The sequence below is a fragment of the Vigna unguiculata genome, chromosome 6 (assembly GCF_037176805.1).
Source record: "Vigna unguiculata cultivar grain cowpea cultivar isolate G323 ecotype 2 chromosome 6, ASM3717680v1, whole genome shotgun sequence".
NCBI lineage: Eukaryota > Viridiplantae > Streptophyta > Magnoliopsida > Fabales > Fabaceae > Vigna > Vigna unguiculata.
The window spans coordinates 41,992,163-42,118,999 of record NC_140797.1 but is presented as its reverse complement, the minus strand read 5'-3'; the positions used below and the strand labels follow the sequence as shown (position 1 = coordinate 42,118,999).

Genomic DNA, 126,837 nt, shown 5'->3' with positions numbered 1-126,837 from the left:
GGTTGGTTTCTGTGTCGCAAAACTCATCAAATTAAACTCTCCTTCAAAATCCAAATACCAACAACACTTCCTTCTTGCATTCTCTTTCTCCGTCCCCACTCACACCACTCTCTCTCTCTCTTCCTCTTCTTTCCCTTTCAGTTTCATTCACAGTGCACAAATCTGCTGTCCCCCATAATCATCATCGCAAAGGATTACCCACCATTAAATATATGTATTTTTATCTGCATTTTCTTTTAGATTTATTCAAACAGAAAGAGAAAGCAGATATATTAAGAAAATCTAAATTTATGAATTATATATAGTTCAGGAGTACTATAACTGTCAATAATGACATGTGAGCAGAGCACATATAGGAAGAGAAAGATTTGATGATTACGTAACTTAATTACAGTTCATATATCAAGCAAAACAAAAGTTGAATCATCGCCGAAATTTTGTTTGTAGTATATTTTCAAAAAGAGAAAAGAAAATTAATATAAGATTATAACTTTTCTGATAATTTTGTCGTAAAAACTAATTGGGTATGTTAAGCGCATAATATATACATGTTTACTTGACTAATCTATGCATATCAAAAACATAATCTGCTTCAGGCACGTGTTGTCGAGAAAAGGAAAAAAAAAAACCCATTTTATTGAAAAGAACGTTTTTTCTCGTAGCTCACCCTAGCATTACGAGGCATGCCGAAATCGATGTAAACCTTGTAAAGCTATGAACCTAGCTGTGATATATATACACTGCATGTAGACAGCTATTGGAACAGTGATACAATGAAATGTATTTATAAATTAACAATTTAAAGATTTGTAAATTATTAATGAAGAATTTGGCAACTTCATTTGAAATAATCACAAAAACAGCAGATCGCGGATTTTAAGGAGTTTGCCATGGCTTCTGGTGGTGCTTCATGAAACTCCGACACACTTATCAGAATTCAAACCCTAAGATTAAATCATCGTAAAGGTGAAGCCTATATAGATACTTAATTATTACAAGGTGTTTAGCTTTGTATTGAACTTAAATTTTCAGGTAATTAAAAGAGGGAAGGAGAAGGTGTCGGTACGTGGAAAAAAGAACAGTGAAGAAACAAAAATGAAAGAGAAAAGTGGAAAATGGAGAGTAACAGTAAACGTGACATGACGTGAAAAATGAATGGAAAAAGAAGAAAAGGGAGTGATTGAAAAGTTGACCAGAGAGAGAGCAATGAAGATTTTGCACAGTGAAGCAATGTTGTGATGGGAAAGAAAAGGATTGAAATTAGAGTAGTTGGTTGGGTCTTATCATGTTTCTGCCACGTTTCCTACGTTGGACGCGGTTTCAAGTTTCAACGTCAACATTATCAAATTCTTCCTAAATTGTTTAATCCATTGATTTCAAATCCTTTGACTTGTTACTCCAACACAACACAACACAACCCCCACAATTTGGAATTCCATGGCTCAACAAAAATGGCAGACCCAACACATAAGTTATCTTATCTTTTTAATTTTTGGGTCACACTGTGCAATTAACATCAAACCATGTCACTTCTGTCACAATCATTAGTGGATTTAATTGTTCAGGACTTTTCTGAGATGGGCCCTAACGTTTCTCATTCAGATATTTACCAAACTCACTTTTTTTTTTCTTCTATTTTTTAATATACATCACACTTTCCTTGTACCTACTAGAGTCCATAACAATTAACTGCAAACTGCATTAGGCCATCAATAAGTTTCAGATTAGCTCAGACTAATGACTTCAAATCTTTCAAATTACAAATCACATTAATTAATTATAACTGATTGCAATGTTTTATTTTCAGTGTAACTAACTACAAGTGCATTAGGTCATCATTATATATCAAATCAATTGCAATTGCTACCAATATTTTTAGTAATATCTTTGCATACAAAAATCCGATAAACATATAAAAACGGACTCAAAAAAGATACATGGAGTCAAAGTCAAAATTGGAAACTATGAATGAAATGTGCAGAAAGTTTAGTCCAGAGGATTAGGCGTGATCATTAGTCAAAATTTTCAGAAGAATTAGCAGATTCTATTTTTCCAAGCACTTTTTTTTTTCTTTAACGTGTAATTTGGTGTCTTATGTTGCTTGTCAAAAATTGTGCTGGTAATCATAAATGCTCAATTGACAAATTTACAAGCATACAAAAACAATGATAATTAAATCGTTGAACCGGTCCCTTCTACGGGTCAACTATGCAATTAGTGAATGGTTTTCACATAACTATGTTTGCAAAGATTTAACATCACTGTAGTGCATCTAATGATAAAAACATAAGATAAAAGAAATTACATGAACATGAATTGTTTGTGAAACAAAAACTCAACGAGAGTTTGGAAGCTAAATTCTGGTTTGTCTCAGGCTTTACTACAGTCACCATGCAGGTTTTGCTGGTTTCTCAAATTGTATTTGTTTTACTGAAAATTGTTCTCTGTTTCTTTGAATCAAATTCATTCGTTGTGGAATTCCTCGTACAACATGATACCTACCAAAGATAGCTTTCATCTCACAAAAGTAATAACATGGTGTTCAATATCTGTAGAGTGTTTCATGTTATTCAAAGATGGCTTCACTGTATGTGTGATACACTTGCAACAAGGTCAAATTAACATTACTAAGTTTCATCATTGTTGGAGATTGTAATCATCACTCATCCATGATCCATCTCTGCCTTTATTTTCTCATCTTAATGATGTGGTTTGACTGAGTGTGAAAACATAAACTTTGTGTAAACCAGCTGCTATACTTTATCTGCATCTACTTTACATAAGCAACCTTGCGATTTTAATGGCGATTCGGGTATGAGTTTCACCTTTAAAACTGAACAAGTTAAATAATATACAGCTAAAACACCTTACTATTATCAATGAAGAAGTTTTATGGATTGGATTTTTCTTTGTGATTCAATTCTAAATAGTGATGTTTTCATCAAGAATCTGACTAGCTTTTATGCACACATTTTCAATGCAACCATATTCCGAGTAAATTTTCTCCATTTTATCACGTGCTAGCCTTAATCTTTAAAAATAGTATAGGCTAAAAGCGTGCAAGTCCTATTCAAACTTTTGGCATTCGAGAAAAATTGTTGCCGACTTTTTTCCATCTTGTGAGTTTGGTAAAAACATTTGGGTGTGATTGAAAGATTTAAGAACATGTTAAATTCGTGTAACACATGCGTGTTTCAAGATTTAATTGCGAAATAGGTGACTTTTGTGTTTGTTAAAACATAACTCATCCTTAAATTGTAGCCAGCAACATTTTTTGGACAAGATTATGGAATGCAACTTTTAAGTACTAGTTAGCATCTCTCCCCAAAGGATACTATTGCTATTTGAATTATCTACTGTTAAGGGATTTTTGAAAATGATCCCTTTTAATTTCTATACCTATCATTTCAATTCTCTTTAATCTTCATGTGTATCTTTTTTAATATCATTCCATCACTTTTGTCAAAGTTACAGATTGAAAATGATTAAAAATAATATGTATGAGAACTAAAATAGACAACTCTCATGTGAAAGAACTAAAAAAAGTTTAACTATAAAACCCAACCAAGTAGTTTGTTTAACATTATTTTCAATAACAAGGAAAAGGGTGTGACCAAAATAAAAGTCTAGAATTCTTTTTTTTTTTAAATTTGACTAACACTATTCTTCCCAGTCAAAAAAGAAGCAAAGATGTTTTCACTTCCAAGTTTCCCCTTTTTTTCTCTTTCATTAAAGGAAGAGATTCTTCACCAAGATATACCTTAGGTCAAAGATATCCAAGTGGAACAACATACAGAAATTCCATGATGTAAATGTGGAACACCTCTTGATGAAAAGTGGACAGAATCACAAACTCCTTCTGCAACCTCTCAAAACTTGAGTTGAGATTGAAAGTTGATGAACTTATTAGGTAGAAAAGTCTATGATCTATCACAGTTTTCATTGAATGTAATCTTCGTAGTAGTTGTCACTTATCACAGACACAAATCTCTCTAGCCATGGAAGTTGATGTAGATCCTTCATGGGGTCTACATAGGAATCTGTACAGCGAGGAGGAGACTGGTAAGGATTGTGGTCACTGAGGCTGAAACCGCCGGCCAGAAACCTCTGAATCAGCGCAAGCTGTGATCTTTCTTGGTCCGAGTATGCATCCACGATCATGGAAAGAGAGTTGAATGTCTCCCATGCCCATTGTTCTGATTCTTGAAGAGAGTGTGCCACTGAGTTTTCTGAGTTATTTTCATCCCAATATGCACATTGGCATGTCTGTTGCCCTTCTCGGTATTCCGCACCACAAGAATAGCAGAATTCATGACCACACCTGAAATGAAGACAAGAGCATAGAAAACTATTAGAAAAGCTTAAGTATGACAGAGCTTGCATAAACTTGTGGTAGTGAGATTCCTAGTAAGGCTTTTTGTTCTCTTCTTGATTCCTCTAGGAACAGAGCTGATAGATCAGTTTGACACTTCATGTTATAGTAATGAAGTTCAACCAGACTTCTAAAGTTTTCACCAATCAATCATATCATCATTATCCTAGACATACAGCATATTTTAGATCCAAGAACAAAGTTGGCAACACAAACATACACATCAATCGACTTGAACAAGAAATAAAGACAAATACAGAAAAAGAATGTAATAAATGAAAGTAAATGGATCAAAATTTGAGAAATATAAACCGATAAAATGATACTGGTTCTAAGAAAAAAAAAATCTTATTATTATCCAATATGGAACTTCATGTCGAATTAGTAATTTAGTATCAATATGGTATGTTTCATGGAAAATGGAGCAATGGGTGATTTGCACATAGTTTGATGTATGCCTCAGCTGAGGCCATTTTACTGGTCTATAATTGACCTGGGTAAACAGAGCATATCCTTACAGATAGACCCAATTGATATATTAGTAGTAGTTTATTTCATTGATTTGCACCAGATTCAAATGAATATCCAACATCTAATTTTTGGTTTGATCATCTACAGGACCACCCTTCAATCATCTTATCCAACTACCATCTTTTGAATGAAGTGGATGTGAAAAGGGCGTGGATTAGATTAATAATTACAAGCAAACAAAGGGATAATTGACACCCCACTGTTGAGTGTGATGAGCTACATAATGGAGAGATCTAGAAATATAACCTCCAAAAAGCCAAGGAGAAGGTCCAATTTTGACCCCCTTTTGAGCAGAAAGTCTATTGGTTTTTCCAATTTAACAGAGATAGAGGTTCAGTGCAATAGTCAAGGATTGATGTAATTTAACTGATTCATTCCATTTTGGATTTTAAAAGTGACCCTTTATTTTAAACTTAAATTAAGTTTTAAGTTTCTTATAAATTTGGGTATTTTCAATTGAGTCTCAATTAATAATTTTTTTGCTTACTGAATCTTCAAAATTTAATATTTTTCAACTGAGTCCTTGTTGATTAATTTTTCCATTTAACACATTGTCGTGATCTTGATCATGTCATCTTGCTTACTAGTTAATTCCACATGTTAAGAAATGCGAAGTTTTGATAGTTTTCAATATCTAATCATCCTACGATACCTAGATACTTTAGAATCAATTGGTTTAATTTCATTCACAGCGTTTGAATTAGGAATCTTAATCATGTAACCATGATCCACCTTATAGTCCTCAGCCTGCATATTCCCTTTCTTAGGACTTACTGTTGAATAAGCCTAAAAAAACTTACAACTTTGATGCAGAGCCTATCACAAACCCACATGTTACTAGTCTCTAACACCGATCCAACTTTCAAAATCCATTTAACCAAATAGAAGATTATCTTGGAACAAATCCTACTACGAATTCGAGCAGGTTTCAGCTTTGGTTTCAAAAAGCCTACATTAGCTTTTTTGGAATACAAAACTGCTTCCCAGTCCTAAAACCTGACCCACCTCTGCCCCCAGGGTTGATCCCTCCCCAATTCCAAATTCATGTAGGAATGTGTTACTTGTGCTAGCCATTTCATATTTTATAATTTTCATAACAACATTAAACATGCCAAGAAATAGATAGTAAAGGTAGAGATGTTAAAATGGGTTCAAACCTGTGAGCCAACCCAGCTCACAACATGGTTGAGCCAGGTTGGGATGGAAAAATTCAACTTTTTCAGATGTGGGTTGGGTCCACTTAACCCTCGAGTTAAACAGATTTGAAACGGGTTAAAAGTGAGTTGACCCGTAATCTACCAACAACAATCCTTTATTATTACCATTTTTTCATAAGTTTTTTATTATAATTATTTGCTGCTTCTATTTATGTAGGTGATCCTTTTAAAGTCTAGAATGTTGTTCAATAATATTTAAATTATTTGGATGTTTAATTTATTTGTTTGTCAAATTATTCATGTTGGTATCTTTTTTATCATGTTTGGTGGAATAGGTTAATATCTTGATTCTACAGTTATAAAGAAGAGTCAAGTCAATCCACTTTGAGTGTACTTTGATGAATATATACAATAAATTGGAAGAACAAAATATCCTTAAGTTAGTCAACCCGTAGTAGATCTAACCGAATTAAAAAATTTCTAACTCACAAAAAGTGAGCCGAGTTGAGCTAATTATTTTTAAATCAACCTGTGTGAACCAGGTTGGTCCACTTTGATACCCCTAAGTAAAAGATTACTTTCTATATTTATATAATTCAAAACAAACTGATCACATCCCTCCCTGCCATATGGCACAACCTATTAGCCATTTATCATCTAACAGACTCATTATATATTGCAGAGACAATTGCGTTTTAGTTTTTTGCTTCAATTGTTTTAAAACTATTTGGATTTTATTTTTTAAAAAAGAAAAAGAAGTTCATCATTCTAAACTATGCTCACAAATTGTACACGATTCAAGCATCCAGTATCTACTTGTTACATAGAGAACCAGATCAGTTTGATTCTGCAGCATCAGATCATGGATTAAATTGAATAGACTATTGAGCAATCTCAAACTAATACTGAGGTGACAAAATTGCACACGCACACATACGGAGTTAATATAAATATGTTCAGGCCAAACAATTATATTTTACTTTATCTCCCTTAAGCTCGGACCTACTATCATTTAGCAAGATCACACTATCAACCAATCGCTCTCTCTCTCCTGAGTCTAAAAATTGTCACTTAAACTATTGTCAGTCTTTATTTACTTCAAAGTTACAATACATTCAGATTTCAAATGTTCTAACACTCAAACTGAAAATTAACTAAGGCCTGGAGATTACAGAGACTTTCATTTTACCTTTCTAGTGCACAGAACTTCCTCATGCATAATAATAAAAATGAAATGAGACACCATAAACAAACAAGGAAACAGAACTTGCATACGACCCTGTTTTAAATAGGCAGATCCCTCTCTCACTGCTTAACATGTAAATTTCTATAATATATTGCTCTACTTTCAATATACTAGTTTGACAGCATACATCCAAGCAGAATTCTGGTTTGCAATATAAATAATCAACATTTTTGTATCTTACCAGCATGCCATGTGGTAACAGCCTTGAGTAAGTTCAATCACTGTACGACATTGCTGACAACGCTTCCACCTCTTATTTTGAGCAAGACGGTGCAAGGATATGTCAGAAGCATCCCTCTCGTCTTCTGACAGATTCTGGAATTCTAGACAATTCATGGAAGAATGCCAAGGAACCTTACAGTCCACGCAGATAAACCTCTTACAAACAGGACACTCGAGACAAGAATTGTCAGACTGACTAGATGAACTTCTAGCTGATACACATTCAAGAGTATCCAGGAGAACAGAACAATTTGGAAATGGACAATAAATTCTATCTGAATGGTCAATATCCGCTTGGGAAAGGGCTTTCTCCAGGGATTCAAATGAGGTGAATGGAAGAAAAGACCTGCACTCAGTTGCAGAGATGCAATACTTGCACCCCGGTTGAGGGCATTTTATAGGAACTTGAGATAATTGTACTTTACCATCGGCATAGGCCCTCAGGCAATGTGAACAGAATATGTGCGAACATTTCAGGGTAATCATAATTTGCACTGGCTTGTCATCACAGCAAATAGAACAATTCTTAAGCAATCTCTCACCATTTATGGGGAAAGTGACTAGTCCAATAGCTACTTTGGCAAAATGCAGTGGCTGCTCAAGATCAGTAGAGGGTATAAGCTTTAAAACAAAATCTTCAAAATTATTGGTAAGTTCCAGAATCCTTTCTCTCAATGCCAACAAAAGAGGCATGTCCATTTTTTTCCCAAATGTTATCTGTCAAAAGATTCACATGCAAACGGAATGATAGTTAAAGAGAGGTGATCTGGAAGTACCCACAAAAACACATTACAGAATCATAAGAGGTTAGTCGCACATTTAGGATGTACGCTATTCTAAACATTTAGATCTTAAACATGCATGAAAACTATTAAAGTCACCTTTTTCAGCTGTTATAGAGAAGGGTTAATTGCAGCTTAAATTTAATCATGGTATTTGCTGTTCAAACGGAATCACAGTGTGCCTGCTATAACGCATACCTCTAAACTTTCTTATATACAGGCTAAAGAAACAAAAACAAAAAGGATACCCAAACAAACAAAAGATAATAAGTAAATAACAGACATGTCAGATACAGTATGAAGATAAAAATTAAGAAATGAAAACACCATTGCATGTTTGTGCAAACCCAACAATAGCGTAAGGCCTAAAGTAAGCACACAAGATGATTCTTATCTCAGTGTTCATCTATAAAAGGAACAATAGCACAAAGGTATAGCATGCCAATAGATGCAAACATTTCCAATTGTGGCATCCCATGGTTTCTAGATCTTCGTCAACTTATGAAGAGGCCATAATCATATCATAAAACAAACAAATGTTAAAATCAAAGACTGAAAATGCTAACCTGATCATGCAACAACTCAGAATCTGTGAAAGCATAAACCCTGCGGATCTTTTTCCGCACAGCTTCCAGCAAACCATCCAAGAGTGCCAAGTAGTCAACCACAGACTCCTCCGCATAAAAGTCAAGTTTTTTCTGCACCCTTATAGCAGGAAGCCCTGGTGACCTTTCCATTACAACTCCAATTCCAGAAAACCCAGAACTTGGATTTTCAAACCCAGCCATTGACAACCCCTTGAAGAACATTTTCACTGAAAATTCATCAAGTTCGTCCTTCAACCCTCCCACCAGAGCCTCCTCAGTCTCTTTCCACGCTTCCTCGTTTTCATCTCCACAACAACTGCAAAACTCATCTTCCTCCTCCTCTCTTCCAACATTAACACCTAAAACACCCTGATCCCCCATTTCCCCAACAAATCACCCTCGGAACTTCAATTTCCCATTACAACAATTAAATAAACCCCAGCCCGACCCATTACCAAATCGATCTAAAAGATCTTTCTTTTTCACATATTACAAATTTTCACATCAAAATAAAATAACTCTTTTGGGAAGACTGTGAGAGCAAAAAGAAATCAAATAAAAAATGGAGCGAGAGTAGCCATTGACTTTGATCGACGGTAGGTAACTAAACAATGAGAATAAGAGAAGAGAGAGAAAGGAAAAGGGTATCATGTAAAAGAAATGAAGCTTCGAAATTCCACACTCCTTATCTGGTTAGAATTTGATGTTATTATTCTTTTGAGCAGTGATTCTCAACCAGTGCCTGCAACAGAATAAAAACCCTAATAATCTAAAAGACGACAACTTCATCGGCTTAACAACCCTTCTTACTCGGATTAATTAATATTACTCTTATTTATTAATTACTAATTTGACATACCCATCCAAAATAATAATAATTAATATAAAAAACAGCGAATGAGTGCGTGTGAGAGAGAAAGCACAATGCCTTGTTTTCGGCGTATTAGTAACTAATATATCATTTTAATTTTGACTTATTCTACAACTTCGATTTATTTTGGATTATTATATTTGAAATATTTATTAATTATATTAATCCTATTTTTATTTAATTCTTATCATTCTTTTCCGTTAACGAAGAGTTGAATCTCAAATCCTACTCAAAGGAACTAAATTTAGTTCTCTCTTAAACCACCTTTTTTCTATGATTAAAGTTTAAATTTTATCTATTATTTAAATTTTGAGACTTTTATGTAGTTGAACTCCTATTCAAAAATAGGTTTATTTCAGAATACTATTTACATAATTTAAAAACATAATTATAAAAAGTTATATAGTTAATAATAAATATGATTTATATACCATTAAAAATAAATTTTAACCAATGTCCTATTATAAATAGAATTTTTTATTGCTCTCGTATGATATGTAATGAGAAAAAATAGTTCGTTTATGAAGGCTAAACTTAAAATATTTTCTAAATTTCGAAAAAATAACGAAATTTGAAATAAATTTTATTGACGTGAAACGTTTGTCTGGCATAGCATAACTTACGGTTCCTTAATCACAGACGACATAAACACGGTCTTGCATTCTCCTATGTTTGCGGATTCCACTGCATGTACAAAACTACTATTTCATTTCAATCATTTTATTTTTCTCTTTTATTAATCATATTTTGTAAATTCAACTGTATTTAATTTAGTTTATTGTGATTTTAATTGGAATAATACTAGATATTACAATGACAATATTTTGATCCATCAATTGACTCTCTCAAACTATTCGATTTAGGCATTGAAGTATGGTCTTAACGTTTTCTGGATCCAAGGGAGAATAAATAAATAAAAATATATTATATGAGCAAATAATCATGTAATATTATTAAACGAACTACATTTACTTACATAGAAAGAATGGCATGTTTTTACTAAATTTCAAAAGATATATTACTTTTTTATTTAATTACTTTTTTATATTATCGTCTGTTATTTTAATTGTATTTTCTAGAAGAAAAAAATACATATAAATACATGTTTACTAGGTATGCGTGACAAATATATATATATATATATATATATATATATATATATATATATATATATAAAATTTATAATAAAAAATTTTAGTCTACAATGATTGTTTTAAGTTGTAAATGACATTCATTATGAATGACCTTAATAAACTTTAGTTATAAATAACTTTAATTATGCTTAAGCTTGTATTTTTTATTGCTTACAAATCGAGTTAAATCATTCTCTTAGGAATTATTGTTTTGAAATTTTGGTATTTAAACTTATATATTTAATGTATTATGTAGGTCTAGGATATAGTCTTACAAAAATATATAAAAATCTCAGAAATGACAATATATGGCTGGAAGTCTGAATATATGATGAAGATTCACAATGTTATCTCCATTATATATCTCCAGCACATAATAATATATAACAATGTTCTTACTTTAATTATTGTTAAAAGTGATTTATAGCAACAATTATTATGTTCAACAATAATTAAATCATTCTCATTAAATTTCACTTATGACACTTCAATGAACTCTATCATTTGTTAGAAGTCTCCACAAATCAAAAACCTTTTGCGAATAGTCCTTTTAGAGACACTAACAATCAAACTATGACACCAAATGTTAAGTAAACAAATATATGAAAAACTCACCATCAAAAACAAACTATTAAAAAAATAAGCACAAACAATTCACTGATTATGTTATGTTACCAAATACCAACTTAGACATCATATAATATCAAAGTACTTTGTTTCAACATGATTAGGTGGCCAAGAAAAAGAAAAGAGGGTCATGATAGATAAAGAACAGGTTTTGGTAGCATGCGTTATTATAGAATATGAACACCATCACACACTTTGATTTCCACAATCACCAACACCATGTTAATAAAAATAGATAAGCACAAAATAAAGTCACTTTTTATCTACCTTTCAATTTAGTTTCCTCGTGATAACAATGGCTTGTAACTTGTATTTCAAGTGCTGTCTGGAAGTGTCAACCAGAAGAAAATTTCTGAACCGAAAGGTTAGGTACCTCACATAATTATTATGGGACCAACTTTTATATATAAAATGAAAGATTCACTGCATCACCTATACCAGTAGCTTCATCCCTCAACTGCAAGTCACCATCCAACTCTGTTATGGCTTCCTTTGTTATTAATTTTTGGCTAAAGATTACACTTTCTATGCCTTTTTACACACATCATTATACTGACATGAATACTCAAGTCAAACATGGCTGTGAAAAAAAATGATGAACTACAGGAATTTGGAAAACAATAATGCAGAATATTATTTCATTCCTTTTGGAAAAAAAAATGTATGAATTGGGTCTGGAGGACCTGTATGAATCTCAGGTTGTATTAACAAGGGAAATCAAATTCATCCTTTTATGGGATGAGTTCTTTTTTTTTTTCACCAACTTCATTTGCAGAAAATCATTTCTAAAGATGGAATTTTCCACTTCCTGCGAAAGAACTAGAAGAGGGTCCACTTTTTTTTCTTTAATAAACTAAAGGGCAGACTTTGTGTTCTCTTAAATGTACAACAAAAGTAGACACGACCAGAGCATACAGTTATAGACCTTTCCCACACGTGAACCCTATCCACCAACTGTAGACACAAAATGTATACAGAAACCAAAACCCACCCTTTCGTTTTTTAACAACCAAACACTGCCAGACCTGAGAAACTTGTTTCAAAATAATGGATTCAATTTACACAACGAGAAACTGTACCTTAAGTGTGTATTCTCTACATCAAAATCCTTCCTTTTAGGTGTGTCATTCATGGCCAGAAGTGAAAATGTTGAGCCAAGAAAAAGGGGCTCTTTTTATACTCTGAAAGTGTGCAGCAGGAATGATTAATTAAACAAGGCACTGTTAACAAGAGATGTGATTGGTGCCATAGCTGATAGATTGAAGATTTGATTCTGACATGTTTGTAACCCATCTCTTTGGACCATTTGAGGTTCCTGGTATGTTGTAAGCATAAGAAGGCCATCTTACATTTTCTCCACACAAGTTGGTGCCATTCATTCTGATCATCTTCTGTGTTCTTTCAAGAACTATAAGACTTGAAAATGTGGAGAAACTGTTCCCCACAAAGGTATCAGCTCTTAAACACACTTCATAGTCGATTGCAGACTGAATTAAATACGGATACTTCTTGTAAATTCCATCAACACCAAGTTTCTTCTTCTCAAAAGGAACAAACCCTTCTTCCCAATTATCAAGTATGGAAGAATTGTTTAGGAGTTTATCAGCAACAGCAAGATAAACAACAACTGGAGTCTTCAAACCAGCAATGTTCCTGACTCTTTCCACTATCTCTTTCTTGCCACTGCAGATTTGATTCGTGTTCAATCGCCGCTCTAAATTTTTACAGTGAATCATCCAATCAATTTCTATCCTCATGTGGACAGCAACATATGGAAGGGGCTCAAAAGAAGGACCATCATCGGTGATAATGCTCTGCATTTCCACTGCTTCATTGTTGTCTGTTATCTTTCTTCCAACAGCTCTAATCCTAGACACAACCCTGTCTACTTCCTTAGCAATCTCTTCTGTCAAATACAAGCACTCAAAAATCCTTGCATAGTCCTTCACAGGCCAATGATCATGCCACAAGAAAGGGTTCTTCCCTACAATCCTAATTACCTCGTGGTCATCAAAAGAGCCCTTGCCATGCTCCTTCAATTGTGACAAATCTCTCTCCACTGTCCACCTCCTGCCACTTCCCTTTTCCATTTCCAGAACTTGTGTTCTATTCAAGACATCTGAATAGCGCCCCAACCGGACAAAACCATGGCAGAGGGTATTAAACTTCTCAAACTGGAATATCTTGTCAAAGGAAATAGGTTGCAAGAGGTCAACTTCTTTGTAAAACAATGAGGCACTGAGGCTTGGCATCAACAATGTTCTGTTCAACATTCTAGCAGTAAGACAGGCCCTTGCAAATGCAATCTTCTGGTTGTTTAATCCCCACACAATCTGAGGAACCACCAAAAACTTATCTTGTCGTATTCCAAAGTCAAAATTCAACAATGGAGTGCGGATATATACAAGGTTGCTCCATTCAATCCCGTCAAATCCAGGGAAAGATGGAAACAACAGCGCTCTAAGAATCAGAACGGTAACAAGCAAAACCATGCATTTGCTCGTTACTGAATTCATTGTGCAGGTGAAGAACTTCGACAACATTTCCATATAAAATAACGATTCACCCTACCATGCAAAGCCTCACCATTTTTTTCTTTAACATAAAAACTCAGATTACTACATCACTTACAAAATTTATCAACATCGGCGCGGAAAAACCATGCCAACAAATTCGATGGTAAAGATCCAATTCTGAAAGACCCCACAATCTGACTCGACTGATGATACAAAAGGAATAACGAGAAAAGCAACAATTTTTCAGCAGAGGGTTCCCCTCCAACGATGAATATCTACAAAAGAACAAAGAAAAACCACAAGAATCAGCTATGAAATTGTGCTGCTACAAAATCGGATTCTGATTATAATATTGAGCGATACAAATTAGAAATTAAATGCATGTGAAAAAGAGATGAGAGACATGTGAATGTTGGTGAGAAAATCATCACAGGTGATACCTCTTCTGCGCTGCCTGTCTCCAGCTCTATCCAGCCTTTTTGAACACCATTTAATCTATTTAATAACATCAACGTTAATATTAATATTAATATTAATGTCCACTTGGACTGCTTTTTTGTGATGTAGATAAATTTAAAAATATTTAACTTTTTGTTATACAAATAAGTATTTAAAAATGCACAGTCTATAATATATAATATATATAAAATATTCAGTACTCAGCAGTTCAACGGTTTTAATCTCCATCTTGTCTTGTTAAACATATCAATGCTTGCTGAAGACACACACCAAGAAATGCGAAAAGCAAAGGAGACACGAGACGAGACACATCGATAAGTGCATGTCCTGTGAAACCATCGATGAAGAAAAACAAACGACATAACAGCGTCTGTGTTGGTTTTTTCACCTAGTTTTGAATCACGATGAAACGACCGTGTTTTAAGGTTGTGGGGTACAGGAGAAAGCATCCCAGAGAAAAAAAAAAAGAAAATGGGGTGTGATGAGAGAGACAAAAGGAAGCAGCTTGAATTGAAGCATTGGGAAGAGAGAAGAAAAGACATGAAAAGTTGGTAGGAAGAGGCACAGATACAGAGAAGGGAAAAGGCATAAGATAAGGAACAAAATATTTAAAAAATGAAAAGTAAAAGAAGAAGGTTAAGGTGATAGGGAATGAAGTGGACAACTGAGATTGGATGTTGCAGAGGCTATGTTTGCAGCTTTACACACCCAAAAACCCCTGAAACTTTAAAGTTTTTAACCATACCATTTTTTGTTTTCATTTTCAAATAAATAAAAATAACTTTACGGATGAAGCAATTCAATTTTTTTTAAAGAATTTAAATTTTTTTTGTAATGACAGGTGGGGTCAGCTAGACGATTCAAATGGATCGGGCTAACCTAACGACAAAAATAGGTCATGTTGATCCGACGACCCAGACGGACTTGACCACCAAATGGAGTGGACGAACCCGACTTTGAGAAGGTCGATCAAGTTGGACAACCCACACGGACGGGGTGGGCCTGATGACCAATATGTGTCGAGCTGACCCGATAATCCAAACGGATCGGACTGGCCAAACAACACAAACGGATCGGACAGGCCTGACAAGCAAGACGGGCGGAGCAGGCTCAAAGACAAAAACAGGCCGAACTGACCCACACGAGTTGGGTAGGCCAAAAGACCTAAAGGTGTTGGATGGGCCTGACAAATCAAACGTGTCGGGCAGGCCCAACGACCTGTACGGGCCTGACCTACCCAACAACGTAGATGGATTCGATCGGCCCACTGAACCGACAAGTCTGACCGACTTGACGACCTGGACGGGCCCGACCCAGCCCAGCCTATCTAGATCGTCGGATCGTCCCAACCCAAACCGTTTGGGTTTTCCGGCCATCCCTGTTGCCCAACCTATCTTGGTTTCCTGGCCGGCCCGACTCATCTGGATTGTTAGGTTGAACCAGCTCGATTGGGCCGTCGGATCGGCCCGGTTCAACCCATTTAGGTCATCAAGTCCATTTCCAAATTTATCATGAACTCAAAACATAATTAAGTCTAAAATAAATCTTGTTAAAATGAAATTTTATCTCACAAAAAAATAATTATTTAATCCAAACAAGAAATTGAAATGTATGATATTTTAATTTCTTTATCCAAACAAGTTATTCAAAAAATGAAGAAAATTTAATTGCAAGCAATTCAAATGCAATACATTTCAATTTCCTAATATTGTTAAAATGTTTTATCCAAACACATATTACACTACCTGACTCCGAAAAAGTTTTATTGTAAGATTGATCAACTATGACATTCCATGTTGGTAACATCAAAAAAATAATATTATTTTAATTCGTTAAAATATGGTATGAATAACATGGATAATTATTTTTATTGTGTGTTTGAAAGTTAAATATGTTTTAATCTAAAAAAATAGTTTTTTACGATAGTTAAAATTGTTTTTCGATCATATATCATTTGTGTTTACTCTTTATAAAAATAATTAGGTTTCTAAGTAATTTTCAAAGTATTTGTTTTAGTTTCTATGGTATTTTTTGTTAAAAAATGCTGATGTTGTTGATGATAATACATTATGTTAAACATGTTGGGACAAAACCAAATTTAACTTGTTACCAATCATTAAAACAATAGTATGTATTTGTACGAATCAAAGAAAAAGAAACATACCAAAAGAGAAAATAATAATGGTTAAGTACGTTTTTAGTATTTAAACTTTGACCTAAAATTGGAATTTATTTATGTGTGAAACTTCGATACATTTTAGTCCTTTAACTTTAGAAACGACTGAATATAGTCTTTTTAACCTAATTATGTTAATTTCTTTTTAAGTGTCAAACGTTTTTCATGTTACTATTGGAGTTTTTAACACTATTTGACACATTCTTAGTTTAATATCTACTGAAAAATGCGTTTAACACCTAAAAAAAAGTTAACATGAATGAGTTAAAATAACTATATTCATTAATTTTTAAAGTTTATGATCAAAATATATTGTTAAAGTTTTGGACAAGAACAAATTTTCATTTTAAATTAAAATTCAGGAACTAAAAATATCTTAACCCAAATAATAATTTATTTATGTACATGAAAATGAAAAGTATTTCGGTGTGAAATTTTTACAGGAAGATATCAAATTGATTAACGTTCTCGCTTTTCAATAAAAGCATTAATGATCTTACTCTTGATTTATCCCAAAATTAATTATAGTGAACAGAAAAGAACGCATTTATGTACATTTATTTCAGTAAAGTTGTTTCAAAAAAGTCCACTTTTCTCGTACTTCCGATTATCAAAAAAATAAATACTCAAGACAGAAATAATCTTAAAGACTAATTATTTTTATTGTGTGTTTGAAAGTTGAATATGTTTTGCAATATTATAGTCATAATATATATATATATATATATATATATATATATATTATTTCCATATATTTTCAAATAAAATATATTTTTTCACTCTTCTTATATTGAACCATTTTTGGATGAGAAATGCATTTAATTTAAGTTTTATGTTAAATAAGAATAAAAAAGTTGAATAATATATAGAGAAAAAATTTACAAATTTATTATTTTAATATTGAAAACATTTCCAGATTTTTTATATAATTTGAATTCATATTTTCTTAATTTTATATAAATTTTTAAAATTTTAAGATTTTTGAAATAAGAAAATAAAATTAGGCTAAGAATGAATGAGTGAAGTGGGTCAACATTCCACCAATTTGGGTTTTTCATTCTATATTTGATTTGGGCATCTGTGATTGCTCTTGTTAATTTGAGTTGGCTTCAATTTTTCTTTTATTCACAATTCTTTCGCTTGCATTTGGTTTGTTGCGAAATATGGTAAAGAAAAAAAAAATTACTCAGAAACTGTTTCTCAAACAAGAAACAAATATTTAGTTGAAGAAGTATATGTGGAAGATAGGACCTGAAACGTAGGTAATGAAAAATCTTAAGAAATAACTTTTTTGGATAGCAACGGATATCGAGGGATAAAATTCATGGATCAATAATTTGATCATTTTATTTTTAGAGAAGAATTATATAAAATTATTTCACTTTATATTTTAATAAAATAAAATAATAAGTTCTCTTTTTATAACATATCTTTTTTATATTTGTTATATATTTTATACTTTTTATATTTTCATAATTTTTAAAAATTTTAAATACTCATAATATTTCATACTCTAATTATATTATATGACTCTTCATATTTTATATGTAATATGACTGTTTAAAATTTTATAAATTCGTATCTTAATTAAATCTGTATCAAACTTTCGAAAATAAAATATGGATTTAAGTGAATATTTAGTACATATATATATATATATATATAATTGATATTTTAATATCTAGTTTATATATAAATGGTTGTTGGTATATTATCTGTCTTTGCTGATATTTGTTATCTTAAAATATTAAAATTAAAATTTAATTTAATATTTTAAATTTTATTTTAAAACTTTATAAAATCTTTTGATTTTAAATTTTGAGATATCAATGTCCGTTTCGGATTAAAATATAAAACCCGTTGCATGATGATAAGTGCGAGGGTGGAGACGAGTCTAGATTCTCTATTAATTTTGTTTGTGTTGTCCTCTCTGCTGAACATTAAAAATACATTGTATTGATATTTAAAATATCTTTTTAATATATTTTAAAATGTCAAAATTAATGGTAATCAATATATTATAAAAACATACAAAATGAACAATAACAAAAATCCAAAATCCAAATTAGTGGGAGACCTACCACTAGAATGAATTTTAACGGTTAGGATTTATTGGTTTTAAAATGAGTGGATAGAATTCCCTAGAAAACTTCACCTGAGATGACTAATCAAAGGTGTGAACGAACGATCCAAGGTAATGTAAACTTAAAAAATCCTTAATACAATATACTTATAATATTAGTTTTTATTAACTCTTTTATTACATAATTTAATTTATATTTGGCTTAAATACATTTTTCGTTCTGATTTTTGTAGTGTTTGTTGCGGATGGTTCTCATTTTGACAGAATGTTTAAAATGGTTCTCATTTTTACCGAATGTTTTAAATGGTCCTTATTTTTGTAATTTGTGTTTTATTTGGTCATTTTCTGTGACGTCGTTTAGATCAGTAACGGAGCACTATACAGGTGACACTGTTTGTATCACGTGTTTATATTACGTTGCATTGAGATGTGTTACGTGTACTGTACATGTGTGCTAATTTAGAAATCATGCAGAACATCACAACAATCCAAGCACAAACAAATCCCAAAATAGAATTACGAAAATCCTAACCCACAAGCAAACACAACCCAGAAAACTCTAAACCCACTTCTGGAAAATTGAAATGAAGAGCGTGAGTGCAATCCAACTATGAAATGATAAGTATTAGCTGCTTCTTCTGCAAATTCGAGCTCAAGAAAGACGAAGATGAAGAAATCACCTCCAACGATAAAGAGCGCGATTGAATCCAACTTAAGCCCTAATTGCAAAATTTCCCCCAAATTGAAAAGTTAACATTAATTAGCCCATATGTATAGGATACGTAACACACCCCAATGCAACGTAATACAAACAGTGTTCCGTTACTGATTTAAACGACGTAACATAAAAGGACCAAATAAAATACGAATTGCGAAAATGGGGACCATTTTAAACATTTGGTAAAAAATGAGGATCATTTTAATCATTCTGTCATAATGAGGGTCATCCGCAATAAACACTACAAAAATGAAGACGAAAAAGGTATTTAAGCCTTTATATTTTTATTAAATATCTTAATTTAATATTTTATTATTAACAAGTTATGAAATAATAAATAAAGAACGGTGTCAAATTGTCTTTTTCCACGATTCAATTCATATTTTAAATTAATTACGACTATTTTAACATATATTGGATTAATAGAATATTTTAACATATTTACAAAATTTAAAAATGATCTTTAATCTTAATATTAAAAATAAAGTATATGTTTTAAACTATAAGTTATATTGATAAAATTAATTTTAGTATACAATTATAGTAATTTTAAGAAATATTTTGCAATATGTATTTTAAAAATAATATTATTTTCATTTTTATGTTTTGAATTATTATCAGTTTAAAAAATAAACCCACTCATAAGTTTACGGATTAGTTTGACTAAGCTCATTTAATCCACTATCTATGTAATCTCAACCAAAATATCAATTGAATTAAGTTGCAATATTTTGGCGAGACTCAATCGTTTAAAGACCAATTTGACCTGATCAATTTAATGAAAATACCAGTTTTGGACATTTAAAAATAATATGATTAACTATATGGATATATACATACAAGGGTTTAATTTAATCATTCACAATATTATTAATATATGTGATCAGATCTCTACACAAACAAATCACATGAGCATAACAAAATTACACAGGTAATGCCACAAGAACACATTGCTCGAGCATTCCCATCATAAAAAAATAAAATAAAGAAAAAGAACTTGTAAACATTACAAGAGTATTTTGTTTGGACTGGCTTCTAGGATTTCTATTTATAAAATGAACATTACATATCATCTAAAGTATTCAAACTATAATTATCATATTCTTCTGTATTTTGGATATTTTCCATGACAAGGTTTGATTAGATGGTACAAATATGCCTTGCGAATAAAAATAAAAAAGTATAATAGAAAAAAGAAGAAAAAGATGATTTGAAGACAGAGTTTATAGATTCGCGCAAAAACTTCACTATTTGAGCGGAAAAGGCGGAATATGCAATACATGTATAAACAGAGAGAAGGTATAAACTTTTTGCACAAGTTGTGGAGGAGTGGACATGGAGTCCTTTAGATAAAGAACATTATGTTTTGTAGGTCAGCATGCAGCGTGTAAAATCCCTGTTCAAATGAAGTGGTTCGTGAAAGTGAGGAAGCATCTTTTGCTTGCTTTGGAGATTGCATCCCAATCCTTGCTTCATGGTATAATCGTCCTCTATAAGCAGCAAGGTCAGCATAATAAACAGGAGGAACTAAAGAAACAGGTTTAGTGCACTTGGCAAAGGTGAAGCACATCTCGTATATGAGCTTCTGTAATTCATCAGATGTAAACTTGTGCTCGTCCCATAAAACATGGTAATGAGTAGGTTTGCTTGTACCTAGGTTTCCATAGTAACTACAAAGGTAGAAGTCAAACTCAAAAGGGTGAATAACTTTTGTGTCCACAACTGTTCCTGGTAAAATATTGCCACTAGAAGATCCATCCCTCCACCCCTCTGGAAAAAATCGAGTTTGATGTCGTTTTTGTGCCACAATAAGAGTGATTGTTGGAAAGTAGTTTACTCTTTGAAATGCTCTCTTCAAATCGAGAAGTTCTTCGTTAAGAACCATGTCAAACTGGTACTCACTCACCCCGTCACGGAAAATAACAATTCTTTCAGGCCTGACTCTGTTCATACTCCTATAGCATGAAACAAGCTCGAGGCAAACATCCCCAAAGCTCAGTATTTTCTCACTTCGATTGTATTGTGGGCATACACGTGCAGCATAACGATTTGCAGCAGGCCAGTTAACAGTGGCGACCACAGCAGCAATTGATGGACTCCTGGTGTCTTGATAACCAGGATGGTTGACATCAGCCCCTAAAAACATCACATGTCCTTCACCCACAAAGTAAGGGAGTCCATTACTGAGCTCCACGTTGCTGCCTCCAAGTTTGGCATTGATCTTGAGAGCCAGATTAGTATAAAATTTGTCCTCTGCTTCATTAGCACCGTTAGACAAGCAGCATTGTGTTACTATCCCAAGTTTGGTCTCAGAAATCCATTTGAGGTACTTGTAACCAGAACTTTTTTTAGACATTACACACAGAAGAAATTGCAGGTGTACTTGGTTATATTTACAAATGTTGTTAATTTTCTCAAGTAACTCGGATAGTAAATCATAACTCGCGAGTATCTTCATTGAAGATTCTTCATACCAAATGGGCTCCTGCATGTATATACCCAATTTCTTGTATTTGCCTATAAGCTTTTGAATGAAATCCTTGCCTCTTAATTTGTACCTAAATGGCCCAAGACTAGTGAAATCAATAATGCCCCAATGCTCAACTGGTTTACCTTCCGCCATTGATCTTCCAGCAAGATTCCAGTGACATTTCTCCAGATCCACTGTTAATTTAATGGTCTTCCCATTTGGATCACCTAACTTTAATTCTGGAGGGCCAAGTACACGTCCTACAATAGTTGTCATAGTTGTGTTGACACTCATTCCAAAATTTTGAGTAAAACCACCCCTGCCAAATGAAAACACATTAGACGTGTCTCCTACAAATTAGAAGATGAAGATAGGGTTTCAATTATATAACCACGGATATATTAACAAAAGCATTACAAGGTAACGAATACAAATATATGCAGGTTTGTAGTCATACATGCAAACTAGAACAATTGCTACACAGCTGAGCATCCTGTTGATAATTTCCTGGTTTGAAATTAACCACTGTCACAATATTTAGAAAATTAACTTCAGATGTATTTCATCTGGAATTTAAAACGTAATTTTCCTAATTTCCTGAGGGGTCTAGCATTAGCAGTGTGATTCATGTCACTTAACTACAAGTAGAACGGTCAATTTTATTGTACTTCAAGGAACACTGTCAAAAAATAATATTCTCTCCTGTCTTTCAAAGAAAGCCAAGCCTCTTCATTTTCCTGGTATTAATAGGTTGAATCAAGTGTAAGTGTTTTCCGCTACCAACTAAGGTTTTCCATCCTAGTATTATGTTTCTTGTTTAAACTACCCAAAGAATTCACCAACTTCCACGTTGGCAGTTAGTACCACCAGAGCATATGGACCAAACTTGTTGAGGGTCTTGCACATAGCACCTGGTAGATATTCCATGCTTGGTTGACATGTTTTTCACACAAAGTATGAAGTTAAGGGGATCATTTTCACCTTTTAAAACCCTATGCCTAATCTGCTCTGAATTGTAGAAACAAGTACATGTGACCTAAATCCATCATTGACATCACATGTAACTGTACTGTAACTAAGAATCCAGGAATGTAATAATGCAAGTTCCACATGGCATACACATAAAGAAGAAATGCAATTGGAATAACATTCCCTTACCTGCAAGGTCCATCACTAGACTGCACCATCTTATGTATTGCACACTCCCTCTCGGTTGGGTGAGCTAGTGACATTGTTTTCAATGTATTTGCAGAAATACTACCCAGACGCTCTTTGGGATATCTTTGGCCCTCAACTAGAACACAGAATTCCATGGGTACATAGTTCTTCTTGTCTTTCCCTAAATCTAAACAAGGAATATCTTTGTACATAATTTCCTTGCCATATTTGTCTTTAAAAAAGGTAAGAAGACTAACATCCATTGGGCGATTCCATCCACCGGTATTGTCAATGGGAAAAGTGACATACCTTGTAATCATAGGAGTTAATCTTGAAATAATGTATTTCCGATTGCTTTTACGATGAGTCACGCTGACTTTCAATCCAACAAGTGCGTCATCAACACATTTCCTAAATTTTTCGAATTCATCCAATTTAAAGTTATCAATACACTCATGCAAGAAATCCAAGACTGGCATTCCCTTCCGAAAAGCCAAAACTGAGTAGTCTACACATAAGGACAGACCCTGAGATGTAGGCTTTAAACTATGCTGAAATCCCCCAACAGCAATTATTCCATGGTGAAGATCCTTCATTACTACAGGAGGATTTGTGGGATAATAGCGTCCTCCTACGGAAACAGTTCGTCTAGCAGGATTCTCTTTCACCACCACATCCATACCTTGTAAAATATCCCTAGGATTGGAGAGGTTATGCCCACTAAGATAGTCCATTAACTTGCAAAGTCTGAGTTTATTAACAAGAGTTAATGTAACACTATACGAAATAATCTTTTCGTCCTCCCCATCAGTGATCTCCACAGTAAAGGTCTCTTCTGGTAACTGTACTGCACTATAAATATTTTTTGCACCGTCATGTGCAGTCATCTCCAAGGGCAACCTCTCAGGATCGTCAGAAAACAGTTTCTCTCGGATCATGGATAGATCAGACTTTGATAATTTCTGAGGCTGACCAAATTTTGAAGAAACCTTAGGCTTGACACCAATACTATAATGCATTATGGTACGCTCTGGATCAAACTTAACAGGGAAGTGATTGACACGGAGTCTGCTAGTTAGAATTGCTATCGTGCCACCATTATCAGGTCTCTGAATAGGTGATATTTTATCCTTTTTATCATGAGTACAAGTTGATGTAGGTAACTGTATTGATATTTGTAGTTTTTCCAGCTTGGGAACAACAGAATCTGCAAGGAAAACCAATAGCTAAAAGACAACTCAACAGAATAATCAAACAATTTCTAAACACAACATCAACATATGTTACAATTATTACTTAGTACATATTCTTTTTAATTTTGAATTACTATGATTTGCAACTTCAAAAACTTGTTAGAAATTCTTGAGTTTATAGGCTAATACGAAAGGACTATAATCTTTCCACGACTTCAATGCTAATTTACTTGGCGTCCACTGTAATGAATGATTATAGGGTAAACACTAACACTCCATGGTCAGACCTGACACGAGAGGAATCTTTGGCAGTTTCTACAATCCCTATTCGCAGTCTTAAAATACGAACACAGAGAGCAAGTAACGAGCGGAACAGAGCACTTCCTCGAACAATGTATATACCTGTAGCCGGAGCAGCTCGCCAAAGGTCGTTAGGGTCACCGCGTCTTTCAACGCCACTGGAGCTCGACGCACTAGGTTTGCGAACACTGTAATTCTGGTCCCACGGAAATGCCGTTGAACTTGTTCTCGATCGTCTCCATTCAGGTTCCCAAACACTAGTACTCGCACTGGCACCGGCACTGGCACTGGCACTGACACTGACACTCGCACTCGGCTTCGAACGCCTCCATTCTGGTTGGAGAAGAATTTTCTCTTCGCCGCCACGGTTGGAAGGTTCGGAAGGAGGAGCGCTTGGCCTCCGACGACGCCATTCAGGTTGCAGAATGAGGTCCGGCTCGGTTCCACTTGGTCGTCGGCATTCTGGCAGTAGATTCGGTTCCTCAGGCGGTTGCGGTGGCGGTGGCGGAATTCCTCTTGCGGTGTTACCGCTTCGTTGGGCTTGGCTACCGCCAGCACCGGTTTCCATTAGTGGAAGGAGTAAGGGTTAGAGGAAGGACAATAGGTGAATGATTCGAAATGGAGGGAGATTATATAGGAATTCACTCCACTCACCAAAATGCCCTGTCGCTTTTCTTCTCTTTCTAAAACCACAGCATTCCTTCATAAGGCTTGATTCATATATTTATGATTCAACTATATTATAAAAATATATTTAAATTAATATTATTAGCAAAAACACCTCTATTTTAATTTTTATTGAATTAAAAAAATACATAAATTTATTATTTTTATGAGTAACTAATAAAAAAATAGAAATTTATTATTTTTATGAGTAACTAATAAAAAAATAGAAAATTAATATAATTTAATATGTATCCATATATAATCTTATTTTTATCCATATATAAAAAAATACAACACTTTTCTAGTAGGAAAACTCTTATTTGTATAGTATGCTATGGACTGTAATATTTTGGCATAATATTTTGGCTTGGAGGGTAATCATGAATAAGGTGCATACAAAGATAAATCTTAGGAAGAGAGGAGTGCACTCAAGTGATGTTTCTTGTGTATTCCGTGAGCTAGAAGAGGAGACTAATACATATTTATTTCTCACTTGTAATATAACAAAACAAAAAAAAAAGATTTGGAACATGTGTAATAGATGAGTGGAAGTGAGAACGGTGCATCATAAGTTATGGAAGATTGTAAGATTGTATGAGTTTCAATTGTAAGATATAGAATAAATATTTACTTTGGTATAATTAAATGCTTGGGTTTGGATGAAGTATAAAATTGTAACGTTAATCTTTTCTTATTCAGACTGGATCCTTTGTCCAATCTAGTACATTCATTCTTTTACTTAGAAATATAACCAGAATCACAAATAAGAAACTGGATAGGGACCAAGAAAGCCTATCAAGAAGCATGAAATGTTAGTCAGGTATTTTGTCCTTTCTCAAGACAACCTAATCATGCCAGGTTTATTTTGGTGCTTGTTTTGTCTGTGTAGGAAATCAAGGAAGAATTTTGTCTCATGCAACCCTTAACATATTCAGAGATAACCTTGAAACACTAACAAGATCATATGCAAAACAAATGTGTAGCAGTAAAAGGATATGGAGGACTGAACAACATATTACTGATTTGTTAGAATATGATGCTTGATTACAAACCCAAACTTTGGACCTGATATAGTTTTGTAATCACTCTATATAAAAGTAATTTGATTGTTAAATAAAGAGATAGTTATAAGAGTACTTTGATTACTAAATAGAGAGTTGACTCAATATTTTGTTAAATTTGATTGTATTGTATTTATAATAGATAAATGATTTTGTAATAGAATAGCACAACTAAAAAAATTATGTATTTATATATATATATATATATATATATATATTATTCCTTAATAATAAAAAAACACAGTCCTTTACATTATAATAAATACATGGTCACTAAATTCAACTGATATTTCAATCAAAAGAAATATGAGTTTTATTGGGAGAATGAAATTGTAAAAAAAATCTAAATTAATCTAACGTAACAGTTAAAAAAAAAAAATCAATTGAAAAGTAAAGCAAAAAAGTACCTTGAAATTGAACCATAACATAACGTGAAGTCACGAATGAAGTTTCTTTAAATGCATGTGATACAATACCTTACTATTTTTTGTGAAAAAGATCGTGATTTCTCACACATAAATTAAGAAAGAATATATGCTAATATATATAGACCGTAAAATAGTGTCGCAGAAACGATAATTAATTATAGAGATGAAATTAGTTGCTATTATCAAGAAAAGATAACAGAGAAAATAATTTAGTCGGTGCAATAATAGAACTTAACATGTACGAGGTAACACATTATAGAAAATCTAAAAAAGAAATGGCACCTTTATTTACTTATGGGAATATTATGTTTTTAGTCATAAAATATGGAATCCAATTTTTTAAGAATAAAATAAAGTTTCATAAATTAAAAAAAAAATCCTTCAACGCTAAATTTGAAATTATAATTACTTTTCTAGAACGTTTATTATCTTTAAATTAAATTATTTAAATAATATTGTTTAAATATATAAAAAATACAAATATTTTCTTTATTTTTAAATTTGAGAAAGTAAAATTATTGAGTAAAGATGACAACATAGACCTATTTGGTCTTATAATCCACTTCAATTTTTATCTTTAAAAAGTGAATCCAGTTAGCCTGTCCAGCATAAAAATTCTAAACTAACTTTGTTGATTTGTCCCATATAATGATTGATTCACGTGTTTGTGGATCAGTACACATAAACAAAATGTTAAAGAAAATATTATACAAATAATTTAACAGTAACTTTATTTTAATGTTTTACATCTTTATTGTATTTCATAAGTTTACAATTAATAATAAAATTGAAATAAACTAGATAAACATAAGAAATATTCAAATACTAAAATAAAATAATATACAAAAGTTTTGTTTAACGTAAAAAATTAAAAGAAAAAAAAAATTAAACCCACAACATCTCCCACTTTTTTTTTCTAAATCTCACCATAATATTAAACCTTGTTTTTTCTTTTAATACAAGTTTCTTCGTAACAATGACTACAAACCGATCTTTATTCAAGTGACTAAATTGAAGTGTGAATACGAAGAAACTTTATGCACCGAAAAGTTAGGTTTCTCAAATAATATGAGTTGACAAGCTTTGGTACCTAAATAAAATCCATATTCACTCAACTACTCACCACCTTTAGCTTCATTCCTCAACTTAGGTGCAACCCTTCCTCCTACTCTTTTATGGCTTCCTTTGTTATTAAATTTTGGCTAAGACCAGAAACAAGATTACACTTCGGTGAGAACTCGCCAAAGTCAAATTCTCAAGACTAGAAAATCCACTAACAAGCTTTTGCATCAATAAGCACAAAATCTAATAAAATATAAGTCCTCTGTACTAACTAAACCTTGGTAACAGGTTATTTCTAAAGATGGAATTCTCAAGATCATCGTTTGCAGAAGAAAATAAAAGAGGGTCCACTATTTGTTTTTCTTTAATAACTAAAATGGGTCCACTTTGTAATCTCTCTAGTGTACGACAAAAATAGACACCACCAAAGGATACAGTTATAGAACTCTTCTCTCAACCTTTTGCAGTTCTCTCCCACGTGAACCCAATCAATCAACCACCCAATCTATAAACACAAGGTGTAAAGAAACCAAAACTTACCCTTTCCAAGGGACTTCGTTTTTTAACAACCAAAAAGTGTCAGACCTGAGAAACCTGTTTCAAAATAGTGGGTTCAATTTACACAAAGAGAAACTTTACCTCAAGTGTGTGTTCACTACATCAAAATCCTGCTTTCTAAGTTGTCAATCATGGCCAGAAGTGAAAATGTTGAGCCAAGAAAAAGGGACTCTTCATCTACTCAAAAGTATGCACAGGAATAATTAATTAAACAAGGCACTGTTAACAAGAGATGTGATTGGTGCCATAGCTGATAGATTGAAGATTTGATTCTGACATGTTTGTAACCCATCTCTTTGGACCATTTGATGTTCCTGGTATGTTGTAAGCATAAGAAGGCCATCTTACATTTTCTCCACACAAGTTGGTGCCATTCATTCTGATCATCTTCTGTGTTCTTTCAAGAACTATAAGACTTGAAAATGTTGAGAAACTGTTCCCCACAAAGGTATCAGCTCTTAGACACACTTCATAGTCGATTGCAGACTGAATTAAATAGGGATACTTCTTGTAAATTCCATCAACACCAAGTTTCTTCTTCTCAAAAGGAACAAACCCTTCCTCCCAATCATCAAGTATGGAAGAATTGTTTAGGAGTTTATCAGCAACAGCAAGATAAACAACCACTGGAGTCTTCAAACCAGCAATGTTCCTGACTCTTTCCACTATCTCTTTCTTGCCACTGCAGATTTGGTTCGTGTTCAATCGCCGCTCTAAATTTTTACAGTGAATCATCCAATCAATTTCTATCCTCATGTGGACAGCAACATATGGAAGGGGCTCAAAATAAGGTCCATCATTGGTGATATTGTTCTGCATTTCCACTGCTTCAGTGTTGCCGGTTATCTTTCCTTCAACAGCTCTAATCCTAGACACAACCCTGTCTACTTCCTTAGCAATCTCTTCTGTCAAATACAAGCACTCAAAAATCCTTGCATAGTCCTTCACAGGCCAATGATCATGCCACAAGAAAGGGTTCTTCCCTACAATCCTAATTACCTCGTGGTCATCAAAAGAGCCCTTGCCATGCTTCTTCAATTGTGACAAATCTTTCTCCATCGTCCACCTCCTGCCACTTCCCTTTTCCATTTCCAGCACTTGTGTTCTATTCAAGACATCTGAATAGCGCCCCAACCGGACAAAACCATGGCAGAGGGTATTAAACTTCTCAAACTGGAATATCTTGTCAAAGGAAATAGGTTGCAAGAGGTCAACTTCTTTGTAAAACAATGAGGCACTGAGGCTTGGCATCAACAATGTTCTGTTCAGCATTCTAGCAGTAAGACAGGCCCTTGCAAATGCAATCTTCTGGTTGTTTAATCCCCACACAATCTGGGGAGCTACCAAAAACTTATCTTGCCGGATTCCAAAATCGAAATTCAACAATGGAGTGCGTATATGTACAAGGTTACTCCATTCAATCCCTTCAAAACCAGGGAAGGATGGAAACAACAATGCTCTAAGAATCAAAACAGTAACAAACAAAATCATACATTTGCTAGTTACTGAATTCATTATGCCGATCGAAAACTTCGACAACACTTCCATGTATGATGATGATTCACTCTACCATGCAAAGCAAAGCATCACCATCTTTTTTTACTTCAACATAAAACCCAGATTACAGCATCACTTACAAAATTGATCATCATCGGTGTGGAGAAACCGTGCCAACAAATTTGAAGGTGAAGATCCAATTTTGAAGGACCCCACAATCTGACTCGACGGATGAAAGGAATAACGAGAAAAAACAACAAACTTGCAACAGAGGGTTCCACTCCAACAATGAATATCTACAAAAGAATAAGAAAGAAAAATCACAAGAATCAGCCACGAAATCGGGATGCTAAAAGATGAAATCTGACTATAAGTAACGACGATAAGTTCAACTGATCAAAGGAAGAAATGGGAAAACAGCCACCACAAACGAGACAGAAATGAGAAACACCATCATAGCCTATATTCCTGTAACGACCCAGATATTCGAAAAACAAAAGAAACACGAGACAATGACCCACCTTGAATAAACAAAATTTGGGAGGTGAGGATCCGATGGGGTGTGATGAAAAGTGAAAAAGGAGCAACCTTGAGGCAAAGAAGAGTATTTGAGATAAAAGAAAGATGGAAAAGAAAGGAAGAGTGGAGTGTTGGGAACAGAGAAGAAGGGACAAGAAAAGTTGGTAGAAGGAGAGAGAGTACAGAAAAAAGAGAAGGAAAAGTGAGGAATAAGATGAAGGTGAAGGAAGAGGACAAGGAAGATACGATGTTGCAGTTGCAGAGGGAATGCCTGGTGTGTAACAGAGCCAAAAACCAAGGCCAAAGTTGCGTATGTTACGGAAAAGCTTTAACCACGTTCACTTTTTTCCTTTTTTTCTTCTCCTTTTTCCATGTGCATATACCAGCTTAAGCGACTCAAATGGAAACTTTTATATCAAATATTAATTGTTAAAAAGGTCCAGTTTATATGCAGGTAAAGTACATAATTATTTTTAATTATTTTTAAGTGTTTTTTTTATTATAATTAAATGAAAACTTTTATTGTAACGTTAAGCAAGAATATTATAATATCAGTACTAATATTACTATACTTTTGTTTGTTGAGGATTTATGGACCTAAGTTTAAGACATCTATCCACCTTAAATTTATTTATTATGTACTCTTGTTTAAATTTTATTTTTCTTTAATTTTCTTATATATAAGTAGGGTTGGTCCGACATGCACTTTGTCTGTAAAATGTGGGTTACTTTAGCTCGTCTTACAATTTTCAACACGAGCAGAATAATCTGATTCATCTCGTATAAATACGGGTCTGTGAGTCTGCGTACCAGCCAACATTATTTTTTAATTATTATAAAATTTTTGATGTTCAATAAATTGAAAAACTTTAATAAATTCACAAAATTAAATAAAAATTCTCATAACTTAGATTATAAATTAATAATTCAATATTTTTATCATAATATTCATATTCGTATCTTGATGTATTTTTCAAATTTTAACATATTAAAAAATACATAATACTTATATTTTCAATCATACAAAAATTTAAAACAAAGTCCAGAAAAAAAAAAAACCATACAAACTTTTTTATGTGACAGTTGATCGACCCGCGCGACCTGCATACTTTTGAAGGTTTCGCACCGGTGTGTTCATTATCATGAGCGGACCGTATTTTTTTATGAGCGTATTTGTAATTAAAGAGCTTATCTTTTTATCATGCATGCGATTATTAATAAAATTTTGGAAAAGTAGACTAAAATAACATGCATCACATAAATTATGATATCTCTTTTGTATTGATATAGATAATATATAAGGTGATATTAGAATTAAAAAATTATACTTAGGAATATAAAAAAAATATATTTTAACCCATTTTTAATCCATTATTTTAATGTCCAAAAACAAAAAAGGTCAACAAAATAGAGGTAGATGATTGGAAATATAAAATTTATAAGTACAACTGAACAGATAATTTGAAATGATTGATTGCAGAAATAGTAAATAACATGATATGTAATTTAAGTAATCGGATGTAAATTTGCGTTTTTTTTACAGTTAAGAAATTAGTTATGAATCAAAGGTATCATTTAAAAATATTATATATAATAAAAATATACTTATAAATTGAAAATTAAAGAAGCAAATAATTAAATATATATATATATATATATATATATATATATATATATATAACATTTATGATATCTAATTATATTTAATTCCAACATTCAAATTCATTTTTATAAAAACCTATTTAAAATGTTCATGATAAATTAATTTTAGATTTAATAGTCTATTTCGAGCCTATTTATAAATATGTTAACACTATTAAAAACTATAATTATTGCGATTTTACAATCTTCATAGGATATTATTTTTTTTGTTTAACCATATTGACTTAGTTTTACATTTGCTGTTTAGTTTCTTTTATTTCTGACAATGTATTTTTTGTTAAAATGGCACAACAATCTACCAATCATATTATATGTATATCCTGAATATTTGTTATGTTTAGATATACATGTTTTAATTTTATCATTTTGTTCCAGTGGAGAATGTCGTGAACTGGGGTTTGGTATGTTTTTAAGTTTAACATCTTGTACATCCCAATATTATGAAAGTATATATTGTTTTATAATTTAATGTGACATCCCATTTTAAATAGAGTAGTCTACTAAAAATTAAGCATCATATAATTATAATGTAAAAGAACACATATCATGAAGCATACATGTGACCGGAATGATTATCCCTGCCCGATGGGTCTACATCCATCCCTGAATGTCGTCGGGTACTGTTCACTTCCCCGCCATTCTTGTAACCGTCACCTGTAATCCGCGCAGGTGTGTCCGCACCCCCCTGAGTGGACGAGAAAGAAAGGATTTTTCGGAGACTTCGTTCCAGACCCAGGAGTCAACTTTCCCGTATGAGCATTCGGTACATGTATCAGTCCGTGAGTGAAAGGGTCACCACTACTGAGGATCTCCCCCCTAATCTTAGATAGGTCGTCTGAGGGTTCGCCGCGGTTCATTGTTGTGCTTACACACTAGGCTACCCTTCTCCGAAAGCTCCGCGGGACCACCTACCACTAGTCTTCGGCCGGAGGGGTTTATTGCACAAAAACGCCGGGACGCAGGCTCCCGAAGAGGGAAGCCCAACGAATGTCAGATGCAAAGCCCCGCACCTCATTAAGATCATATTGGCATACTCTCCCAAAAAAAAAGAGCAGACCCCATTGAAGACGAGAGTGAGGTACAACAAGGCCATTTCTGTCCACCGCCCTTCTCACGGAGCCGTACGTGGACGTTACCGTTCATACAGCTCCCAGCCGACAAGCAGTTAGCCTCCCTCTACAAGAAAGAATGGAAGTATGGATGAATCGACATCAAATAAAATATTATCCATAGTATACTTGGAATAAAAGCTTAGACACACCATAATTGTCATAAAAAGGACACAAGGGTACTATTGTTTTACAAAAGATTGCTCATAGAGCAAGGAATCTAAATAAACAAGAGTTCTTCCAAAAGTGGCTCAACAGTGAGCCATAACGCAGACTAAGGGGACTACTCTACACAGCAGTATCTTCACCATCCTGAGTTCTACCAAGGGTTCCACATATGCTCACACCAATAAATTGGTGATCATTGCAAAAGAGAAAGCAAAGCAAGGAACAGACAAAAGTGAAAGGGTAAGCTAGAGTAAAATATTTTAACATGTTGTCAAGCAACCAAATGATAAAACAGGTTATAATCAAACAAAGCAGTAGGCACCCAAATCATGTGAAAGCAAACAATTGCAAGACTCTATAACTCAATATCCGGATCATACTCTTGATATAGAATTCTAAAGGAAGTATGCACCTGTGTTGGTTTCGGCAAGGGATTATCACCCAACCACACACAGGGTTAATCCTCTAATGTCTTAGGCCCAATATGTTCCAAGACTAGGACCTCCTGCCACTTTCACCACATAAATCATTCTGCTCTATGTGAGCGTGAACGATTATTAGAGTTCAGGATACCTTTCTTTATCTAGACATCTCCTATATCAAGGTATACACTAACTACCATTACCAAGAGTTTCCCTTGAAACTCTTTTACCAACAAATTTCCACATGCCATCTCAAGAATTCAATTTTCATGCCATTCCACCACCAACCACAAAACAAGTCATGCTTTCCATACCAACATTTTCACTATCAATCTCATTAAAGCATACAAACAGGCATGATCATCTATATTGAGTAAGGGAAAATTAAAGAAAACCATCATGAAACAAACAACAGTCAACACAGCGTCTCCTACCTGAGTTTCATAGGAATGACTTAAAAAAAACATGTATTATCATTGAAAATCTGACATTTGTTTTAAACTTACAAATATATAAATAGTTTTAATAATATTTGACAGTAGCATATAAAATTAAAACCCATTGTTAAACTTGCATGTGAAAGACTTTGAACAAATTATGTTAAATTGGTAATTGGTAATTAATGCATTTAAAAATAAACATTTTTCTTTTATAATAATGAGAATAAAAATTATTGTCATTTATTCTTATACAAGGATCAAAGATATTGGTATTCTAAAATGTAACAAAATGATTAAAATTTTATCAGAAAACTAAAAGAATATTTATTATTATTATTATTATTATTATTATTATTATATATATATATATATATATTGACCTTTACTAGGAGAGGAAAGACATTACTAATTATGAGATGAAGGAAAAAGTAACAGGTCTGAAAATCAATACATGTATGGATTCATGATAACACTTGCAACAAAATAATGTCTTTTACAACAGTGTATTATGTTCTCATCAAACTAGTTTACTCTGGTGAAAATAGTTACATATATAATAATTTAAAATTTTTTTTAACCAAAATATAATTTACCCAGAAGGGAATACTCCTCACATTTATACTTTTATCTAGATTTTTAATTTTTACAAAACATAAAATGTACTCGATGCAATTTGAAAATTGTCAAGGGACATGCCATTTTTAATGTAAGCATCAACACCTTAAATTATTTTCCACAAATCCTGCACAGGGGAAATTTTCAATAAAGAATAATTTAAACAAGATATCAATCCACAAATGTTTAAAAAAAAACAATTTTACTTAGTTCATACTTCAACATAAACCCAAGTCTCCAGAGATTGAGACCAAAGGCAAACTATTTTTATGAATAAAATCTCAACAAATAAATAAAAGTATCTAATGTCAATGATTCAATGCGGGCAACAATCAACATCTAAAATTTCAACCAAGGAAACTATGTACAGAAAACAACATACCCTTAAAAGGATAAATATTAAATACAGTCAGATACTATACCAATAAAAGTACAGAAATGATGCACCTTGTCCAGCAACAGTTAAATTACAAGGTGCTTTCTGTCACATAAATCTGATGCCTATATAGAAAGCATAATAACTTTAAAAAAACATAAACTCTAACTTCTCTTACCTCGAATGGAGCTAAACGTTCTTAAAGGACTCTTGGTGGAAGAGAACCAGGACCAAGAACAGCTTAATGAGCTGAAAACAAACACACAAGCACGAAAAAGAACTTAGATTTGATAGAGATTAAGGTAGGACTAGAACTTAGGAGCTGAAAACAAAAGGAAGCAAGGGAAGGAATCAACTTACGTGGTAGAAAGATGTTTTAGCTATGGAAATCAAGGAACTTGTTCAAGCCCTAGTAGAGCTTTCTGTTTCAGCACCAGAGACACAAAGAGGACTATTTTCTGTAAAAGTGACAGAATGAAGGGTAAGTGACTGTGAGGGGGGTCTTAGGGTCCAAAGTGGACTGAACTTGGACCCTTAAATGGTTACGTCCAACCCCTCTTTAGGACAGAATTTAAAATAGAAAGAGGAGTCTCACATTTAATGTTTCTTTCATTTTTTACAATTTATTGTTTTGTGGTATATATTTATATAATCTATAATCTATAATTATATAATATATTTTTTCTGTGCTACAACTACTTAATCTTAATTTTTTTTTATTATATAATTATTTATTTATTTTAAAGATTAACAATTACTTTTATATATTCTTTATAAAACTATTCTATTAATTATTATCTTTTATTTATTAATAATCTTTTGTTATTTTACTTTATATATTAACTTAATAAATAGTATTATAATATAATATAATATAATATTATATTATATACATTTAAAAATCATGCGCACAGACTTAATATCACCTATGTTTAATTACGGTAGTTGAATATTAAATAAATCTTATTTTCTGTTCAAATAATTTGTAAACACAAAATTAAAAAATATGTACTTTTCAATCCTGATAGATTTAATGTTACTTTTATCTTTCCTTTTTCTTTTAAGTCAAACCGATTAATTAAAGTAAACTGTTTTGATGTTTTGATTGATTTAGAATATTATGAGTAGAATAGATATAATTACTTAAATTAATTTTTTCTCAAAAGAAGAGCAACACAGAGTGTAAATGTTTGAGCCTTTCTTTGACATATAAAAGAGAAGGATTTTTTTTTTTTTATATATTCATGGAGCCCTTAAGTAAAATTATAAGGTTATTGCTTCTGCACTCTCCACAAGTACTAACTACACCTCCTCAATAAAAGAAAAAGGATTAAATATATTTTTTGTCCTCCAAGGTTAAGTAAATTTTAAAATTAGTTCCTTTTCAAACTTTATACTAATTTAGTCATTCATCTTTAGAAATGTACGAATTTAGTCATTCTTACCAAATTTTGTTAAGGTTATCTGAAGTTTCAAGCATATTTCATGATAGTATTGAATTGTTTACACCGTTTGACACACTTTCGGTTCAATGTTAACTTAAATATTATCATAAAATGCATTTAAAATGTCAAATAAACTTAATAAAATTTTGTAAAAAGAACCAAATCTATACATTTTTAAAAATGAAGGAATAAATTGATATCAAATTTAAAAGATTGATTAATTTCAAAATTCACTTATATTTAAAGGATAAAAACATATTTAACTATTTAGAAAAAATTCCAACTACCATTGCGGTCATCATCGTGGTCACCACTTTCCTCATAATCGCCGCTGTTGCAATCGCCACAGTTGCAAGAAGAAGACAGGGAAATCACTGTAGAGGAAGAAAAAGAGAGAAAGTACAAAAATGAATTGTGCCGGAAAGTTCTTTCTGTAAAACTTTCGAAACATATTTTATGCGTTCAAAAAACTTTTGTTTCGAAAATCTTGTTCCGATTTTTTGTTTTTCAAAAATTCTATTCGGAAATCTCATTCTCTAAATTTCAGAAAATTTATTTTGGAGAGTTATCGGACTCTGTGTTCCGAAAAAATCTCTTATAAAGAAGATAAAATGGTCATTTTCAATGTTTGAGGGGTGCGTGACAAAATTGATGGGGTGCATAAAGTAAAAGTCGAATTATAAATTTTACTTTGTTTTTTTAACCGTTCAAGTTGAAATTATGATAGCAAGTTCGCCGTTTTAAACATTAATGTTGTGTTCGCTTCCAGTCATGTACTATTCAAATAGATGGAGTTGCAAAGAACAAGTGTGTTTGTTTCTGTAAATTTGAAGGCGATAGAAGGAACGAACGGGTAAGAGAGTGTATTATTTCAATCTTCACATAGTTGAAGGGATGAGCAATAATTTACTATTTATCCAATGCAAATAACAAAAATTGTCATTCACTTCTTTTTTTCAAATAAACGTGTGTTTGGTAGTGGTGGTTGGTTTGTGGTGTGGTGCTGTAGTAGCTTTGCCTTCACCATAATAACTAATAATATTATTAGTTTTTGTAATTCAACAAACAATTAAAACAAAATTTCAGCCAATCAAATTTTATTTTAAATTTATTATACCTATTAAATTTTTATTTTAACTAAATAGCTTATATTTTCCATTATTCTAAATTAATTTTACCTAAATAAAATTTATTTTCTCTTGATTTTAATTATAGGGACAAAAGAGTAATTTTATAATTTAATCTATTAAAAAAAATTTATTTGTCACATCTATCAAATTATTCACAAATTTTCATAAACTTTCTCTTCAAATCCCTTTATCTATCCCTCAAAACAAACAACACTATAATCACCTCTTTATCTCTTCAAATCCATCAACTTACTCTCCTTCAAATCATCTCCTTGAAATGAACACAACCTAAGATTATGTAATTAGAAAGATCAGTTTTGTAATGTTTTTCTATTTTAAGTTTTTTTTGTTGTTGTTCATATTTGAAACATTATTATTTTGATATGATAAACACTTGTTTCCACATTTAATTTGATACTTTTATACCTATATTTGATATTAGTGGATATTTTCTTTATTATGAGCAATTAATTGGCTTTAGAAAACACGGCCTACCTATTCCTTCCAAAACCTTTGGAATGTCTCACGTGAACTTATGAATCTAAGGAAGAGAATAAGAAAAAAGAAAAGGAAAAGCAAAAATGGTTGTGGTTAGTGAGAGAGATATACCATATAGTATCTCAAGTATGGAAAGAAAATAACAGTATGTGATGGGTTTATATTTTATCAAGTATGTGATGGGTTTATATTTTATCATATATATGGTTATGCTTACAGTGACAGAGAAATTGTGGTTACATGTATGATAACTCCTTTTTGGTTATGATCATGCGGTTAGTCATACTGGTGGATTTATATATTTTTAAACATATATGTGATTCTATATATATATGACATTGGTTTTATATATATGAGATCATTTAACACAAAAACTTTAAGACAATTATGTTATGAGTCTTTATTCTTATATAATTATATAGTGTTTAACTTCATCTTTTCTATTCAATGTGAGACTTTGACTCGTACTTGAATTATTTTCAATATAAACCCCATTAAAGTGAAGTCTAGATTAATCTGAAGACTATTACCTGATTTGGTTAGGAGTAGTAGTAGATGATTAATTTGCAGAAATTTAAAGAGAAAGTTTATGGAGTAATTTAAGTACAAATTTTAATGATATACATGATCAATTTGATTGAAGGTTGATAATTTCTTTTAGAGAAATAATTATTTTAAAAGAAATTTATAAAGTAATGGGACCATGAATCCACTTTTCTTTGGCCCTCTCCTTATGCTGGTTCCCTCTCTCCGTTGGAATCAAGTGATACCATATCCACAACTTTTAACACCCTAACTTTTGTTGCGGAATTCTCTTACATGTAAAATATACTTTATATCCTTACATTTACACGTAAAATATTTATATACTTACGTTTAATTATGTCCTCTAGTATATATATAATATTATTTTTAAATTTAAACCTTAAAATAATAAATTTATGAATTTTTTTACTTATGTATATTATTCACGTTAGTCATTTTTCCAGCTCTCATTGAATTTTCACCAACTTTGAATAATGTGATTTGAAAAAGGAATCTTACAAGAGTTTAAACTTAGCAATTCAGAATTCCTTTTTGACGAGTTGTGTTAACCATACGCAATTCCATTTTTGTGGTCCCTCCTTTATATTCTCTTAGATGCCATGTTCATATCCTCCAAGGTTTGACACAGCATTGTTAGTACAACATTGCATACAAAAAACTGCAATAAAGAGTGGCACGTGATGACGTGAACATTGGAAGAAGGGAAGAAAGGGGACCATAGATATTGTTGCTGTACTTTCTGCAATATTGTGGCTTAGATTGCTATCTTCTCTTGCAGTGATGCTGTTTTCACGTAGGGATGGCTCTCCCATATGCATTACAGGACAATGCAACAAACGTATTGATTGGGATACCCATTAACTTATAGCAAAATCAACGTTTATTCATTCATTTCTCATTCACTCTATTCTGCTCCAATCAACAAACACATTTGTCAAAATGCATTTGGGGTCCCCGATTGGATCATGCTTCATACCTCAACAAGAGGGTTTATGATATCAGTTTTTTTTTTATCTTTTGCTCCAAAATAGTGGTAGAATGAGTAAACTCCTATTCTACTACTACAGTTACATAGGCACCAACCAATGACATATTTGGTAGTTATCATAGGTTATATAGGTTTTGTTACAGTTTTTCAGTTTGGAGCTTACGAAAGAAATTAAAGAACTGTTCCCTCCGAATTACATGTCAAATTATTTGATGCAGTTTGTCTGCTATTATTGACAACAAATGGAGAATTTTTTTTCTTTTTTTTATTCAGCAGATTCTGTTTATAAGAAGAGGTGGATGCTCGCCCTGTTGCAGTCTGGAAAAAACAGTTGCACATGAAGAACTGAGTAAGAGATAACTTGTTATCCATGTGTAAGCAAATAAAATAAAAATTGAAGTTCCCTCTTTTGTCTTCTATTTCCTCTGTTTATCACGTGAGGGGGTGAATAAAAGACAATGTGGGATTAGTACAAATTTTGTTATCTCGGAACAAACATAAAAACTGAGATCCACACCAAGTTGCATGTTCTAACACTTACTTTTCGTAAAAGACATGTTCCAATCAATACAAAGAGTCTAATTTATTGGAAATTCCTGATCGATTAAGAATAACGTCAAATTATAATATATAAGTGTGATATAATCTTCACCATTGTAATTTGAGTATACATAAACTTACCTACTAAGATGTTTTCAGAGCTATTTAGAGCATGTCATGTTCATTCATTCGCGTGAGAGGGATATGATATGTTGGATTTTGATCCTTACTTTAGAAGTCGGTTTTGTGATATTGACTTAGATAGAAGCTCTTCTAAGGACTTTAATCTTCTTATTTTTCTCTTGCATAAGTATTTACGGGGAAAGTTGTCCAAACATGTCCCAATGTACTATACTGAAGTCACTTTTAGACCTACTTTTGTGTTCCCTTATTATTGAGTAGTATATTTGGCTAAGCAAGCTTTTCTGAAAGTGAAATCATAAGCTATCTTGAATAAAGCAGATATTCGTTTCCTTTGATACAAATATTCCCTTTCAAGCTAATCAACTATACAAGACAAAGATGAGTACAATCTCATATATATTATCAAAAAGAAAGAACATTGGAAGACTAAAGAAAATGAAGCTTCTTGCCAATCATTGTCGCAATTGCAAGCTTCTTTTTGAGAAGATTGCAATGACCTCGTTGGCCGTCCAAGTCACTAGGGAGAGATTTCGGAGATGTGTGAGTGAGTCTTTGTCCAATGATGGTAAATCGGAGACACATCCTGATACCAAGGACAAATGAAAATGAAGAACATTCAAAAAAGGATACTATATTTTATGATAAGAACCTGTTATGCAGCTATATTTTTGTGAAGTAAACAGTAGCAGTTAAAAAATGTTTTACACCAGTACCATGCAATTGAAAATTTATTGATTTATGTAGTTTTATTTCATGGAAGAGACCATGATACAAAACATAAAGTGTGGGAGAATATTTAGGAGATGGCTAAAGTTTTAATACCTGAATATTTGACAAGGTATAGCAATGAATATGATGCTAGAACTCTTTCCTCAACATCTTTATCATAATCCAAGGATTGTAGTAATTGTGGTCTTAAGATTGAGAATACCATTGGTGGCAACATTGTATCTTCAATTAAATTGAGGTAGCTGCTCATCCATGAAATGGTTATGAGACTTGCTCGTGCTAAACATGGAATTCCATTGGCTATGGTATCTGCAAGTGCTGATAGCAAATTCTTGTATCCATTGTTGAACAAGACAAGGGCTTTTCTTTTTTGCCAACTTTCTGCTTCTTCCTCCACATTCTAGTAAGTGACACAACCAATCAACAATTTTTTATGTGCTAAAAATAGGAACAGTAAGTACTAGAAGCAACAAACAATTCAAATATTGTGCATGGAATGATTGTAGCCAAAGTCTACCTTGTGAATTGAATCATAAACAACATTTTCCTTGCCCGGATATGAATCTTCAAAGCAAATTTCTCTGAAACCTGCTTTTTGTAAAAGAGAATTTTCCATTAATGGTTCCCCTGAATGAGAAAAGTGACCTCCTAATAGGTATAGAGCTCGTGCTGATTGCTGTTGCTCTCTATCATTACATGCTTGACAATTCAAAGCTGCTACAAGTGCTTGGATTGCTTCTGATCTGTATAAGCTTCCCTTGAAAGGATCTTCCTGCAACACAACTGCTACTGCATTTGTGAACTCTTCAAAACATGTAAATCAATTCAATATAGAATCATGGAATGAAAGTCACAGAACTTAGACCATTGTTCACAACCAATATTTCCGTAAAGCACTACTAAGTTAAATGAAAAAGAATTACCATAAGATCAAGCAGCAACAATATTACTGCAACTATAGGGCGTTCTTCAGGTGGAGCCTTCTCAAGGTAAATGAAGAAAACGTGCATTACGTTTATGCCACTCCATCCATCTTTAAGTCCTCTTAAGAAATTTAAAGTCTTTGTTCTTCTGGTATGAAATTAAAGTCCTCTTAACATTTTCAGATAGAAGAAAAAAGGTAAACCAAGAAGAAAAAATCTAGAGAGGTAAGTGATAAGCACATACTCATCAAGGCAGAGCAACTCGACCAGCACAGACAAGGCATAGCCACTGGAATTTTGTTTACTTCCAACAACAATGAGTTCAAGTAATGAAGTCTTGTTTATGTTGTCAGCTAAGAAACTTCTGCAGCTTCCTTCGGCGCGAATGCAACATGAAATTATCATAGCAGCATTGTTTCTCTCGTGGATCTCTCCTTCGATCCTTGCCATTAGCAGGGTCAATCCCCCAAGTGAAAGTACTTGCCTTGCATTTTCTAAGTTCTTATCTTCATCAAAACCAGTAAGAAGTTGGTCCAAAACATAGAATGCTGCCACTTGAGGACTGCATTGTACTGTGAAGAGGGTCTGCAATTTGTCTCCAAATTCCAGCACTCGAAGGATCAATGGCACCCATTCTGAAGATAGCATCTGCTTTGCCTTTGGTTGTGATAGATAAAGTAGAACTGCAGCCTTTAGAAACAGACTAGTGCTTCTTAGAAGCCTCACAAATATTTCTAGTTGAGGATCAGAGTTCAGTATAATTTGCTTAATTGCACCATTCCTTCCTATTAATTCTGCTAAAATTGATATGATCAATTCAAGAATCTCATCATTGGTTGAGGAAAATAACACCTCAAGCATAGCTTGAACTACACTAGGCTGTGTCAGTGCTTCTTCAATTAGAGGATCACCAGGAGAGTTCAACCAAGCTTTAGTAATCACACGAATAGCGAATTCACAGTCACTTAGAATATCTGACGAACCTATAGTTGTAATAGCTCCAGCAAAATCTCTTGAAAGAACAGCTGAAGCATTCTTGGGTCTACGGTTGCTGTTCTCAAAGCTTTCCTTTGGAATGAACCTGCAAGAAAGACACTGAAAATAGTCCAATCTCTGCGACGTTGGCCATAATTGAGCTTGATTTTTGCCAAAATGACTTGATCTTCCAACAAATACCCTATCTCCTTTCTGTACGAAGTAAGGAGATTACATCAGAAGTGAAATTCTATAATTTGAATCAGACAATTTCATCTGCGAATTGTAAGCACAGAAGATAACCTGAACTGAACTGTTTTTGCATTCATCTTCATACAACTTTTCATCAATCTCTAGGCCTGTGGTAATTCTCAACACTCCATTTTGGTCACCAAGACCAGAAGGTTGCTGCTCTAGTTTGGAGCCGAACACTGTCTTGAATCTGTTAAAGAAAACCATAAACATAAAATCACTTACAGAAAGATGGTTGTGGTGGTGAATGTAAGATATTAATATCACTTACAAGTTTTGGTTGATTGAGGAATTTGAAACAAAAGAATCTGAAGACCTTCTTGATAATCTGTAACTTGGCCTTGATGGCAAAGAGACATTAGGAATAGGTGGCTCACTGGCCCCAACTTTAAGCCATTGCTTGTAATACTGAGCAAACAGAATAGTCCCTCTATCAATCTTTTCATTGTAAACTTTGTTGTGCACCTTCATTTTCTGTTCCTTCTCACCATGAGCTTCGTTTGAAAGGAACTCAAGCCCAGTGTTGTACCAAATTTTGACATGGAGAAGATGGGGAAGAAACAAATGCTCCCAAAGGTCAGGAAGCAAGTAGGTTCGAGAAAAACTCGGAGAATCACAAAACACTTGCAGTAAATGCTTAGAGGCAACCCTGTCATTTTTCTGCAGCTTGTAAGCTACTGCCAGATATAGCTGAGCACAAGCTGAGAGATGTGAATTTAGCACACCACAGGTTGAAGCATCCCTGGAAGTTTTAGAATTCGAAGTAGCAACTACGCTTAAAAGCTCAATGGAACTCCTTAACCTTTTGATCATCCTCACCTGTTCCGTTGTTCCTTGACTTTCTACTAATCTATCAATTTTCTTCATACCCAATTCCATGTTCACAAAAACCTCATCACCTGCATCCTTTCTTCTTCTTCTGTCCAAGAGAGAACTACACTTCTCTCGGATTGTTTTCCTGAAAATCTCATCTTTCACATATCTTCCTATGTAGCCACTGAGGACAGCAATCACTGCTCCAATGGCAACTTCATCCATCAAGGTTCCTACCCTTCTTGAATCTGCTGACACCAGTGACTTAGAATTTGATCTTTCCGAAGCAGAACCACCCCTTTTGCGTTGAGGAGAAGAAGAAGAAGACACAGTTTTTGATGAATTCTTCTCTACCTTGTGCTTGGGTGAAGGAAGGCCTTTTGGATCATGACAGATGTATGAAGGAAGTGGTTTTTTCTCATGCTGTGAAAGTCTGTGTTTAGGTCTCTCCGGGGTTGGACATTGGGCAGAATATTCTCCAAAGGCAGCCATATGCTGGTGAATGAGAAATGGGTTGAAAGAGAAGTATGAAGCAAGAAGGGCTTCAATGACATTCTTGGAACTCGAATGAAACAAATATACGAAATAAAACAGTGACAGCTAGATTAGCTATAGCAGGAAAGAGGCACAGCAATGAAGACAAAGAAAGGGTTGGATTTGGTGAACGGTGAATCTTTTAGGCCATATTTTAAATTATAATGTTCTGCTCTGTAAAGGCAAACACCCCTTTGGACCAGCTTTCTCATCTCAGTGAAACTGTCACCACATTTCTAAACAACACTCACTTGCAATTGCAAATTGCTTTCTTTGTTTAATTACACCATGCACATGATAACTACATCTCTGCCACTGAACAATGTCAATTATCACAACAAAAAATATTACTTTAATTCGAAGTTGTTGTTTTTTCATTAACAACACAGTTCCCTTTATTTAACTTTCTATGTTTGTTTTAACAAGCTCTTGTTTTATGCTCTGTTATGAGTGATGTCGTGTCGTTCTTCTGGTTTTTCCCCGCAGATAGTGGCTTTAGTTACTGCTTTCTGATACTTTCTTGTTTGACCTCACTGTTGGATTTTGTTTTTCTATACAGTCACTTGCTAATTGTATAACTTATTTATAGCATGCAGAAAAAGTACTTTTGTGTCAATAAGCGATTAAAACAAAAAAAATAAAATTATTGATTTTAATACTACCAAAAAGAACTAATTTAAAACTATTATTTAGTTCATTGATAGTGCAGTACCTTTTATAAAGCTTTTTATATTTGATTCTAAATCAGTTATTACTTTTATATTCTGCTACGAAGTATGGCTGGTGATTGTTCTCGTGGTCCTTCATGCAGATAGTGGCTTTGGTTAATGCTCACTTCTGATATTTCATTGTTTGATTTCTCTTCTGTTTGTTTTTTTCTTAATCCCGTTTGAAAGTGTTCTAAAAAGTATTCTTTTAATAATAGATTTTTTTTTTATTTGAAATGGCTGTGTAAGTGATTCAGAATTTGAGTGGGATTACTTTGGTAACACTTTTCAACTAAAAAATTTCACTTTTTATAACTATCAAAAAAATAATGTTTTAACTACTAAATTTTTGACAATTTTTTCTTATAATTTTAAGTGATATTTTTTAAGTAATTTTTTATTTTTTCAATTTTTTATTAGCATGTTTTTCTTATAACATTTATTCTTAGAATGAAAGGATGATAAACAATAAATTCTGACTACCCAATAAATTATATCAAAGTGTGACCACCAATAATTGAATCGAAAGTAACTAAATATAATAAATATTTAATTTTAAAAAAAAACGAGGTATTCAGTGTCTAAAAAGTTACCTGCAAAACGACGGCAGTCACCATTGCAGATGCAACCAGGACTCACTTTTTTCGACGATTTGTAATGTGCGTGTTCTGTTTCGCTTTGGAAATTCCTATAATCAATTTTTAAAATTAATATATGCTAATAAATTATTTGGAACATTCAAAATCAATTAAAAATGATAGATTCATATTAAAATAAAAATAACTTTTTTTAGTTTTTCTATCCATTAAAATCAATTTTCTCCCTCAAATAGAATCTATTTCTTCAAATATTTCCATTGTTTTTCTTCGACGCTAGACAAACCAACGGTTCCTTAATTCAAACTTTGTTCCATTCATACATTAACTTCACCTGCTGCTGCCTCTGCTGCACATGTTCAAACGTAAAAATGATGTCAATAATTTAGTGTAAATGACTGCATGTTAAATTCGTTAAAAAAAAATTACTGTCAGATCTATTTTCCAGTTCATTGGGTGACAAACAAACTAATTAATCTTATTTGCAATAATATAATTACTATTAGTCAAAAAGAGTTTTTATATATGACAATAATTCAACATAAAATTTTATGTTAAATAGATTATCTTAATGATGTGTGACTAATTATTTTATATCCCGATATCAATGGACCGAGATTTGATTAACGTTTAAAATTCGGCAAAAGTGTTTTTATAAATTTTATTTATGATAATATAAATAAAACAAATTGTTATTACATTTTAGACGTTCAGTGATAATTTCACTTTAAAGAAATTAGTCTTCGACATTCATAAGAAATGTTCTTGTGTAAACTAAGAAAAAACAAAACTCTAATTATGAGATGCTAGTGTTTGCATATACAAAATAAGAATATTGCTAGCGATGGTCTCAATAAAATTACTAATAATTAAAAAATAATAATTTTACTATTATTAAACTTGTAATGTAACTTAGTAGTAAAATTAGATGGAAGGATGAGAGAAATTGTAGATTCAATTCTTCCACATTTAAAAATTATAAGATTAATCAGGTAGAAGATAGAAAAAGTTGTGAATTTAACTTTCTATTAATAAAACATTAATAATAATTTTCTCTTTATTAATTATGAAAAAATAACAATTAAGTGTTATTAGTATTTTTTAATAAAAAGACACTTTTATGCGAGAATAAGATTATCTTTTGAATATTTATCTAACAAAATAGACAAGTTATAAACATATTCTCAAATGGCAATAATTTATTAAACGATTTTTTAAAAGAACAGCACTATAGTTGTCATTGAAGTAACAAAGTGGTTAACACTGAAACCTGGTATGGGAAGTGTTTCATAACAACGTTCAACAACTATTATATTCCACATCCTCTTTGGCAACCATTTTAATTTGTATGTTTGGATCTTTACTTTCATGATAAATGTAATTTTGAATAATTATTATTACTTTTCTTTAACTTAAAACTTACTTTTTGAAGTTTCACAGTTATAACATAACAAAACAAGTAAAAGCATTTAACGCATATGAGAGAGTAATGGAATAAAATGAAAAGGAAAAAAAGTATGTAGTATAAAGCTACTTGAAAGAGATAAAATTTATAATGTTAACAATTTCATATCTACAGGATATAAAAGTAGATATAAACCATTTGTAATCCGGTTTTATATAGTTAAATTAAACTAAACTAAAATTCAGTTATTATGTATTTGAAATCTATCTTATTAATATTTGTTAATTATTAAATATATCGTATTATTCATCATCGGATCATTATCAAACAATCTATTAATACATAATCCCAAACTCAAAACGTATAACCTCAATGTAATAAAAAAATAAGTTAAAAATCTCACCTTAACTGAAAATAAAACAAATTTTCAATATTTATCGATCTAAACCTTTCCTTCAATTCAATTTTATAAAATTGAAGTACACTTCCAATTCACTTCCTAAGAAAAGATAAAAAGACTTACTTAGAAAAAGAGAAAACAGCAGTGAAAGAAATACAGAATAGCAGATAATCATAAAAAAATTACAATAAATTTCAGCACCATAAAGCATATGAAATTATTTTCAAAATACATGGTGTTGATTACACAAGACAGTAAGACATCACCTTCTTTCACAATTTTACAGATGAGTTGGTGGGCACGATCACCTTTAGAATTTGTACTATATATATATATATATATATATATATATATATATATATATATATATATATATATATATATAATATATGTATGTCAAAATCAAAAACTGCTATGTATGGTTTTACTGTTACACTTTCCTAGCCTTGTAATGTACAACAGAATCTTTGAGGGAAGACGAAGAAGATGAAGATGAAATGCCAGAGCGGCTAAACTCGGCCTTGTCCTTGCTGAAGGCCTTGTGAACATCATCTTTAAGCTCCATGAACCGTGTTCTTTTGATTCTCTGCTCTTCTTGAGTACCCTTTTCAAGATAAAACAAGTCTGGTAGATCATCCTCCATGAACTTGTCCAACACTTCTGAGCAGTGTGGGAAGTATCGCCGCCCCATTTCCACTGTCACCACCACAACATACAACATAGATTCAGAGGTGTAGTCACAAATATCATGCAACTCGGTAGAAATTTACGAAACCAAACAAAAAGATAAGATTTCTGGAATCAAGTTAGAGTGTGCTTGTTTTTCTTATCAGCAAATGTTAGTTGTTAGTTTTTATTAGTCGGGGAGTTGAATCTAATACATCTCTCACCCTTCCTTCAAAACCTTCAAATATCTCTCAAATGTTAGTCAGAAGTTAAAATCACAACCTCTCTCATCTCGTTTTCAACTTTTATCACTAAGTCAACCTTATAGCTTCGGTGTGCTTGTTTAGTTCTGTAAAACCAGATTCTATATGCTCAGATTCAGGTGAAGGAATTTATTTGTTAAGAGCATCACTAGAACAAATTCTCCCTTGAGATTCATACCAAATGCTATATTGAAGAAGAAAACACTGCTTAATTACTACATACAACAAAGCAAATCAAAATCTAACTTTACAAAGACTGCAATTACCTGTCTTCATAAGGGCCTCCATTCTAGAAAGAAGTCTTTTATTTTGCACTATGGGAGTCTCATTGAGATCAACCTCCCTCAAGTTTCCATTTGAATTTTTTGAGTTTGATGCAGAGAGACCAGCAAACTCCGATGTTGTCTCAGCATGCGCAATGTCCATGGCAAGTTTGGCTTCTGAAGGGAAGAAAAGCCTTGCAAATGCCACTGCAGTAGACAGCAAACATTTACTTTTTCATGGTTTGAGCATAAAACAAGTCCCATAAACACAGTAAAACATTAGATTCTAAAGCACACATGAACTCCTTTAACAAATGATGACAATTCACAGAACACAAGCAACAAGTAATCTCATAACATACCTCTGTTCTCAAGGTATAGTAGTTTCATGTGGAGGTCATCAGCCATGGTATGGGAAGAGATACAAGCATCTCTGGCCAGTGGATTCCTCCGCATTTCTCTTTCGAGAACATCGATGCATATCCGATCGTTGTTTGTTTCTTTTCCCTGTTCTGTTTTCGCATGATAATCCTTTGGCCTCGTCAACCTTCGACAAATACTCACAGCACTCTGACCATCAAAAGTCAAATCTGATGCACAAGCCCCTTTTGTAAGCAGCGATACTATAATAGAAGCCTCTTTCCTCATAGCAGCAACATGAAGCACTGTGTATCCTCGAGAATTCCGAAGATTAACATTAGCCAGTGCCAAACCAAGAACCTCAGAAACAACCTTGGGGTCACAATAGGCTGCAGCGTAATGAAGAGCATAGGCTTCATCTAAAGTAACGTTTGACTCATTTAGAAGAAGTTTAACAAGCTCAACATCATCGGAGTCCAATGCCCTGTGTATTCTAGTGATTCGTTTCAGCGACAAAGCATCCAATTCAGATGCATCATTTTCGACATCTTGCTGAGGGTTGTGGCGCAGCAATTTCACTTTTCCTGAGAGTTCATGCGGAAGCTCTTTGTCGATTGAAATCTGGTCAAGGTCTGATCTTGCCACCCTATCAATACATTGAGTGACAAGTTGACTCGATTGACAATGGAATGCAACAGTGAGGATTGGAATCACATCTTCCACAAGAGCCTTTCCTATAAAGTTCAGTAGACGTCGCTGCAAAATTTAAGCTATTCATTACTACCTTCATCCTTAATATAAAAGTACTTATGTATAAATTAGATACTTCATTGACAAGAATCAGTAAAATGTCCTAGTAACAGACACAAATAAGTGTCAAACACGAATATGTGATCCAAATTAAAGTATCGGTCCATCATCGTAGCTAATGATTTGTTTAAAATATTATACATTGAAGCATTCATTAACGTGATCAAACATAGAATATACCTGGAAAAGTGATACCAACTCTGGTATTTGAAAAATGGAAGAGGCATACATCAACTCCACAGCAAAGTTAATTGCAGGTCTACAAGCATCATGGGCACATACATTGTCAACACATGTAGACACCTCCATTGGAGAGGGCTTGAGTTTACCAGTATATACATATCCCAAGAATATGAGGAAGGCTTCATATCCAACCTTGCCATAAGGCAACAAATCACTCATGTTATACTTCAACTTCCCTTCTTTTTCTGATGACCCCTTCTCTTTCTTGAATAATTCATGGAAAAACTTGCTTCTAGAGGCCAGAATGCATCGATGAACACTAACTGGTATTCCTTCTACGATGATGTCAGCATCACTATAATCACAGTCAGATTCAATCAAAAGCTGCTCCAAGTGGGAGCTAAGCTTACTCAAACTGATAACCTCAAGGTTAGGTCCAGGGTCAGAGCCGTAAGAAGAGCAAATGTTGTGGCTAACTGAGCCATTTGATAAATGGGAAGATGAAGTGAAGCTCAAAGAAGATGAGGGTTCGGCTGAATACGCCATTTGTGAACAACTTGAGAACCTTAATGAGCCTGTAGCATAGCTTCCACTCTCAAAAAACCTCAATCCTCAAAAGTTCCTCAAAGATAAAGTCCCGAAACCGTTTAACTACCAACTGACGAATGGAATATATGTAACTCAACAAAACCCTGAATTCCCCAGCACAGACTTCCAAACAAAAACAACCTATAAAAAAGGAAAGTATATATGCCGTGTAAACGGAAAACACTCTGTATAAGTGTTAACTACAAAATCTAATGTCACAACTCACAAGACACATGACATCTGATCCAACCTCTCACAAGATTACTTAACATAAAAAACATCAGATAAAGAGAGTCACTCTATCTCAAGAAGTCCATACACAGATATGAAAAACAAACAACACAAATATCTTATATCTCTGCAAAATTTCAGCACCGGGAAGGCGCAAAAGGATCTAAGAACCCCCTTGTTCAAACTTCCAAAGCCACCAAAACAGCATAGCCAAACCAGACCAAACCCAGAACTGATCCCAGACTGAATAACCGAAATCGGCAAATAACTTCAGTAAAACATCAAAAAAAGACAAACTTTGGTTTACACTCGGAGAGAGGGTCAAGGAACAGCACCACCCCACAACCCAATACCGGCATCAGATCAATCCAAATCAGAAAAAGGTTCGAACTTTGATGGCAAAACGAAGAGAGAGAAAGAGAGGGAATCAATCACCGTGCTGTAAGTCAAAGCATCAAATACGAGGAAGGTTCGAAAGGGAAACAAAGGAGGTGTTAAGGGTGTATGTTAGCAGAGGGAGAAAGAAAGATTCGGAGACGAAAGGGCAGCGATAATGTCACGCGGCTGTGAAGGTGAGGTACACAGCATCCCCGAAGTTTCGTCTTTCGTTGTCAAAAGAAAGAAGAGAGAGAAACAAACAGTGTTGTTGGCGTAGATGATTCAAAGCCTTCTCTCGCTTTGCGTTGTGTCCACAGAGAGATGAAGTGGTTTGAATGACGCCATAGGTGACGTCATCGTCCCCAGCTTGGGTTTGCTTGCGTTGAATCTGGCGTCACCACCACCCTTCTGCACACAACTTTATGCCTTCCCTAACCAATCTTGTGCACTTTAATTCCTTTCTTTTTCAACATTTTCTTACCATGATGAATGATTAAAACAAATAAACAAAATTTACAGAAAAAGTTAAAGACTTTATTAAAAAACACATACCAAATGTTACAAAGGGTATTGCAATAATGGTGTTTGGGCATAAACCTAACGCTTGTTCTATTATGGCATGTGAAAATGAAGATTACTGAACTTTGCTTTCACATCTTTCCCACTTCCCATTTGGCTGTGCTAAGTCTTGTCTGTGGTGTGAATGATGGAAATAATACCTTCCGCCTTTGCCGACTCTACAACTGCACTGCATCTTTATTCTTCTTTTCTACCTTCTTTAGCTTTCTTCCATTTCTGTTTAGTATAAACTTGGAGGTTGCATCAACCATTAATGGCTCTTTGCTCTCTCTTTTTTCTTATATTTAATTAAAGTTCAATCTCAAACCATCATATTTAATATAAAACCATTATCTGAAGAAAGAAAAAAAAAGATTTTACGAAAGAAGTTGTCTGAATGGACTATAACATTTATATGTCTAAGCAAATGGAGATGCTAATTAACCTAACTGTTATGAAATGGCATGTGATGTGAAAATGGAAACAACTCATAGGTTGCTTTCACATCAAAACTTGTCATTTCCTTGTGGTGTGTTGAACCTTATTGATGCTATGGTCTGAACGTCATAACAAAACAATACCTTTTGTCGTTCTCCACTCTGCTGCACATCACCCTTATCCTTTCTCTACTACGCAATTTAGGTTTTATACTGTATTTGATCCGCGAAAATATTTTTAATTATTAGAGTTACCACTAATTTATAATATTGTTTCTTGAAAAATTTTTGGTTCGATACTTCATTGTAATTTTGGATGTGTTACATTGAATAAATATTTAAAAACTCTTGATGTTTATGTGTGTAATGTGAATTATATTAAATTGTATAAAATAATTAGATATGATATGTGGGTCCATATTTGGTGACATGTTATCTCTATTATTGGTGTAAGGATGACAGTGTGGTTCCAATTAAATATTCAAACCACATGGTTCTGATTATTGATTGATATATTAAAGAAATGTTATTTTATGGAATATGAAACCATGTTTTTGGACTCGCGTGCAATTATTTACCATCTTGTAATGTTCTGATTATTTGTATTCATTGGCATATCTGATTTTGCATTTTGCAAACTTTGTTCTAGAGAAGGATTTGTGCCGTTAGATTCGATCTTATGACTATCTGAGAATTTTTTTTTTTAAATAATAAATGCGTCAAAATTTGAAAATAAAAATGGTTTGTTAGACTCTTGTCGGATTTGAAAAAAAAAACACGGCAATGAACACCAGAATTTTAAGTTATTAATTGAGTTTAATAATCATTAATTACTAATTTAAAATAATTCGAAGTCCTCGACCGATAGAAATACAGTTAATATGCTTTTAAAATAACTATTGTACTAAGAAAAACTACATATCATGAAAGTTAGCGAACTTAATACTTAATAGTTATGATTGGAAAACACTGAGTATTTTCCTATATTGTCTATATAACTTTTTTTTGTAAATAATTAATGCACTTTTTTCTATTTTGTTAGCCGTTCGATTAAAAAGAAATTAATTATTTCAATAAATATATTTTTTGAAAACGATATAAAATAGTTGTGATGGTTTCAATTATATTGCTATGTTTATCTAATTATCAGGTAACAAATGATTCTGGAGGATAAAAATATGAGTAACATTCATATCAATATCAAAATCCCTTTTAATTTCTTGATATAAAATTCATCATCATTTTTTTCCCATTTATAATACATAAAGATATAAAACAGTTAAAAATGAGGAAAGACAATGCATTATTGAAAATATAATCTATTCATTCTTAAGTAGTTACTTTGGAGTAATGCACAGAGACAAAACAAATATTGATTATTTTAAATATTAGAGAAAGCAATGATGCTAAGAGGAGAAAAGTTGAATATAAGATACTAAATGTTTTTGATAATATTATTCAAAGTTAAAATTAACATATTGAAAAGATTGATAGATACGTCCCAGTTCAACCCCATTTTACCCGTCCAATTCAAAGTCTAATTTCATGTCTAATCTCGCTAATAAATTGTCAAAGAAATTTAACAACAGTATTATAAACGACTTTCTGTGAAATTACACCAAAATGGTGTAGCGTAGTCTATTGTCAACTTTGCTTATTTTGTCATTTTACCAATACAAAAGAGCTATGATGATTCCCAATGACGTTTCTCTCACTCCACTTTATAAAAATTCCATTAAAGAAAAATTTATCTAAAGATATTTTTAAGAGAGAAAAAGAAAAAAAAAAGGGAAATATATATCACATGTAATATTTTTTTTTTCGTAAATTATTTATGTACAATTAAAAATGAAATTTTTGAATGGTATATAGAACAACTTGTACGAAATATTTTTTTTTCTATTTTATTTTGGAATAGGAGTTTATTTTAATTCCTGTAACAACCCAAACTTTGTAATGACGACTTCATTTGAATTGTGGAATGAGTTTTGAAATTCACTCACTTAACATAATTAGGTCTGAGTACATTACCTCAGTCAATGGTCAATTGCTAAGTGTGATTCTGTTTTTAAATATACTTAAAAAACATACAAATTATTTTTCACAAAAGCTGCCAAAAGCAAGGTGGTTCTCCCAGCTAAGTGTGGAACCAAGGGCTCCAATATGACATCGTTATACCCAACAGGCCCAATAAACACACTTCAATTTACGGGCCTTTTCTTTGTGGATGATGTTTAAATTAAGGCAACTAATGGGTCCAATACAGTTAAGCATATTTTATTCACACAAAAAATGTCAATAACAAAGTTTTAAATCTCAAAAAATTTATAATCAAATCAATGTTTGAGGAAGGGTAATAATGACCCCCTTACACATTTTAGGCAGTTTACCACAATCCATACATCCAGTTCAACAAAGATCCCCTTACACAAAACTATCATACATGACAAAGAACAATGATCTACGCATGAAAATATTGCAAAACCTGTGTTGGATAAAATATTATTTATAACAATTTATGCATGGAAATGCAGAGTAAGTATAAGAAGCATAAGACACATACAACCATTGAATAATAGCTAGGCAGACATTTAGAAGGCAAAAACACTGAATGTAGATTGATCTCTTCTCACATCTCAGCATCACATTGAGTTATCCATCATAAAACTATATTTACTCAGCTTTAAATTTTAAAAATAATCGACTTTTTAGAAGAGAAGATGCTAGCCTAACTCGAGACAGAGGGAGCATGGTAAAGCCACCGTTATAATAAATAACTTCGTTACAAAAATACTTACATTTATTTTGCTTCAACCAGATGAGTAAAAACCCAAATCACATCAATCACTTACCTTTATCCCTTCACATTTAAAAGTGACCATCATTTGGCATAATTAACATAAATAATGGATGAGAAATACTAGGGCCATATAATTCTCTTACCTTTACCTATCAATTTGCTGCTTGCTGTGGTGTTACTACACTGTATTTCCTCATCAAAGTGACTTCATTTTTTTTCTCTCCCCTTTAGTCCATTTCATTATAAAAAAAACATCGTATCTTAGATTATGGTATCCTTCCATGATGCACCACCAGCCATGTGCCAAACCATGTAGACTTCATTGAAATTGAAGTGTTCACACAGTTTACAAAAGCAAATAGATTTCGGTTTCTAACATTGTGCCACCAATTGAAGATCCATGGAGTTGGTAGAAATTGTGCAAAGGTAAAGTTTAAAGGACAACACCAAAATGTATATAAACTGGAAGTGTCTTGGTATATCAACATAATGTTTGTTTTGTACAAAACTCTAACAATATCATTGGAGTGAAAATCTAACACATTGCAGCTCTTAATAATTAAGTTTCCAATTGCAACTGCCTCATTGCACCCAACCAACAAGATTTCTAATTCATGACTACGAAGAAGAATCCAGACCTTTTAGCTTCGATTTGGCTGACTCAAGTTCTTCTACCGAACACAAATTTTGATAAAAAGAAAAAGAAAAATAATAATAACAATCAGAATTGTATAGCACTTCAGCGTTTTAATTTGTTTCAAGAATGTAGTGAGGAAGAACAGTGTGAAAGGGTGAGAATTCTTACTCTGTTCCATTGCTGTTGCTGTTTGGATGGTTGTGCGAAAAAATAAGTTCCCATTCTTCCTATACACAGCCTACATTTCATAGCAGGTAAAGGAAAAAAAAGAAAACAACGAAATAATTAGAGTAGTAAAAATATATAAATAATAGAATACGGTGCCTCTAGGGTTTTTATTTTTCTTTTTTATGCAGCAATTGCTGAACCTGCTGAAAATAATCTCACAATACTTCTAATAAAACATTTTCCGAAACGAAGAAAAGACTGGAGATTAAATTCTGAGTATACTACTAGTTTTTAATCTTCGGGTTAGCGCAATAACAGTAAGTAACAATCTAAATAAACGTATGGTTTATTGTGATTTCTACCTTGGGAGGGTTAAAGTAATGGTTACTCTAAGTGTTTGTATGTATAATAACTAAACCGCCAAAAAGAAAACCCTAACCCTATGTCTGAAGTTGAAATGGTTAGAAAAAGTTAGATCGAAGGAGAAAAAAAGAGGTTACTCTGGAAGAAGGTTGGTTGTTGAGCTCGGCTAAGGCGACTTCGTGGAGCCTCAGTTGCTTCGTCCGATCAGTAACACTTGGCGTGGAGGTTGAATTGCTTGAAGAAGGAGAAATCGATGCCATTTACAACAAATATTGAATATCTGACTGAATGTCACTGAAAAAATGATACGATAACTTTTTTCCTGTGCTTGGAAACGGAGCTCTGCGATTATTTACGGAACTAGAATTTACAATAGAGCGCGACTACATGGACTCTGGGCCAAGGCTAGCCTGTTACGAGTGGAGCAATTTCTTTTTGTACTTTTTTAACTTGTAATTTCATAATGTTTTGTATTTTAGAATATTAACTTATGACAGTGTATATTTAGGATGAAGAATTGTTGATATAAATATTTATGTTAAATATATATATATATATATGGTCCTTTAATTCTAAGTGAATTTAATCTTTTATCATAAATTTAATTTTTTAATCAAAAATTTTATTAAATTTATTTAATATTATTTTTTAACTAATATTGAAATAAAAAATTATCAAATAATATAAATAAATAGAAGGTCTTGTCAAATAAATTTCATAAAATTTAATTAAAATAATTACATATTTTTAAAATTTAAAGATTAAATTGAAGAAGAAAAATAATTTTAATTTTTACTTAAAATTATTAAAAAATATATATATAACCCTATATATTTTTTTAGAAACTTTCATGTTGTTAGTTGTTTATATGTTTGGTATAGAATACCCATTATTAATAGAAAGTAGGTTTGAATTATCAAATAGTTTTATTAATGAGATTTTAACCGGCATCTATTTTTTCATAGTATCATTATTATTGTATAGTTTTTTTCATGTTTAATCTTATCTAAAGTTTAAAACCGTTCATGACATTTATAGTAAAAAGAAATTTGAAGAAAAAGGGCCATTAGTAATTGGAGTGATATTAATTGCTTTTATGTGCTACATTCTATATAACTAAAGCATAGCACAAATAAAACGATATTTTCAATTTAAATAAAATAGTTGTCTTTTACAATAAAATTACCAAAAAAGAAGTTATTTATATATACATAAGCAAAAAAAATATATATATTTTCAGAGATCACCGCGAAAGGATCAGGAAGCCAATTCATGGAAAGAAAAATGCAAATAAAATTAGTGGCCCAATCTTAATAACGTTATCCAAAGATGATAAGAATTTCATACAAAAAATGTAGATTTTGAAAATTTCAAACTAGAACAGCTTTATCAAATCAAACATTTTTTTGTCCTTTTAAGAAAAAATCCGTTTCCAAAAACAAGAAACTGTCCTAATTGAGTGATCATTTGCCTAGACCTGGAAGACAGAACAGTAAAATTAAAATTAGAAAAATGAACTTTGAGTAACCAACAATATAATACAAAATACCTGAGGATTGCACACATACATTCTTCAACCTTATAAGTGGCTTCACTATGGACCTTGGCTTTTGGTAGAACAATCAACGTGTGCCAGGGCTCAAAAGTCCAAGTTCTGTATTCAAATACGGGTCTACTATGTTCCCTCTCCTACGTGTAAAGAACACATTTCCCTACTCACTTTTCAATTTCCTATAGTTATTGTGACCAAAACCCTAGACAAACCTAACTTACATGCTGTCATTATGATTGTTGTATATTTTGTTTCCTGCTTTGCTCATCTATTTTTCACTAAAAAAAGTTGTTTATTCTATGGTTAAAAAGAATTCCGAATCCTGAAACACTACCCAGCAACTAGATATTTCCTTGCAGCAATGCCCGTGTTAGGGCTTGTAGTTGGTGGACATTGAGAATCTCATGGCTCAAGAATATAATTTTGGCTCCTCAGAGTAGGAAAACCACCTTAGCATGTTTCTTAAACTCTCCTATTCACATGAAGTTCCTTTCGATAACCATCTTGAGCACCTCCAATTTTTGGATGATCTCTGGACTCATCAGATCCCTTGCTTCCCTAATGAGGGTACCTTCTCTACTTAAATGATAAGCATCCACCACACCCTTTATCCAAGTGTGAAGCTTCTCTGGTGTCCTGAAAAAATATTGAGAAAAAATTTATTGTAAATGAATTCTGTTTCAAGTTATTTTATTCTCTGACATCTAATACATACGTGTACAAATTATCCACATCCTTTCCTTCAAGTTCTTCTCCAGGTGTAAATGCATCTTTCAGGGCAGACAGTTGCTCTTCCGGATCATCGATTTGAATAAGATACTTCACTATTCTAACCTCTTTCGGCACGAGTTTCTGAAGATTTCCCACAGCAGTCTTGTATAAATGATAGAGGATATCCTTTACCTACAAATAAATGTTTCATTTTACAAGCTAAAATAAGACAATATGAAATAGCAAGTATATAATGAAGAGAAAATTACAATATAGTTCTAGGTAATTACAATATAAATCTGAAATTGTTAGATTAGTAACAATCAAAATGGACCTATAATTCAGTCAACAAGACACTCATCCAAGTTCTCATTATCCATGTTCTTGAAATTAAAAAAGAAATAGTACATAAAGGAAATTAAGGTCGCCATCAAATTACCTCTTCTTTCATCATGTCCGATTCCTTCGCAGCTGACCAAGCTTTGGTGATCATCAATACCAATGTTGAGTCAAGTTCTTTTTTTTCAGCCAAATTGTCTATCTTCCTGCAGGCAGCATCAAGCGAAGGAGAACTGATAATATCTTGGAATTTCAACTCTGCAGCATTTACCTGTTCAAGGCTTTCAGTTGCAGCATCATAGGCTTGTACAGCAGCCAAGCATGCGTTCCCAATCTTTGCCAATTCTTGAAACACCAAAAAACACATTATAGATTAGTATTGTAAAATCAATTACAATGCAAGCTTGAACTGTCCCATGAAAGCAACACAATTCTAAACATATAGCATCTGCCACATGGTCTTGGCTAACAATCAGAATTCCTCCCAGCCTACGCAGAGAATATCCTCATTTCTCCAAATTACGACCTTATAATTATGCTTCAATTACAGAAGTACTTCTGCTTCTACAAATTCATTATTTGATGTTTCATGCAGGTCATAAATTTGATTGTGTCCTACCAGGAAAAAAAATATCAGTATTTGGTTATACTCATATAGAGAAAGAATCTGAACTAATCAAACCTGATATGGTTTGACAATTTACCATACACGAAAACCTGATGAAACATTCAGCCCAATTGGACACTATGTCCGAAAGGTTATCTCAAACATCAACTTAGATACTAAGAGCTTGCAAAATGAAGTCATACCATTTTGCTTTTCTTTGTTATCATAGTAGGATTCAGCCACTGTATGAAGGTGAATAAAGAACTCCTCAGTAAAATCTTTACGACGCTTGGAGACAATCTCACTAATTTCTGAGGGATCCTGTTTTACCACCTCAAGAAGGTCATTGTGTCTCTGCACATCCTCGTCAATCTGCACAAGAAAATTCCAACCTTAATCAATCCCTATTCTTGTTTTTTATCCTCCAATGAATGTAGATCATGGTAAGACTGCATATAAAATATATTGAGAAGCTAGGAGGCATGAATACAACACAGGAGGATACCTTATGGAAAATACAGAGGGCAAAATATTTTAAAAATTACAAGACAACACATTACATTAGAACATATGAAATCGGTATAAACTTAACATAAAATCAAATCTCAAAATCAAAAGAGGGAAACACAATCTTAAAATTATCAGATTTTTTATACAAAAACAAAAACCTAATCCTAAGCCTACCAAGTGAGGTAAATAACATTGTTCGCATGACGTCATTGCCTCATTGGACTCTGTTAAGAAAATTCTTAGGAATATTAGATATAGCATTTGTATTTAATAGATATAATAAAGCAATATAATTTCCTATCTGTAGACACCTCTTTGCATGAATATTTGAAGCGAGGTTCATAACTTTGTGGGAAACTGAACCCAACCCATACTATTATTTTGAGGTATTTAGACTTTCTTAGTAACCGATTATTTTGTGGATAAAACGTGAGTACTGCTGCTTTTATTGTTCTCCAATCAAGATTGAAAGTTTCACATCGATAATCTGCATAATCCTTTTACGCATATGCAGATTATAGAGGAAATACTGTAATCTTGAAAACAAAAGAGACCTGTCTGAGCTTCCTTGCAAGGCGTAGCAACTTCTCCTTCATGGCGGGATCCTCTTCGGCATCGGCTCTTTCTTGACAGCGCGCAAAGAACTGAGGCTTGAGGTTGTTCCATTCTCTGCTGAAAGCCAACAACCTTCTCCAATCGGTTGGGGTGGGCTTGTCCACCATGAAAACCCCAATCAGCTTGTCACACACTCTATGCATTCGGCTCTCGTCCACCGCCTCACAGGAACCGGCGTCACTCACAGTCGCACGGGGTCGCAATCCTCTCATTCCTGAGCGTAAATCGCAAATGAAACGACACATTTTACAGCGTAGAAATTCACAGGTGCTGAAATTGTTGGTGCTTGGTACTTACTCTCGAATTCGCGTTGGGCGCGGATGATGAAACGGGGGAACGGAACGAAGGATTTGAGGTTTCGAACGGAATCTGCGTGGGTTGTGGAAAAGGAGAACCTTGGTGGAAGAATCGCGTTCGCAGTGCACAACTCCATTTGCTTCGGTTTTGGAATTGAGAGTAAGAGTGAGAGAGAGAGTCAGAAGATATGGTTCTTCTGGTTCGCACTTGCCAGAGACAGAGACAAAGAGGGGTAGAAGCAGGGTTTACGCATGCTTCTAATTTGAAAAATGAAACCAAGTTATTGATAATTACATATTAAAAATAAAATGTGTAGAGAATTCAGACACCGACATAATTAAAAATTAAGAGACTAAAAAAACTAGTCTATAATTTATATTATATAATAAAAATGATATATGATAACAAAATTATGAATATTAAAATCGACAAATTTAAATTATGATAAAAATATACGATATAAAATTACAAATTTTATAAAATATAATTATGAAAATTAGATTCAAACTTTTTAATTCAAGTTACAAACATCATATTATTAAGATCTCAAAATTAGAACAAAGAAATTACAGAATGAAAATAAACTAGGTTAACAAAAATGGTGACATAGCACTCAAACATTGGCACGTGTTGAATATACACATCTTTGAGGATTAAATTGTTATTTTTAAATAAAAATTATGTTTACATATGTATGAGATTAAAATACTTATGTTTTCACTTTAAATGTATAACACTAAAGTTTAAAGATTAAAAACATTACTATTTTTTTTCTCAATTTATATTTTTTAATTTGCTTCAGCTTTGAATAACCATGACGAGACACGTAGGCAAAGAGAACTCATCGTGGTAGGTAAAATATTTGAGACATAGATTACGTAAATAAACAAACTGCTTGTGAAAATGTATATTAGATTCACATAAGTTTTTCATAAAATAAAATAAATATGGTTTGAATAGAAAATATGAGGAAAAGTATACATGATCAAAAATAGGGGTTGAATGAGATTATAATGAAATAAAAAAGCTCTAAACAAAATTTTCTATTTACAACTAAAATCACAGATACTAATTACACTGTATCAATTTTATATTAGTTGATATCCATTCAGTTGTATACAATGATTAAACTTTGATAATTTACTAAATTTTAAAATAATGTTTATAAATAACTTTTTACTTATTTTAATATCCAAATCTTATTTGACGTCATTCGTTATTTTTATCTAAACTGCATTGTGAAATAAATTTCGCTAGCAGCAGAAGAATGTAAGTAACACTTGCTAAACACCCTTCATATCCCGATACGATCACTAACATGTTTGAAAGCTTTATGAGACCGTTTTGATCTTTCTTTTTTTCTGGTTTTTCAGTTAATTGACGGTTTAAACTAACAGAAAAATGTGTCAAAATAATTTTGTAAATATATAAATGACAAATGCAATATAAAGGATCACATTAAATGAGACAAAAAAAAAAACACACAAGGATAAATATAAAAAAAAATGATAAAAAATGGAAAATAAAATTTAGGCTAAAAGTATCGTGTGCAGGATATGGTTATTAAGTTATTATTGATATTAAATAAATTTAGAAGTTAAATATGATCTAGGTTCTTAAATTTAACTTTAGTGTCTATGTTTTTAAATGTCTGTGGATTTTATTATTGGTCAAATTAATTATACAATGTAAATATGTTTAATTATATTTTAAGTTCCGGATAAATTTTAAAATTTTTAATTGAATTTTTATTAAATTTTTATTAGGTGGATTGAGTATTAATAAATTTAGAATCTCTTTTTTTTAGTAATATGGGTAACCTGAATATTATTTTGTTGTGTCATTTTATTTAATTGTTGCCAATCTTGTTATTTTATAAATTTTAATTTTTAAAATTTTATAAATATGATAATATTATAATATTACGACATGACAATATGATAATAAAACAATATAACGATCACAACATGATATAATGATAAGACGATATACAATATATGATATTATAACATAATAATATAAAGATATGTGATATAACGATATGACGATATAATGATATAATAATATGACGATATAACACGATAATTAGATGTATTATAACGTTATATTTCACTATAGCCAATTTGTCAAAGCAATATGATTAATTATATCCAAGGATAATAGTATATATCTAAAGGGACAAATTAGTAATATTGACTTTTAGAAAATATTAATTGACAAAGGTTATATACTGGGATTGTGGTCTTGAGTAGGCACGTCATATTTTTATTCTTTTATCTTTCTCCATCAAAAAAGGAGATCAAGAGAAAACTTATGATGCTATACATTTGGAAGACCAAATACCAATGGTCAACCTAGGTAGCTCTTGCTTATAGTTCTTTGGGTATATGATGATATAACGTTGTGACAATATGATTATATAATAATATAATTATATAACAATATGACCCAATGTGTATGATGATATAATGATATGACAATATTACGATATAACAATATAACGATATAACAATATGATGATATAATAATAAGACGATATAACGATATGACAATATAACAATATAACGATACAATGATATATAAATAAAATTATAAATTATAAAATTATAATTTATAAAATTTTGAAAATAATAATAATATAATTATATTTGGCGATAGCTAAAAGATGTGATATAACATTATAATAACCATATGAGTAACTTGAAAAAGACATCACTAAATTAATAAAAAACAATAATTAAAAAAAATAATTAAAAAATTTAAATTTATTAAATACTTAATCGATGATAAAAATTTATTGGAAATTCAATTAAAAATTCTTAAATTTATTATATATTTAAAACATAATTAAGTCATGTAAATATATAAAAATATAATCAATTATATAATATCACATTATTGTATACATTCATTAGACTATTTTTTTTATAATAGTTTACAGATGTGAATTATATATTACTGTTATAAATATTACGAAAAACAGGAAAGTTTGTGTGTACTTTCACATTTTAAAAAAGTTTACAAAAAATATAGTTTAAGTTATTATTAAAATCGTCAAAAGCAAATTTTTAAAATATATTTTACTTTGTCTCTTTAGTCTGTTTAGGGATATGAAAAAATAAAAATTTAATGAAAGGGTTACATGAAATTTAATAACTGTTTATATATTATATATATGGAGAAAATATCACACTTACCTTATGATTTTCAAAAAAATTTATAGTCCACTAAACAAGAAATCCCATTCCATATTGTTTATATATATATATATATATATATATATATATATTTTATATTTATACATTTATTTATTTATCTATCTCTTTAGAATCTCTATCTCTCCAGACATAGTGGCAATTTTGTCAGGAACCGCAGCCATCCATAGTTTGAAGAGTACAACCTTGACCTTGCAAGGGCTTTCCTCCATCTGTAACAGGTTTACTGAGAGAGGTGCGTGTATAGTTAGTACCTTTTTTGATTTTTTGTTTGTTTGCAATTAATCCACGTTCTTGGGATTTTTCATTGTAGACTAAAACCTTGTGGATGATATGTAATTCTGTGTCTTTTTTATTTTCATAAATGGTTTGTACTTGACAAGTTTATGATTCGGGGATATCTATTCGTGAATTTTGGACTTCAGTTGAGTTACTTGTTTGATAATTGTGTTTATAAAACATCTCAAATATAAATTACCATGTTGCAGATTTTGTTGTTGTTGTGAACTTGGCAATGGAAGTTTTGCTGCCAAAACTTCCTTCTTTCAAATTTCCAAGTCCCAGTCATTGCTGCTCGATCACTATGAGCTCATCAATTGTAAGATTTGGGTTGCGACGTGTATCGTCTCTCTCTGTTTTTGCATCAGCTGTCAACGAAGCAGTAGCTGAACCAGCTGTTGGCTCTCCATCTTTGGGGCACTCCACCCGCCCCCACTTTCCTATACTTCACCAGGTGTTTTTTTTATTGCATTTTATCCTCAAATTCGTTTTCCTTAGTGTAGCTGTGAAATGTTTTGGTTAATCCAGGTTTGAACTTTCAATTTGATTACTGTATTACAAATTTAATTCTTGAGGGATGGACAAGCTTAGACCCTCTTAAAAATAAGAAGAATATGTACTGCAGAGATTGAAATCTTGAGGACGAGTCTCAAACACTCATGGCATGTTTGGATTCTCATTTGAGATCCTCATTTTTGTGTGGAACCACAAAAGCAACAATGAGTTGCTTCAATTCGATGCCACAGAAGTCAAGGGTTTTTAGTTCATCTTCCCCTATTTTTGCTAATGTCTCAAGAAGTATTAGAGTGCAAGTCTAACAGTATCATCTATGCCTTGTTGTTTTCTGAGCAATATGTTGGCTTATTGGACAAAGTCTATTAGTTTTTCCCTAGTCAAAGTGAAGTCGAAATATCTAGTCTTGTCATAGTATTAAACTATGCCTCACTCGCAGTGAAATTGTTTGCCTTGTTTTCTCTGTGCAAACTAGCTCACAAATTTATTAATTGTATACTTGACATTTCCTATGTTGTTGTGACACATATTCTTAAAAAGTAGACTTTAAATTTAACTCGATTTCACAAAATCAATTTGTAAGAATAGTTTTCCAATGGCTTGCATGTTATAATTTGATCATATCTTTAGTATCTCCAACACAACCCTCATGCGAATTTGTTAATTGTATACTTGACATTTCCTATGTTGTTGAGTCACATATTCTTAAAAGTAGACTTTAAATTTAACTCAATCTCACAAAATTAGCTTGTAAGACAAGTTTTTCAATGACTTATATATTATAATTTGATCGTATCTTTAGTCAATTTAGGATCCCAAGACACCCCTCATGCTGATGATTTGACATCTTGAACATGAGATTGAATATTTGCAGCTGGTTCAAGTAGCCCAATAGCGGTTTACCCAATAGGCTTAATAAATTTTACTGGCATAGATCTTGATAGCATCTTATTGTGTGTTACTGTATATCAACTAGTGGAAGTTTGAACATTCAAGAGGTTAGATTTTGCTGTTAGGTGTTGCTTATACTTTTTGCTTCAGTTATATACGTTTTGCTTATAAGGATTGCCTATACTGATTTCCACCTCAACTTACTATGTGGAGCGACCTAGAAAAAAAAAACTTTCAGTTATGCTTTTTAGGCCTCACAGTTCTACGTCCTCTTCTAAACTAATGTAAACATGTATAAGCAGCACCTAAAAACAAAACCTAACCTCATGAACATTAAAACATCCACTTATATACTATAATTTAGCTGTTTTTCCAGATGATGTGAGATCTCCAACACATACTATGAAAATTATGATACCTTACCTCACTCAACAGGAAGTAAATGGCTCAAAACTTGTTTACTTAGACAATGCAGCAACTTCTCAGAAGCCCACTGTTGTATTGAAGGCATTGCAAAACTATTATGAAGGTTACAATTCAAATGTGCATCGGGGCATACATTTCTTGAGGTACTTATTGTATAATATTTGCTACACATGAGCAATTTGAGGACACTTTATTTTAATTTCTTGCTTTACCGGGAGGTAAACAGACATACAATTTATTTGCGGTATGACTCAAATAACCTATTGCTTTATTGTATATAATTTTTATCGATGTAGTGCAAAGGCCACAGACGAGTATGAATCAGCCAGAAGGAAAGTTGCATCTTTTATAAATGCTTCTGATTCTAGAGAGATTGTGTTCACAAAAAATGCTTCTGAAGCTATCAATCTTGTTGCTTATTCTTGGGGGTTGGCAAATTTAAAACCAGAAGATGAGGTATTTCATTATAGATTTATATTTTTAAAATTCACTTATTTGTTCTACTAATTCTAAAATTATTTTATGCATTCTCTTAAAACTTGGAGAATATTAAGGTTTAATTGAATTTATCAAAAATAAATTTTTTGAAGTAGAAATTTTAATTGCAGGGTGAGACATTTGGGCTTCTTTTTTTAATCATTTAACCCTGTTGTTCTGTATTTAGCATAAGCATAATGATTTTTGTTCATGCCTCCATTGTGTCCAACTTGTGCACTTGTAAAATCTTTAGTTTTATATACTATTACAGATCATACTTACAGTTGCTGAGCATCACAGTGCGATTGTTCCTTGGCAAATAGTAGCTGAAAAAGTAGGGGCTGTTTTGAAATTTGTGGATTTAAACCAAGATGGAATTCCAGATATAAGCAAATTGAAAGATATGTTCTCACGGAAGACCAAAATAGTAGTCGCTCATCATGTTTCAAATGTGCTTGGTATGTTTCTAACCATGATGGTTCACGTTGATAATTCCAATTTACTTAATGATACCTTGATTTATGCTGTTGAAGATCAGGTGCCTCCAGGATTAACTTTGTAGTTTTTCAACATTGATGCTCATTGGTTCATTAGCTGATTTCTAAAGTCACTCACTGTTTCACAAAAAGGTCACTAGGTTTCAAAGGCATATATACTGGAACAATGAAAATTTGACTGCCTTGAATTTATACTGATCTCTGAGCTTAATTGAATTAATCTGGATCAAGGGGAACAAAATGAGGGGGTTTTAAAATATATGAAAGAAATAAAAATTTTCCAAGTAATTGGAGGATCCTAGACCCTCCTGATACAAACTGACCAATCTAATGCCACTCCCTGTACCTACCACTCCTATTTAAATTCCGTCCTCCAAACTAGCAAACTCCAATTATTTATTCTGTTAGAATTCACAGGATTTTGATTCCCTTTTGTACACCCCTTCCTTCTGATATAAACATTCATAGTTGGAGGTTTGTTATTGATTCTGGTTTCAAATTGATGTGGTGGAGAGCTTATGCCTGAAGGTGAGGTTTCGTATTTCACATACATCTTACCTGAAACTTGTGTTCCTGCATAAGTCCCATCAGGTTGGGAAGAACAGTCCATCCCATTCTCACAGTGTGGACAAACTGGGTACTGATATTTATAGTTTTGAAAGCTAGATCAGACCTTATTGTACATCAAGAAAATCAGTGTCCCATGTCCAGTTCAAATAAACCACATGAATATTACTGAGACCTTTTTGTGACAACAAAACATTAGAACTTAGTGCATATATGAATTATCACAACAGTCCCCCAATTCACCACCCTTTGCCCTTTCAACCTGTATTTTTTTCGTATTTACAATAGAGTGTGTAGCTGAAATGAGTGAGATTTCATACATTTTGTACTCTGCTTTTATGTAGCTTCTGTCCTTCCTATTAGAGATATTGCACAATGGGCACATGATGTTGGAGCAAAAGTTCTTGTAGATGCTTGTCAGAGTGTTCCACACATGGTGGTTGATGTCCAGAGCCTTAATGTTGATTTTCTTGTTGCTTCTTCTCACAAGGTAGGATTGCTTACATGTTTTTGCACTGTAACTATACGAAATAGTAATAAGTTATCAAACATATGTTTCAGATGTGTGGGCCTACGGGAATTGGATTCTTATATGGTAAAATAGACCTCTTGTCTTCCATGCCTCCATTTTTAGGTGAGTTATTAGATGTGGTTTACTTATATCTTCCCATCAAATAGAAACAACCTACTAAAATGCAATAAAATAAAATAGGGTTGTTTGGTCTGAAAAAGCATTTTCTTTTTCATTTTTAATTATGAAAATGTCACATTGTTTTCGTATGCTTGTCTTTTTCAAATATTTGTATAAGAAACAATGAGAATTTTTTTGTTTGTTTCTTGTTTTCGTTTTTTCCTATTCAATCCTTTAAAAATAGAAAGGAAGTAAAACAATATTTTTATTGTAATTAAAAGTGAAAGAAGAAAATAAAAATAGAAAACCTTTTCTCAAACTAAACAGCCCTTAAAAGTTCCTGTTTTCTTTGGCTCCATGTTAATGAGATTAACTTTTGAAGTCATGTATTGCTGTTAATCTCTACCTTTAATTGGATTAGGTGGTGGTGAAATGATTTCTGATGTATATCTTGATCATTCAACTTATGCCGAACCTCCTTCCAGGTATGTGTACGTGTTTTTGGTTTGATCAAGGCTCGGCTTTTCTTAGTAGACAATGTACATCGGCTTGGGTAGGGATCTTAAGTTTGATACCCAATATACTAAGAAATTATATGAGCATTAATGGTTGCACTACCTTTTATCATGTTTTTCTTATATTCTTTAAAAATAACTCGCCATTACAGTCCATCACTACCAGCTTTATTCCTAGGCTATTCTATCGACTGGCAAGTTCACTTGAAATGATTATATATCTTAAATTTTCTATGTATGCTTGGAGTGTCATGCAATACATTAGTAAAGGCAAGAGATGATATGTGTGGGATTAAAATTTGAAAATTGGAAACGGGTACAAGGGTGATATTCTCCTCTGTGCTTTCTGAGTCTATTCTTCATCTCAATCGCTTAGTTATTTTTTTTCACCTCCTCATTTAAATTTTTCTGCACTTGATGCTAGACTATTATCATTTGGTTTTGATTATTGATGTTTTGAAATTCATAAAATTCTGTGGACCTGGAAAATGATTGCATCAACCATTTAAGTGATTGTTATTAATAATAGTCAGGGGATGGAAACGGTTTTTGCTACATCGCCCCTAGCTGTTTTTCTCCTCCCTCCTATGATAGTTTCTCTATTGTTGCATACCAACAGTTTCATGTATCTTATTATTTGAGGCATTTTGAATGTCCTAGATTTGAGGCTGGAACACCAGCTATTGGGGAAGCAATTGGTTTAGGAGCAGCAATTGATTACTTATCTGGGATTGGTATGCAAACTATACATGATTATGAGGTGAGTTGAGATTCAATCTTATAACAAACACTATTGTTATTCAATGATGCATAACTTCTGGAGTTTACTTTTTACGTACTCTCAGCGTAAAACTCTTTGACACCATATCCAATCTTGTGTTTATGCTTGACACCTCATTTAATGAGTTTGTGATATGGCACCAGAAGCATACCTCCTGTTGTTTACATCAAAGCTTAATCTCTTGTACTACTGATATGGATGACAAATCCAGAAATGCACTTTGTTAGAAAAAAATAAACACTACAGAAAGGATCTGCTTCTCCCTTCCACTCCTTTATCATGGCAGAAAGCTTTTATCTTATTTAGAAGAACTAGAGCTAAACCCCGATAACTACAATGAAACCATTGCAAAGTTTTAAGGGTCTGCCTCTCCCAATGCCCAAAAATACGAGTTGTCTCAGTAATGACCTGTCTCTCCTTCCCCTATCTAACCTATCTAACGTTTATATGCAAACATGCCTTATTCAAACTATCTAGCCTACCAACTGATTCAATGCTGTATTATGTAACTAACTAATGGGTACCTAACCTAAACTTCTAATGGGATTTATCTAACAATTCTGCCTCCCCTAAACATTAACCTGTAGCAGCAGCAAACAAAGTTCTATGGGGGTAGGCATGATGCTCAAGCCAAATTCTCATCACTGCAACAACACCAAAATATCATCAAACCTTCTGCAAAATACAAAGTATAAATAATGTCTGTGCAACTGGACTGAGAATAACGAAATAGTATGCTAATGCTAAAATCATTACTTGATCTAGGTTTTCATTTCTTGTCATCCTAGTTTTTACTTCTTCAAATGCCTGTTTTCTTCATTATTGGAATTTTCATTATTTGATGCCTCACTCTTATTAGCATCATATTCAGAGTAATGCTGCCTTTGTCCTGCTATCCTTTAATATCATCAGAACAATCAAAATCACAAACTAAATTAATGATTTTCAACCTGGTATATCACTGAAATATTGTAATATGGTTGGGATCACCTATTACACAGCTAGCCTAACTTATTTCACCTGGAGCTAAACTTCCTTCAGTTTGTTGCATGATTGCAACCAGTGATGCTGATAGAAACTACTGGCAGTGCAAACATGTGACTTATAGGTCAACATTATTGTTTTCTTATCTATAAAATTTGTAATGGTTTTCTGTAGTAAGATAAATTATATTTGTATTCTGTGAACAATGACTAAGCATCAAATTTTCATAGGTGGAGCTTGGTAGTTATCTGTACGAAAGGCTTCTTTCAGTCCCAAATATTCGCATCTATGGGCCAGCACCTTCAGAAAATGTTCAACGAGCAGCTCTTTGTTCTTTCAATGTTGAGAATTTGCATCCCACTGATCTTGCAACATTTCTGGACCAACAGGTAAGAGCATAAATGACTATCCCCACATATGATTGATTATCTTGGTCTTGAGAAAGTTTATTCTATATAAACTAATTGTCATAAATCCTGAATTTGTGGAAGAAATTTACTAGCTGTTGAAGTTGTTAGGTAATTAATTAATAGTGTATTATCATTTCAGCATGGAGTGGCTATCAGATCAGGTCACCATTGTGCCCAACCCCTCCATCGCTTCTTAGGAGTCAGCTCAAGTGCACGCGCTAGTCTCTACTTCTACAACACAAAGGAAGATGTGGACTATTTTATCCATGCCCTCAACGACACGGTCAACTTTTTCAACTCATTCAAGTAACCAGAATGTATTTTAATGTATATTAAATTTTGTTTATACGCCAATGAGAGGGTTGTCTTAGTTGGTAGGAAAGCTGCGTCAATGAAATGTTCTTGAATTTCATTCCTTCTATTGATGTCAATGGTAGGAACTAGGCATCCATTAATTGCAGTATTGAAACCTATCTACAGCTGAACTTTTATGCATAAAGAGAATGCCCATAAGCATTTTAATTTTTTCCCCTCTTCATGTTGGAAGTTGAATGTTTTATCCATTTTTACTTTTTGATGGAATAATATTATGTCTAGTGTGCTCATTTGTTTCAAATTTAAAAAAAATTGTGGAATTAATTTTAAACCATAGTTTGGAAGGGTCCATGTTTCAATGTGTGAATAATAGAAGGAAATATCAAAGACTTGTAACACGGAGACAATTCATGACATTCTGATAATAATTCTAAATAACAGACAAACTTTGATCTGCAGAATGTGAAGAACTTCTTGATTGTGCTTGTAAAAATGACACCTCTTGATTCCAAGGCCATAAATTTCTTGGTCATTTAAGTGTGAAAAAGGGTGTTGCTCTATTGATACTATATGGTGGTGGTGTTCCCTGGCTCAAACATAATTTCTGCTTCCTATTATACTCAAATTTAGAATGAAATTTGAGGTTGATGGTTGCTGTACAGATTTGTTATTTGTGGTAGCAAAAGATGTGGTGTCCATTTCTACTTGATGTTGGAATTCAAGTTAGAATAGTAGTCACAAATGTATTATTTGAAGGCGAGATTACCAGCAACTAAGAAGAGTTTTCTGCTTTCATGAGCCAATGCTGAACTGAGATGTTTGGTGTCCACAATCTGCTTAAACTTGAATTTTGTGGTATAATGAAGTGATACATGTTGCGCTGTATCCTAATAGCTATGTATCCTAATAGCTATGAAATATGGTAAAGCATAATAAATAACAAGTAAAAAACACTATAGAAATCATAATAAATAGGGTTGTAACTTGCATAATTAGATTCATGACTAATTAAGTAAATATGAAAATCAATTTCTGAAAACTTTGATGCGATTAAGTGTTAGTATTGATTGTGATTCTTCAGTCATTACGTTGCATAATTCCTTTTATTTATTGTTAAAGAAAAGGAAAATGGAGTCAGGCTTGATGTAATTAGAGCAAGCAATACAAGAAAGGATAACAATGGGACGAGTGTGTGTTTTTAGGATCACATTTTCATTTTTTTCATTTGACCCGTTTCTTTACTATATATTAATTAAATATATTTTTACTACAGTTAAAAATTTCATATCAATTAGGAATTCGGCTATATTAATCATATAAGTGGCGTATAATTCTTATCTGATTTAATGAAATTGAATTAAGTTCTTAATAAGAAAATAACTATGGTGATGTAATTCTGAAATCTACATCTTTAAAATGTAATAATTAACTTTAGCTATTGATGTCTCAACAATCAAAAAACTTGAGATTAGAATATTAATCATTCAAAAAATATATATATGGATGGATGGATGGGTCTTGGAGGAAGCTGTAGTGAAAAATGTAACAGTTGTAAAGGCTATATTCTCTAAATTTCAAATGGTTTTAGAATAAAATCACAGTGAAGGTCTAACAAGGAATTTATGAGAATACTCATTTTGAACATGCAATTATGACTGATGTTAAATAATATAATAAATATATTATAGGAAGAATTTTGTTATTTTATTTTATTTATATATTATATACATAATAAAGTGTCACATGATATAAAATATAAAATTTTATTTTTTAAAATTTAAATAATAAGTAAATTGAAAACTGAAATATATGTTAAAAATTAATTTAAATGAAAAAAAAATATTAAGTAAATACTTTTGAAACTTTCTTAAAAGTAGGGGTGATCATGGATTGGATTTTTAGTGATCCAATCCACATCCATTTTGGATCCAAATGATTTTCGATCAAAATCTATTTTTTTTTAAAAATTAGATTTTTTAAAAATCCAGATCCAAAAATTTGGATCAAGTTTAAATCTAGATCCAAATATTTGGATCAAGTTCAAAATCCAAAATCCATTTTTCATAAAATAAATTCAAATTAAATTTGTTAAAACTTGTGTCCATAGGGTTGACACCATAGAATTTGGCAGATTTTTTGTCAAGGATAGGGATGTCAAAAAAATCCGTACCCGCGGATATCTGCGGATAAAACCCGCAACGGATAGGAAATAGATATTAAAAATGGATACCCGCTACCCGTGGGTATGGGTATTTTTGCTACCTGCATGTTAACGGGGCGGATACGAATATTATGATATCCGTACCCGTGGATACCCGTACTCGCTAAACTTTAATTCAGAAAAATTATTACCCCACAAATGAGTCAAAACATGATGAGTCTTCATTATATTAGGAAAAACTTTAATTCAGAAAATTTATATATATATATATATATATATATATATATATATATATATATATATTAGTAAAAACATTATGAGTCTTCATTCAATAATGGTGGTCAGATTCTTACCCCACAAATGAGTAAATTACTTCCATATACTGTGGAGGCAATTGATGTGTCTCTAAGACTGGTTATGGACCAATATGGAAGGTAATGAAATTAACATTTTTACTTAGATATTTTAATTAAGTGATTGTTAGAAATTTTTACTGAATTCCTTATGTTTTAAGGCTCTTCTAGATTAAAATTGGACAACATGAAACTTTATATAATGTTGCAAGAGGTGGATATTGATGAAGTTAGTAATTTCTTTAATATTTTATTCAAAAATAAACTACAATATAAATTGGTAGTGATTTTTTATTTGTTTGTTTTTTAAGAATCAATCGGAGAAAGGGAACTTGTTGATCCAAACAATAATTATGGTTAAATAATTATTTTTTTAAATATTTTTGTAAATACCCGCAGGTACCCGTGGATACCCGCGGATATGAAAAAAATAGACGGGTACCCGCATAACGGATACCCAACGGATATGGGTACGTGTACGGGGGTGGATATTTATTCAGCGGGTAGGGTACGGAGGAACTACTACCCGTACCCTATCCGTCTCGTTGACATCCCTAGTCGAGGCCAATGAGGCCAAATTTTAGCATGAGATGAACTTGGATGACTTTCGAACGAATTTTGGTCGGGGACGACGTGACCAAATTTGGGCCAAGGTCAACTTGACAAAATTTCAGTCAAGATCGACTTGATTGGATTCGACTGAATTTCGACCAGGGCCGATTTTGCCTAATACAACCAAATTTTGGCCAGAGCCGACTTGGCCAAATATGTCCACATTTGGGCTAGGGCCTGATTAGTCAAGTTTCGGTCAGGGTTGACTCCACTAAATTCGTCGGTCGGGACCGACTTGACTGAACATGGCCAATTTTCGATCAAAGTCGACTAAGTTAGATATAGTCAAATTTCGTTCGGGACTTACTCGACCGAATACAGTTAAATTTGGGCTAGTACCGACTTGACCAAATTTTGGTCATGACCAACACGACTGAATTTGGCCAAATTTAATTTAGGACCGACTCGCCTAAATATGACCAAATTTCGATCGTGACCGACTCAGCGAAAGAATACGACCAAATTCAGACCAAGACCAACTCAGTCAAATTTTGGTTGAGGCCAACACGACCAAATTTTGACCGGAGCCGACTCGATTGAATTTGGTCGAATTTCGGTCGTGGCCGACTCAATTGAATACGGCCAAATTTCAATCGTGACCGACTCATTTGAATACAGTCAAATTTCATCCTAGGCCGTCTCAGCCGAATACGACCAAATTTGGTCCAGAGTCGACTCAGCCAAATCTCAATCGGGGCCAACTCGATTGAATTCGACCGAATTTTGTCTGGAGCCAACTAGGCTAAATACAGCCAAATTTTGGTAGCGATTGTCTCAGTCGAATACGGTCAAATTTTGTCTAGGTTGACTCAGCCCAATGCAGTCAAATTTGGGTCGGGGTGAACTCAACCAAATACTTCCAAATTTTGTCCAGGACCAGCTGGACCAAATTTTGATCGGGACCGACTTGACAGAATTTGGCCCAATTCAGCCAAATTTTGTATAGGATCACACCAACTTAATCAAATATGACTAAATTTGGGCTAGTCCATCTCAACCTTTAGCCTAACATAACAAAAAATATAAACTAAAAATTTGGATTGGATATTTTGGATTATCCATTTTGAAAATTTAGATTTAGAGTATGGATATACATTCTATAAAATATATAAAATGTAGATCAGATTGATATCTAAATCCAATAAAATGGATTGGATTTTTAATAAAATGAATATTAAATTTATTGGATCATAGCAAAAATGGATTAGATCATGAAAATTAGATTTTTTGCCCATCCTTAGTTTAACTTTTCAGATCATCCTCTGCTTCATTTCGCTCATTTAAGAGTTCAATAAATATAAATTATTGTTGTTATCCTCATAATTTTTATTTTTATGTGTTAAATAAACATTAATTATTACTTTTACCCTCATATTTTTATTCTTTCACTTTTATATGTATTTAATCTCTTTTTATTAATATATTTTTTACAAAAGTTTAATTATAATTTGTTGGTACAAATTTATGGATAAATTAACAATTCTTTTATTAAACTTCTAAAATTTTCAATTAAATTGTAAAGTTTTAAGTTTATGAATATAAATTTCAAGGTTTAGTGTTTACGGATGTCTCACGTCTGACGTCGCACGTCGCACGTCACACGTCTCTCATGTCACGTCTCACGTCGCACGTCTCTCACGTCTCACGTTCCACATCCCACGTACCACGTCTCAAGTCCCACGTCTCACGTCCCACGTCTCACGTCTTACGTCTCAAGTCCAACATCCCATGTTTCACGTCCCACATTTCACGTCTCACGTCCCATGTTCCACGTTCCACGTCCCACGTCCCACGTCTCACATCCCACATCCCACGTCTCACGTCCCACGTCTCACGTCCCACGTCCCACGTTTCACGTCTCTCTTCTTACGTCTCATGTCTCACGTCGCACATTTCTTAGGTCACGTCTCTCACGTCGCACGTCTCACTTTCCACATCTCACGTCTCACTTTTCACGTGTCACGTCTCATGTTCCACTTCTCATATTTTACGTGTCACGTCTCATGTTGTCTCACGTCCCATGTTCTACGTCTCACGTCTCTCATCTCACGTCCCACGTCCCTCATTCTACGTCTCACGTCTCTCATCTCACGTCGCACGTCTCACTTTCCACATCTCACATCTCACTTTTCACGTGTCACGTGTCATGTCCCACGTCTCATGTCTTACGTGTCACGTCTCACGTCCTACATCTCACGTCTCTCATCTCACGTTCCTCGTTCTACGTCTCATGTCTCACATTTCATGTGTCATGTCTTACGTCTCACATCCCATGAACCATGTCTTAAGTCTCACGTCACATGTCTTACATCTCACGTCCCACGTCTCATGTCTCACGTTCCACGTCCCACGTCTCATGTCTCACGTTCCACGTGTCACGTGTCACGTCTTACGTCTCAAGTCCCACGTCTCACGTCTCACGTTCTACGTCTTATGTCTCACGTCCCACGTCCCACGTCTCTCGTCTTACGTCTCACGTGTCACGTCGCATGTCGCACATCTCTCACGTCACGTCTCTCACATTCCACGTCCCACGTCTCTCACGTGTCACGTCTCACTTTCCACGTCCCACGTCTCACTTTCCACGTCCCACGTCTCTTGTCTTACGTGTCACGTCCCACGTCGTCTCTCGTCCTACGTCCCACGTTCCTCGTCCTACGTCTCATGTCTCACGTTCCACGTCGGCTCACGTTCCACGTCCCAACTCCCATGTTACACGTCTCACATCCCACTATTCACGTCTCACGTCTCACGTCTCACCTCCCACGTCCTACGTCTCACGTCTCACGTCCCACGTCCCACGTCTCACGTCTCACATCTTTCGTCTCACGTCTCACGTTGCACGTCCCACGTCTCACGTTCCATGACTCACGTCTTATGTCTTACGTCTCACGTTTCATGTCTCACGTCGTCTCACCTCTTACGTCCAACGTCGTACTTCTCACATCATACGTCCAACGTCGTACTTCTCATATCCTACGTCTCACGTCTTACGTTTCACGTCCTACGTCCCATGTCCCACATCTCACCTCCCACGTTCTACGTCTCACGTCGCACGTCGCATGTCTCACATTATTGCACTGAAATACTTGATTCTTTCATAAAATAATGGTGCTTTGGTTTACTGGTTGCAATATAGCTAAGGTTCTTTTTTGTTGTTTATCCTTCTTCAGATAATAGTTTCTTATTGATGGAAAGAAGGAAGAGAAAAGACATTATTTTACCAAAAATAGGAAAGCTAACCTTATGTAACAACAATAATTTGAAGTTGTTGCAGATGTCTGCTATCATTACATGGATGATTTTAAAAAAGTGTTTAGATGTTGGCAGACAATATTTTTTTATTGATTTTTTGTTCTGACATTCAATATGCAAAGAGATGTTTCACAAAATTCTAATCAAGGGTGGACAAAAAATCCATTTTTTATAATTCAATCTATTTTTTCTAAAATCTAATCCATTTAATATCTATTTTATGAAAAATTCAATCCATTTAAAATCCATTTTATTGGATATGTATATCAATCTGATATATATTTTATGAATTGGATATTCATTCTCTAAATCTAGATTTTCAAAATAGATAATCCAAAATATCCTATCCAAATTTTCAGTTTATATTTTTGGTTAGGTTAGGTTAAAAGTTGAGACCGACTAGTCAAATTTAGTCGTATTTGATTGAGTTGGCGTGACCCTATACAAAATTTGGCCGAATGCTGTCAAGTCGATCTCGATCGAAATTTGGCCCAACTGGTCCTGGACAAAATTTGGAAGTATTCGGTTGAGTTCACCTCGACCCAAATTTGACTGCATTGGGCTGAGTCGACCTAGACAAAATTTGACTGTATTCGACCGAGACAATCGCGACCAAAATTTGGTTGTATTCAGCCTAGTTGGCTCCAGTCAAAATTTGGTCAAATTCAATCAAGTTGGCCCCGATTGAGATTTGGTCAAGTCGACCCTAACCCAAATTTGGTCGTATTTGGTTGAGACGACCTAGGGTGAAATTTGGCCGTATTCAACTGAGTCGGCCACGACCAAAATTCGGCCGAATTTAGTCGAGTCGGCTCCGGTCAAAATTCGGTTGTGTTGGTCTCGACCAAAATTTGACCGAATTGGTCCTAACCTGAATTTGGTCGTATTCGGCAGAGTCGATCGCAATCGAAATTCGGTCATATTTAGGCGAGTCGGTCCTAACCTAAATTTGGCCAAATTCAATCGAGTTGGTCATCACCAAAATTTGGTCAAGTCGGCACTTGTCCAAATTTAGGTGTATTTGGCCGACTAAGTCCCAAACAAAATTTGATTATATTCAACTTAGTCGGCTGTGATCGAAAATTGGCCATATTCAATCAAGTCGGTCCTGGTCGATGAATTTAGTAGAGTCAACCCTGACCGAAATTTGAATGATGAGGCCTTGACCCAAATGTGGCCATATTTGGCCAAGTCGGCTCTGACAAAAATTTGGTCGTATTAGTCAAAATCGGCCCTGGTCGAAATTTAGTCGAATCCAATCAAGTCGATCTCGACTGAAATTTTGTCGAGTCGACCTTAGCCCAAATTTGGTCACGTCGTCCCCGACCAAAATTCGTTCAAAAGTCATCCAAGTTCATCTCATGCTGAAATTTGACCTCGTTGGCCTCGACAAAAAATCTGCCAAATTCTATGGTGTCAGCCCTATCGAAAATCTAATCCACATCCATTTTGGATTCAAATAATGGGTATGGATCCAAATTTGTGTCCATAGGGCTGACACAAAAGAATTTGACAGATTTTGCCGAATACTTCCAAATTTTGTCCAAGACCAACTCGGTCAAATCTCGATCGGGACTGACTTGACAGAATTTGGCCTAATTTGGCGAAATTTTGTATAGGGTCACCCCAACTCAATCAAATACGACTAAATTTGAGCTAGTCCGTCTCAACCTTTAGCTTAACCTAAAAAAAATATAAAGTGAAAAATTGGATTGGATATTTTGGATTATCCATTTTGAAAATCTAGATTTCGATATTGGATATCCAATCAATAAAATATATAAAATGTAGTTTATATTGATATCCAGATCCAATAAAATGGATTTTAAATGAATTAAATTTTTAATAGAATAGATATTAAATGAATTGGATCATAAAAGAAATAGATTGGATCATAAAAGTTGAATTTTTTACCCACCTTTACTTAAAAGAACTAAGCTCCACAAGCGTGTGCAAATTAGCCGTGGAACCACATTGGGTGTGGGCTAATATTATGCTCTATAAACAAGATTAATATAGCATACCACAAATGTTGTTAATCATACACTCACACACGTTTTTTCTTATTTTTTACTGAAAAATTTTAGAATTTTCTGGAAATTTTATCTTTTATTTAATTATTTTTAACTTCATTTTATAATTTATAATTCATTGCAAAGAAAGTATTTAAAAATTTTATTAGAAGACGAATTTATTACATCACCTGAAACCATATAATCTCAACTAATGATATAATTTTATTTTTAACTTAAAAGTGTTAATAAATATCATATAAAAAACATTAATTACAAAATGTTATCAGGAAGTAGCAATGATAGATAAATCTATGTTCTTGATAATAGTCCGACCTTATTCTAATATTGATGGATGATATTTGATTAAATATGAAGTACGGATATAGTTAATATCTAATATTTTAAATAGTATAGGATTAAGTGTATATATATATATATATATATATATATATATATATATATATATATATATATATGTATAGCTAGTATATGTCTTTACATTAATCTCTTTTTTAAATATTGGTTAATCTATTTTAAAATTTATATAATTTTTTTCTTATTATTTTACATTAAAAATAAGAAAAATTGTACTCTTTCGACACAAATCTCACATTCATAAAGCATTTTAAATGAAAATAAATGAGTTTTTATTTTAGAAAAAAACTATGGGTGTTCGAATCCACACTCACCCCATTCTATTGTTATCTCCAACAGCAAAAACATAATTGTTTTTTGCACCTTGATGTTTTTTTTTAAACTTCCAAAGAATGTTATAGAAGTTTGAAAAGTACATGCATTAGATGTTTAGATTGCATAGTTTGAAAATATATTCTAAATTACTGTATTATATTTTTGAATTTGAAATACATTATAAATTATACAATTTATACATTTATTTCAGATTATATAATTTAGAATATATTTTTGGAATATGATATGAAAATATACTATGGATTTCGAAATTATGCAATGTAAAAAAATCTCATATACAAAATTGTATTTTGAAGCTTGGAATCTCAATTTATTCGTGCACCCTCATATATTTTAAATTAACCATTTTAGCCTTTCAATTTTTTACCATCATGGTTTTTTTAGGTTTTTTGTATTGTATAATTTGAAAGTCTTTTGGACTCAACGTTGTTGGACTCAACGTTGTACAATTTTTTACCATCATGTATATTCTGGAAGATAAATTGTAACTTTCCATATAATCTAGAACAAGATATGTTTCTGTTTGCACAAATTGAGGAAAAACATCCCATTAAGAAGGATTTCTGATGCAAATTGAAATAATATTTTTCAAAATTATGAATTAAGGAATTTGACACTTTCATCTAGAATAACATTCCGTATTTAGAAGAATTCCTAAAATTCATAAACCATTTTTAAAAGACTTTAATCTGGAAATATAATTACGAATTCCAAATTTAACAATCTTGAACTAATTCTTTTAACTTCTAAATTGGTCAGCCAAAACGTTAGCTTTTTTTTTTTTTTTTTTATCGAAGTCTCATTATTTTTTATTTGGAACAGTTCTAAAAGCTTAGAGTTTTTCAAGATTGGTTGGAGGAGGCGCATCTTTTAAATTAAGGATTAATTATAATTATAGATTTAACGTTTATGCCAATATTTTGTTTAAGGTTGAATAAATGCACTGGACAATGAAGTTACATGCCACCATAAAAATTACTCAAAATGCTTAAAAATGAAGACTAGTTTATAATATTGTGTTACAGGTAAGTGAAAGTTTAATTATTTTCTTACAATTTTGGATGAAAAAAACACGACAAAAGAGTGCTCCAAGAACCGACCGTTTGTTTGAAGAAAAATGACCCTGCCCAGCAAGAAACCTCTTTTCTTTCTTTCTCCATGGATGACCTTATCGTCCCTTTGTCTTTTCTTTCCGATTATAATAACATATTTTCTAGAGATAAGCATGAATTTGAGTAACGTGGACAGTTCATCAAAAAAAGAAAAAACCTGAAATTTTGAAAAGTGCAACAAATTTTCCTCTTAAGTAACTCTCTAAATGTTCATCAAAGGTATTTAAATGGTCATCTTATTCCCTTCCTAGTGATTCTTCACTGAAAAAAGAGGATACTAGGGAAAAACTTCTGCAACTATGGAAGGCAATTGGGAATTAGAATATGATTTCTTTAAATAGTGGTTATTTTGAATTTGCTTTTGCCTCCAAAGACGATCTCAATTAGCTTTTTCTTTTTCTTTTCTATTAACGTTTTGCAGCATTTCTCATGTTCAAAGTTGGTATTTGCTTTCTGCAGTCTAATTACTAACTACATCCTCATAATCTTTAAAATGGCTCGTCTATCATCATGGTGACTTTTGGAATACCTGGTCCAAAAATCTTCTGGAACAACCTTTTCTAAATTTCTAAATGATTTCAAAACAAAATTTTTGTAACATGATTTTCAGAATAGATGGAATGTTTTCCAAAGGGAACTTTCCAAAACAAGACTTTCATATTAAGATTTTCAGACCAACAGCAATAACTGTAGTAGCGGCAACAACGGCAGCATAGTGCAACGAGTGAGAGTATTCTAGTCTTTGTATTATTAGTATAAAGTGCAGGTAGTAATCATAGGAAGCAAAAATCTCAAAGTTTGGGCAAAGTTTCAAATTTGCCACAGGAATATTGGAGACCGATCGCAAGGGATTTACCTTTTTTGTCTACTAGAATATGAAAGGTTACCACCATTTTTATAACATTGTCAGTTAGTTGGTTATGAAGTAGCAAATGTCTTAAGCTTCTTTCTAACGAAAGATGGTCCACTGAAAAGGATTTATCCCATTCAATAAAGTGGTCCGGGAGTTGGTTGGTATATTTGGTACTTCAATCTACTATTTTCTATATTATTGATGTTATATAGTTCACATGAATCTTATTTGTTTTGAGAATGTCTTAATTTTGAATAATAGAAGCTGTCATCGTATGTATGCGGTTGGCAAGGTTTCTTTTACTATGGATTCAAATATATAGGAATTTTGTGTGCTAAAATTTGTTTATTTGACACTTTTCCTAGTCTGCACCTAGAGTTATTCCACTGACTTGGAAACCTCCTACATGTTCATAAATTAAATATATATTGATGGGACAACTAAAGATTCACCTGCTTTACCTACTTGTCGGGGAATTATTCAGGATCATTCTATTGTTGTTGCTAGTTTCTTTCCTATTTTTCTTTGTCAGCAAGTTGCTTTATACGCCAACACCATAGAAGTTAATAAACACAGTTGGATTCACTGTGGATAGAGAATGGCATAATTAGTTGATAATGAGTAATCCAATGTTAGCGGTTCAAGTTTTTTTCAAACTCACATTGTGCGGCAACTATCTTCAGATAAACTTTTAAAGTATGATGTTTCTCCACAATGTAATTAGTGGAGAGATTACATTCGCTATGAATTTTATAAAGTAGTTTTCATTTACCTTTTTATAACTTTGTTGTTAGCTAAATGGGTTTCGGTTAGTCCCCCACTATCTTGTATTTAAACGGGCTGTTCTATATTTCTTATGTCATTTTGGTATGTTGCAAATATTTGATGTAGCTTGAGATTGAGATCATAAGCTATATAGTGATCTTTTGCATACCCATCTTTCCATCAAAAAAATGTTATTAATTTTATGGTCATTCTCTAAAGACTACTCTTAGAGAAGAAGACCGAAATGTACTTGCAAATGTATTAAAGAACCAGTGATTTACAGAAAACAGTTGTGACAAGGGTGGGAACAGAGAATCTAATCAAGCAGTGGATCAAAACCCCTGATAAAAGAACGTCACCAACTAAACAGGTGTACAACTTACAAATATACATATACATACATACATATATATATATATATAGAGAGAGAGAGAGGGGGGGGGGGGGGAGAGAGAGAGAGACATACTTCCAAGAGTTGGGGGTAGTCAGAAGGATACAGTCTTTAACAAATGGGAACCTGTTCACAAATATATTTATGACCCTTCTTCGTCTACAAGGATAATAGAATCATTTCCAATTCCAAGGTCCATCAGAGATGAAGTGTCACTGTCAAGCATCAGAGGAAATGGAGAACCCTGCATAATGCGAAGACATGTAACTAAATCAAGAAAGAATATTTTTTCCCTGTGAAAAACCATACTCATCTTGCAAAACTTTCTTGAGATGATATAAACAAATATGACCATCTGCTATGTTATATAGTCTTTCATCTCCCTCCCTCATTCTCCACCATAAAGATGTCACAAAATGGTTTTCCAGAATATCAATTTGAAATTATTTCATTCAATCAGAGCAGAACACGATGATTTCTTAAGACTTTCTAGAAGCTGGAGCTTCTCAATTAGGAAAATTTTGAATCAGCTAATCAGACAATCATAATAACAAATAGAACATCTTAATCTTGATAAAAGCAAACCTCTTCTCGAAGATATAACTTTAGCTTCATGGACTTCAGCTTAAAAAAGCTTTCGCATAGAGATTTCAGCTTACCGACCTAAGAAAAGGTAATCAGAGGGGTTAGTCTTGAAATACTGAACATTACTAAGGCAGTGTTGATGCTTAACTGTAGTTGTTGCTGGAAGCTTCTTTGTCAACGGTGGTTTCTCACCCATGGATGCTCCAACACAATTCAGAGTGATAGCTGCATTAATCTCTATATCAAAATAAAGATATTTCAAATTCCAAAAAACAAGCAAATTTGCAAACTTAACATCCGTAGCCCATACACAATAACCCTGAGCTGATTGTTTGTGGAACAGTAGTTCCACTTGAAGGTCTTTCATCCTCAATTCCATGAATCTTCTTAAGCTCGTATAACCTGTAGCAAATTGCACCAGTATATTCACAAAACATAGTTCACCTGTATTAGAAATTAATTGATAATCCCGTCTAGATCCAGTTTCAATTAATATCTACAGTAACAGAACTCTGATAACACGTGTGCTGTACAAATTCAATTAAATTAAAAAGACCATTTAATTAAGCTTGGTAAAGCAGAAAACTTTCTACGGAACAATCTTAAAGGACTTTCGATGAGAACCAAGTGTATCTCACAACATCAGTGCGGTTCTAGTTAGACCCTTATAAGCTTCTAATATAATCAGGCTGAAGTTTTGTGGCTGTGTGAACTCGCAGTCCATTGTCTCTCCTGGTTGGGGCAATCTGCTCACATCCTCAAATATGTCTCCTTGCCTCTGAGCTTTTTTGGGTGCATTGGGGGGAATTGAACCCACCACCTCTCCCACCCTCCCTTCCAACTTTACAAGTCACCTTATAACTCCATTCAACATGATATGAATAACATTTGATTGTTTCCTAGTAAAAGCTAAAGTAAGCTCCGTATTAGAAACTAAAGAAAGGGAATAAATTTCTTTCCTTTTTTACTCCGTTGAGTGTTGACAATACTATCCAATTTAATAGTAATTGGTTTCCTTCACAGTAGCTTGAACATATCACCCAATTACTGGGAAGACATCCAATGAAGAAGGCATTGAGCTCTTTTTGTTACCAGACCAAATGAATTACCAGTTGGATAGTGAAAGCCATAGATTTCACAATCAAAAAGTAGACTCATGAAAAGATAAAACAAAAACGAAATAAACCCCAGTAAATGGGATTTAATCACCTCAATTTTTTGACAATGTTGAGCAATATTAAATATTAACGGTGAAGTAATTACTTGTTGTACACTATTAAATATTAATGCATGTAAGAAAGTCTTATTGGTTAAGTGCTTCCTAGTTGTGTACACTATTAAATGGCTTACATTCCATTTATAATAGTCATCATTTTAGTTAAAATAGAGGTATGAGGGTCGTAGCTTCTATCACATAATCAAAATATCTAATATGTTTGAAGAATTATATGCCAGATATTGTGTTCTCATTGTCTAATTTGTTCCCATTTCATTAAATCCCTATTATTTTGAAGAAAAACACTTTAGAAAACAGAAAAAAAAAAAAAAAACACCACTTTATGCCTATGTAACACGGATTCTGATACGGACACTGGGCACAAGACAGACATGGACACTTCAACACATGTAACCTCCAAAATGTAGGACACAGAAAGACACACACATATATATAAGATCATTATGAATTATTTAAACCGACAATCAAGATTTATGTATTCAAAACCATATATATTTGTGATCGTATAGGATTTATTTCTTATTTATATAATGATAATAGAAACTTATCTGTGATTTTTAGAAAATCATTGTATTTGTCCTTATTAACATAAAACCAACAATGTCTTTTGAATCGCACATCGCACACGTGAACAAGCCAAACGTAACATATTTGCTCTTTTAATCCCATCAGAACCTACAGCTACCGATTTCTGATAGCATTTTCATCAGTTTTCAATTGCCATCACAACATATACTAACATTAATGCTAAGGTTCCAGATATTGTCCGTGAATTTACCTGGGATGCTGTTTGATTTCTTCAGGACTAGTTTGCAACCTAGTGATAACAAGCCGAACATACCTGCATAAGAATTGTAAATAATATATAAGAATAGAAAGATGATATTGCTTCATATACCATACACTAATTGCATATAAAACTTTAATTGAACTCTCACCCCAAAAGATAACCATGGTTCAAAAGGTTCACTTATCTCATGTATAAAGATTGATAAAATAAAAAAGGGTCTAATGATCAGTCTTTAAAGAGGACTCTAACCACAAAAGGTATATGTATTTCAAAGCAATGAATGCTAAAAACAGATTAAATTATTTCTGCCACAACAACCTTGTTTTAACTTTTAACAATTATTTGGGTGACCCAATGAATAAAACATGTTTGAGTATTTGTGGCATACTTAAAAGCACTCAGCTTGAAAGGCCTTCTAGGTATAGACAGATAAAATGCATTATATAATAATACACAGAATTGATGACCATGAATGATGCTTCAGACTTTCAATTGCCAAAAGGGTATACAACATAGAATTGAAAAAAATACCTGATCTCAGAGTCCTTCCTTTCACGAGGAGTTACCTGAAAGGTATAGCAGACATGAAACATTATGTTTGGTAAAAGAGTATATAAAAGAAGCAACTAAGCAATAGAGATATCTCCTGTCATACCTCACTCCCATTTAATATCTGAACATTTGCTAAACGAGCTACCAAAACAAATCTTGCAACCCCACCTCTTCTAGGATCAGTAATTGGGTTTTCAGAAAGCCTGATATCCTTCGTTGTTATTAAAGATAAGTAATTAGAATTGAAGCTAGTATTACAAAATTCAGTCTAAAATATAAACCAGTGAAAGAGAAAAATAAGGAGAAAATGTTCCCTTTGGTAATGAGGAAAGATAAGTTATAAGCAAGTCAATTACTTTCTCAAAGGAAGCTGGTAAAGGTAATGATGGACCAGCACACTTTATTTAGGCAACTGTAGCCACAAAATAATCTTGAATTGTATCCCAATTTACTATTTTCAAATGGATTATTTGATATAGGCCATAGTCCAATAAACTTCTCAGCAAGCAAGCACTAGTAAAACAAGAGACCGAAAAGAAAAATTGATCAAACTTCTTCAAAAGTTGAAACCAACTTTCCACCAAAACTTTTTGAAGAAGTTAACTTCCACAAAAGTTTAAATGCATAAGTTAATTCTAACTCACAAGAGTCTTATTAGGATCATATCAGGCTGCAGTCCTAGAGTCATCATTACAGATCAAAGCAATCATGGCATGCGTACTCAACAATTTATATTAAATATGTAAACCGGTTCAACACTTCACAGTATAAACCTTACCACCAAATTAGGAAACAAGTTTAACGAGTCAATGGAGGCCAGATCACCAATGTTGTTATTACCTGAAACATGATTTGAAAGCCTTCAACTGGTATCACAATCTAGATTTCATTGGAATATGTAGAAAATGATATTTATCAAGAGGAAAATTATAATATTACCCAATAGAAGGCGGCATAAATTTTGAAAGGGTTTATAGCATGTAATTTCTGTTTCATACTGCTCATTATTAGCCGGATAAAAGAGAGAACTCAAACAATTCTTGTTTAAATAAAGCTTCTCCAAACTGAAAAAGATAACCAAGTATAAATAAATCAAATCAACAGACTTCAATAAATCTACCCAAAAGCAGAGGCACTGTTCTGAGGAAGAAATACAGGAACAAAGAGAAGAATACTTATGGCCAGTTCTAAGATAAAATCAGTATTTCCAGTGATACAGATACCCCCTGGGACTTCTAAACAATATTTCAAGCTAATTATATACTTCACCATTATGCTAACTGTTTTTTAGAAGTAGAAAATCAAGAGTCATGTGAATGAATCCGTGTCTTAAGTACACAGCAGAAGCTACTACTTATGATTAGAGTTATAAATATAATAGACAAGAGTTACACAATTATACAGCTTCTAACATCTTAATTACAATATTTCTCTATTTACACAATGTATCATAGTCACAATTTACAAGAATACTAACACCAACAACTCACAGTCAGTAGTTAACTGAAATTTTAATGTATTAACTAAATTGTTAACTGGTTAGATCAAGTCCTAAGTTATGATTTTAGGTATGATCAACACGGAAGTAAATGTTATTGAAGTTAGATGTGGTTAAAAGTTAAGACAGAATCATTTTCAAATGGTGTCAGGACTGTACTCTAGAAGTAAACAAAAACTGCCATTACCAACCATCTTAGCTGAGAAAGCTTCACGATTTCATTCCATTCATCTATACAGTTGTTTTCCAAATTCAACAGCCGCAGATAATCAAATCCCTGAACCATAGAGGATGACCCAGGCTGAACAGAAAAGGAAAATTAGAAGGCTTTAAAATGCTAGTAATTTATATTTACAAGTTGACCAGAAATTGAAGAGCAACATAAAATTAAACCTGAAAGGGAAAACCAAATACATACAAAAGGAATTATCTCCATACGAAAAAAAAAACGTACACCATATTTTAATGTCAAAACAGAAATAGTGTAGCACATCAAACTGGCCAGTCAGCCAGATAAGAGAAAAAAACATTTCAATGTGAAACAGCCAATAAGGGCTCAGAAATATTGAAGTGTTTAGATTATATCCGCAACCCTATTCCTTAAATATGTCCAGCTTGCATTCTGAAGCAAACACTTGAGATCGTGAATCAAAACGGGAGAAGGAGGCAAGTTCTTCAGATGCCCCAAATTGAACATCGTAAATTCAGGCTCTGGGGTGCTTAAAAGAATGAAAGTTTCCAATGTTTGTTAATCTGTCCTCAAATTGGAGGAAGATTCTAAGTCTACAGCTTTAAGATACTTGGCAAGCATACTGAACGAAAGATAACATACCAGTATTCTGCTTATATTGTTTCCCATTATATGTAGCTCTTCAATTGTTGTTAACGATTGTCTAAGCAGCTCAACCTGCCCAGTTTAAACAGAAATATTTAGCAATTCCTATTTATACCATCAGGAAATCTTATTAAAGCAACATTAGAAAAGATATAGAAGGAACCTGTTCCCAATCTACGCCAGTATTATTTAGAACCAGAACTTGGATGATTTTCAGTATTGGAAGATTGGTTTTATAGGGTGACATTAAATTGTTGGATAAATTGATGGTCCTCAGAGCAGGCAACTGTTCACAAATTGTGCCAACATCCTGCAAATAGATCAATTGAAAAGAAAGTAAATGGCAAGTACCCTCAATCAATCACTGACAAAATGGTACACCAAATAAAAACTAAGTAAAAGGGGTCTCATACATGATCAGTGCATAGCTTTTTTAATAGAAAAGGGATAAAAAAGGGCAAGAACTATAGTTAAAAGGATATTCTACAAAACAATTCAGGAAACAAGATTAAACAAAAAATGAAATATACTGTTGTCCATTAGCCTTGCTATGTTGAAGTCCCACTAAGACCTTTTTGTCTCCACATTAACCTTCACTTCCCTTCCGCCTCCCTACATACGGTCTAGACATCCTTTGTAACTAGAAAAAAGAAGAAAGAAATATAGCAAGGTCATCCAATCCCTTGACACATAAGAAATGGGAAATCACTTAAAACACTCCCATAGTTGACGGAAGACCAACTGAGCAAACCAATATAATATATTTAGTGTGGTGAAGTTGCCTTTAGGTAGAGAGAAGTTAGGGAGGTAGGTTATTGGCAGAGGAAGGGGTCCAACATATTTGCGAAGGAGGAACACAAGAAAGAAAGAGTGGGTGCAAGCTATGGGTGGAAGTTGAAGTTCGTAGGCAACATGACCTATACAATGAAGGATCTGGAAAGGCCCGTGAAGGTAGTTACTAACTTTGGAGGGTGGTTAATGGATTTCTGCCAGTATTTTTGGAGTCTGAATCAAACCCAATCACCAACGTCGTTGAAGGAATATTGTTGGAGATTTTCCCTTCCACCAAGGCCCAAGAGTGAGCACAAAGGGTCATAAACTGGATAGGAAAGTCTGGCAAACTTCACTGAAGAACTGCTGGGCGGTTCCAGCACTGGGAAGGTGGGGTGCTTCTGCTGCAGTGGACTTAAGGCAGTGCGTGGAGGCATGTATGGACGTTTCCGATGAAGAGACCGGCCGGTTGGCCTTTCACTCAACAAGATGATCTAGATTCAATGATCACCAGAAAAAAACTGAGGAGTCGGTGGACGACAGCCACAGCGACAAACCCAAACAAGGTAAGGATAAGAAAAAGGAAAAAGAGAAAGTATATTTTTGAGAGCTTGAAAAGGTCTACCTTAGGTAGCCATTTTTATATACAGCAGGTATATGTGATACAATGACAATGAAAGAGTAAAAAACAAGTAATCCAAGGTACAAATATAGGTACCCAAAAAAGCTTTTGAATAAAGCTTACTTTAACCTATTCTGAACCTATTATGCTCAAATTAGTGTCACCATTGTACCAAAAACCAAATAAGATAAAACCAATTAATCCATTATCATACAAAAAGAAAACGTAGTAGAATGTAATAAATCCTAGTAGTCGTAAACAGATATTAAAATGTAGAGATATTCATAATACACACATTTAAACCAAAATGCAATTAGAATTAGAAAAACAGATTCAGTTTTCACAAAAAGAAAGCTTATTTCCTGCAATGTAATTGTACTTTTCTCTTCAAAAGTTCTATTAGGAAGCTAATAAAAAAAAGTATCATTTCTTCAAAATAAGTTGAACCAAAAACACAAATCATAGAAGTTCTTGGTAAGACTTGCATGATATGTTGAAAAGAAGTTAATAAGAAGCTGCAACAGTAGCAGGGATTGATTGCTAGACAAAACCTGGTTGCAGAACATACCTTCCACTCCGAAAGCAAGTTCCCAGTCAGGTCAAGTTCTTTTATATCTATCAACAAAAATAAAAGGCGGTTAAAAGGATCCTGAAGATATCAAAGAGAGAAAATTGCAACAGAACTCATTACTTATATTGAAATTGCAACAGGATAGAAAAAGATATCAAATAATCAAAGTTTCAAATTATAACTCCAGCTTGAAACAGCTTAACCAAAACTAGAACTTAAGGTACAAGGAACTAATTTATTGATACAGCAATTTTATCTCAAAATAAAACAAAATCATTGATATTACTAAGCTAATGTGTATCTTGATATTAGCAAAGAAATGGGAGCGTCCTAGAATAAAGCTTACTTGGCACTGTGTTATTAATGTGAGAAGGGGTTCCAGGGGAACTAATGCCCATGTATGACAATGATACACTGGTTAATTCCTCAAATCTTCTTAGCTTATCTTGAATTTGATCTTTACCCAAAAGTTGAACAGATACTCGCTGGTTGCTTGTTGAAAGGACATACATTTCATCTGCTCAAAAGGAAGAAAAATTACATTTTATTTTCCAGGTTTTGTCAGTGTGGGTGCATACAGAAAAAAAAAAGTACAGAAGACAGACTAGAATGTAAAATATATATATATATATATATATATATATATATATATATATATATATATATTTAGAATGGATGGGGTAAATTTAAAAAAAAAAAATTGTGAACACCTTCTCAGTTCTTAACCTGAAAGAAAAAAAAAATTACTAACATAACACAAAATGGTCTCAAGGCTTCATATCAAATCAATTTCTAACAATCTGGAAATAGATATATCAATACGCTGGAAGATTTTAGAGTTCAAAATTCAAAATGAATAATTCCCCCTTCACCCCAACTGGAACCTCGAAGAATGAAGTACAAAAAACAGCTCAACTACAATAGAGTTGACTTCTTTTCTGTCATACCAAAATTTAAAATTAAACTATTTTCACCCTCACTCATGGACCCTAAATATAAATGTTTTAGCCACAAAATGAATTTAAGCCTGAGATACCCTCTTCATCTTTTGTAGAGTCACTTTTATATCGACTTTCAAGAGCTTCAAGCAATGAAATCCCTTGGTTCAGATTGTGGGGACGAACAAATGACCCTGATCTTTCTGATTTAGCATGGAAGTAGCGGACACCATTCATGGATCCATCATGTTTGCCTTCTCCGTTGTCCCAGTCAACTCCAACCCAAGTGTCTGAATAGCCTTCTACGGGTCCCACATACTTAACTGTACCAATTCGTCGAGGATCACCCAATGCATGTACTCGTTCACCCACCCAAAATTCATGTCTTGGCTCTAGGGAGTCCTGCATCTTTTGTTAAAGTTGGCTGAGAATTACCCTTAAGAAAACAAGTAAGCTATTAATCACAAATGCAATTTAACAAATCATAAGATGTATACTTGACACATATATTGTTGACACAACAAATGAGTTAATGCAGATATCCCTAATTGGTAGACACATTTGGTTTATTTTTTTTACCCTTCAATCAATATTTAACAGTACAAATATTATGCTTTAACTGCTCAGCGTCACATACACAGAATAACCTTTAATTTTTATCCCATTTTCTACAAATTAACGGCCAACTATTTTATCAATCTTCAACAATGAATTCTCTCCAAATGAAAATGGAGCTCGGTATGCGGTTCAGCATACACCCATTTAGGCGGCATCTGCATAAACCCAGTCAATAAACAACCTATCCATACGGTCCACGTATTAAACGAACCTTGATAATCAAGAATAGCACTCAAATCCCAAAAATCGACAGCCGCAGCCGCAAAATTTTACTTAGAAACAAAAGAAATATAATTCTAAAACGCATGTCCAATAAATCAAAATCAACTATTTCTCATCGTCGTTGTCCTGGTGGAGTATCTTTAACTGCATTACAAATTATATTTCAGTATATGATTCAAATACCTACACACTTAAATTGGTCTAAGCTTCCACTACTGTAAGAAAGACTAATACGGATTAATTTCTACTCCATGAATCACAAAACAGCAGCAAAACATTTTTTCAGCACATAGGAAGATAATTTACCGATGAGAGAAAGATAAATTTCCAATAATGTAAAGCCACAGTCGCTGCGACTTGCCGGAGTTAGAATCGTGGTGGTTCCAGTCGGTCGTGCGTGAGGTCGCCGGGGTTGCAAGAGCTGGATTTGGCTACTAAGCCCACTTCTCCGATTTTGTCTTCCCCTCCACTTCTGTTTATCACAGGTTTTCTTACATTATTGTTAAAATAATAATTGAATTGAAATGTTAAGCCTTCATTATGTATTTAAAATAAGGATTAAATATGTTATTGGTATCAGTGAATTTTGGAATTAGTCTTTTTTTAAAATTTTATACCAATTTTATCTTTCATCTTTAGAAATGCGTGGATTTAGTCCTTCTTATCAAATTTTATGAAGTTTATTTGACATTTTAAACGCATTTTGTGATAATATTTGAGTTAACATTGAAGTAAAAATGTTTCAAACGGTGTAAATAATTCAAATACTATCATGAAATGCGCTTGAAACGTCAGATAAACTTAACAAAATTTTGTTACAACGACTAAATTCATGCATTTTTAAAGATAAATGACTAAATTGGTCAAAAGTTTTGATAAGAGACTAATTCCAAATTTCGCTAAAACTTGAGGGACCAAAAACATATTTAACCCTTCAAATAAATTAGTATTTAAGAATATTTAAAAACTTCAACCATTGATTAGAAGAGATAACTTTTTCTTTTTATGAAACATGGAATGTATATTTAAATGTTTATTTATCATTAAAGTTATATTGATGTTTTTGTTAAAATTTATATTTTTATTAAATATCTTTTGTTTAAGGTTAAAATTAGTTTAAGGTTATAAAAATTAAATTTGATCTCAATTTTAAGAGAGACAAAACTGTTCGATTTTAAACAAAATTGAGACAAGATTGAACAAAAATAACAAATATATGAAATAGATTGGATATAAAATATTGATTTTGACATGTAAGAATTGATATGTGGACATTTGAAAAAAAAATTAAAAAAATATGAAGTCACAGGTAGCATAGAAACTGTCTACTTGAGACTGTACCTCGGTCCGTAGGTCCTTGCACAAGGTTAGAATTTTATCTCTTCGAGAATGGTATCTCACTCATGACTCTACCCAAAAAGGCCTTCTTTACCCTTTATCTAAGTTGCCTAGGAAAAACCCAAAGCCAATCCTAGAAAATAATTTTTATCCAAGTACAAGTACTCTGCATCACAAATATTTTATTGTCATTATTTATTATAGTTAATGATTTAAACGCTATTAATATAAAATTATTAAATTGAACAAAATTAACAAAAATTAGAACATATTTGAACACAAAAATAAAATTAAGATTTATTTGATAAAACTTAATGAAATTTATAACAAAAAAAATATTTTAACCCATAAAATAAATATAAAAATTAAGTTTCTCCCTTTTTTTTTTTTTACAAAATTTTTCAATTTTAATGTGTTGATGCAAACTCGCATGTATGTGTATTAGTGAAAAAAATAATAGCAGTGTAATTCATTTTTTTAATATATGCGAAATTTTAAGTGAAAAGACACCAAATCGATTAAAATTTTATTTATTATAATAAAATAAATAATTAATATAATATTGTTAAAATGAAAATAAAAATAATCTCAATAATTATATATTTTTTTACTTAACTTTACTTTCTTTCTATAAATATAAATATTTCAATAAAAAAAATTCTTAGTTTATTACTTGAGTTGAAAACAATTATTTTGATGTGTAAATTAATATTAAATAAATAAAAAAATTAATAAATAAATAAATATCTATAAAACAATTAATTTAACTAGAACTATATAAAACTACTTTTAATAGATGTTTTATTAATTATATTCAGGGTGGAGCTTGACCGTCAATTTTGTATGTTTTACCTTTTAATAGATAAATATACAAATATTATATTTCAAATATTTTTAAATTTCCTTTCTGAAAATAACAATAAACTCTTAACATAAAAATTATAAAGTGAATTCATTTAAATAGTTTAATTGAATTTTTGCTAAAACAAATAAATTAAGTTTGTAATTTGTTAGCTTATTTTCAAATATAAAGTTTATCAAGCAAAATTTTCTATTAAGGGTTCTTAGGTTTATTTAAATTTTTTACAAGTTAAACTTGCTATAAATTTTTTATCTGTAAACTATCTTGTAACGAGCTTTAAAATGAATAATTAATGTTGTTTTTAACGATGCTAACTAGCTTATAATATATATATATATATATATATATATATATATACTTGAACTTTTAAAAATATTTAGATGTACATGATATAAAAATATTATAGAAAAAAGTCGAATATGTTTATTTTTACTATTATTATTTGGCTAAATGAAAAACTCTTTCAATTACTTAAAATTTGTCATTTTAAATAAATAGTTTCTTAAAATCTTTTGACCAGACTGATGTCATTGACTACTTTGACCTACTATTATTATATATTTTTCTGGGTACGTAAAAGATGTCTTTTTACTGATGATTGAGGATTAATCATTTTTACAGTAAAAGAATTATTAAAACATAAAGTTTTTTTATACAAATTCAACATCTTTTAACATACTCTGGGATTAAATTAACTGTTAGCACTGAGCTACGTTGGTCCTACTCTATTTTCTAATATTTAATTAGAACTTTTTACGACTCGAGACATCTATCGAAATGATTTTTCGTCCTTAAAAAAAAAACGTGATATATGTGCAGTTAAAAAATAAATGCAGCAAATATTATTAGGTGTATTGAGTTTAGATACACTGTATACTTTAATCCTTTTTTTATCCATTTTTAACTTGTCACACTCTCTGATCATTCTTATATCATTATGTCACATTATTAAAAAGTAAAAATAAATAATTAAAAAATAATTTATATAAAAAAATAGACCTAAATATCATTATTTTGTTATATATTTAAATAAAATATGTTTAGTTTTTCAGATTAATTTATCTGAGCTAAGCGGTTGAAATACAATATTTGTATATTTATCTATTAAAAGGTAAAATAAACATAATATATATATATATATATATATTATAATAAAAATATTTATATTATATATTTTAGAGTATGATAGAATAATTCATAATGTATAATTTGTTTTAAAATGGAAGTTACTAATAAGAAAAGGTAATATATTATATATTTTTAGTTTGGATACAAGAAAATTGATTTCTATTTACGTGAGATTCTAACTTCATACTTGTCTCCTATTTAAATTACTTTAAATATTTATAGTTTATTTCGTAATTTAAAATTATATATATATATATATATATATATATATGAATTCTTAGTTTCGTTTTTTTTTCTTGTTTTTTGCTACAATTATTTTATTCTCTTTTGGTTGTTCAACTTTTTAAAATTCACAAATTTTTCTGAATGTACTTTTTTTATTATCTCATTTTTGATGAGACGTTTTTTTATTTGTGGTGGTTCCATTCAAATGATTTCATTTCAGAAAATGCAAATTTTAATTCATATAGCAAGTTTACAAGACACACTATTTAATTATTTGTAATCATGTTTAATATCTCTATTTATTATTTAAGTTTTTTCACTTAGAAATACATAAAATTCTTAATTTACCGGTAATATAACAATTTTATTTACTTTGTTAGTCTAATTCATTCTTTGTTTCCTCTCTTTTAAACAGCCTTTTATGACGATTTTCTTTTATTATTTCTTAACGGTTAGACATGTGCAATAATTAAATTTATCTAAATGTATGATGTATTTTCTATTAATGACGTAATTATTTATTTGAACGATTTTTTTCGAAAAGTATACATAACGTCATTGGATATTACTAAAACTTTATCTAGTTTGTTGTTCTAGTTGATTATTAGTTTTTTTTTCTTCTGCACAACCTTTTTCTGTCTATTTTTTATTCATTCTCAACACTTAGATCCATCCAATAGTAAGTTTACATAAATCTCTAATACATTTTTCTTTTTAAAACAATTTTGACTATATTTGTATGATTTTGTTCGAACAACAGTGTTTGAAGACATGAAAACTTCAATTTCATTAAATATACACACTTAAGATTTGTTCTATAATCAGTTGACTGCTATTCAATTATTATTTGATCTTTTATTTAATGTTTACGTAATTATAATTTTCTTTATTAATACTTGACAAATGAAGATGCAAATATCGTATCATTTTAACATTAAATCATAAATAACATTATGTGTTACTTTGTATGTTTTTTTCTAAATACAAATTTAATTAATTTTTGAAATAGTAAAACACAAACATAATTGTACCCATTATCAAATGAAAACAAGATTAAGACAAAATATATATATACTTAAATACATTTTTTCTTACTTAAAAATGAGAGTAGTAAATCTTACACATACATCCATAAATTCATATCGTTAATAATCATTTACTAACTAATTGGAATTAAAACAATAAAAAAAGGAAGAGGAAGACTGAATGGAAGAGTAATAAAGAAAAAAGCTTGAAAAACGACAAAAAGGAGAAAAGGGAAGAAAAGAAAAGATGAAATAGCACATGTTTAACAAAATTGAGGAGGATTTAATTAAATTTGGAAATAATTTTATTTTCAGTTTTTAGTTTCTTGTAATTGAATGATTAAGATAAGTTGTTATGTAGAATAATTAGACTTTAAAGAACAAAACGTGGAAGAAGAGAAGTACTATTTTAAAATCAAATCATACATCGAATAAAATTAACACTAATTACCATTCATGTATCAGAGGTAGCAGCATGACACGCATTAAATGTATTTTAAATTTGTTAAACTTTATAATTTGGATTGAAGGCACGATGCACATTATTCAAGCAATGGGTTTTCAGCCAAAAATTAAACAATGAAGGAGAGAGAATGCTATGAAGAGTTTATTTTTTGACTGATTTAAAATTTGATAAAAAAGCGAAAATGATTAGGTAGCTGATTGGATGCGAGTGGCACGTGTCATTGGACGCACGTCAAACAGAAGCCAACAAGACTTGTGTTTCTTCTCTTCATTCCTTTTCCCTCTTTAGGCAAATGCAGTAGTGTTAGTACCAAGCCTACACCGCAATCAAAGAATCTTCACTGAAAGCAAAGCGGAGCGAATCAGAGATCCAAAGCAATCTGTTCGTTAATTCTTTGATTTCTCTTCACTTCAGCTCTCCGGCAAGGCATGGCCAACGACGGTTCCTGCGCCACGCAACTCATCGACGGCGACGGTGAGTTCAACGTCGCCGGCCTCGACAACTTCATCAAGAATGTCAACCTCGCTTCCTGCGGCCTCTCCTACGCCGTCGTCGCCATCATGGGACCGCAGAGTAGCGGTGCGTTTCGATCCTTCCCTTTGCTCGTTCTGAATTCTTGATTTACTTCGGCTGAACTTCCTGCGGTTCTTTTGTCGTTGTTAAGCCTGGATCGGTTTATCGTAGCGTGATTTATAAGTCTTTGTGTGCTCTGGAGTGGAGTTTTGTAGTTAGTGATTAGGTTTAGATTTAATTTGACGATTGATTGACGTAACTTGTTTTGGAACTTGAAAGTGAGGTTGAGATGTGATGCATTCATGGATTAGGAGAAAGAGAATATGTTAAAAAGTAAATAATTCATATTATTGGAGTTGCTATTGCCATGCATGTCCGTTTCTGATTTTTGTAGTTTTAACTGGTTTTGGTTATCAATCGAGTGCAGTTTCTTTTTAGCTTTAGGTTCTCTCTTTGTGGACTTGTGTGAGTTAATGTTATGTTTTTCTTGTGTGCAGGGAAGAGCACGTTAATGAATCATCTTTTCCACACAAGTTTCAGGGAGATGGATGCTTTCAGGGGGAGGTTTGGTTCTGAAATTACTGAGCTGTTGTTTTGGGTGGTTCTAGTTTATGGCGAGCATCTAATTGAGTATCATATTGTTGCAGATCTCAAACGACCAAGGGCATTTGGATTGCCAAATGTGTTGGGATTGAGCCAACCACAATTGCTATGGATTTGGAGGGTACTGATGGAAGGGAGAGGGGCGAGGTAATAAATTCCGTGTTATTTTTTTTTTTTTTCATTTTCTGTTATTTTCTATCACCTAGTGCGATAGGACTATTGTTATTGTTATATTTTACACAAGTCGTTTTTTGTCTGTAAAAAACCTGTAATGATCACACGAGTTTGATTTATTAGTCATTTTAGGCCGCCGCCTTTAGAGCATCTTATAAGAATTACCTGATATTACATACTACGAAAATACTATAATTTCTCAACCTGTGCTTGGTGTTGACTGTTGACTTTGGTTCTGCTGCAATGTTTTCTTTCAAATTCATTTTTGTAATTTTTTTTTCGTCCAACCAACTGTCAAAGGTTATTTTTCGACAAACCTAGTTGGAAAATGAAATCTACTTTAATGGTCTCGCAGATGCTTCCCTTTACCGTTCTTTTTATAAATGAAAATTCCTTGAATAAACATCAAATCGCCCTGACCATATCTTTAGTTGATATTTTGAACTGTATGCTATCGGTGCCTCGTAAAACAAGTTGTAGCTTCATTTTAACTGAGAAATATTCCCGTTCTGTCTTTTTTATATTTGCATAAAAACTCACTATTATTGCCTCACTGCTTTCGTTTTTTATTATAACTCTCAGGATGACACTGCTTTCGAGAAACAGAGTGCTCTTTTTGCTTTGGCAGTATCAGATATTGTTCTGATAAACATGTAAGTTTTTAGCTCTAAACTATTGCTTTATAAATAACTTAATGAATCAAATTCTGGGGAAATGATTGAGTAAGGCATTATCCTTGGCTATTTAAAAGTTTCTTAACAAATTCACATCCAATATGTTTGTGCAGTCCGTACATGCTGCATTACTTAACCGAAGTCTAGGTGGAATTGCAAATCTTTCTGTCTAACTTGGTGGATTGCCTGTGCGTTCTAGTAACTTGTGTTTTAAGATAACCTTGCTAACTGTCCACCTGCACTTAGTAATTAGGATCATTCACATTGTATGTCAGTGAGTATACGATGAATTATAATATGTTCTGGTGCAAAAGGTGATATGCGTAACCTTTTTTCGTTTTATGTTTCTGTGTCATCTCATTTTTTTTTTGTTTTTGTATTTTCTTTGGAGTCAGATTAGTATTTGGATTTAATCAGAAAGTAAAAAAGAACTCTGTTTCATGGTTTATGGGAGCTTACAGTCAAACTTGTGCAAACATTCAATCCACTTTGGACAACTTTTGATGATTTTTTTTATTCACAGGTGGTGTCATGACATTGGTCGAGAACAAGCAGCCAATAAACCTCTTTTGAAAACAGTTTTTCAGGTAGCTTTTAGCCATGAATTTACCTTTGATGGGTATTCAATATTTGAGATTTCACACTTTGGTCCTTCTTGTATTTGTAGGTCATGATGCGGTTATTTAGTCCCCGGAAAACGACATTGCTTTTTGTTATACGTGATAAAACAAAGGTATAGAATCACGGGTCCTTTTTTGAGAACGCACCCTTTTTTAGTATTTTACTATTCAATGTTTTTCATGTTTCTGGCGGTCTATGCAGACTCCACTTGAACATTTGGAGCCTATTCTAAGAGAAGATATTCAGAAGGTGTGTTTCCCATTTAATTTCTGACTTTTATTCATGTGGTTTCTTGTTTTTCTTCATCATCACTGCTTACCATGATGTGAATTCCTCAGATTTGGGATAGTGTTAGAAAACCCCAAGTACATCAACATACTCCTCTAAGTGAATTTTTCAATGTAAGTTCTATCTATCTCCCTTTTGCACGTGCCAACTGTTTATGTGAATATTATTGTATATAATTAATGAATTTTCAAATGAAGGTGGAAGTTACTGCTTTGTCAAGTTATGAGGACAAGGAGGATAAGTTCAACGAGGAGGTACACTCAATAGACAATGCATTACTTTTGGAAGTTGTGCTAGGATACTTTTTTCCCTGTTTTGGAGTGATTACTAATTTCTAAAATTCAATAGATAGTTTTCTGCATGAGTGTTTTAGCAAGTAATGAAAAGTTTGAAACTTTTGTACTCGAAACCTTTCCATTTTGGTTCTTTCCTTATCTCGGTGGTAGAGTGTAGTATAATAAGCTTCTTTTACAACTGTAGTTATACTTGGATATGATGTGGATCATAGAGTTACACCTATTCATGCAGGTTGCTCAATTACGGCAACGTTTCTTTCATTCTATAGCACCTGGAGGTTTGGCTGGTGATCGACGTGGTGTTGTGCCTGCTTCTGGATTTTCTATTAGTGCGCAGCAAATTTGGAAAGTCATACGAGAAAACAGGGATCTTGATCTTCCAGCTCACAAGGTTTCCTATTAGCTAACTTTTAGGATGAGATGAAACAATCATTTTTTTTTTTATCGATTTGCCATTTTATTTAACAGGTAATGGTAGCAACGGTGCGTTGTGAAGAAATTGCTAATGAAAAACTTAATCAACTACAGTCTGACAAGGTGCTTATCCATTTTTTTGTATTGAGTTGCTTTGCTTCAGCTATTTTTAGAGTAAATAATCTGATGAATGAATTTGACTTAGGATTGGCTGGAATTGGAAGAAGCTGTTCAATTAGGTCCAGTACGAGGTTTTGGGGAAAAACTGAGTTCCATTATTGATGCCAGCCTTTCACAGTAAGTTCCAGATGCTGGTAGACTTTCAATTTAAGTTCAAGAAAAATCTACGTTCAGTGACAACAGATATCTATCTATTCCAATTCATGATTAAAATGTATGTATGTATTAGGAATAAATGCTTAAGAATAAATCTTATATGCATTACCGATTTTTTCTTGCCCTAGACTTTAATTTGATAATTTTTCTTTCAATAGCAACACTAACGTTGATTTTTCTTTCATTTCAATCCTAGCATAAGATAATAAAATATCTTCATTCTTTGGATTTCTTTCTCCCAGTACTATGTATCTCTTAATTTATCAAGATTTTAAAAGAAAATTCAATTTATCAAAATTGTATTTGTAAATTAAAAGTTTCATGAAATATGCAATTCTTTAAACATGTTTTACTCACCTGTGCAACTCATAGGGGCGGTTAGTTAGTTTTCCATCTTTTTAGATAATTCAATTGTGTCCTAAGGTTTCAATCTTTCGTTTTATATGTTGATAATATCTTGTTTTCAACAGATATGATGAAGAGGCAATTTTCTTTGAAGAATCCGTGAGAAATGCAAAACGAAAGCAATTGGAATCGAAGGCTTTGGATGTAAGGCTGCTGGCTGTGCTTTTACTATTTGTTTCTTATTTTAAAAGAATTTTGATGTAGTATATTATGTTTTGATTTCATTGTGTTAGAATTATTACCTATACCTATTGTATCATTAACCCTATGTGTAGGGTGTTGAGTGTGGGAAACTACCTACTGCCATATCTACTGTTGCATGTAATCATGCCTAGTATCTTAGAGTAGTCTTTTCATATCTTTTCATATGTACGTGCTTGCTTCACTATAAATAGAAGAGGAAGAGAGTGGTACTGTTGTCCACTACTCATATTTTAAAGTCTCAGTCTCAAGTTGGTATCAGAGCGGGTCGATCCCGCTCTGGTTTCTGTCTCAGCTGGTCCGTCACCGCTGTCCGCGGTTGATCGCCGTTAGTCACCGCCGCTGTCCGCGGCTGTCTAAGTTCGGTTAACCTCGTTTCTGAACTACCCAACACTGTCAAACAACTTCTCAACACTGTCCGCCACTGTCTGCGTCCTCCGCCGCTGTCCGCCACCGTCCGCCGCCGTCCGTCGCCGTCCGCCGCCGTCCACCGACGCAGTTCCGTCCGGAAACCACCGGATCTGAACCGCCTCTCCGCGCGACAGCCAACCCCGCCGGTGTCGCAGGTAGCGCCGTCGCCACGCGCCTCCACGCGCGTCTTCTCTGTTCGCTGCAGTCAGGCGCGTGCCGCTCACGCGCCGCCTTCCCGTCGCCAGTTCGTCGTCGCGCCACCTCCGTCGCCGTCGTCGGAGCCTCCTCTACCCGTTTTGACCATCAAATCTCTGTTCCGGTGAAGTTCAGTAGCACCTCTTGTGGAAATCGTCCCTTTCGAAGTCGAAAATCGTCACTGTTTCACTGTTTTCGTCACTGTTTTACTGTTTTCCGAGATCCTCTCTTTATCATGGCCACTGGAGGAACTGGGAGTGCTATTTCATTCTCTGGAAGCCCCTGCATTACGTCCGAGAAACTAAATGGCCAAAATTACTTATCTTGGTCCGCTGCCGTCGAGATGTGGTTTCTCGGTCAAGGACACCACGAACACCTTGAGAAAGATGGCAGCCACGTACCTTCTGAAAAAGCTGAACAGTGGAAACAAGCGGATTTCCAACTATGTGCTCTATTGTGGCAATCGGTGGAACCACGACTTTTGATGTCCCTACGGGCCTTCAAAACTTGCCACTCGTTTTGGAAGCGAACTCAGAATATCTATGCAAATGATATTCAACGCCTCTATGATTCGGCGAACAAGTTGGCATCTATGAAAATGACTAACCATGATATGATGTCATTCATGAATGACGCTCAAGCTGCTGTGGAAGAACTCCGAATGTTCTTGGAAGTCGACTCTCTAGATGAAATGAAGAAAAAGCTTGACAAGTACTATATGGTAATGATCCTCCGCGCTATACACCCAGACTTTAATCATATCCGAGATCAGCTTTTGACCTCTCATGAGGTTCCTTCCATGGAAACTTTGATCTCCCGCATGATACGTGTTCCAACTCTTCAAACTCCCGAAACTCTTGCTGTAGTGGAACCATCTGTCATGGTTGCCACCCGAGGAAGAGGAGGTCGTGGAACTAGAGGAGGTGGACGTGGAGGTCGTGGGCGTCCTCAGTGTACGTATTGTAAAAGGATGGGTCATACCCAAGAAAACTGCTACACTTTACATGGATTTCCTGCCAAAACAGCCAATGTCTCCCAGGCAGAGACTACTGACTCCAAGTTCACTGAGGACGAGTATCAAGAGTACCTACGCCTCAAATCCAACAGCTTGGCACAGTCATCCCAAGCTCCAAGTACATCAACTGTTTGCATCTCTCAATCCATGGAAGGTCACAATTCATGGGTAATTGACTCTGGTGCTTCTGATCACATTTCTGGTAATACCTCCTTGTTCTCAACCATCTCATTCCAAGAAAAATCTCATTTTATAACCCTCGCAAATGGTTCTAAAACATCCTCAAAGGGAGTCGGTCAAGCCATCTTATCTCCGTCCTTAAATCTAAAATCTGTCCTTTTTGTCCCTAATTGTCCTTTCAATTTAATTTCCTTAAGTCAGTTAACCAAAACATTGAATTGCTCTGTAACCTTCGATGACAAATCTTTTGTTATACAGGAGCGTGGCTCGGGGAGACGGATTGGAGAAGGATATGAAGCGGGCGGATTATACCATTTTGGATCTCGTCCACGTGTGTCATGTGTTGCAGCCCCCAATCCTAAAATGTTACATGATCGGCTTGGTCACCCTCACTTGTCCAAGTTAAAGAAAATGTTTCCTGAACTTAGTCGTCTCCAGACTTTAGAATGTGAGTCATGTCAACTAGGAAAACATGTTAGATCTACCTTTCCTAAAAGATCTCAATCAAAGTGTACTTCTAGTTTTTCTGTCATCCATTCCGATATCTGGGGACCTAGTCGTGTCTCATCTTTTGGCTTTAGGTATTTTGTTACTTTCATTGATGAATATTCGAGATGTACTTGGGTTTATCTTATGAAAGATCGTTCTGAATTATTATCCCTCTTCACATCCTTTTTGAATGAAATCAAGAATCAATTTGGTCAAGTAATTAAAATCTTAAGAAGTGACAATGCCAAAGAGTATTTTTCGTCTGCTCTTTCTAATGTTTTGAGTTCCCATGGTATCCTGCACCAGTCTACTTGTCCTCATACGCCACAACAAAATGGTATAGCAGAAAGGAAAAATCGACACTTAGTTGAAACTGCTCGTACCCTTTTGCTTAGTGCCAACGTTCCTGTCCATCACTGGGGAGATGCCATCTTAACTGCAGGTTTTCTTATTAATCGGATGCCATCTTCCTCTCTCAATCATAAGGTCCCTTTCTCCATTCTGTTTCCAGACAATCCTCTCTTTAACACTCCCCCTAGAGTTTTTGGTTGTGTATGTTTTGTTCATGACATGTCTCCCGGGTTAGACAAGCTTTCTGCTCGCTCTCTCAAATGTGTTTTCTTGGGCTATTCACGACTTCAAAAAGGGTATCGATGTTACTCTCCTGAAACCAAGAAATATTACATGTCTGCCAATGTTACATTTTTTGAACAGACCCCTTACTTCTCTCCATCTGTTCAAGATGTCCATGTCATCCAGCAGGTCCTTCCTATTCCCGTGGTTGAATACAATATTTCCAATGTCCCTGTCCCTCCAAGTCTCGACCAAAGTCCTCCTGAGCCATCATCTCCACCTATTGACTCTCTCCAACACAGGACGCCGACGAATAGTCCAGTTGTTCAAGAACATGGTGAATCCCCTACTTCAGATTCTTCTCCCTCGTCTCTTGATCCCATGACTCCTGATGAAGGTGATTCAGGTTGGCCCATTGCTCTCAGAAAAGGTACTCGTTCCTCTCGAAATCCACATCCCATTTATAATTTTCTTAGCTATCACCGATTATCGCCTTCCTATTGTTCACTTTTATCCTCAGTGTCTTCTGTTGTTATTCCCAAAAATGTGAATGAAGCACTTGATCATCCTGGATGGCGACAAGCCATGATTGCAGAGATGCAGGCTCTTGAAAGCAATCATACTTGGGAGCTCGTGCCCCTCCCTTTGGGTAAGAAGGCTGTTGGTTGTCGATGGGTGTATGCAATTAAAGTTGGCCCTGATGGTCAGGTTGATCGACTCAAAGCCCGATTGGTTGCAAAAGGGTACACTCAGGTTTATGGCCTTGACTATTGTGACACCTTCTCTCCCGTGGCCAAGATGACTACTATTCGCCTCTTCTTTGCAATGGCAGCAATTCGTCACTGGCCTCTTCATCAATTGGATATCAAAAATGCCTTCCTTCATGGTGATCTTGAGGAGGAAGTTTACATGGAGCAACCTCCTGGGTTTGTTGCTCAGGGGGAGTCTGGTATGGTATGCAAATTGCATCGATCTTTATATGGCCTCAAACAATCACCACGAGCTTGGTTTGGAAAATTCAGCTCCATTGTTCAGAAATTTGGGTTAAGGCGCAGTGAGGCAGATCACTCAGTCTTTTACAAACATACCTCTCCTGGGAAATGTGTCTACCTAATAGTATATGTTGATGATATTGTTATTACAGGAAATGATACTACTGGAATATCTCAACTGAAGGAGCACTTGTGTAAACATTTTCAAACCAAGGATCTCGGAAGCCTCAAATACTTCTTGGGCATTGAAGTAGCTCAGTCAAAAGATGGAGTTGTAATCTCTCAAAGGAAATATGCTCTTGATATATTACAAGAAACAGGTATGATTGACTGCAGACCAGTAGAGAGTCCTATGGACCCGAATCAGAAGTTAACAACAGTAGAAGGCGAATTATTCTCCGATCCAGAGAGATATAGGAGGCTCGTTGGAAAGTTAATTTATCTCACTATTACGAGGCCTGATCTATCTTTCGCAGTTGGAATTGTTAGCCAGTTTATGCAGACTCCATGTCTTGGACATTGGAATGCCATCATCCGTATTTTAAGGTACCTCAAGAAGGCTCCAGGGCAAGGTTTGCTATATGAAGATAAAGGAAATGTTCAAATCTCTGGGTACTGTGATGCTGATTGGGCAGGCTCTCCTATTGACAGACGCTCTACTACGGGATATTGTGTCCTCCTCGGAGGAAATGTTATCTCTTGGAAAAGTAAGAAGCAAAATGTAGTGGCTCGATCCACCGCTGAAGCTGAATATCGGGCAATGGCGTCTCTCACGTGTGAACTCATATGGGTAAAGCAATTTCTTCGAGAGCTTAACTTCTGTGAAATTCAGACCATGAAGATGTATTGTGACAACCAGGCTGCTCTCCACATTGCATCAAATCCAGTGTTTCATGAGAGAACTAAACACATAGAAATTGACTGCCACTTTGTTCGAGAAAAATTGATGACCAAGGAAATTTGTACTGAGTTCGTTGGGTCAAATGACCAACTTGCAGATGTGTTGACCAAGTCATTAAGGGGACCTCGGATTGAGTTCATTTGTTCCAAGCTTGGTTCATACGATTTGTATGCTCCAGCTTGAGGGGGAGTGTTAGAATTATTACCTATACCTATTGTATCATTAACCCTATGTGTAGGGTGTTGAGTGTGGGAAACTACCTACTGCCATATCTACTGTTGCATGTAATCATGCCTAGTATCTTAGAGTAGTCTTTTCATATCTTTTCATATGTACGTGCTTGCTTCACTATAAATAGAAGAGGAAGAGAGTGGTACTGTTGTCCACTACTCATATTTTAAAGTCTCAGTCTCAAGTCATTGTAAATAGAAAACAACTTTGATCGATTTTTCATTAGCCAAATCTAGGTACATCTAGAATAGTGACCCATAAATGAAACAAAATCTTTAAAACCAAAAGGAGTACTAGTAGAAGGTCTCCAAATATTGGAGTGAACTAAGGAGAAAGGAGACAAAACTCATTTATTAATTCTATTAGAAAGGACTGATGAATATTGACACCATCTTCTGCAATTTGGTCAACCGATGGTGTATTAACTATGCATGAATCATCTTTGGGGAAATAGTGGATGCCAATCATCTGTTTTGATATTTGATCCCTACAAGCAAACAATATTTTTACCGAAATTGAATGTCATGGGATTTGGTCAGCTGGGTGACAGTTAGGTAACATAGTCACATTAAGAGATGGAAGGGGGTTGGTGCCAATGCCACATGCTTGTGTTTGTGAACCGTTAATAACAGCAATGGAGGACCAATTATCAGTAGTGATAAGGGAAGGGAAAAAAGAACGATTACCAAATATATTATTGGTTGCACCAAAGTCAATGAATGACCTAAGGACCTAGGGAATGAGATTGAGAGAGACAAGCACACGATTTACTACTGTGTGCTACCAAAGCAATGCTACTAGCAATTTGGCGATTTTCATACGATTGGAGAAAGCCCACATATGTTTTGGAATCATACAACGCTGGTTAGCTGGCAATGCAAGAGCAATAGGTGACTTAGTAGTATATGCCTAAAAAATATTGCTCAACCAAGGAGTTTTTGCACACAGCCTAACACCATTAATGGTATGGCCTTTGTGGTAACAATACTCACGTTCTAAACTTGTGCAAAAGCACCCAAAACTAGTGTTCTGTAAGGCAAATATAGAAGTGTCCCAAACTAAAGAGGTATGCATCTCCGTGTATATTTATGTTAACGAGACAAAAGCCACAGTTTGGATTATTGGTGATCCTAGAATTTAATAAGGTATCAACTTACTCTTGAGGATAGCCATACAAAGCTGTCATAAGAAATGTATTGCGGTTCTTAAGTTGCTGCTTTACATATTTAAATCGTGTTAGGAACTCATTTACTTGTTTGGCAGCATAAATCTTCCCAAGATAAGCAGACAGTGTCAAGAGGTCTTGGCAAACATTATAGGTTTGGGTGTGGTGTGTCTATTATTTGTGTTCATTTATCGGGTTGGATTCAACCGTGGTAGTTAGATGGGATGGCCCAATCCACTGATCTGTAACCTGATTTCGAGAGCCCAAGTGGGAATAGTTAGATCCATCCATCTTCTCAATACTAACAATATGGTTAGTAAAGATTGGAGAACCTATTCGAGATGCAGAGTACTTGCTTGAAGCCAATTTTCAGAATTTGATAAAAATGAGTTAGAATAATTAAAGGAGAGAGGAAATAAGGTTGAACCACCAAATCAACTCTGATGGAGCCACAAGAGCAAAGGTGTGGTTACATGGAGGAAGCGACTTGGGTGAGGGGTAGATAATCCTCATGTGCTGGCAGGAAAGTTAAGATAGTGGATCCACCGAGCTAACATGGTTTTCAAGAGACTTTGATATTGTGTTAAACTATAAGAAAAAGAAATATTGAGCTGAAACCGTGTACTATGTAACAACACTAGTGATTTAGTTATATTGACTTTTCAATACAATATATAGTGGAAGCTTGATATTCTCTTATGATAAAATTATTATACTAGAATAATTATAAATGTCACTATAATATATATTTGATATTGATTTGTCTGATCATAAATCTAAGTAAAACTATATGATCCTTCTTTATGTAAGTATAATCATATAAAATGATTTTTGAGTTCTTAAACATTATCCTACTTTAGTTGTACCAATAAATATTTACAAATATTTAAATATTGTTTACTACAATAATCTACAATATTACTCCACTTCCTATATTGTTTGCTCATACCATCCTTCTCAAAACGCTAAATTCTTAATATTGTGCTTAATACTGAACTGAGGTATTACTGATAAGGACTTCTGAATACGGTGGTTATACATAAAACTCTAGTAATGCTTCTTTATTGGTGTCAACTTTTCAGCTTGTGTATCCTGCTTATATAACATTGCTAGAGCATATACACTCTAAAGCTCTAAATGATTTTAAGACTGAACTGGAACAATCACTAAACAATGGAGAGGGGTTTGCTTCATCTGTTCGTATTTGGACTCAAACTATTATGGATGGATTTGACAAAGGATCTGCGGGTAATAATCTGATTTGATTCTTATTTATAACATTTACAATATTATATTCTAGCAAATTTGACTTTTCCTGAATTTATATTAGTTGTCATTTTGTCATTTATGACTTATTGTTTTACTTTCCCACCTAAGACATGCATGGATGAGGATAAGATGTCAACGGGATGGGTAAGATAGTAGCCCCATATTCTATTCGATGGATAAATATTCGTTTTGTATCCGTGCAGGTATCCGTTATGTGGGTACCCGTCTATTTATTTAATATCCACAGATATATGCGGTATTTACGAAATATTTGAAGAAACAAATATTTTAACCATAAATTCAAATAAAATAAAATAAAATACATCATTATCATACATTTCAAATAAATTATACCTATAATTAATCTTCACAAACCAAAATTGTGCCCCTTGATATTAAAATAATAAAACTCATACGTTAATGATTTTCGATGTATACAAAACTCATGAAATAATAAAATAATAAACCAAAATGCTATTAGAATGATAAAAGTCATACAATAGTAATTTTCAATTCATACAAAACTCATGAAATATTAAAATAATAAACCAAAATGCTATTAAAATGATAAAAGTCATACATAATTTTCAATTCATATGATACCATATTTTTCAATTCTTAGATGTTAATAGAATTATAAAATTCAATTCTTAGAAGTTATAAACTTCAACTCACACGGGCCAAGTATTCTTATTTTGTTAACTCCATTATTTCAATCAGGTACATTATCATCTATAAATAAGTTTCTATTTTTAATAGAAAAGAAAATGACAAATATTTTAGGTTTATATTTATTTTTTATTAAAATTTTAAAATGCTATAATATTAAAAAAAAAATATTGACCTGCTTTAAATCGGTTTTACCAGATTTTCTTCTAGCTGTTTTTGCACTTTATTTGAATCATTTATCAGACCCCAGCTCTGGTCTAACTGACTAGCTTGGTCACAGCTTCATGATTTGTTTTATAATTTATCTTAAAAAATTATTTCTTTTGGGATTATGTTTGAAATTGCCTGAGGTTCTGTATTGTCTAAGATCATTACTCAATCATGAAGCAGAGAATATCAGGAATTTATTATTCTTACTGATACAGAAAGTTTGTCTTCTGTTATTTTATATATAGGATTTATATTTGTTCATTTAATTAAATGGAAAGAAAAATCTGTGTATATGGTTGGCTTCTCTCTATATACATCTCAGGATGCCTCTAAGATGTAGGACTAGTCTATATATATTATTTAAATTTTCTGTATAACCTAAGTATATGACTAGTCTTTAGGATATCTCATAATATTTTGGGTATCCTAGAGATTATCCCTTAGTATTAGTCCTATTTTTTCTTTGTTTCCATACTTTCTAGTATCTCAGTACTTGTTTCCTTTTTTAGTCAGGATTATGCTTAGTATTGTTAGGGTTTTGTATTTTAGATTTTAAGAATATAACATGATGACATTGTACTAGTATCATATCCCCTGGCAAACTTTTTTGATGAATCAATTTCTAGCAACTTTCTGGCAAACTTTGGCCAACCTTCAATTGTCAATGACCTTTACGACTAACTTTTTCATAAACTTCTATCAATTTTTTGACAATGTTTCCAGCTAAATGTGAATTGTCATCTATGTTGAATTTCCAAAAACTGTCAATGTCAATTTCCAGTTGTGACTAGTCTACATTTGGATTTGGGTTAAATCTGCATCTGAGTTTATTTTTAGCTTCGACATCTCTAACCACTTCTTTTAGTCCTTGTTTTAGTTTGTCTAATCAGGTCCTGTATGACATTTTTAACCAAGTTTTGTGGATCCATAATATTTTAAAAAGTGTTTATTTGTAGCTATCACCCATTCACTCTTCACTTGGGATATATTCTCCATTCTTTGAAGAGTCTATATATGGAGAGAGATGTAGATAAAGATATAGATAGATAGATAGATATTTTTCATAATGCGTAGTCAATCAGTTTCACTCTAGCAATTCTATCCTATCTCCCTTCGTCTTTATTTTCTCTCTTTCCCTCTCTCCTAAGCTCAGCAGTTCCTGTTGACTCTCTTTAGACATGTTTCTCACATATAATTGCACTTGAAGTTGAATCACTATAACTTTTTGGTCATTGTTTAAATGCTTTTTTGTATGATCACTAGAACTCCCAGTTCTCTTTGTTCATTTTTTAATAAGATTTGCACTTCGCAGATGCTGCTGTGAGACATGCTAATTGGGGTGCTTCAAAGGTGCGAGACAAACTTCGTCATGATATTGATTCACATGCTTCATCTGTGCGTGCTGCAAAATTGTCCGAGATAACAACTAATCTTGAGGTAATATTGATATAACAGTGGTTAATTGGTTGAGCTGGGATATGTTTTTTAATGCCTTCTATTTCTATCAGACACTAAAATAAAAGTATCTTATGCAGAAAAAATTGACCAACGCATTGACCAAGCCAGTGGAGTCTCTCTTTGAATCAGGTGGAAAGGACACATGGCTTTCAATAAGAGCACTGCTTAAACGTGAGACTGGATCTGCTATATCTGAATTTTCTGCTTCCGTGGCTGGTTTTGAGCTGGATGAAGAAACAGTTGAAAAAATGGAACAAAGTTTAAGGGACTATGCAAGAAAAGTGGTGGAAAATAAAGCAAGGGAAGAAGCTGGAAAGATTTTGATACGCATGAAAGATAGGTAACTGCATCTAAAATATCATGAAATCACGTCAATTATTTTGGTAAAATTTGGTTGTGGATTGTAATATGTATATAGAACTTTGATTGACGGTTGAATATTAATGTTTTGGAACTTAGTAGTTAGTAAGGATTGAAACAAGACATGTAGGCTACTTCATTAGTGTATTCGGATGGATAGCGTAGAACTCCATGGTTTAACGAAAGTTTCTGTATGTTACTATCATGTCATAGTTGTTTCAATATTTTATTATGTTCTGCTATCATGTATCTAGTAGGAGCTACTCTATTGGACATGCATGGAGACAAACAATTTACATTTATCTGACTAAAAGTAGCAGAAGGAAACTTGAACTATGCAAGGAAAAGGCTTGGTTGCTGTATATTGTTTTTGTATTGGAGGAGGCATTCTATGTTACTTGTACATGTTTATTCTTTTATGATGAATGAAAGTGTACTATTCCCAATAGATGTTCAGAGTTTGGTGGCTTACTGATTTCTGACTTTAATATTTCCAGGTTCTCTACCGTATTCAATCATGATAATGATTCACTACCTAGAATTTGGACTGGGAAGGAAGATATTAGAGCTATTACAAGGGATGCTCGCTCTGCGGTAATTGATAGCAAAATAATGATAAAATTTTGACTCATACGTAAAATAAAAAAAATTGCTCATACATGAAACTATACTGGAAATTGCTCCTCTTTTTTAGCACATTGTAAATTAACTTATGCTGTCATGTATCAGTCCCTAAAGCTTCTATCAGATATGGCTGCTATACGCCTGGATGAGAAGCCAGATCCCATTGGAAGCATACTTCATTCATCTCTCATAGATAAAACTAGTGCTTCAACATCTTCACAATTAATAACTCGGGAAGCTTCTGCGGACACTTTGGCTTCAAGCACATGGGAGGAGGTAGTATACAGGGATATTGTGGCTTCTGATCTCCTCTGTTAATGTTATAGTAAAAGTATTATATTTGAGAATATATATAAAATGTAGGTTTCCCCAGAGGATGTGCTTATCACTCCAATTCAGTGCAAGGCTTTGTGGAGACAATTCCTGGGAGAAACTGAGTATACAGTTACTCAAGCTATTTCAGCTCAGGTAAAGTCATATTTAATATATTTCTGTCTACTTATTCTGTATTTTTGTTATTGATATATTTTCTCGGCATTTTTATCCAACTTATTTGCCGTACATGTTTGAGATAAAAAAAACTATTCTTATGCCTTAACCTTCATTTGACAATTTGGGGATTTGGTACAATTGATCATTGACATGGTGATTGAGCTTGTACCAGTGAGTGGTTTGAAAAGTTTAATGCATGTCATTTATATTTTACTAAAATAAAGTCAAGTTTCAAGGCAAAATAAGGTGGAATATGCATTCTCCATGCTTCTTCTCCGCAAGACTCTTTCATTGCATTAAAGGTGTGGTAGATATAAAACTTTTTGTGTGCTTTAACATAAAAAACCTTAGCTTTTTGGGTTGCTGTTTCCTTACAATATAAACAAAATCCTTAATGTGTGTGTATGCATGGAGACAGAGGGATGGATGTCAATGAATATGCAACTCACAACCTTATGGTTTTTGGGTAGACAGAAGGATCTATTCATAATATAAGTTTTGAAATCTGATCTAATTTTACTGTCATGGTGTAGTTTGCTTGTTTTTGCCATGTTGACATGTTTGCCTAGTATCATCTTTTTATTTCAACCAAATACTATAAAACATATCACTATCCGTTCCTATTTATAAGACTGGTTAAATATATTGTTAGCTATTTTCACCATATTCAATCAGACAATTACTTAATTGATTAGAATAAGATGTGTTCAATAGTTAATAACCATAAATTTGTTTTATTTTATTTTATTTTTTGTGAAAACTACTCTTTTCATTAACACTCATTTCTGTCTCTCCTAATTGTTTGCCAGCCATAAGCTCTCCTTTAGTTTAAAATAATTAATTCAATAGACATTATGGATGGAGTCTTCTAAAAAGGGGCAAACACCACTTCTAATTTGGGCTTTTTGTAAAACAAAATATAGCTAAACAAATAATAATATATTTTATAATAGTTATACTATTAAATACACACTAACCTCCAAATATATGAAAGTTGAGGCACTAAAATAAGGTAAATAACACTTTTAATATGGATGCAGCTCGGACAAGGCAATAACTGTCCAAACTCTGACTGTTTGTTTGGCTTGATGGGGGTTCATGTACTGTAATATGTAAACTTGCATACTGGATTGAGTGAAATGTCACGCAGAACTTATTTTGAAGGCTTTTCAGTTATATAAATTTCTGAATGAAATTTTATATGGATGAATAACAGTCAGTCATGTGATGTTAATCTCATGTCTTCTACATCCATTTGCCTTTGACATGGTTTTGTCCTGCTTCAGTTACCTCATTTACATGATAAAACCAGTTTGGTGAGAGTATTTCTTGTTAGAATTTATTACAATGGTGTTTGCTCCAAGGTTTTCGCAGCTGCTGTTTTTCTTCTTTTTTTGTCCTTTAGTTTACATAGGGGCAGGTTCCATGAAAATGTCATTTTTGTCCTTTATATTTGCCTTAAATACTTATCTAACTCCAGACATACTAACAAAGGTATTATTATTTTCTTTTCTTTTTTGGTGTGTATTCAGGAGGCCTTCAAGCGGAGTAACAATTGGTTACCTCCTCCGTGGGCGATAATGGCAATGGTCATACTTGGTTTTAATGAGTTTATGATGCTACTAAAGTAAGTATAACTTTTAAAAAAATTTAACTATTAATTATTTGTTATTTTCAATATTATGTTTCATTGGACCTTTTTTCTGCAGTTTAATTATTACATTTGCTGACTTGTATTTAAAACAGAAATCCTCTCTACCTGTTGTTTATATTTGTTGCCTATCTACTTGGCAAGGCCATCTGGGTACAAATGGATATAGCTGGAGAGTTTCGCCATGGCACTGTGAGTACGACTGAATCTTTTACTTTTTCCAGCAGTAAGATTGTCAAGATTCTGTGATGTTTTTTCTGCCCAAGTGAATGACTCTTGCAATTACACGGACTAGTTAGGCCCATTGCCATTTTCTTTTTAAATTGCATAACGCACAAGTTATGATATTTGCTACATATAAATTTAAGTTTTATATATTTATGGTCCTTAATAAATTATCAGATTTTGTATGTGGTCCCTAATATATATTTTTTAATTTTTTTGTTCGTTATAAATGTTTGTTTTATTATTTTTGTCTTAGAAACACTATTTTCAATCACTTTATTTCACTGTTTAAAGCATTATCTAAACCGCTTTCAAGATCAAAAACAAAATAATAATTTTATTGGGGTTAATATTTTTTTAAGTGACCTAAAAAAAGTTTTGTAATTATTAACGAATAGGATTTATTAGTTCAAGATTTATTGTTTTTCTAGGTTGGGTTTGTTCTGTTGAATGTTATTGTAAGAGAAACAATAATAAATAGAAGAGATGGCTGAATGATATCTCAGCTACAAAGGTGACTAACATTGTCTGAGTTTGTTAATGTTATGGCTATACTGTTTGCAGCTGCCTGGACTACTATCCATTTCATCAAGGTTTCTTCCCACAGTTATGAACCTTATTAAGCGTCTTGCTGAAGAAGCTCAGGGGAATCAAACCCCTCAAGAATCTCAAGGGTCAGCTTCTCAAACACAGATATTCAGAAATCAAGTACACAAACCTGATTCAGTATCAAGCTCAATCTCGAATATATCTAGTGTTGGCTCATCATCTAATGACGATAATGAATACTCAACTACAAATTTGTCTCAGAGGAGAAGAACAAACGCTCCACAAGCTGAGTTTTCATGACAATATTCATGACAATTTGATTTGGAGACGATTGGCATCAGAAAAGAAATGCACCACCAGTTAGGGTGACCTCCTAATCAGTTTTGTTTACTATCTTACATCTATATTTTACATCTATATTTTACTCGTCACTGTAACGTGTAAATTATCTGATTATATGAAGGACCCCTATTTGGGTTCTGCTGCAACTATAGAACATGATCTTCCGTCCACTAGTGACGGAATAACATTATAAACTAGTTTTCCTTTAAATTTTGCCAATTTTAAAATGTTTCTGATAATCTTAATCATAACTTTATCAACACAAGAATTGCCAGGAAGATCCATTTTCGTAGTATTTCCCTCAGCTGCGTTTGCTTTTCTCCGATAATTGTATACTGGTCTTGTCTAGTTTAATTACTCGTCTAGTTTCAATAGCTATGTAAACTCGTGGCAGGAACCACAAATAATACTATGGAGCTGATAACTTATTTTTGTTGATGATTAATATCTTTAACATGAAAATGAAATAATGTGTTAGCAATCACTTAAGTTATTCGTTTAGTTGAGAAATTTAAATATCACAATATCATAATTTTAATATATAATATTTAAGTTTATATAATATAATTTTTTATGACAGCAAAAAATAATAAAGTTATAATTATAAAAATAAAAAATAATTTTTACAATATTGTATATAATTTTTACAATCACTTTACGTTTTTAAGGCACCTAAGTTAGGATTCAAATCACATGTCTCACTGATTAAAAGTTGACATTAAAAAAGTAACTTCATAAACATAACTGCAATAGAATAGGAAGAAACAAAATTATCTTTTAACTCACATGTTATTTTCTTTTTATTAACAAGACAGACTAAGAAAAAGCATCCTTAACCTTGAATAAGATTTTCACGTCCAAATAAGAGGATAGAAATACAGAGTACTTTTGAACTTGACGTAGATTCAGTCCTTTGAGATGTAAGTGTAAGATAATGTATGTCACAATGTCAATTACAAAAAACCACCCGACTACTAAGGCACTCTCATTCCATCACGGAAGTTATCAATAAAAATCACAATTATATTTACCCACCAACTGCAGTAGGAGCTTCTCCACAGCCAAATCCCTAACGGGAAGAGATTAGTCTTTCCTCAGGTTGCTGGAAGAGAAATGACAGATCATGCAAGTAGCAAAGAAAAAAACTCACATTTCAGCTTATTTGTTCTGTTCCTACATTTGCAGAATTGTAATATGAAATTATCATACTAACAGAGTTACCTATCTTAAACTCCGTTGCTTGCCCGCAAAAAAATGCTTCAACTCCGGGGCAAGTGTGATTATGTTGTGTTTATTGCTAATATTTTGGGAAGTATAGAGCTCTGCACAGGAACAAATGATGGAATACTTTCTAGTAGTCACAACTCTTATTCATGTAATAGAATATTTTCTCTTTAAAAGTACGTATGTGAAGTTGAGAAAATTACCATTCAGTCCTTTGCTCGTTCTTCGGGCGTATATTACGTAATTTTGGAATTGTTAGATCTGCACCTCCAAATCCATCCACTGTAGCGTTTGCTAAAGGAAACTCGGCTCTAGATGTCAAACTACAGGAAAATAAAATATAATCAGTTCTTGAATACACCAACATAAAAACAATTACAATTCTACAGAACTTCCGACGAAAGCATGCAATTGTGTAAACTCTGCATTACATGTTTGTTGAACTTCCAAGAGCAAATCACCTGCTTCGTAAAACAACGCATGGCATTCCCACCTGTGTAGCTCCAGATACACCAGATTGGCTTCCAGCAACAAGGACACAATTGCAGACGGGTAACCCTGCATATTCTGCTCCCGCTCGTAGTGCAGTAACAATCTTAGCTAGACTGGACAGAGCAATCAACAAATTAATGAAAATTGACATAATTTTTAACTACACAACTAAAATCCAAATCAGTCATTAATTGAACAATTGGTAGATTAAGGTGTGAAATGATCATTTGGGTTCATCAACACGTGCCACAGTTTCAGCACTTCTAAAAATATACTGTTTCAGATCGCATTGAATTAACAGAAAGATATAACTCAACATACACACGAATCTATTGTAGTTTAAGGAAGAACAATTCTAATATAGATAAATAATAAAATGCAATTAGTGCAATTGATCCGTTAGCTAATTTTATATAACTTTACAATTTTAAAAATTAAATAATGTGTAGAAGTTGAAAAGGGACTAATGTATAATATTTTTAGAAATATATAAAAAAAATTATGTAATTTAATAAAATAGTAATATTGTTATTTATATACATATATACACACATATCCTAATACTATCTAATTTATCTTAAATATCAAATAAGAAAAAACGTATATAGCATTAGTACACCAAAAAAATGGGATAGTATAAGGCTTATGATCATATTCTAATTCTATCCAACTTTTGTAAAATAATTATACTAAATGCCTACAATTTAGATATAAAACTTTATTTTGACTCCAATTTTCAAAACATAACCATGCACTTTTCTTTTCTCTACAAGGCACCTAAGGAAGGAACTAATTAGATGGAATATAAAGCAGGGGATGGGCAGCTTTGGAGCAAACCTCCCTCCTGTTAAGAAGTTCCCCCAATTTTGAACGCTGACAAACAAAAAACACTACTTTAACACCCAGTTCGCTTCCCATCCCTTCTCACACTCTTTCCTTTCTTTGCTTGCTCTCCTTGCCCTCTCTAAACATACGTCAACCATTGTTTCCTTGAAAACTACAAAGCTGAGTCATACACATTTTCAAGTTTCTTTATTCTATGAGTATAGATCCCTACGGTAAGTGAAACATAAGGACCAAGATATTGTGTTTATTTTTTGTGAAAATTACTAGAGATGAATGAACTAACCTTTCAGACGAGTTGGTATCAATCTCAACACTCAATTTTAGCATGGATGCTACCTCCTTCGCTAGTCTTTGTTTTTCAGCAGAAACTAACAAAAAATGGCAGAAGTGGAAGGTCCCTTAGCAAAGAACATTGTGTGCTAAAAATGCTTGCAGGGGGGCACATACATAATCAATGACTGAAGTATATACCAGCTCTATTGGCTTCCTTGGCAAGCTCTTCATCCAAATCAGAAGCAATAACCTTTCCCGAGACTAGTTGTCCATATAAACTTTGATCAACCTCCTTATTCCCTACAATAATGACCTTTATGCTTCGATCTTTGCCAAGCTTTTCCATTATGGACCTAAAAGTTCAATAAGCACAAGGAAGAGGGGGGGAATATTAGCAACATAATAGTGCTCTCAAAGTTAAAGCTTAAATAAAGACCTGAAATGTAAATTAGTCCCAAATAAAAATTAAAAAAAAAAACACACACACCTCACCCCTCCCCACCCCCTTACAACACCTAAAGAAACTTCTTTGTAAGTAAATCAGTAAACTTAATTATTATCCTGCTTAGTATCGTAGTGCCATGAAAGATTTTGGAGCTAAATAAAATTACCCAGCAATACTGTCACCACTTTTACTGTATGCCGTTAGTATTACCACTGGAATTCCTTCATTATATGCATCATCAATAAATCTGTCAATGGAGACATTACTATGTGTTAAGGAATATAAATAAGCAGATTAAAGATCCATAATCATCATAGTTCCTAAATTTATGAAATATCCTGGTAACATTTGAACCTTCAAGAGAATTAATATAAGCAATCGAAGTACAGATCAATATTAAGAGGCAATGAAAACAATACAAAACATTTTAAAATGGGACATTTGTCTTTTGTAAATTGAAATCCTTCCAGAAATGAATAGAAGATCAACTACTATCAAGAAAAAGAGGAATGTAAACACGAAATATGCACGTGACTTCTACAAATAGCTTTAAGTCACTATGGCAGTATATCAATTTTATTGGAAACCAAAATAAGTTCTAGGGAAAAACACCTAGACCAAAATTATCCTTATTTATTCATGGGCCTTGAACAAATATTTCGATGAAATAATATATCCCTGTTAATGTTTAATTCATGAAGAAAAAAATGCCATCCACGAAGATAGAACAGTGAAAAATCAGTAGTGTCAAAATTACGAGTGTGGTTAAAATCCACCTGAATGACCAACTAGCTCAGACCAACAAAATGAAAGTATGACTAGGTATGATAACTTAATAGAAACATTTTAAAGAGTCTGCTATCCTTAGCTAATGTACATCTTGTTCTCTAATTACCATAAATATAGATCTCTTTTAAAGGTAGCTCCCCATATATGAAATACATAATGAGACATACAATCATATTCACAGAATACGAGATAACTCACTGTTCAAGACCAGGTCGTAAAGGTAGATTTTTTGACATCACAAACTCTTCTAACGCCTTTTCCTGCCAATATATGATCAAGAGTTGAATAGGATTCTCTACCAAGTTTCATAAACTTCTAAATATGAGTAAAAAGAAAAATCATCTGGGGAAGGATTTTTAGCTTACTAGGGTAATTGAGTTCCTTAGGTCTTAAATATCAAAGTCGCATGTTTTGCAAACCTTAGACACACCCCATCCAGTTGAAATTTTTTTCCCATCTATACTTCCTCTTACTTTTGTATTTGGTGAAGAAGGGCTGAGGACAAGTTATTCTAATAATTCTAAGAAACAACGTAAAAGCATATGATCCTCTGGATCCGATAATTGTCATTTAAAGCATCCATGAACTTAAAACAACATTCACTAGATGAAGCAATCTTATTCAGAGAACAATATAATGTTTAGGAATAAATTGTTGTCAAAATCTCATTAATCTTTTGATTGAAGCTTTTTTTGTCCCAAAATAAGCTATCCAAATTGGCTAGTAGACAGGAGCTTCACCTTTCTGAATGCCCGAATCAAACATTTCTTAGATAACGAGATTGAATAAGGAGCCAAAAGGAAAATTTACAAGTTCTTGAAGGGATTAAGAGGCTTATACATTTGTGAAGCAGATCCACATACTGATATTTTCTAATCACTCAGCGAAGAATTGGTCTCAATTGTTCGAGAATTAATAATACCGTATCTTAATTATCAAATTAGTTGTGGTTAAATTTTCCTTAGAACCACGACAGTTAACTGACTAGTCCAATAATAAATGATTGAAATGGGAAGACGAAAAGGCATCTCTGCTAGGACATATGATGTGGTCCTAATAAAGTTTAGTATTAAACTAGAGAGGCATAACAGATATTTCCTCCTTATAAAGCAAAGTTCACGGAAATTAGAAAAGTTTTAGCATGCCAGTGGTAGTTTGAGACACCGATACTCCCATTTGACACTCATATAGATTAATATTTTATTTAAATAATAATATTTTATTAGGAAAAGTTGGTGTCAAAGGGTAGTTATTTGGGAATGGTGATGTCAAAATAACTTTTTCCATTTTGTTTTTATCGATAACGCATTCCTAGTTAACTAACCCCATTTAATATGCCTCAGTCCCCCCAATCACCAAAGTGAAAAGCACACTAATTAATACCATTCATCAAGAAGATCAAGTGTAAGGACAAAACCTTTTGCTGCAAAACTCTTTTAGCAAATAGTCCCTGCTCATTTGTGGGTAAGGAAGCAGGCCATCCAATCTGCTTATAGATACAACAACAGAATATGGCTAACTAATGTCGGCAACTAAGAAAACTACAGATATTATCAGTAAACATGCCTCTTTTTTCATTCGCAAAAACAGACAAAAGACGAACAACTTACGCGATTAAAATACAGAAACACCATTTTTTCTTCATCTCCAGCAGCTCTCCTGGAAAGTCATTAGAAAATGGTCTATAAGCAATGGAGAAACTCACTTGCATAACTTGCAGCACTCAGTTGTGAAAACTCTCCAATATTTACCGATCAAAATAGTCTTCAAAAAAGAAATTCAAAGCATCAATTTACTCGACGCCAAAGTAAGGTGTGGCAATGGCAAAGTTAATTGACACACGCACGCATAAGCAACAGAACATTCTAATCTAACAAATAACCAGAAACAAACACACTTCGAAAGATCCGAATAGACAGGTTCAGTCCAGTTGGCGCAATCGAGCCCCAGCCTCTCGAACGCTGCGGGAACAGGAAGAAAAATTACACCGCATTACACAGAATCACAGCAACGTAAACGGCGGATGCATAAATCGGTCGAACCTTTGTTAAAGGCAATACGATTTCCTACGCGGTGCGCGTCCATAAGAACCCTAAAACAACAGAACAGTAGTTTAAGAGTGTGAGAAGCAGAACACAAAGACGGAATCGTGGAGCGTAGAGAGAGAAGGTTGATGGAATGAGGAATCGAATCACCCGTCGACTTCGAGAAGAACGGCGAGGTCTTGAGGTGTGCTGTGGTGGTGGTCGGTGGATGAAGCGGAGAAGACGGTGAGGCGCGAAGAAGATTTAGCGGGAAATTTGGAAGGGGAAAATGTAAGAGTGCAGAAAGTTGAAGGAAAACGAAAGTGAAAACGGAAGCGGCATGGCGCGCGTGGGAGTGTGTGGGAATGGAGAATGGAAGATGCGAGTGTTCGTGGTGTTGCCATGGCCATACTGGTCACACTGCAGTGGACTGGTTTCTAATCCCAGCTAAGGTAAGTATGATATTTTCAAGACATATATTTAGTTTATATTATTATTATTATTATTATTATTATTATTTAGTCTAAGTTTTTCTTGTCTTATAATATATGTCATTATTTTACTTTTGATAAACTATTTCTTTTGCTTTAGTCTTTATAAATTTTTTTAATTTTAATATTGATGAGGTGATACGTTGAAAGATTTGATACACTAATGAGCATATAGGAATAAAACTTTTGATATTAGTGCTTTGAATTATACGTTTATAATAGTGATTTGATTAGGGTTATTTCTAGCAGTCATAAATTTATGGAGAATCTATTGGGAAGGTTATTTCTTGATTAGTAAACAAAATTGTGACTGAGGTAGTTTTGAGCAACTAGATCTTCGAATATGTGTCTCTGGTGTTCTTACTTTGTATTGACATGTTGCAAAATTATCTTGCTACATTTCATAATTTTCATAATTAAATGGACTACCTATTCATTTTAATCATGGCATGTGCTAATCACAACAATTTTAAACAAATAGGTCATTTATATGGTTTTTGTCCTCGGTAACTTAAAGTTTGAATCAAAGTTCTACATAAAATAAAAATAAAAAAGATGAACTTTGTATAAAGATATAAAGAACTATAAATTTATTATTTTAAAATTTTGAGTTAAAAGTGATATTAATCTTTTACGTAAGTTTGATTCATATAAGTACGAAGATTTATATATTCATTATTTTAAGTTTTTTTTGTTAAAAGCAATGTTAATTCTTTATTATGAGTTTAACTCATGTCTTATTGATGTTTGATGTTGTAAGAATAATTTTCGCTCGAAAAAATCAACATTTGTTACTTCATATTTTACTCACCCGTCTGCACACGCTCTCGTGAGGTATTTAGTTGCCGTACATACAATAAAAGTAGTTGGGCACTCATGGATAAAAGCTTGAATGAGAGAGAAAGGGAACATTTGGTAGAGAAAGAAGCAGTTATGAATGTAATGTAATCAAAACGTGCTCCCATGATATTGTCCTGCATTATCCATTTTGACCCTTTTGATCTTATGGGATCCTTGGGGACAAGGTGGATAAAACCGATTGCATGGTCTGTCTTTGTTGGAAGATATGTTTAATCATATCTGCAACTTTTCTTCCCTGTGACAAAAAAACATGATTTCCTTGTTACATGCTTTGTTTGCTCTGTCAAGGGCATGGAAAAAGGGAAATGATGGGAACCCTTATGTATTACAATAAATAGACAGTGAAAATATGACTTTGTATATTTTCGTGAACAGCCACAAATTTTCCCTTTTATGTGCTAGAGACTCTAGCACTTCAGAATTCCAATTTATTCTGCAATGGCGAATATTGCCAAAACTATCTAATGCACTTAGCTTCAAAAAGATGCCAGAACAAAGTAAGAGGGGCATCTCTTATTGTATTTGTAGCTAGATTTTATGCTTTTTAAAGGGACCACTAAGTCGTAGTGATTTCCTAAAGTCAAATTCATGTTCCCATTATCAACATATCTATCTGCAAGGAAATATAATAGTGAAGTGTGCTTAAAAAATTATGATTAGGATGGCCTAAAATACTCCATATCTAGAAATTTTTAGATACTATATTAAAATGCTAAAGATTATGGTTAAAGTAGATTATTAAAAAACTCCTTAATGGCTTTTACTTAGAGAATAATGGAATCTGGACCCATATAAAGATTTCCTTAAACATCAAGATACTCACGTTAATTGTTGTTAACATTTTCATTATGCCCATTTGCACCTGATTAGTTCACTGAAAAATGAGATGCAAGTGGAAAGACAGACACAACGCATTCCATAAAAATTCAATTTAAGATGCACTATAATAATGAGATACATTGTGCGTAGTTATTATTGTTTTCACTATTGTTAAAACAGCTTTTTTTGGATTCAATTGAAATATGTGTCGGTTGAAAGTCAACAAACTAATATATCCTGACAAATATTTATTTATAATACAAATTTGTGATTGAATCACTATCATCTATGGGTTAATATAATATTAAAATAGATTAAGTGCATGTTTTTCTATCATTTTGAATTGGTGAAAAATGATTTTTTTAAACGTATGTATTTGGTTTCTAAAATCAAGAGTAAAAATTTGACGTCGAATGAAAAATAACTGATTAGTTGAAAATAATTGGTCTCCACCACTGACTCAGAGTGCTAGAGCTTTCCCATTATCTCCACCCAAAGATTTAGACCCTTAGTTTAAAATAAAGGTTTGATGGCTTTCAAAAAAGCAGTAACAATGACTAGAAAAGAGGGAAAAAAAAGAGAAAAAGAAAATGGTTTGGCGCCATTACGATTCATTTGGTTATGAATATAAAAGGAACATATGTGACAACACTTGAAAGAAAAAATCATTGATGGTGAAAAGGAACAAGACATGACATTTATGCAATTGGTCTCTTACTTAAATGCTAACAAAATGAATGCATCTCATTTTCACAAATATGGAACTAAAGTGGGAGAAACCAAATGAAGCATTTGGTATAGTGGAAGGTAATGAAGGTATGTGTTGGGGACAAAAGGTTCACAAATCGTCCAAAATGGGGCCCCCTCACTTTGAATTTTATATGTTGATGGCTTCTTTGGTTTCCAACTTTCACTTTTTTGAAGTCTCAAGTCAAAATAACCGAAAGAGAAAGCTGTTTTTTCTCCAACGGTCGAAGCACTGTCCTCTTCATTTTGACCATTAAATAGGACACACACTTTCTAGTTTCTACGCATAGAGGATCATCAAAGGGTTGCTGCATGATGCATTTGATATTGTTCCCATTGTCCTAAACACAATGGCTTTTTTTGGCCATAGTTTAATCCTTGAGAAAGGAAAATGGGAAATCATTGCTTCACCTAACTCACCTGCCTATGAATTTCTTTTTCTCCCTCTAAAGCTCAAAGTCCTGCAATCATTCCATTCTTCAAAAATTTATGGTAGGTTGCTTCAAAAAGTAGCCCAACCTCCTCCTTTCATTAAAACCATTGATTGCATTATTCTCTTGTTATTTTTCTATAAAATATATTGCTCTTTAATTCTTATTCATTTCACTGATGGAGAAATTAATTCTTTATTTTTTCCTTCGTGTTCTTCTTCCTCTCATTTTTTTCTCCTTTCATCATTCCATAGCACACATTTCAACCTTCACGTCTATGTTCAGAACTAACGTTACTACCTTCTTATATAACGTGCTACCTTCTCATACAACTAGTCAACAAAAACATTTTCCTTGTTAGAAGTTGAACTGTAAGGTAAAAGTTCAACATCAGACAAAATTTATGAAAAAGCAACACTCAATAAGAAAAGACTTATAGGTTTATTGTGTTAAGATTTGATGTTAGATGTTCAGGGTCTAAATAGTTGGTAATCTAAGTGTAAATTGTTAAGAATTCATGTGTGAATCTAAGTTCCACATTATAAAAATGAAAAAGTATAATACTATATAAAAATAAAGACTCATAAACTCATTACCTTAAAATTTTGGGTTGAGAGCGATGACAATGTCTTATATGGTTGGACTCAAGTCTCATTAGTAACTCCACTTGTAAACCTAACAAGTGGTATCATATCTTATATCTCTCCCCATT

The 126,837-nt window shown here is 33.1% G+C and overlaps 11 protein-coding genes and 1 pseudogene across 18 annotated transcripts; 2 read left to right on the top strand and 10 right to left on the bottom strand.

The window, feature by feature from the left end:
* Nucleotides 1–3,528: 3,528 nt before the first annotated feature.
* LOC114187916 (RING/U-box superfamily protein) lies at nt 3,529–9,567 on the bottom strand. Its single transcript, XM_028076331.2, has 3 exons — nt 8,877–9,567; nt 7,488–8,245; nt 3,529–4,321 (listed from the first exon to the last, which is right to left on the bottom strand). Exons 1-3 carry the CDS (start codon nt 9,276–9,278, stop codon nt 3,940–3,942), a joined length of 1,542 nt encoding a protein of 513 aa, XP_027932132.1. The 5' UTR covers nt 9,279–9,567; the 3' UTR covers nt 3,529–3,939.
* Nucleotides 9,568–12,137: 2,570 nt separating this feature from the next.
* LOC114186643 (O-fucosyltransferase 23-like) lies at nt 12,138–15,079 on the bottom strand. 2 transcript variants are annotated; one of them, XM_028074607.2, is made up of 2 exons: nt 14,448–15,079; nt 12,138–14,319 (listed from the first exon to the last, which is right to left on the bottom strand). In XM_028074607.2, the coding sequence occupies exon 2, from the start codon at nt 14,075–14,077 to the stop codon at nt 12,752–12,754; it is 1,326 nt and encodes a 441-aa protein (XP_027930408.1). In that variant the 5' UTR covers nt 14,078–14,319; nt 14,448–15,079; the 3' UTR covers nt 12,138–12,751. The 2 variants fall into 2 exon arrangements, with proteins under 2 accessions (XP_027930408.1, XP_027930409.1); XM_028074608.2 differs by having other exon boundaries at nt 14,485–15,079.
* A 5,475-nt stretch (nt 15,080–20,554) lies between these two features.
* Nucleotides 20,555–25,284, bottom strand: AGO2 (Argonaute family protein). Its single transcript, XM_028075455.2, has 3 exons — nt 24,704–25,284; nt 23,109–24,315; nt 20,555–22,269 (listed from the first exon to the last, which is right to left on the bottom strand). Exons 1-3 carry the CDS (start codon nt 25,167–25,169, stop codon nt 20,826–20,828), a joined length of 3,117 nt encoding a protein of 1,038 aa, XP_027931256.1. The 5' UTR covers nt 25,170–25,284; the 3' UTR covers nt 20,555–20,825.
* A 2,719-nt stretch (nt 25,285–28,003) lies between these two features.
* Nucleotides 28,004–30,749, bottom strand: LOC114186885 (O-fucosyltransferase 23 pseudogene; annotated as a pseudogene). Its single transcript, XR_014995653.1, has 2 exons — nt 30,395–30,749; nt 28,004–30,169 (listed from the first exon to the last, which is right to left on the bottom strand). The product of XR_014995653.1 is annotated as an O-fucosyltransferase 23 pseudogene (transcript).
* A 10,003-nt stretch (nt 30,750–40,752) lies between these two features.
* Nucleotides 40,753–44,839, bottom strand: LOC114187001 (putative E3 ubiquitin-protein ligase LIN-1). 2 transcript variants are annotated; one of them, XM_028075102.2, is made up of 7 exons: nt 43,626–44,839; nt 43,406–43,544; nt 42,372–43,315; nt 42,128–42,272; nt 41,722–41,976; nt 41,298–41,604; nt 40,753–41,058 (listed from the first exon to the last, which is right to left on the bottom strand). In XM_028075102.2, exons 1-7 carry the CDS (start codon nt 44,657–44,659, stop codon nt 40,928–40,930), a joined length of 2,955 nt encoding a protein of 984 aa, XP_027930903.1. In that variant the 5' UTR covers nt 44,660–44,839; the 3' UTR covers nt 40,753–40,927. The 2 variants fall into 2 exon arrangements, with proteins under 2 accessions (XP_027930903.1, XP_027930902.1); XM_028075101.2 differs by having other exon boundaries at nt 42,128–42,275; nt 43,626–44,837.
* A 3,138-nt stretch (nt 44,840–47,977) lies between these two features.
* On the bottom strand, nt 47,978–52,030 carry NPR3 (NPR1-like protein 3). The gene is made up of 4 exons (XM_028075607.2): nt 50,352–52,030; nt 49,364–50,117; nt 49,005–49,208; nt 47,978–48,505 (listed from the first exon to the last, which is right to left on the bottom strand). The coding sequence occupies exons 1-4, from the start codon at nt 50,898–50,900 to the stop codon at nt 48,240–48,242; spliced, it is 1,773 nt and encodes a 590-aa protein (XP_027931408.1). The 5' UTR covers nt 50,901–52,030; the 3' UTR covers nt 47,978–48,239.
* A 3,748-nt stretch (nt 52,031–55,778) lies between these two features.
* LOC114187430 (Prefoldin chaperone subunit family protein) lies at nt 55,779–56,935 on the bottom strand. The gene is made up of 3 exons (XM_028075689.2): nt 56,652–56,935; nt 56,152–56,221; nt 55,779–56,017 (listed from the first exon to the last, which is right to left on the bottom strand). Exons 1-3 carry the CDS (start codon nt 56,772–56,774, stop codon nt 55,965–55,967), a joined length of 246 nt encoding a protein of 81 aa, XP_027931490.1. The 5' UTR covers nt 56,775–56,935; the 3' UTR covers nt 55,779–55,964.
* Nucleotides 56,936–57,799: 864 nt separating this feature from the next.
* On the bottom strand, nt 57,800–61,414 carry LOC114186533 (uncharacterized protein At4g37920). 2 transcript variants are annotated; one of them, XR_003605105.2, is made up of 7 exons: nt 61,146–61,414; nt 60,788–61,062; nt 59,927–60,095; nt 59,217–59,461; nt 58,782–58,969; nt 58,083–58,702; nt 57,800–57,991 (listed from the first exon to the last, which is right to left on the bottom strand). XR_003605105.2 is itself a non-coding variant. In XM_028074467.2 (6 exons), exons 1-6 carry the CDS (start codon nt 61,279–61,281, stop codon nt 58,543–58,545), a joined length of 1,173 nt encoding a protein of 390 aa, XP_027930268.1. In that variant the 5' UTR covers nt 61,282–61,414; the 3' UTR covers nt 58,013–58,542. The 2 variants fall into 2 exon arrangements, 1 of the variants encoding a protein (XP_027930268.1); XM_028074467.2 differs by lacking the exon at nt 57,800–57,991 and having other exon boundaries at nt 58,013–58,702.
* Nucleotides 61,415–64,462: 3,048 nt separating this feature from the next.
* On the top strand, nt 64,463–71,869 carry CPNIFS (chloroplastic NIFS-like cysteine desulfurase). Of its 2 annotated transcripts, XM_028076662.2 has the most exons (11): nt 64,463–64,595; nt 64,849–65,093; nt 66,479–66,612; nt 66,766–66,925; nt 67,218–67,404; nt 68,355–68,500; nt 68,572–68,644; nt 69,063–69,126; nt 69,817–69,916; nt 71,152–71,310; nt 71,471–71,869. In XM_028076662.2, the coding sequence occupies exons 2-11, from the start codon at nt 64,875–64,877 to the stop codon at nt 71,639–71,641; spliced, it is 1,413 nt and encodes a 470-aa protein (XP_027932463.1). In that variant the 5' UTR covers nt 64,463–64,595; nt 64,849–64,874; the 3' UTR covers nt 71,642–71,869. The 2 variants fall into 2 exon arrangements, with proteins under 2 accessions (XP_027932463.1, XP_027932464.1); XM_028076663.2 differs by lacking the exon at nt 64,463–64,595 and having other exon boundaries at nt 64,847–65,093; nt 66,420–66,612.
* An 11,931-nt stretch (nt 71,870–83,800) lies between these two features.
* Nucleotides 83,801–93,625, bottom strand: PFI (tubulin folding cofactor E / Pfifferling (PFI)). Of its 2 annotated transcripts, none has more exons than XM_028076881.2 (16): nt 93,420–93,625; nt 92,372–92,681; nt 91,682–91,852; nt 91,333–91,379; nt 89,535–89,681; nt 89,369–89,443; nt 88,728–88,837; nt 87,978–88,102; nt 87,817–87,878; nt 87,142–87,249; nt 87,018–87,052; nt 86,475–86,537; nt 84,770–84,861; nt 84,608–84,684; nt 84,460–84,537; nt 83,801–84,118 (listed from the first exon to the last, which is right to left on the bottom strand). In XM_028076881.2, exons 2-16 carry the CDS (start codon nt 92,679–92,681, stop codon nt 84,017–84,019), a joined length of 1,602 nt encoding a protein of 533 aa, XP_027932682.2. In that variant the 5' UTR covers nt 93,420–93,625; the 3' UTR covers nt 83,801–84,016. The 2 variants fall into 2 exon arrangements, with proteins under 2 accessions (XP_027932682.2, XP_027932684.2); XM_028076883.2 differs by having other exon boundaries at nt 92,372–92,675; nt 93,420–93,615.
* A 4,804-nt stretch (nt 93,626–98,429) lies between these two features.
* RL2 (Root hair defective 3 GTP-binding protein (RHD3)) lies at nt 98,430–116,893 on the top strand. The gene is made up of 22 exons (XM_028074739.2): nt 98,430–98,736; nt 99,168–99,234; nt 99,318–99,420; nt 100,030–100,100; nt 100,645–100,708; nt 100,789–100,854; nt 100,944–100,991; nt 101,081–101,143; nt 101,228–101,284; nt 101,559–101,717; nt 101,795–101,863; nt 101,946–102,037; nt 102,547–102,625; nt 109,917–110,082; nt 112,295–112,419; nt 112,518–112,780; nt 113,298–113,394; nt 113,530–113,700; nt 113,788–113,892; nt 115,449–115,543; nt 115,663–115,759; nt 116,357–116,893. The coding sequence occupies exons 1-22, from the start codon at nt 98,586–98,588 to the stop codon at nt 116,639–116,641; spliced, it is 2,493 nt and encodes an 830-aa protein (XP_027930540.2). The 5' UTR covers nt 98,430–98,585; the 3' UTR covers nt 116,642–116,893.
* Nucleotides 116,894–117,500: 607 nt separating this feature from the next.
* Nucleotides 117,501–123,217, bottom strand: LOC114186745 (Haloacid dehalogenase-like hydrolase (HAD) superfamily protein). Of its 2 annotated transcripts, none has more exons than XM_028074741.2 (13): nt 122,948–123,217; nt 122,795–122,844; nt 122,650–122,713; nt 122,363–122,411; nt 122,170–122,238; nt 120,951–121,012; nt 120,130–120,210; nt 119,717–119,871; nt 119,529–119,613; nt 118,339–118,512; nt 118,111–118,230; nt 117,905–118,005; nt 117,501–117,785 (listed from the first exon to the last, which is right to left on the bottom strand). In XM_028074741.2, the coding sequence occupies exons 1-10, from the start codon at nt 123,184–123,186 to the stop codon at nt 118,365–118,367; spliced, it is 1,002 nt and encodes a 333-aa protein (XP_027930542.1). In that variant the 5' UTR covers nt 123,187–123,217; the 3' UTR covers nt 117,501–117,785; nt 117,905–118,005; nt 118,111–118,230; nt 118,339–118,364. The 2 variants fall into 2 exon arrangements, with proteins under 2 accessions (XP_027930542.1, XP_027930541.1); XM_028074740.2 differs by having other exon boundaries at nt 118,369–118,512.
* Between the last annotated feature and the right edge of the window lie 3,620 nt (nt 123,218–126,837).

What these genes read in the sequence shown, in the direction of transcription:
- LOC114187916 (XM_028076331.2), bottom strand. Translation starts at nt 9,278, where the DNA reads ATGGGGGATCAGGGTGTTTTAGGTGTTAATGTTGGAAGAGAGGAGGAG. An exon ending in CTGAGTTGTTGCATGATCAG is followed by an intron (nt 8,246 to 8,876) that starts GTTAGCATTTTC and finishes ATCTTTTGACAG; the next exon opens with ATAACATTTGGGAAAAAAAT. An exon ending in TGTTACCACATGGCATGCTG is followed by an intron (nt 4,322 to 7,487) that starts GTAAGATACAAA and finishes TCTTCATTTCAG; the next exon opens with GTGTGGTCATGAATTCTGCT.
- LOC114186643 (XM_028074607.2), bottom strand. Translation starts at nt 14,077, where the DNA reads ATGGAAATGTTGTCGAAGTTCTTCACCTGCACAATGAATTCAGTAACG.
- AGO2 (XM_028075455.2), bottom strand. Translation starts at nt 25,169, where the DNA reads ATGGAAACCGGTGCTGGCGGTAGCCAAGCCCAACGAAGCGGTAACACC. An exon ending in GCGAGCTGCTCCGGCTACAG is followed by an intron (nt 24,316 to 24,703) that starts GTATATACATTG and finishes TTTTCCTTGCAG; the next exon opens with ATTCTGTTGTTCCCAAGCTG. An exon ending in TCTAGTGATGGACCTTGCAG is followed by an intron (nt 22,270 to 23,108) that starts GTAAGGGAATGT and finishes TTCATTTGGCAG; the next exon opens with GGGTGGTTTTACTCAAAATT.
- LOC114187001 (XM_028075101.2), bottom strand. Translation starts at nt 44,659, where the DNA reads ATGGCTGCCTTTGGAGAATATTCTGCCCAATGTCCAACCCCGGAGAGA. An exon ending in TCCTCAATCAACCAAAACTT is followed by an intron (nt 43,545 to 43,625) that starts GTAAGTGATATT and finishes TTTCTTTAACAG; the next exon opens with ATTCAAGACAGTGTTCGGCT. An exon ending in ATACCTTGTCAAATATTCAG is followed by an intron (nt 41,059 to 41,297) that starts GTATTAAAACTT and finishes CCTTGGTATCAG; the next exon opens with GATGTGTCTCCGATTTACCA.
- NPR3 (XM_028075607.2), bottom strand. Translation starts at nt 50,900, where the DNA reads ATGGCGTATTCAGCCGAACCCTCATCTTCTTTGAGCTTCACTTCATCT. An exon ending in AGTTGGTATCACTTTTCCAG is followed by an intron (nt 50,118 to 50,351) that starts GTATATTCTATG and finishes TAAATTTTGCAG; the next exon opens with CGACGTCTACTGAACTTTAT. An exon ending in GGAGGCCCTTATGAAGACAG is followed by an intron (nt 48,506 to 49,004) that starts GTAATTGCAGTC and finishes TGGTGGTGACAG; the next exon opens with TGGAAATGGGGCGGCGATAC.
- LOC114187430 (XM_028075689.2), bottom strand. Translation starts at nt 56,774, where the DNA reads ATGGCATCGATTTCTCCTTCTTCAAGCAATTCAACCTCCACGCCAAGT. An exon ending in ACAACCAACCTTCTTCCAGA is followed by an intron (nt 56,222 to 56,651) that starts GTAACCTCTTTT and finishes TATGAAATGTAG; the next exon opens with GCTGTGTATAGGAAGAATGG. An exon ending in AGCAACAGCAATGGAACAGA is followed by an intron (nt 56,018 to 56,151) that starts GTAAGAATTCTC and finishes TGTGTTCGGTAG; the next exon opens with AAGAACTTGAGTCAGCCAAA.
- LOC114186533 (XM_028074467.2), bottom strand. Translation starts at nt 61,281, where the DNA reads ATGGAGTTGTGCACTGCGAACGCGATTCTTCCACCAAGGTTCTCCTTT. An exon ending in TAACAAAGAAAAGCAAAATG is followed by an intron (nt 59,462 to 59,926) that starts GTATGACTTCAT and finishes TGGTGTTTCAAG; the next exon opens with AATTGGCAAAGATTGGGAAC. An exon ending in CGGACATGATGAAAGAAGAG is followed by an intron (nt 58,970 to 59,216) that starts GTAATTTGATGG and finishes ATTTATTTGTAG; the next exon opens with GTAAAGGATATCCTCTATCA.
- CPNIFS (XM_028076662.2), top strand. Translation starts at nt 64,875, where the DNA reads ATGGAAGTTTTGCTGCCAAAACTTCCTTCTTTCAAATTTCCAAGTCCC. An exon ending in ACTTTCCTATACTTCACCAG is followed by an intron (nt 65,094 to 66,478) that starts GTGTTTTTTTTA and finishes CTCACTCAACAG; the next exon opens with GAAGTAAATGGCTCAAAACT. An exon ending in TATGCCGAACCTCCTTCCAG is followed by an intron (nt 69,127 to 69,816) that starts GTATGTGTACGT and finishes TGAATGTCCTAG; the next exon opens with ATTTGAGGCTGGAACACCAG.
- PFI (XM_028076881.2), bottom strand. Translation starts at nt 92,681, where the DNA reads ATGCAGGACTCCCTAGAGCCAAGACATGAATTTTGGGTGGGTGAACGA. An exon ending in GAAATCAAACAGCATCCCAG is followed by an intron (nt 84,862 to 86,474) that starts GTAAATTCACGG and finishes AATTTGCTACAG; the next exon opens with GTTATACGAGCTTAAGAAGA. An exon ending in AATCAGCTCAGGGTTATTGT is followed by an intron (nt 84,685 to 84,769) that starts GTATGGGCTACG and finishes AGATTAATGCAG; the next exon opens with CTATCACTCTGAATTGTGTT.
- RL2 (XM_028074739.2), top strand. Translation starts at nt 98,586, where the DNA reads ATGGCCAACGACGGTTCCTGCGCCACGCAACTCATCGACGGCGACGGT. An exon ending in ATGGAAGGGAGAGGGGCGAG is followed by an intron (nt 99,421 to 100,029) that starts GTAATAAATTCC and finishes TATAACTCTCAG; the next exon opens with GATGACACTGCTTTCGAGAA. An exon ending in AGGATAAGTTCAACGAGGAG is followed by an intron (nt 101,285 to 101,558) that starts GTACACTCAATA and finishes CTATTCATGCAG; the next exon opens with GTTGCTCAATTACGGCAACG.
- LOC114186745 (XM_028074740.2), bottom strand. Translation starts at nt 123,186, where the DNA reads ATGGCCATGGCAACACCACGAACACTCGCATCTTCCATTCTCCATTCC. An exon ending in TGTTTCTGTATTTTAATCGC is followed by an intron (nt 122,239 to 122,362) that starts GTAAGTTGTTCG and finishes ATCTATAAGCAG; the next exon opens with ATTGGATGGCCTGCTTCCTT. An exon ending in CAAGGAAGCCAATAGAGCTG is followed by an intron (nt 119,614 to 119,716) that starts GTATATACTTCA and finishes ATTTTTTGTTAG; the next exon opens with TTTCTGCTGAAAAACAAAGA.